Source organism: Rattus norvegicus, chromosome 7, assembly GCF_021556685.1.
Source record: "Rattus norvegicus strain SHRSP/BbbUtx chromosome 7, alternate assembly SHRSP_T2T, whole genome shotgun sequence".
Lineage (NCBI taxonomy): Eukaryota > Metazoa > Chordata > Mammalia > Rodentia > Muridae > Rattus > Rattus norvegicus.
In genome coordinates, this window is record NC_141540.1 from 118,901,188 (window position 1) to 119,028,841 (window position 127,654).

General features: G+C 50.2%; 2 protein-coding genes, 1 long non-coding RNA gene and 1 other non-coding gene across 20 annotated transcripts; 1 reads left to right on the top strand and 3 right to left on the bottom strand.

Annotated features, from left to right (window-relative positions):
- Window positions 1-4,782: 4,782 nt before the first annotated feature.
- Window positions 4,783-12,098, bottom strand: Apol2 (apolipoprotein L2). Of its 6 annotated transcripts, none has more exons than XM_087557424.1 (5): window positions 11,946-12,034; window positions 11,708-11,735; window positions 9,854-9,934; window positions 9,428-9,554; window positions 4,783-6,606 (listed from the first exon to the last, which is right to left on the bottom strand). In XM_087557424.1, the coding sequence occupies exons 3-5, from the start codon at window positions 9,882-9,884 to the stop codon at window positions 5,724-5,726; spliced, it is 1,041 nt and encodes a 346-aa protein (XP_087413550.1). In that variant the 5' UTR covers window positions 9,885-9,934; window positions 11,708-11,735; window positions 11,946-12,034; the 3' UTR covers window positions 4,783-5,723.
- Window positions 12,099-17,095: 4,997 nt separating this feature from the next.
- Window positions 17,096-97,847, bottom strand: Myh9 (myosin, heavy chain 9). 2 transcript variants are annotated; one of them, NM_001305877.2, is given in 41 exon segments: window positions 17,096-18,514; window positions 19,340-19,512; window positions 19,596-19,704; window positions 20,153-20,361; window positions 20,659-20,782; window positions 20,860-20,948; window positions 21,847-21,975; window positions 23,050-23,211; window positions 23,465-23,677; window positions 23,783-23,995; window positions 25,079-25,327; window positions 25,488-25,640; window positions 25,803-25,907; window positions 26,069-26,275; window positions 27,293-27,437; window positions 27,924-28,136; window positions 29,693-29,864; window positions 30,305-30,428; window positions 30,934-31,071; window positions 31,501-31,707; window positions 32,182-32,313; window positions 33,229-33,337; window positions 34,033-34,193; window positions 36,228-36,297; window positions 37,478-37,599; window positions 37,703-37,896; window positions 39,589-39,703; window positions 41,288-41,461; window positions 42,676-42,849; window positions 43,653-43,805; window positions 44,961-45,079; window positions 46,017-46,112; window positions 46,879-47,022; window positions 47,299-47,397; window positions 47,966-48,029; window positions 48,480-48,572; window positions 51,980-52,073; window positions 52,852-52,879; window positions 64,686-64,842; window positions 69,487-69,838; window positions 97,690-97,847. In NM_001305877.2, coding segments are annotated over 40 exon segments (5,883 nt in total). In that variant the 5' UTR covers window positions 69,820-69,838; window positions 97,690-97,847; the 3' UTR covers window positions 17,096-18,396.
- On the bottom strand, window positions 96,392-96,493 carry LOC120093913 (U6 spliceosomal RNA). Its single transcript, XR_015626286.1, has one exon. It is a non-coding gene; the product is annotated as a U6 spliceosomal RNA (small nuclear RNA).
- Window positions 97,848-100,915: 3,068 nt separating the features above from the next.
- LOC102553569 (uncharacterized) lies at window positions 100,916-104,835 on the top strand. 11 transcript variants are annotated; one of them, XR_015624869.1, is made up of 4 exons: window positions 100,916-101,049; window positions 102,926-103,348; window positions 104,018-104,077; window positions 104,365-104,835. It is a non-coding gene; the product is annotated as an uncharacterized LOC102553569 (long non-coding RNA). The 11 variants fall into 11 exon arrangements; XR_015624873.1 differs by having other exon boundaries at window positions 104,368-104,835; XR_015624875.1 differs by having other exon boundaries at window positions 100,942-101,049; window positions 104,586-104,835.
- Window positions 104,836-127,654: the final 22,819 nt, after the last annotated feature.

Below are 127,654 nucleotides of genomic sequence, written 5' to 3' on the forward strand. Positions count from 1 at the left end.
AGGACTCTTTTTACTAGCAGGGCTTCCACTTCTCTGACCTTGTCTGGGGAGTTTAACAACCCCCCCCCCAATACACACACATCTCTAGCTGAAAAATATCACATGGGCTTGGTTAAGATTACAGATTCAACTTCCTTTCTCCCAATAAGAATCCATTCAACTAGCACCTGAGATTCTGGAATGACTCCCCATGGTAACGAGGCATCTCAGTACCTTATGCCTTCAGCCAATGGTCTTTGCCCATCCTGGATATTCTGACCCCCATCCCTAAAATTATATAAGCTTTAAATCGCCCCAAATAAAATTGATCTGCCTCCCTGAAGCTGGTCCCTGTGTGTTGTCATTGCTGTAAATACTCACAGAGCTTCTGAACCCTTTGCCGTGCCTGTTCTCTTTGCCCTCGTGAATCAATATAGGCCTGCGATCCCTGGGGACAGGGAGGGTCACAATCAATAAACTACAGCCTGAGTGAGAGACCTTGATGCAGAGAACAATGGGGCCTGACTCAAAGACTCAGATCCCCAAAAGTCGACTGTGACTCTCACCTTCATTGCCTTACGTCAATGATGATTAGTGACATGGACACACACGGGAGCAAGCAAGAGAGGATTTTGTTAAGGAAAAGTTAACAGGAGAGATATTCCTGGGAGGAGGAAGGGTTGCAAGGGGAATAAGAGCCCAGAGCTACTTGCCTGGGGGTCTTTTCACTGGACTGACAACAAGAACTAGACAGGACTGGATGGCAGGAACTGAGATAATTTTTCCTGAGATTGGTTCATTCCCTGGGCCTATCAAGGGTCAAGTCGCTTGGGGTCCCCTTGGCCCAGCTGGAGAGATAGATGATCGCACACTGTCCCCACACTCCTGCCCAGGTTGGCAGACAGCCATAAACTGAAGTGTATCATTGACTTTTGCTTTATTCACTTTGGATGCTGGCCCCCCTGCTGCCTGCTAACCCTGGCCAGAGTTGCCAGTAGCCAACCTTGGAGGTATCGTTGACTTTGGCTGACAACTTGCAGGCTGTCAGGTAAACTAAATGCTACTGTGTGGTCTTGGTATTTTTCACTGTGGGGCTGGTTCCTTTATTACCTGTGGGGTGGATACCTCCTGCTTTCCTTTGTAAAACTCGGAAAGAGCATCCTGCTGGGTGGTCTCTTCTTAGCACTCATTCCTGAGACCTGCATCATAAGGCAAACCTGGCACCCTTGAAGGAAGGGATGAGGGACTGGGAAACAATCCTGTCACACACCACATGTACCACCTGCTAACATGCTTCCACTGTTCTCATGAGCCTGGAGCATCCTTCAGGTAATGGTGGATGAGCCGAAGACACACATGTGACTCAAACTGTTGGACACTGACCAAACGTACACAAATAGCTAACACCATGAAGACACACGTGTAGGCACCTCATTGACTATTTTCACAAGAGCACTAGCCACAAAGTGTTGCTGTAAAATTATTTTTAAAAAAATTTCTTTTACCCTGCACTAGGTCCGTCACGGCAGCGCCCCAAGGTATCTGGTAGACATCTTCATCTCAGTCAGCAAAGCCTCTCACCTGCTCTGCTCCATCCCATATCACACTGCCGAAGGCCTCTCTCTGAGCCTGGCAGCAATCTCTCTACCCATCTAGTTCCCCAGGCAGGTTGCCACCATACACACGTCTCCAGCCACCACATACTTAAACTTATGTTGAACTTAAATCATTACATTGAACTACATACATTGAACTTAAATCGCCACATGAAAGAACACACAACACAATAACCTCTGATCCAACTGATAAGAGATAATTTGCTCATCTAGACACACAAATCCCTGTGCACATCCATCCCTTAAGAATATTCATAACAACCGTAGCCGTGCAGAGAGGAATCTTAACATCCACCTCCATGTTCTCCTGGCCTCTTCTCTCTCCTCTTGTTCCAGTTTCCTCCTCTTCCCTAAAACTTTTCTCCCACCCATCCTTCCTTCTCATCCAATGACAGGCCTCGTGTTATCTTGTACCTGCCTTCATCCATATGGCATCATCCTACAACAAAGGGCACATGTCACATGTCCTCAGTTTCCCTTGCACTAATTCTTTCACACCTCACCCCCTCCCAGCTGCCATACTTCAGCTTCTGGCGTGTACGCTGACACTGGTTGTTGGTATTCTGTCTAAGCTCCACCCCCACAGTTACCTGGCAATAGCTGTGCCTGACACTGTATAATGGGCTGCTTGCCCCCTCTTCACTCTCTTGCTCTTGCTCTCTTCTCTGCTCTCTTGCCCTCTTCCCCTTTGTCCCTTATCTCCCCATTTCCCTCCCCACTTCCCTCCACATGCTCGTGGCCGGCCTTTCCTCTCCTCTTCTACTCTTCTCTCATTAAACCTCTCCACGTGGAACCACATTGGTTTGGTGTGGTCTGTCTGGATGTGAGCCGAGATTTAAATCCCAACACTGGTGCCCTTGGAAGCTGCAGGAGGTCCTCTAGACCCATGATTGGGGTAGGGAACAGTCAGTGCTCTATTGCTATGAAGAGACACCTTGACCACGGCAAATCTTATAAAAGAAGGCATTTAATTGGGGCTTGCTTACAGTTGCAGAAGTTAGTCTATGATTATCATGGTGGGGAACATGGTAGGGGATAGTCAGACATGGTGCTAGAGAATTCTACCTCTGGACCAGCAGGTAGCTTGATTGGTAGTCTCAGGGTCACCAGTGTGGCTTAAAGGAAGGAATGGGGACATCTGTGACACAGGGGCTCGCCTCTCTGGCTTGGCTAGTGCTCAGCAGTCATACGTCTTAGAAAACAAAGGCAAGAAGTCATTAACACCCTCAGCCTGAAGCAATACTCCAGTTGTCACTCCAAAGTTGATCCTGTTAATTAGGACAAATAATGCAGCCTTGGACTCTTGGTGTGTGTCAATCAGCCAAATGACAAAATCAGTATTGCATGAGTAAAACAAGAAATATGTCCGGTTGGGTGTAGGGAGGTGGTTCTGATGCTAAGTTCCTGCTCCCCGATTGGTGCTTGATCCATCAAACAAAGATGCCAGCGGCCAATGAGCTGGGTGGAATAGGTGGGACTTCCAGGTCCCTGCAGGCAAACTAGCAGACACAGGGGAGAGAGAACTGGGGAAGAGAAGGAGGCAGTAGCTGCAGGAGATAGAGCCAACCAGCCACGTAAGTTTTCGGTTAGAGTGGGCAATGGCCACTCTATCCCATTATTCCTGGGCTGGTATACGAGGCTTAGAAGTGCCCAGCAATTGAGCCAGTAAGGCAGGTTGAAATTGAGCATCACGTGTGTTTGTGTTTTTCATCAAAGGATCTGAGGGAACCTGGGTGGGGGCTGGTATGGCCCGTTAAGGCTGGGTAGCAAAAACTACATGCAATGAATGACACGAAGTTACCCTAATTCGGCAGAAAGCTGGAAAAGAGTCTTGGGAAATGAGAAGAAGATTTTTAAGACATCACAAGGTCTCTAAGGCAGAACTCAGACACCCGTTACCACTCCCCGCCAGTCTCTGAGAATGTATTCTGACACCCATGAGCATTTCCTCACTTGCTCCAGATCTGGGAGCCCAAGTCGGAGCAGACATTTACCCACTACACGTGGCTTAGGATGGATGCATGGATACTAGGACAGGGATGCCGGGGGAGCATCTCATCTGTCTTTACATAGAAAAGTAGGGCCAACCTCCCTGTAACATCACGTCACGGGGAAGTCACAGGCTGGGGAGAGAGCAGGGGTGGAGCAGCTCTGTCGTGTGCTACAGACCCATCATACCCGGGAGCCCCAAGCAAGGCTGACTTTGCTTAAAATGGGCAGCTGCCAAACTCCAGCTTGCAAAAACTGGAGAGTAAAATGACTGTGCACCGATTACGCCAAGACCACGAAGACTTGGTGTCCAACACCCGGCTGTTGGTATTCAGTCTTGCTCAGATAGTCTGGAGTTTTGTCTACACGCAAGCTTTAGTTAGCCCTGGAGAGCTGCGGAACAGCTCAGGTGAGGCTGAGAAGCAGACAGCATCTCCCCATCCTCTCTACCTGGATCCTACATCCTCTGCATTGTAGCCTGGATATCAGCAGAGGCTCTGGCTAGAGTTCAGCACTCCAGTAGGACTAAGAGATTAGCAGCAAAGATACATAGGGGAGAGGATGGAGCCAAATGAGAAATTCCTCCTGTCCCATAGGAATGCTCTCTTGAAAATCTCTTCTACCTAAGAGGCTTTTTTTTACTTACTTACTTATTTATTTATTTATTTATTTATTTATTTATTTATTTATTTATTTATTTATTTATTTATTTATTTATTGAGGTGTTGGGTGAGACAGGGTCTCACTATGTAGTTCTTTCTGTCTTGGATCTCATTCTGTAGACCAGGCTGGCCTGGAACTCAGAGATCTACCTGCCTCTGCCTACTGCGTGCTGGAATTACAGGTGTGTGCTTCCAGGCCCAGCCCTAAGAAACACTACAATCAAGGGAAGAACATGGCTTTGTAGCCACCAGGCCTCTGCCCTCCCCGGCGGCCTGGTGTCTCCAGAGATGTTTCAGAACCACGTGGCAGAGAGAGAGGCCATGCTTATCCACATATGATCCATGCCCCATCAAGACTGACTACTTGCCACTTAATGACTCTCAACCCTGGGAATGACCACTTGGGACACTTCTGAAATGACTGAGAAGGATTCCACATGGGTAAACTGGGTCTCTGTGGCCACCATGACAGGTAGAGAAACAATCTGCAAGAGGCAAGAAAGGTAATTTGATTCGATACAACCAAATAGCCAGTGTTGGTTCAAACTGCTGGGATCTTGCCCCAGGTAGTTTATTTTAGGCATATTGAAGCATACCACAAGTTGGGCAACACTTTCTTGGTAATAATTAACTCAATCTGTGTGCACAATAAAGCTCACGACATGACTACATCAAACTCTTTCTGTACACATGACCTCTTTCATAAAGATGGGTTCTATAGGTGGACAAGTTCACAATAAGGGTCCAGAGGAAGGATCTGGTGTGGTCTTAGACACAGAATAGCATAAAGGGTCACCAAACTATTAACCATATCTGCTCCCAACCTTCTGGGCAGATAACAGGTTGTACATCCCTTCCTTTGAAGGAATAAATCTGGTGTTAACCTCCTGATTCCTCTGGTGCTGATCTATGAGCAGAATAACCTCTGGGCCTCCTACGAGGCTGTGCTCTACCCCTGGACCGAGTACATTGCCTCACAGAAGGGGCTGTGGATCTAGCTGTTAGGTGGTTAGGATAAGGGTGGATGCTCTCCGATCCCACATCCTAAACCCTGCTCTAATGCCTTGTTTTCCTTTCCTATGACTTTGGGACCTTCAGTCTGGGATGCCCCGTTTTCCTAGAGTAGTTGGCTAATATTCTTTGAGCTAAAGTCTACATAGAACACAGGGTAACAGAGGAAGATGAGCAGAGAGGTGGTCTTGTCCATCACCCTCCCCCAATCTCCCCCCCCCCCCGTCTCCTGAGGAAGCTGTGCCTCTGAAAAGGTATGTCAGGCTGGCCGACCTGGACATGCTACAAAATCTCTTGACCTGTCAGTCCAATCTGGGTCACTCCCCAGCCCTAAATCAATCACCATCCCAGCACACCCTAGAGAGAGTCAATAGAATTTCACTGGTCCTCAAGAGCACCCTGGTCCCTTGACAACTCTTGTGCCCACTCTGTCATCACCCCCACTCATCACCACCACCACTGTTATCTAGGACGACTGAGTTGAGCCTGACTGCAAACCGTCATAGATCTGGACAAGCACCTCCAATTTCTCCTCCAGCTCCCGAGCCTGCTGCCTCAACTCCTCGGCAGACTTTGCTTTTGCGCCCTTGTACAAATTCTTGGACTCTTTCACCAGGCTGATCACATCCCCAATGAGGGACACACCTGCGGTGGCTATGCCCATGATCCGGGTTCTTCTGCTCATTGCCAGGGCAGTGCCTTTAAAGGCTTTCTTCACATGCTTATCGCTTTGGGCAGAAATGCTTCCCACGGTCATGAGGCGCTTGACACTAGCTGCTAAGGCAGGGTTGGCTTTGGTAAGCTTGATGGCATAGACGCTCTGCTCAATGCACCGTAGGACTCGGCAGCAACTCTCAGATAAGGAAAAGACTTGGGGTCCTGAATAAACCACGGCCTCTGCAGCCATCTTCACTTTAACCATGCTGGTTGACACCAGGTGGCTGGCTTCTGTTTGGGCTGATGACTTACTTGTGTAGTCCACGATACCCGTGGAGACACTAGTCACAGCCGCTGCTGCTCCCAGACCCATCCCTGTTGCCAAGAGCACCAGACTGACCCCAGCTGTCACAGGTACCAGAGCGAGGCCAAGGAGGGTCAGGACTCCAGACACAGTACTGGTAGAGCCAGCTACCACCTTGGAAATGGTGCAGTCCCTGTGAACCTTGTCAACCTTGTCTGCAAGGGTGCGAAGCTTCCTGACGTGTCTCTCCAGCTCCAGTTTCACCTGGGGAAACACATCTATGAACCTCTCCACATCCTGCAGGTCATGTTGGAGCCTGTTCTGGTCTTCCTCAGCCATGTTTGCTGTGAGCGCATTGAGGGCATCACGTAAAGTGTCTGCGTCAGCTCTGTAACAGGTATCAAGTGATAAAGAGAGATTTAGCTAGGATTTAGGTCAGTGGTGGAGTACTTGCCTAACACACATGGGGCACCAGATTCCATCCCCAGTGCTATAAAAATATGAAAATAAACAGTTTGTTATAGGCTCCGTAACATGTACTCTGCCCAGGTCACAGAGTGCCTACTGTGACTTGGGAGGGATTTCACAGACACACAGAATCTTCCTTCTGATGGTGAACACTTATTAATTGTAAATTGTTCTTAATCAACAGACGATAATGGGTAAAAGTTGTGTTCAGATGCTCTTCATGGGGCTGGGGAATTTGCTGCACAGTTAACAGTGCTTGGTGCATGGTCTATGTGGTGAAACGCTCAGGATCGCCTATCCCTCCAACTTCAGGGGATCTGGCACCCTCTTGTGGCTTCCCTAGGTCTGTGCATGTGCACATTCACACACAGGTAAGTTGATAGATAGATAGATAGATAGATAGATAGATAGATAGATAGATAGATAGATAGATAGATAGATAGATAGATGGATGGATGGATGGATGGATGGATGGATGGATGGATGGATGGATGGATGGATGGATGGATGGATGGACGGACAGACAGACAGACAGGTAGACAGACAGGCAGATGGACAGGCAGGTAGATAGATGGACAGACGGATGGATGGACAGATGGACAGACAGACATATGGACAGACAGGTAGATAGACAGACAGACAGACATGTGGACAAGTAGACAGACAAACAGGGATGGATGGATGGACAGACAGACAGATAGTTAAAAAGTTATTAAGTTGCCAAACATGGTGGGACACTCCTTTCACTCTTTTAATCCCAACACTTAGGAGGCAGAGACAGGCAGATCTCTGAGAGTTCAAGGCCAGCTTTATCTACAATCAAATTCCAGTATAGCCAGAGCTATGTGGAGAGACCCTGTCTCAATAAATAAATAACATAATAAATCTTATTTGTTCATTAACTGCTTTTGTTCTTGCAGTTAGAGAGATGGCTCAGCAGCCAAGAGCACAGTCTGCTCTCCCAAAGCATCCAGGTTTGGTTCCCAGCACCCAAATGACAGCTCACAATTGCCTATAACTACAGTTCTCGGGGCTCCAATACCCTCTTCTGGTCTCAGTGGGCACCAGGTCCACACATATACACACAAGCAAAGACATATAAAATAGAAATAAACAAGTCTTTTTAAAAAACATAAAGGGGTTGGGGATTTAGCTCAGTGGTAGAGCGCTTGCCTAGCAAGCGCAAGGCCCTGGGTTCGGTCCCCAGCTCCGAAAAAAAGAAAAAAGAAAAAAAAACATAAAAAACATTCTTTGGGAGGGGTGGGGATTGGCACAGTAAGTAAGATGCTTGCCTACCATGTATAAGGCCTGGGGTCTAGCACTGCATAAAGACAGGCATACTGATACACATCGATAATTCTAGCACTCGATAGGTAGAGGCAGGAGGATGAAAAGTTCAAGATGGTCTTTGGTTATGTCTGAGTTCAAGGCCAATGTCAGACCTTGTTGAAAAAATAAATAAAATGCCCTGAGTACCAAGCACTGGATAAAATAGAGACGCCTTCTTGCTCAGGGGTGACACTATGACCATTGGCAGATTTATCAGGGGTGGGGAGGAACTGTGAGTGGGGGATGGGGGATGGCTCTGCTGTTGAGCACAGGGAAGCAGGACTGTGTTATAAGTCATCCTTAATTCATGGCATGTTTGCTAATGTGTCACGAGGTGCCTTCCTTTGCCCTCTGCGGCTGAGATACAATCAGAAGGCCCTGTCATGCCTGCCTGCCAAGACTGTCTGCTCCTGGCTGGGCACTTTGGCTGGGAACTCATTTGAACCGAGCCACGGTGAGTGAATGAATCTTCTAAGTGTGAATGGATCCAGCAGATGAAGTCGTTTGAGCATTGTCAGGAAGCCACAGTAGGAAGCACCACAAGTGACCTCAAGGGATGGGTCATACACATATGCAAGGACACTAAAAAAGGCGTAGAGGACCAGGGTTCAGTTCCCAGCACCCACATGGCAGCTCACACCTGTCTGTAACTCCAGTCCCAGGGGATCTGACGCCATCGCACAGACAGCCATGCAGAACAAAACACCAATGCACATAAAAACAAATAAATCTCTTTTTAAAAAATTAAAATGAGCATAGATAAGATTGTGCTGGGTGTAAAAATAATTACAGGGGCTGGAGAGATGGCTCAGCAGTTAAGAGCACCGACTGCTCTTCCAGAGGTCCTGAGTTCAGTTCCCAGCCACCACATGGTGGCTCACAACCATCTGTAATAAGACCTGATGCCCTCTTCTGGTGTATCTGCAGACAGCAACAGTGTTTCATGTTGAGATGTGAATCTCGCCCCCACAGTGTATCATAGTTGAATATATCTTAAAATCAGGAAAATCTAGGATCTGATTTCTGTACCCAGGCATTTTCTATATTAATGAGTGTTCAGTCTTTACCCTATGGTGTGCAGAAGGGGCTTTGGTGTCATTTCTGACCTCCAGGAAAGTAAGAAACCCCAGGTCAGCCTTAAGGACAGTGTGTGTGTGTGTGTGTGTGTGTGTGTGTGTGTGTGTGTGTGTGTGTGTGTGTGTGGCCCAGCCTTCGGATGCCTCTCAGTTTCACTGAGAGACACGGGCACATTCCCAAAGCACAGTTGTGGGTGTATCCAGGAGGTGCTTTGGAGAGCACCACCCATGTGAACAAGGGCACTGGGTGAGGAAGACACGAGGTGAATAAGGCTGCACCATCCACAGGCAGGGGACGAGAAGCCAGGAAGAGGGAAGTCCTTAACTGCAGGTGACCTGGACAACTCAGCCTCAGCCACAAAGGCCTCCCAGGCTCCATCTTCAGTCAGCAGCAGCTTCAGGTCGTCCCTGCCCGACGTGTGCTGCAGATACTCAGTGGCTTCCTCAATGAAGGTTCTGCTTGCTGGGTGGAGAGGAGAGGAGGTAGGAGGACAAATGGAGGAGCTTGAGTAACGCTAAGCATTGAGCCGGCTTCCCAGGCTGCCCTAGTCCCACCCGAGGAGGTGGGATTAGGAAGGAGGTGAGTCCCGCTGTACTCCCCAAGGACAGGGCCAGACACAGACCTCCCCTGTGGAGAGCTGGTGTTGGGAGAACACCTATAATGCCCCCTTGGGTCACCCCTGTGCTGTCCTCAATTTCTCTACACTCGGTATGGAGGTCCAGGCCACTGCAAGAAGAAGCCAGGGGAATATAAATAACTACCTGGAGAGTCCTCGCCATCTGAAGGGTCCATGGTGTCAAATGCAGGATCTCTGCCCCAAGCTGCAAGGAGGAGAAAACAAACTGCAACAGAGGGGGATCAGCTACAGAGAAGGCAAACACCTAAGCCCTGTAGCCCACTGTTCCCTCCACAGTGTCTGCCGTGGACCAGACATTACCCAAAGTGTTTCTCTTCCCTGTCGTCTGCAGACACCTGCTTGTCATCTAACTGTCCATCCCAAATCTGCCATTCCAGCCCAGGCAAAGGCACCTGTCCCATTGGGATCAGCTGATGATGCAGCTGTGGGAAGTAACTAACTTTGTATACAGAAGGCAAGAAGAGGGGGAATGCTCTGGCAGCCCTCTGAGGGTAGGAACACATGGGAACTAATGATAAGAACTGGTGTTTACAAGGCTAGCTAACACCCCCAGTCTGCATACCAGTGTTAGAGCCAGCATGTGAGCCCAAGCCGTTCTGAGGCGTGACCCCCTTGACTAAGCCTGGGTCCCTTAAACACTCCAGCAGGATATATCCTCCTGTTCCCGTGCAGTGTGCTGCTGATGCTTCCCATCAACAGCCACGCCTGTGCCCTCCAGGGGACAAGTTCACACTCCTTGCTTCTGCAGGATCCTGCATCTAACCAGGGCCTAGAAGCCTGCCACTCCCTGTCTCTGTTTTTGTACTTGCTCTGGGCTGCCCATCTACCATCCCTAACCATTGAACCTCAGGTCATAGCCATCCTTTATGTAAGTCACAGCACTAAGAACATTCTCCTTTAATAGAACTTTGCATTTCAGGTTACTTCCTCAAGAGGTCTGGTAAAATGGCACAGTAGGTGAGGGTGCTTGTGGCTAAGGCTGATGAGCAGAGTTCAATCCCAGACCCTTATAGTGGAAAGACAGAGTTCACTCTCACAAGTTGTCCTCTGGCTTACACACACATACACAAACACACACACACACACACACACACACACACACACACTTGAAAAATAAGTCTAGGCTGGTGTGGTGGCACATGCCTTTAATCCCAGCACTCTGGAAGCAGAGGCAAGTGGATCTCTAAATTTAAAGCCAGTCTGGTCAACATAACAAATTGGGGACCAGCCAGGGCTACACAGTAAGACTCTATTTCTAAAAACAAAAACAAAACAAATAAAAAAGAGAAAAAGAAAGAAAGAAAAAATATTTTAAAAAATAAAAAGAAACTAGCTTACTTCCTAAGCAGAAAGCTAAAAGTAGTTCCATCCCACTGGTATGGTGGGTGTGGGCAATCAGTAAGAATTGTTTCTGGGGCTGGAGAGATGGCTCAGCGGTTAAGAGCACTGACTGCTCTTCCAGAGGTCCTGAGTTCAAATCCCAGCAACCACATGGTGGCTCACAACCATCTGTAATGGGATCCGATGCCCTCTTCTGGTGTATCTGAAGACAGCTACAGTGTACTTACATATAATAAATAAATCTTTAAAGAATTGGTTCTGGGGGTTGGGGATTTAGCTCAGCGGTAGAGCGCTTGCCTAGCAAGCGCAAGGCCCTGGGTTTGGTCCCCAGCTCCGAAAAAAAAAAAAAGAAAAAAAAAAAAAGAATTGGTTCTGATGGTATTTTTCAGGCATAAAAAGGCCTGACAGAAACAGAGAGAGGCCTGCAAATGTCCCCCAAGTCACCAGATGAGATGAAGTGGCCTTTTCAAGTGCCTGTCCCTTTCCGACCTTCACTGCCATTTCCAATCCTGCCCAGCTCTGCATGCACACTTGGTACACCGAGGCACTCCATTACAGGGTTAACTACCACAGGGTTAACTTAACCAAGACTTGTCTGGCTCTCCCCACCTCTCTGGAGCTCTGGGAAGGCACCTACCAGCCGCCAGGACCAAGAACCCCAGTTCCTGCAAGAGCAACAAGGAGGAGAGTTTCTCAATGTCTTCTCAGAAGGTTCATCAATATTCTGTCCTTTCATAAGCAGATAAAATCTTCTTGCTCTGTTATTCTTGTCTTAGTGGTGACTACTCACTCCCCACCCCCAGGCAGAGAAGTTCATATGCAAAGAAAGCCCCCAGTCTCAATTCTTTGGCCCCTCAGTAAAGCCTTGCACTGACCTGGTCCCGTGCTGCTGTAGCCGGGTGCTAATATGGGCACAGTGGACCTCTTAACGCGGCTGTGACTCGGTTTATAGAAAGGCTGTTCCAGGAAGGACTACCCCGCCCTGCTTCTGGCCAGCTGTGCAGCCCTGATAGGAACCCTCTTCTTCCCAGCTGGAGCTCCAGCAATCAAGCAAAGCCCGACCCACCCCTTCTCAGGGCATCCTCAGGGTAGGGAGGGAGGAAGTGAAGACAGCTTGCTCCTTCTAAGGGGTCCCTGATGACCTTTCAGGGTCATGTTGAAGCCCCTCTAGCCAGAACTCCAGGCCTCAAGCCTGCTGCAGCCCCTCTGTCCTCCCTCCTTCCCTCCCAACCATCCAATTCTATCATACACCTTCAAGTGCATCCTGCCCCACTGACCGTGACACCTCCACGTCTTTGCTGTGACTGACCCTCTAGTGAGACTTTTCACACTCCACAGTGAGACACTTCTATTCTTCCTGACCCTTCATCTCCCCACAGTGGCTGTGGCACCTTCCTCCCACTGTAGAGACGCCAACCCCATCCCACAGGTGGGCAGTGGCCTTTGGGGTGTCAGCAGCACAAACGATGTGTCCATCAGTTGAAAACACAGGTTCTGGGGGTTGGGGATTTAGCTCAGTGGTAGAGCACTTGCCTAGCAAGCGCAAGGACCTGGGTTCGGTCCCGAGCTCCCAAAAAAAGAAAAAGAAAAAAGAAAGAAAGAAAGAAAGGAAGGAAGGAAGGAAGGAAGGAAGGAAGGAAGGAAGGAAGGAAGAAAGAAAGAAAGAAAGAAAGAAAGAAAGAAAGAAAGAAAGAAAGAAAGAAAGAAAGAAAGAAAACACAGGTTCCTGGTGGGCAGAGTGGAGATCAGTGCTGCCCCATTTACTCCGAGACTGAAGTACTAAGTGTGACCTTTAAAAGACACATTGGTGGCACAAACCTAGAACCCCAGCACTCAGGAAGCTTGGATGAAAAGGTTTAGAGCCAGACTGGACTATGTAGGGGAACTGGGATTTCTAGAGAGACACTGTCTCAAAAATAAAATAAAATAAAATAAAAATTAAAATAAAAAAAGGCTGTGAGTTAGTCTGCACCTCTGTGCACTCAGTCTCTCACACCCATGGTCTACCCAGTGATCTTAGGATTACAGAGCTGGTATGGCTCTAGGGATAATGTTTGGCAATGTGTCCCTCTTAGTCCCCACACCTTATGTCCTTGCCTATCTGGACTCCCAGGACAGCTCCTGCTTTCTGATATGAGGAGTCAGGGGTGAGGTGATCCAGCTGATTAGTCTGGAGCCCTTGGCAAATCGCCCCACCACTGGGCCCTCAGTTTCCCCCACAGGACCTGAAACAGACTTGATGCTCAAAAGGAGGGTTAGATGAGAGCTCTTTGGGCTGTCTGCATCTCAGGAGCCAGACTTAGTCCCTGTCAGACAACCAGGGAGGCAGCACCAAGATTCAAACTGAGATAAACATTCTGACATGTGACACCCATAATCCCCCCTTTTTGCTTATAGTTATTTTGTGGTCTTTTTTTCCCTATAGTTTCCCTTCCATCAAGTCTTCCCCCTTTTCGAGAACTGACATTAATAGTAATTCTACAGCCAAACAAAACTACTTAAAGGTGCAGAACCAGGTGAATTCCCAGTATGAGCAGTGAGCAGTAATCAGGCTGGAATAGACCAGAACATGGTCTCTCCAACAGTCTTGGATGGAGCCACCTGGATGGGACTCACTTGGCAGGTTAGGGTACAGAGATCTTGAACCCTAGAGACTCCCCGACATCTGAAGATCTGCTACACAACAGCTCAATTTGACTGGTGGCATCCTAAGCAAGTCTCCCAGGATGCACACACCCCATCCCACCCCGGCACAGGGATTGATTGACATCTCAGCCTGAAGTCAGGCAGAATGCAACACCATCTAGTGGATGGTGGAAGGATCAGCAGCCAAAGCCATCTATCTGGCCACCATGATCACCTCGATCCCAGCACACATTGGCACAGACAAGCCAAATTTTAAAAGCTTGTCTGGGTGCTATACTGGTGGCCCCAGGACAGGCACCCATGTCTCAGAATGCAGAAGGGGACAGGGACCTCACAACTGAGCATTTGACCCAGGACTTCTAAAGTACCTACTGGTCACCCCAGACTAACCTGCCAGGACTATGAAACACAGGAAGGAAAACCATATCCCCCATTCATAGTCCTGCATGAAGGCCTGGGAGTGGGAAGGGCAGCCATTGCTCCCAGCCACCGCAGCCTGGTCACCGGCCTCAATGAGAGAACTGTGCTGTCTTTGTTCAGATGGGATGTCATGTCTCCAAACATGTCGGCTTCAGGGTTTAGAGTGAAGTATAAAAATGACAGGCTCGGGGTTGGGGATTTAGCTCAGTGGTAGAGCGCTTGCCTAGCAAGTGCAAGACCCTGGGTTCGGTCCCCAGCTCTGAAAAAAAAAAAAAAAATGACAGGCTCTAAATCGCCATTACTGAACTTTTTTGATGCCATGCAAATAACGCTGCCCTCGGTTTGAGGCACAGATAACTGTCAGGAGCGTCAGACACATTGGCTGAGTGAATACAGCAGCTTTGGGACTCCGATTTCAAACAGGACAAACTATTAACCCGAGAGGCTGGAGTTCACCTCAAAACTGTTGAGAGCTGAGAATGAGGATGGTGCTGGTGAGCTTTAACCAGAGAGAGGATCCCGTTTCAAGTTCAGTAGACTCTCAAACAGGAGGGAAGAGGGGCTAGGAGCCACCCCATTGGACAGCTCTGCAGCATGTGTCCAGGGCATCACCACACTCCTCAGTCACCAAAGAGGGTTGGCTGAGGTCAGTCATGCCACAGCATGGCCTTGAAATTCATAGCACCCGGCCCCTAGAACCAGACAGAGGCCAGAGTGTGACGCTGGCAGAGCCTGTAAACCAAGAATCTGGGATTGTGTGGGCCTTAAACCCAACGCCATGTGTCCTTTTAAGAGACCTACAGGGCTGGAGAGATGGCTCAGCGGTTAAGAGCACTGACTGCTCTTCCAGAGGTCCTGAGTTCAAATCCCAGCAACCATATGGTGGCTCACAACCATCTGTAATGGGATCCGATGCCCTCTTCTGGTGCGTCTGAATATAGCTACAGTGTACTCATGTAAATAAAATAAATAAAATCTTAAAAAGAAAAAAAGAAAGAAAGAGAGAAAGAAAGAAAGGAAGGAAGGAAGGAAGGAAGGAAGGAAGAAAGAAAGAAAGAAAGAAAGAAAGAAAGAAAGAAAGAAAGAAAGAAAGAAAGAAGAAAGCTAGCTACAGAAGGGGCTGACAAGATGGCTCAGTGAGCAAAGGCACCTGCTGCAAAGCACGGTGGGGTTTGAATTTGATCCCTGGGATCCTGCTCCTTCAAGTTGTCCTCTGAATCAAAGAAGCTTATGTGTACACACACAACACACACAGATGGGGGTGTGGGGAGGTTGTGTGAGCACACACAAACATACACACAGAAAGAGGGAGAGAACGGGGGAAAGACAGACAGACAGACAGACAAAGGCTAATTTTTTTAATTTTTCAGGGCTGAAGAGAAGGCTCGGTAGCTTCGAGTACTTGTCTTGCAGAGGGCTGGCGCTCACAAGCATGTGTGACTCCAGTTCAGGCAGGAATCTGATGCCCTCTTCTGACCAACAGGCATGCAAGTAAAACACAGGCATACACACAGATAAGACATTAATATACAGAACATCATTTTTATCCTTAAAAATACTTCAAAGATGGGGAAGCAGGCCACGTGAAGACAAAATACTGGAGTGGTGCTGGTCCAAGCCATGGGATACATGGACCCACCAGATTCTCCTGGAGATAACGCCTCAGCTCAGAACTTGAGAGCAGCTCTGTTGTAAGCTATCTGGCCAGTGGTAATGCTACAGTAAGCCCAGGAAAGGCTGGTAGAGGCTGGTCTAGGAAGTAGGACTTGCCACTGGTTTCCTCCGGAGGGGAATGAAGCATCCACGAGGTTCGAGCAAAGATTCCCATCTCCATCCTTCAGACTGAACACCCCTGCGGGTCCCACGCCAGGCTCTGGGAGGCTGGCATGCACCTGAATCCTCTGGAGGGCTGGTGGCATCCTGGGTCCTGATCCTCTGAGGCAGTGGTTAGAAGAATAGACTCTCAGAGGGAGAGAGCCCTACTCAAGTTGTTAAGAGCACTGGCTGCTCTCTTGCAAAACTCAGGTTCGATTCTCAGCACCCGTGTGGTGGCTCACAGTTGCCTTTAACTCCAGTTTCAGGGAATCTGACACCCTCTTCTGACTTCCATGGAGACCAGGTGCATAACAGCTCCACACGCAGGCAAAACATTCACACAATAAAAAGTACTGCAGCCAGGCTGGGGTTCCACACAGAGCTGCTGGCTCAGCCAGGCCAGCTCATACCCCAAAATCTTCATCACAAGACTTGATAAGAGAACTGCAGTCGATTCCAGTGGAGGGCTGGAGCCCCTTTCCTACTAAGAAGCACAGGGCGGGGATTCTGAGCCCAGTGCTGCAGAAAAATACGAATCATGTAAGGCAAAATATGCAGAGGCACACTCAGGACGAATCAGGTAAGGGATAAAAACAGTGAGGATTAGCGTGTGTAAATCTAGCAGGCTGCAGGAGGCCCTGGCGGCGTGGCCATCAGAACTGACTAGTCTGCCAGAGTTCGATTCCCTCCTAGCACCACCATGCATTGGTCTGACACATTCTGGATCCTTTCTTTCCTGTAGCACGGGGCTCCATCCACCACTACTGCTGGTTTGTTTGCTGTGCACACTGCGCCCTTCCTTAGGCTTCTTCTGCTCACCACCCTCTCCTCCCCACTCTCTTCTGCTAGAACTGTAGCATCTCTCCCCATAACCCCCTTCCTCCTAGAGGAGAAAGGTGCGTCCAGCATGTTCCAGGGGAACTAGAGGGATACCTGAACCAGCCCCGGGCCCATGGCTGCCCAGCCTTAGCCTGCATGGAGGGAGGAGGCCCTTGATTCCTAGGGCTGTGAGCCCCCACCTGCCCAGGATACCTCTAGCTCTCTCAAATTGCTAACTAAGCAGAGTCAAGTGTGGTCTCTTGTGACAGCCGGCCCGGCCCTCCCAGGCCTCCTCCTGCTGTGGACAGACTCACAGACACCAGACAGCAGGACATGGTACTCTTTTATTGTGACGCTCAGTGGAAACATCTGTAAACCAGCTTACTGTAGTGGTGACAGCTGCAACACATGCTAAGGCACTTGTATTATATAAAAAAGGGGTGCGGGTCCCACTCACTCCTGTGACAGCAACTGGGACCTGAATTCAGAGCTTTTCTAGCATATGTAGCTTCATGATTTGACTGTTTCTCCTTTAAAAAAAAAAAAAAAAAGCCTTCTTGCCATAGGGACTCTAATCACAGCATTTATAACACAGTGAGGAGGAGCACAGGGAAACTCAGCGACCAGTGTAGACCATTGTAGGGCAGGCTACTCTCTTCTAAGCGTGGCTCCAGGGGCAAGGCTGTGAGGACCCACAACTAGAGCGCTTACTACAAGAAGGGAAAATAAAGCCTTGGTTTTCTCTCAAAGCATCCGTAGAAGGCAGACTTGAAGCTATAGAGAGTGGGTGGTGCAGCTCAGCCACCCTTGGCCCCAGTCCTAGGAGAGGCACAAGAGCGCACGGCGGGCCCAGCCCTTGGATATTCTGGCTGCCGGGCCCTGCAAGTCCCTTAACCATTAAATATATTTGGTCCCCTAGAGTGCTGGGAGAAGCCACCGGAAGGCTGCTGGCCTTTCTAGAGTGGCCCTGATGCCCTGTCTGGTTTGCCCCAGTGCCAGGACAGTCTGCCCTGGGCAAGGGAGGGAGGGGCATTGCACTTGAGACATTTTTACAGTTGAAAGGAGCAGAGGCACCAATGCTGCCCAGAGGGGGTAGGGGTAGGGGTGGGGGTTCCCAGAGTGCCCCATGTTCTGCACCCAGCACAGAGGCGTAAGCCCTGGACTGCTCCTTCTGGACCAGGAAGGGCCCAGGGAAGAGGGCCAAAGGGCAAGTGTGAGGTTACCGTGTGTGATTGCCAACAGCAGAGGAAGGAGTGGGGAGGAACTGGCAGCAAAGGCAGGGTAAGGTGACACTTCTAGAGGGCCTGAGCTATCAAAACCTTTATCTCAAGAAAAAATAGATTCATAGAAAACTCTTGTGGCCACTCCCATGGCCGGCCTTCTCACCCGCCATCCGTGCTTTCAGGCAAGTGGGGCAAGACCTTGCGGGTCATCCAGCCTGGACTCTTTGGTATCAGATTCTCAAGGGCAAGGAAGACTGACAGGGCTGCAGCAGAGGAAGCCAATGCCCTCAGGAAGGCCTGGGAGGAAGAGGGGCATGGGCAGAGCAGTCTCAAGGCAGGGGTGTGGAGGGCTGGGGAAGGGAGGTGGAGCCGTCTGTCCATCCGTCTTGGGTAGCAGAAGTCCCTACTCGGCTGCCTTGGCATCAGCCCCGTCTGCTTTACCGTCGACCTCCTCGTCTGAGCAGTCGCCAGTGCCTTTCCGGACAATTCGGCGGGTCACAACAAATGGCATGTCCCCACGCCTGTGGGCAGAGGCAGAGGGTCAGTGGGGCCCAACTGAAGAGAAGTGGGCAGCCCAGTGAGTAGATTTCAAAGGGATCCTTAGAGGGAAAGAGGCTGGGGGCATCTCTGCCAGCGGAAGTGGACGACCATCAGAGCAAGTGCAGGTCGTACCCGCCGGGTGCCTTGACGACCAGCAGAGGGCCTAATGGAGGCAGACGGAGCTGCCTTCTGCATCAGCCGCCTGCGCTCAAGCCTCACAAGTGGGCAGGGTGGGTCTGAAGTGGCAGACACATGCCTAACCCAGGTGAGAGCCCAAGTTCCCTCCCAGCAGCACATGACAAAAGGAAATAGGTGGACCCAGAAGCTCTGGGACAACTGTTCACGTAGGAGTCAGGGGCATCCTCTGATCATGTTAGAAAACAGATGAAATTCTCAGGAAAGTCCGCTTTTCATGCTTTAAAAAAGATTGCCTCTGATTGGAGGGAGAATGGGGACTCAGCGACATTCTGACACTAAGAGAACCAAGCTTCCCTGCGTGCTGCACAGTGAAGCCAGGCTTCTAGGAGAGCTGCCTCAGGACAGAAGGCCTCTAACAGCCAACTGCAAACCCCACCCTGGAGGCAACGCTCATCAGGCAAGATGGACCATGAAGATAGGCTGGGAACGAACTGCCAAGATTCTGCAGCTCACTGGAGAGCCTGGCTAAGCCCCAGAGGCAGAGACCTCAAAGGGCACACCAGGGAGGGCGACCTCTGTGCCTGTCATTGTACCCCACCACCTTCACACTGAAATGTGCTCAGGCCAGGCTGACCATGTGCTCATGGTCAGGGCAGAAGGCCGCTTACCTCAGTTTGTTCTTCAGGGAGCTGACCTCTCGGTTCATAGCATCGGCAGTCTCTGTGGCATCCTCCAGCTCACGCTGCAGCTTCCGGCGGGAGGCATTGGCCCGCTGGGCCTCCTCCTCGGCCTCCTCTAGCTGCCGCTTAAGCTGCTTCAGGCGAGTGGATGCCTTGTCGGCCTGTAGAAACAGGTGGCCAGGGACACTGGTGAGTCGCTCTGAGTGCAGCCCACCCGGAGCCGAGGCTCGGCCCGAGCACAAACCTGGTCCTTGAACTGCTCCGCGTTCCTCCGCTCGTCTTCCACTTGCAGCAGCACATCCTTCAGCTTCTTCTCCGCCCGGCGCACCTGCTTGGAGGCTGCCTGGCGCTCCCTGGGTACGACAGAAATGGTGACTGAGAGGGGGCACAGCCAGCAAGCTGGCAGCTGGAACTTCCACTTCAGGGGCCACATGGAGGTCTGGAGGCTAAGCTGCTAGTCTCTTCACTCAGTCGCTGCTATCTCAGGATGACACCTGGGCTGACCCGGGAGACCAGTCATAGACTGTCTATGGAGAAACGGAGGCTTGGGACCCAGAAGGATCCCATAACCTCCAAGTTTCAGTTCTGGTGAACCAAAAAATAACTAGACAGAATCTCTCACTAGAAACAGCCCACAAAGCCCCCAGTTCTAGGTGTGGGCGATGGGTTTCCATTCAAACTCCACAAACTTCTCAGAGCAAAGGAAGATGCTTGTGGAGCCTGGAAGACAGAACCGGTTCTTGACCCGACCTGAGGTGACAGACCAACACTGCCTGCCCTCAATCTGAGTAGGGCACCTACTTGGTCTCGTTGTCCAGCTGCTCCTCCAGCTGTGCAATCTTGGCCTCCAAGGCAGCGATGGAGGCCTTGTATTTGGACTTGACAGCACTCTCCATCTCCTGCAGCTTGGCCTTGAGCTCCTTGTTCTGGCGTTCCAGCTGCTGCCGCGCATTCTCGTTCTTCTGGGCGTGGCTGCGCTCCAGGTTCAGGTCGGTATTTATTTGGTCGATCTGTAGGCAGCAAGTATGGTGACCTGAAGGAAGGCTGGCTCCCAGCTGCAGGGGCATGCAGGACTCTCCTTCTCACACGCTAGGACCAACAACATCCCAGCTCACTCGGAAAGGGATCCATCCGCCCATGAACAGGACCCAGAAACTTCCTGAAACCTAGTCTCAGAGGCACAGGACTTCAGAGTCAGAAGCAATCAGAGCACCCATTCTACTTCTGCTCGCTATGGCCTGCTTCCCCACAAGGAGCTCAGAGTCTGGAGCCCAGTGTGCAAGGCCTGCTGCTGGCCTGGTGCTCACCTGCAGATTGGCCTTCTTCAGCCGGTCGTTGATCAGTTCTGTGTTGCCCTGCTCCTCCTCCAGCTCTTCCTCCAGCTGGGCAATGCGGGCCTCTAGTCGCCGCTTCTCCTCCAATGCTAGGGCCCTGGGGAGGACCGGGAGAAGTGAGCGCTTGAACAACTGAGGTCCTCCCCGCACCCCTGCACTTCCTCTCTGGCTCACCCTTTGCCACTGCTGTTGGCGATCTCATCGGCCAGCTCATCCCGCTCCTGTTGGGCCTGGCGTTTAGCACGCTCGGCGGCTGCCAGTTCCTATCACAAGGACACCAGAACATGACCCACTGGGACCAACAGTCTTCAATGCCAACAGCCCCCTCTCATTCTCTGTGCCCTTAGCACATTCCTCCGTTCCTCCATAAGCCCTTTCCCAGGAGCTCCTCTAAGCTCTCAGGTCAAGTCCACCCTAGGGCATAGTGTAGGCCTGTGTTTATAAAGCCCCTGTGTCTAAGAACTTGGAGTGAAGCCAGGAGCCAGGGCTATAAACAGGAAACGCCCAGCCCAAAAGGGAGGGCTGTGTAGACAGACCTGCAGTGCTGGTCCCTCTGCACATGGTCAGACCAGATACTGAGGTTTATGAGGGAGGCTAGAGTCCAGGGTCCTGTGCCCACCAAGGGCAGCAGATGGGCTGTGGAAGCCTCCAGAGCACCATGCATGGTGGGATAATGGAGGGGTCACCCCAGACCCAGCAGGGGCAAAGAGCCATGCCAGGGCAGAGGGTCTGACTGAGCACTCATGAACTGAGGATGGCCCTTTCCTCCAGACCTGGAAACACCACCCCACCCTCCCCACCACGCGGTTCCTGTGTAACTAAAACAGCACCCAGGGGGCACTCAGGCCCCTCCTTGCCCTTCGCAGTTGATAGAGAATCATAATCAACTCAGCATTGGCTCGTGAAATTAACTGGGGACTCGAGGGTCACAGATTCATTTAAGAGAGGCGGGGTCTGTAGCCACATGGAAGGCTGCGTCTCACCCTCTTCCCCATTACAGATGTGCACATACATGAACATACCACACCATGCACCATGCCAAGGTGTGCAGCTCAGTTTCTTTCTGCCCTTCCCTCCCTGCTGACTCCTAAGGACAGGGAAAGGCCCCAGGCTGCCGCTTGCTGGCCAGAGGCAGTGGCCCTGCATCCCCCGCTGGCCCACCTCCTGCAGCTGAATCATCTCGGCCTCCATGCTCTTGAGCTTCTTCTCATTCTCCTTGGCCTGGGCCAGGATCTCCTCCCGGGAGGCTCGCGTGTCGTCCAGCTCCCGCATGCAGTCCTTCATCTGGGCCTGTGTGAAGGAGGCGTCAGCATCGCCAACTACTTCCGCCTGCTCGGGGTCTTGACCCCTTAAGGGGCCATGTCCCCAACAGTGACCTGCTCTACGCCTGGCATGGTTTTAGCCAACCTTTTTATAAACAGGCAAAAAAGTAACCAAAGGCAAGTGGCTCTGCACGTCTGTCTTCCTGACTAGACTTAGAAGGTGGCTCTTCAGGGCACAGACCCCTGCACACAGTGTAACCTGGGCCCGTCTGCCTGCTCTAACTTCCTGTTGGCTTGCAGCTAATGCCAGCGGCATCATCCAATGTGTCGTCCATGACGTCCAGTCAGTGACCAGGGAAAAGCAGGGACAAGACACGAAGTATGCTTCCTGCCAGGTAAGGCAACAACGAAGCGGAGAGCTCGGTCCCCTGTCCCCTGATCTGAAGCAGACAGGCCTCACGATGGCATACACCCTGAGGGCAGAGTGTGACTCCTGTTATGTGTGACTCTTAAAAACGCCATCAGCAAGCTGACCTTCTTGCTCACAGCCTTGCCCACGTGATGGTTAATCTTTCTTCCTGCTGCTACACTCGGCATGAATGGGCACACAAGAGCTGTTTGTACTAATGTTAGTCTTTGACCACACTGGTGAGTGAAAACTGCTCCCAAGTGTATGTCTCAAGCTCTGAGCCACTTCTCAGAGCCACCAGCTTAGACCATCCATCACTGAACACTCCGGTCTCTTCCTGAAGCCTGAGTGTGTGTGGCCGCCATCCTTGACTCTACTGCACGTCCAGCTACCTTTCCTCTTGATTTAATGGACTCAGCCCCCTCTTGTTACTGTGTCCCTCTGAGCCCACTTCTCAGAGCCACCAGCTTAGACCATCCATCACTGAACACTCCGGTCTCTTCCTGAAGCCTGAGTGTGTGTGGCCGCCATCCTTGACTCTACTGCACGTCCAGCTACCTTTCCTCTTGATTTAATGGACTCAGCCCCCTCTTGTTACTGTGTCCCTTCTGAGCCCGAGCCTCACCTGTGAGACAGGCCCTGACTCCCAGCCTCTACCTGTCCCCATCTGTGACCAGCCTGGGTCTGCCTCACCTGAAGCTTCCGTAGCTGTTTGATGGCCTCCTCCCGGTTCTTGTTGGCTGTGTCTATGTGAGCCTCCAGGTCCTTCAGATCCATCTCTAGTTTCTTGCGAGCAGCCATGGCAATGGACCGCTGCTTCCTCTCATCCTCCAGCTCCGCCTCCATCTCCCGCACCTGAGGAACAGCAGGGCTCATGCTTAGCGCTCACTGCTGAGCACTGAGTTCAGGTGAGCTCAGACCAGTTCTGGGCTGTCCATGGGGCCACCCGAGACAAAGTACAAAGTAAAATTGCAGAGCCCTAAGACAGAGTCTGAGAAACAAGGCAGTGGAAAATGGTCCAGGAGCCCCTCTGAGGCCCAGGTGTTGCACAGGGGGACAGAGATGCAGTCCCTGGTGTCCCTCCCCATAGCGAGGAGGCCATACGCACCTGTCTGACCAGCTGCTTCTTCTTCTCCTCGCTCTGTTCATCCCGGCCCTGCAGATCCCGCTCAAACTGGGCCTTCATGGCCTGCAGGTTCACCTCCAGACGGAGCTTGGCATCCTCAGTGGCCTGAAGCTCATCCTCCAGCTCCTCCAGCTGGGTCTTCATCTCCTCAACCTGCTGCTCCAATGCCCTCTTGGACTTCTCCAGCTCATGGACCTAGCAGAGCCCCATGTTAGTTACAGACACGAACAGCTAGGGGCCCTGAGCTCCAACCACACACACCAGGCTCCCCCGAACCCAGGACGCCAGCCCAGCACTCACGCTCTTGCCCACGTCATCCTTGGAGCTCATGAGGTCCTCCATCTCCGTGCGGAACTGCTTGTTGAGCCGTTCTAGCTCTGCCTTCTGCTCCATGGCCTCCTCAAGTGCCCGGGCCAGTGACAGTGCCTTTGTCTCCTTCTCACGGGCCTCAGCCTCAGCTCGGTCTCGCTCCTCAGCATACTTGGCTGAGATGGTCTTCTCCTCAGCTAGGAGCTAGGGAAAGAAGTCTTGCTGTGAGGCTGAGACTGAAGACCACTACCCTACGGCCAGACCCAGACCAACAGGCCCAAGGCTGCTACCCAGGGGCTCGCTGGCTCCCGGGACGGCAAGGACTCCTGTAACACTGTACTTTGATCTTTGTTTAAATTTTTAACGACTTTCATCTGTGTGTGCACACACATGCACACACAAACGTGCATGTACACATACATGTGCATGTGCTGGTGTCACTAGAAGCCAGGAGAGTATGTTGGACCTCATAGAGCCACAGTTACAGGTGGCTGTGAACTGCTGGGTGATAGGAATGAAACTCATCTCTTAGCAGCTGAACATCTCTGCAATCTCTCTGCTCAGTCCTTCATTTATGTTACCCAGTGAGGATGCCCACATTCCTGAAAAGCCGTGCTCAAAAGCTTAAATCCCACGTGTGGTCCTTCTCCAAAGATGGCTGCACCACTGTACCTGTTCTATGGGGCCCACCCTCACTATTCCTCACCTCCCTGCCTTCCTAGGTTCTCTGCCCACCTTCACCTGCTCCACAGATTGGGCCTCTCATAAAGAACATTACTTAGAGGTTGTAGGCTGTAGTCTCTCAAAGCAGCCATTCAGCTCTGCCACTTATCACACTAGGAGCCAGTGGCAGCATGTAAACAAGTGTAGCTACATACAATGAAACTTTATCTGGAAAAACATGGGGACAGGAGATGGCTCCACAGGTAAATGACAGAAGATGGACTTGTGCAAGTTGCCCTCTGACCTCAGCACATGCATACATGCACACACACTAAATGACTAAGTGTAAGACAAACAGAAGTTTTAAGTCACAGCGGAGGGACTGGATTTGTCTACCACGTGTTGACCCAGTTGTTTTTTTATTATTATTCCATCTGACCCCAGTGTCTGCATCTCCATGGGGGAAGGAGGGCTGGCCAACGTCTAAAACCTGCTCCTAAATCCCCTTCTGGTTACTTCCTCCCCACGCCCCTCATGAAGCTGCAGACTGGGGGGGCCTGGCTGTGCCCACCCCACTGCTCTGCCGAGGGGAGAGGACATAAGAAGGTGGCAGGGAGGCCATACCTGGTCAAACTTCTTCTGCTTCTTTTCCAGGTTGGAGACGCTCTGCCGCTGGTGGTCCAGGTCCACCAGCAGGTCATCCAGCTCCTGCTGAAGCCGGGTCTTGGTCTTCTCCAGCTTATCATAGGCAGCCACCTTCTCCTCAAGCCGCTGGCTCAGGCCTTCCAGGTCCTTCTGAAGCCTCCGCTTTGCCTCCTCTGCTGTCTCCAGGCACCCTACACCGTCCTCCATCTTCTTCTTCATATCAGTCACCTGGGCAGCACAGGGAAGTGAAGCAAACACCCACACTGGCACCCCGTTTCAGGACAACCTGGGACAAGCCTGCTGTACCGTAAAGGGAGACCAGGGATCTAACCTAGTTTTGGACCCATTCCATCACCTCCCTCTTCCCAGGAGGGAGAGGGCACCACACCTGGGCATGGAGGGTGGCGATCTGCTTCTCCAGGTTGCGCTTGGCCTCCTCTTCCTCCTCCAGCTGCTCTCTGAAGGAGTTTTTCTCATCCTCCATCTGCTTGAGCTTGGTGCTGAGGCTCAGCTTCTGCCGGTTCTCCTCCTGGAGCAGCTCCTACTCAAGAGGGCAGAGGGGCCACTCAGGAGGTGCAGGAGTACCCCAAAACCCAGCAGAGGATGAGAGAGGATGTGTTATCAGGTATGTCTGTCCGCAAGCAAGAAGCACGGTGTGGCAGCTAAGGCTCGTGGGGCTTGCGGGTCATGACACTGTCCTCACCTGTGTGTCCTGGAGCTGGGACTCCAGCGCAGAGAAGTCCTTTGTAAGCTTGCTGGACTTGCTGTCCGACTGGTTAAGGAGACCAGTCACGCTGTCCAGTTCAACCTGGGCAGGGAAGAGAGAGGCGGAAACTGTGGGTGCTCAGAACTGTTCCTGCAAAGCCGGACTACTCGAGCTGAACCATGGGCTTCTGGTTGAGAAGCCAGGATGCAGAAGCACACGTACGGTGCAGCACGCCCCTGGCCTGGATCCAGCAGAAGCCTCACCTGCAGCTTGGAGACCTTGTCAGCCAGCTCGGTCCGTACACGCTCTCCCTCGCTGAACTTGACCTGCAGTTCTTGCAGCTGCGCCTCCACCTTCTTGCGCTTGTGCTCCGAGTCGCCCTTGCCCTGCAGCAAGGCCTTCACCTCATTGGCCAGCTCTCCCCGCTCATTCTCCAGGGTCTGCTTCGCCTTCTCAAGGGTAGCTTTTACCTGGAGGAGGAGGAGGAGACAAGGGTGTGGTGAGCACCCAGTGTTGGGTATGGTTGCTGAAGAGGTGAGGGCTCTAGCAGTCTCTGGACTGCTGCCTCCGACTCATGCGCCCGGACAAAGAAAGCCTAGGTGGTGCTAAGGGTAGGTGATCGCATACTGCAGACTTTCCCTCTCTGGATGGCGGGGATGTTCTAGTATATGAAGTTTCATGGTCATCTGTAGGGATTTTAGCAACATCTATAGTACAAGGAAAACTGCGCTGAGACTTGAAATGTGATGTGCAAAGCAATAATGTGACATCCTTCCAAAAACTACGAAGGTGTCAGGTGAGGTGGCTTGTGCCTTCAATCTTAGCACTCAGGAGGCAGAGGCAGGTGGATCCCTGTGAGTCAAGGCCAACTTGGTCTATGCAGTAGGTTCTAGGACAGCCAAGGTTATATAGCGAAACACTAACTTAAAAAAAAAAAAAAAAAAAAAAAAGAGCAAACAAAAACAGATCACGCAGTGCTGGTGGAGGTGTGCTTCTAAATGTTCTAGACTGCCACATGGAAGAAACTGTCCAGTCACCCAGAGGAACATGAGCTGGAAGCCAAAGAGAGGCAGAATTTGTCTAGAAGGAGCCACCAGCAACCAACTGCCTGGATGGACATTAGGGTTTCCTTGTAAGACTCCAGCTGAACGTTGGCTGGGAGTGTGTAATAAAGGACCTCCTAGTCAGAAGAGGCCATTGGGGCCTCCTTAGGTTCAGGGTGAAGGTCGTGGCTGTTCCTTGAGCTTTCTGGTCAGGTTAATGGAACATTAACTATAGTTCACAGTATGATCAATTCACCTCAGATGATCACAAGACATCTTCCCACAAGCTGAGGCACTGTGGGAATTATTTGCCCATGTCATCTGACGAGGCTGGGACCCAGCCTCAAGTCTGAAGCAGCAACTGCTCTGCCCTCCTCTGGTTCAGATGCTACAAGGCCCATCTGGGCCCTGAACTCCTGAACGCCTCTCCCTGAGATCCCATACCCGCTTAGTCTGCTCCAATTGCTCGGCCAGCTCCTCCACGGCCTGCGAGTGCTTCTGCCTCATCTCCTGGATCTGGGCCTCATGGGTCTTGGCCTCATCCTCAAGAGTCTTCTTCAGGATGCTCACTTCCTGCTCACGCTTTGACCTGGACAGAGAACACCATGAGACTGGAGGCAACATTCGTAGGGGGGGTGTTGTCCCTTGTCCCATCTCTAACTGCAGAGTCCTGAAGGGGACATAGCCATTCACACAGCACCCCTACCCACCCTTTAAGACAAGTTCTTATGTAGTCCATGCTGGCCTTAAACTCACTTTGTAGCCAAGAGTGACCCTGAACTCCTGACCCTCTGCCTCCATCTCCCAGGTGCTGGATTATGGTGTGTGCCACCATGACCAGACTCCCAGATTCCCTACCACTGGCCTCCCTCCTTGGTCATCTATCCATCCTCAGGCCCAACCCAGCATGTACACTGCAGACTCGTGCCTTGTCAGCCTAACCTCCACTCCATCTCACGGGGTTCTGCAGCAGGACCTGCACTGTGAAGAAGCTGCTGAGAGACCACCAGCACGCATGCTCCCTGGTTCACGCGGTCAGGCTTCCCTCCCCAGCTATCGGCCCGCCCTGGCGCACCTCAGTTCCTGCTGGGCAGCGGTGGAGTCCAGAGTGTCCTCCAGCTCTGTCTTCAGAGCCTCTAGCTCTTCTCCAAGATCCCGTTTCTGCTTCTCAGCTTTGTTCCTGCAGGCTCGCTCCGACTCCAGGTCTTCCTGCAGCTCAGAGATCTGAGTTTCCAGTTCTCGAATCTTCTTCAGGGCCATGTTCTTCTGAGCAGCTTCTTCTTCCACTCTGCCAGAGAGATCAGCGACATCAGTGTGAGGCCACTCTCACCTCCAAGCAACAGGAATGCGCAGAAGAGCCTTAGGAAGGCGTGGCCAAAGCACCATGTACAGTCAGTCAGGGACTGAGGAGCAACCTGAGCAAAGCCGAGCCATCAGGATGCTTCAGAACAATAGCATGGCTCAACAGAGAGACGGCTCAACAGAGAGACGGCTCAACAGAGAGACGGCTCAACAGAGAGACGGCTCAACAGAGAGACGGCTCAACAGAGAGACGGCTCAACAGAGAGATGGTTCAGTGGTTAAGAAGAACACTGGCTGCTCTTCCAAAGGACCTGAGTCCAATTCCCAGCAATTACATGGCAGCTCACAATTCTCTGTAACTCCAGGACACATGGGGACACATGGGGACACACACACACACACACACACACACACACACACACACACACACACACACACAAATAAAATTTAAAAATATATATTAAAGAGAAATGCCAAAAAAAAAGAGAGAAATACAGCAGAATTTAAGACTGCCTCAAATATATAAAACTTCAAATGTTTACTGGAAAGATACAAAGAAATAAAACAGTATAGGTCATGTGGGTGTGAGTGCTGTGAATTTACGTCACTAGGAGCTGGTAAGTCAGCTGAAACCACTGTTCTGTGGTGGTGGCAGACGGAGGGAGGGAGGGGCTGTACAAGGGGGGCAGGGCACGAATGAGAAATCACAACTTTCTGTTGTAAATCTAAAGATACTATTTAAAAAGAAATGTATGCAGGGGGCTGAATGGCTCAGCAGGTGCAAGGTCAAGCCCTGGACCACACAGGGAAGAAGAGAACTGACTTAGGCAAATGCCCTCTGACCTCCAATGTACAGCGTGGCACATTATCCTTCGGCACCCCCATAGGTAAATGTAAAAAAATTGAAAAGAAAAAAGTTACTTTTAATATATGCCTACAGCCACAAAATAAGGAAAGAGCAGGGGACAGGAGACCATAGAGGGGAAGTAAGAAAGGGAATGGGTGGAAGGGGAAGGGAGCACTACAGAGAATGGGGAGGGGAGGAGGGAGGACTACAGAGAATGGGGAGGGGAGGAGGGAGGACTACAGAGAGTGGGGAGGGGAGGAGGGAGGACTACAGAGAGTGGGGAGGGGAGGAGGGAGGACTACAGAGAGTGGGGAGGGGAGGAGGGAGGACTACAGAGAGTGGGGAGGGGAGGAGGGAGGACTACAGAGAGTGGGGAGGGGAGGAGGGAGGACTACAGAGAGTGGGGAGGGGAGGAGGGAGGACTACAGAGAGTGGGGAGGGGAGGAGGGAGGACTACAGAGAGTGGGGAGGGGAGGAGGGAGGACTACAGAGAGTGGGAGCGGGGAGTACAGAGAATGGGCAGTAGATGGCTTTTGTGAAGATTAAACACTCCGGAGCACACTGTCTGTGGAGCAGACATATCTTGCCATAGGCTCTGAGACAGAAGCAGAGAACACGCTCACGGCTTACTGCAGCACCGAGAATGGGGCAGGAAGCCCCTGCACATGTGACACTGGCTAGGAGCTGAGCCTCACCTGGCCAAGGCAGCCTGCAATTCCTCCTCCTTCTTGGCCAGCTGCATCTTGAGCTCTGCGATCTGCGCCTGGAGCTCAGCAATCTGGTCGCTGAGGTCTGTGGAGTCTCCCTCTAGCTTGCGGCGGGTCTTCTCCAACTCCTGCCTTTGCTTCTCCTCCCTACGAAGGCGCTCTGCCAGGAAGAGACACAGAGCCTTAACTACTCCTGTAAAGCCAAGCACTATGCTCTTGTAGGACACATGGGCAGCTTAACCATGGACACGTCCACTTCCAACTCGAAGATGAAGCGGAACCAAGGCGTCTGTGTCCCCATGGCAACACAGCACCTGGAGCTTTCGTCTCCTTCCTTCTTCCCTTCACAGCTGTCAAAAGCTCAACAGCTTCTAGAATGGCTGTGTCCGACACATGCCATATCAAAGTTTCCTGCTTATCACTCCTCACACAGGCACCCAGCCAGCCATGCAGCAATGAGTCTGCAGCCCTGACTCCCAGGAGAACCAGATAGTGTCCCTACAGCCTGATGGCTTCACCCCGGGCTGAGCCGGGCTTGCCTATGAGCAGCACGTGGCTCGGCGCTCTGGATGGGCAGGACGCTCATGGTCAGCACCTCACCTTCCAGGTCGGTGATCATCGCCTCGTGCTTGTTCTTGAGTTTGGCCAGGCTCTTGGACTTCTCCTCCTCTTCCATGAGGTTTGTAGTAAATTCAGCTACTCTGTCTTCCAGCAGCTTCTTCTCCTGCAAGTGGGGGAAGGATGTCAGAGTTCGGCGTTGGCTGAGCACATACTTTAGGTCTTCCAAAAGAAGGCTCAACCAGAGATCTATATGGATCAAGGGTAAGGCAGAGCCTTAAAGGTCTGACCTGGGACTTCTGGGTAAATACATATCCTTAGACACTACAAATGTAGGTATCCAAGACCTCCCTGGGGTCAGGTACAAAAGACGTCTAGGTATCAACTAGCTTAGGGAAAGAACAAATAGCCCCACCCCTAGCCCTATTAAGAGGCTATCATCTGGTATTTCCTCAGTCCTAAAGACTGGGAAAGACCGTTACCAAGGAGAAACAGGAAGCCTCTGGCCCAGCCTTCTCATTCACGAGAGGTGCTGGTGTCCAGAGGCCTTGTGTGCCCTGGGAGAAGTGTTTGCCACTGGACGGAGCCATGGCACTGCGGGTGAACAGGCAGGTAGGCCTGTCTGGGCCTGCCCTACTGCATCCATAACTGCACGGAACAGCAGGCCCCACCTTGGCCAGTTTGCAGTTCTGATCCTCCATGATGATCTGGTCCTCCTCCAGTTTCTTCAGCTTGGCCTCAGTGGTCACCTTCTCAAGCTGCAGCTTCTGCCGGGCACTCTCCTCCTCCTCCAGCTGCTCCTCGAGTTCCTAAAGGGAGAGGAGATGTGAGAAGGGCAGAGGACACACAGACACACAGACATGTACACGCGCACACATGTACTTCTGGCTCCTACTCAGGAAACCTGTATGAGAACTGGGGCACATGACTGACATAGCATTCCCAGGGTTGCTTGAGCCAGCATGCCACAAAGAGGCCTGTGCTGAGGCTGATGGAGGAAGGACCAAAGAGAGAAGCTCGGTGGCCTATTCAATGTTCAGCTGGTAAGACTCATGGAGATGTGAGTCGTGGACATTGGGCGACTGTCACCAACAGCCTCCACAGAGATGCCCAGGTGGACAAAGAAGGCTGCTGTGACAACTGATCTGTGTGTCTGTCTTGTGCCACTGGGTGCCCCCAGCTGACCCCTCACAGGCCTGTGCCCCGCCCTGCCCGGCAGGCGCAGGCGCAGGCGGTACCTGGATGTTCTGCTGCATCTTCTTCTTCTCTGCCTGCAGATACTGGCAGCGCTCCTCCTCCTCCTCTACCCTGGCCTCCAGGTCATGGCAGATCTCCTCCAACTCCTGCTTCTTCGCTGTCAGGCGGGCCCGGAGCTCCTCAGCCTCGGCACACAACTCTGTTTCCGCCTGCAGCTGCTCCTGAAGCTGCAACTTCTCTGCCATGAGCTGCAAAGAACACGTACAAAGACTAAGCTCCCTGCGGCCTCCTCGTAGTCCAGATAAGAAATGTCCCCCAAGGCAGGCACGAAAGGCTTGGTTACCAGTGGCTGGCACTGTTTGCTGCTGAGAACTTTAGAAGCGGGGCCATGGCGCAGGGAATAAAGACCCTTCTTTCCCTCTGCTTCCTTGGCACAAAGAAGTGAGTAGCTCTGCTCTACCACACTCAGTGGTGGCATTCCGCCTCAACAGGGGCCAGTGACCGCAGGCCCAATCTCTTCATCCCCCTTAAGTTACTTATCCTAGGTCCACTGTCACAGCAACAGGGCCCCAGGGTGGGATTATGGCTCAGTCTCCCCGCTGACTACTGCTCTCCCACTGGACTGCAAGTGTTTTCTAAGCTGCAAAACCAGCCAGCCTGCTAGTGTCCAATAGGGGCAGCACTGAGAGCAGCTGGGATTGACGGGTAAGACTGACACCTACCTGAGACTGCATAGTCTCCATCTCTGTCAGCCTGTTCTCTGCAGCCAGATGCTTCTCTCGAACTTTTGTCAGTTCCGCCTCCTTGGCTAAAAGCTCATCCTCATGCCTTATTGAGTTCAGCAGGGGCTTGACCTGGGAGAGAAGACAGGGGCAGAGTTAAGGCCAGCTGCTCACCCCTAGAAGCCTCTGGAATGTAAGCTCCAGAGGTGAGCAGCAACCAGACCTGCTCTCTGGGGAGAGGGTACAAGTAGGTGCAACCTTCCTAGAAGTCAGACTGTACAACATAAAGACGTCCATGACACACTGTCTATAGGCCCAAGACTTAGGAATGACCCGTCCATCCTCTAGGCAACAGCTCCTAAAAACTGATGCTGATGGGAATTCTAAATACAAAGTGCAAAAGACAAGACTATGTACACAAGTCAGCGCTTGGCTACGTAAAAATGCAGTTTCCATAGCTGAGACTTACTGCACATGAGAATACAGAAACATCATGGCGTTGGCTCAGAGTGAAGGGCCCATGATTGAGGTTCTATGACCTTTCTAATGTTTTTGGCATTTAGCATACGTTATACATTATAAACTAAAATTGACAGAACAAGTTGCAAAGGAACTTTTTTTGCAACAGGGTCTCTGGGTAGTCCTAGCTGGCCTAATTCACTACGTAGACACAGATATCCACCTGCCTCTGCCTCCTGAGGGCTGAAATTAAGGCATATGCCACCATGCCCAGCTTGCAAAAGGCATTTTAAAGACACAAGGTATACAGGAGAAGTTCCCAGCAGCTAGCTGCCATGGGGTACCACAAGAGGCTAGTCTCTGCCACAGGGCCCATGTGTAGGAAAGGCAAGCCCTCGCCAACAGGAGCTGCTCTGGTTTTGCCCAGCCCGGACACTGCCATCCACAGCAAACAGGCGGAGCTGCTGGCAGGCACTCCCAGCACCAGGTTAGGCTCACACCACTGAGCACTGTGGAGCTACAGGAAAGGCTTGTGATGTGAGCAAGCACCACGAGCAGAGGAGGCTGAGCGGCCTGTGGAGAGCCCACCTTGGTGAAGAGCCTCCACCACTGCCAGTTGCGGAGTCTGAGGTATGCAGCACAGTTCCTCTGTAGGACCTTCATGGCAGTCAGCTGCTGCTGCCTCTTGGCAAAGGCCCTGGAGATGAAGAGCTCAGTCAGCAACTCAGGGATGAGGGAAGCACACACCAACAACCCTGACTCACGAAACACTGAACACACAATGAACGACAAGGGCTCAGGTCATTCAGCCACTGCCCTCCACTGAGGTGCTCTCAGGCATAAAGGACCTACGAGAACCAGTGACAAGACTCCCACTCGGTGCAAGATCCAACTGTAACCTTACAACCTTATGACCTTATGACCTTAGTCATGATCCATCTGTGCCCAGGGCACTTGGGCTTGACTATCCAGCCCTGCTGCCTCCCCGCCTGAGCTGCTGCTGGTGCACAGCACTGGCAGCCGGTGTGCTACAAAGGTGGGTGTAAGGCGTGGGCGCCCAACACAAGCTCTTGCTCATTTTTAGGCTCAAAGCTCACACTGGGACTGTCCTGGAGCATGTCTGCCTGCTGCGGCAGGGGAATCTGAGCATGGTGAGCTCAGGATGCCTCCATGGAGTATGACAGGCACAGACAGGCCTGGTGCCATCCCCACATGGTGAAAAGTCTGGATTAAATAAGCAGACACCTGGGACAGTCAAAGCTCATTTGGCTGACTCCCAGACACCCCTCTAGACAGGCCTTCAACTCCCAGAGGCCTTCAACCACAGCTGACCATACTGTCCTCAGAGCAGGAACATGTGAGAGGTGTGGGTTAAGGGTCCCTGCCACTTACTTCCTGGCCAGGTAGCCTCTGCAGCAGGCCTGGAAGCCAATGATGACATCAGTGATCTTCAGGTCCCGCTCTTCCTCCAGGTGAGCTAGGACTCCGGCCCGGAAGAACACTTTGCTCTGGCCGATGCGGTACAGGTTGCTGTCAAGCTCCAAGGCTTTGATCTAGAGAGAGCAAAGCAGACCACTCTGTGCCACTCTGCACAGCGGGAGAAAAGGCCAGGACTTGCCTCAGCCCAGTCATCCAGGGGTTCAGGAGGGGCTGCACCTCCTGCAGGAGCCTTCTGCCCCAGGACCAGAGGGCATGGGTTCAGGAGCACTAAGAGAAGGAGTAACACAGAGCAAGGTGACAAACCAGACTGTCAAAGAAACACAGGGCTCTTCAGAGACCTCGTCTACCTCCTGCCTCTGCACCTGGAGTCATACTCCACAAATGCTCAACCTGGAAGCCTCCACCTGAAGTTCACTGGTACCAAGGGCCTTCAAGGGCTTCAGGACCCAGCACCACCTGGAGACCCTGGCTTGTATCCTCTCTTGAGGCCATGTCTCTCAACTATATGGGGGTGATGCTTCAGTTTAAAAAGAAAAATAGACACAAAGCAAATGACACTGTCTTTCCCAGCAAGGCCACGAGCCCTACCCAAGAGAATGTCAGAAGACTCAGCACAGGGCCAAAGCACCAGTGAGCTCCAAGCAAGTTTTAGTCATCATGACAAACTTGGGTAACTCCAGCCAGGGCAGCAGCTTGCTCAGAAAGCCCGAGTGGCAGGGTGTTCTCTGCTGTCAACTGACTGGATTTAAAAATCAGTCAGGAGACATGCCTCGGGAAGTCTCCAGAGTTTCCCCAAGGAGGGATAGGTGTCACCATGCTATAGACTGGAGTCCTGAACTGGATAAACTGGGCAAAAGGAGAAGGCAGTTGAGTGCCACTCATTTCTCCTGCCCATGCAGACGCCACGGGAGCAGCTGCCTCCCTGTCTTCCCACCACACCCTCATGTCCCTCATGATAAGACTCTACCCTCGAAATGGGAGTCCAAACAATCCCTCTCTTCCCTGAAGTTGCCTTTTGTCAAGTACATGGTCCCACAATGAGAAAGTAACTAACACAAGTAGATATGTGTGCCAGCCAGCCAGCCTGTCTGACTGTCTGGGAGGGATTTAGAATAAGCTCCCACTGGCACTGTCAATGAGTAGTCTATGTGCATTCTGGAAGACCAGACCAGTCTGTCAAGAACTCCTGGTAGAAAGTCAGGAAAGTAGGAATGGGTATGGGCCTGTCTCCTGCCGTGTCCCTAGCTCTCTTACAATGTGACAAGACCTAGGAATAGTCTTACCCATCTTTCCTGAAGAGCCAGGGAGAGAACTCTGGTCCCTGTAGAAGGCACATAGCCCACGCCACAAGAAAGTGGGTAAGGGTCCATGGAGAAGAGGTAATCCAGATCCCAGAGGAGACTTCCCAACCCTGCCCTCCCCTCCCACACTGGCTGACAAGCATTTGGAGAGCAGGCAGCACCCCCCCACCCCACGTCCTTCCCTATCTCAATCTCAAAACCACCAAACATAAACTTAATCTACAAGAGAAGTGCTGAGCTGTTTCTTCTTATAACTCTTCATATCAGCAGCCCTGCCTCCATAACTCGAGACAGCAAGCAGTGGCCCCTCAGAGGCCAGGCTGGGAACAGGAAGCTGCATAGGAAGCCCAGGAAAGGGCCCATGGTGGGCTGAGCCCCAGTGAGGCTATGGCACGGGGACCACTGGTGACTAAACCAGAACCCAGAGTGTGCACCTCTCATCGAGCTACGGCAGGAGGTGTAGGGAAGAAAGTCCTGATGTCGGGTCAATCCCTGGACCACTCACAGCCAGCTGCCTGTGGACTCACTGAATACAAAGGCCAAAGAAAAAAAAAGCCAGGAGAGCAGTAGACTTGTTCCCTGAATAGAACAGAGCCACTCCTGTCAGAATCCTATCTCCTTTGGCCTCGTCCTTGGGGACCATACTGGCTCCCACATATCCCTGACTACCTTGAGGCCTCTGAGGGTAGCCTCTCAGGAAACTAAGAAAAATCAGAACCTAAGCACAGCAGAGACCACATAGCACAGGCATCTTCAGGTCAAAATGACCAATGGACACTCGTCACATGAGCAGCTGTGACCCAACAGCCAAAGGTGGCCACTCTAGGGAATTGCAGCAGGACTCACCATGAGCACACATGCCTGCTTCCCATCCATGAAGCCCTTCGGAATGGAGTTAGGTGTGAGGATCTCATACCTGAGGAAGGAGAGAGAAGTTAGTCATTCTATCCACGCTTCACTTCTGCACGGACTACACCTTAATCAAAACCTAAGGCCAGCCACCCTTCTAGAGTAGCAGACCACTGAGTCTCCCAGAGAAGGAACCCCACCCCAGTCACACCCTGCTCCTTCCTGGCTAAAAGGGAGTGAGCTTGGAAAGAACACTGGAACATTTCTGACACCAGGAATAAGCTACCGGCTGAACCTGTTCCTGCCTAACCAGAGAGCCCTCATCTGGGATCCAGGACAGGCATGCTCCCAGGTCCTCTGGGCACCACATATCAGCCCAAGGAATAGATAGCAGCATTGTGGTAGCAATCAGCACTCAACATCACTAGACAGACTAAGCCCAAGGCACGAGCTCCTGCAACACAGCAGGAAGCTACAGCACCTTCCAGCCCTGCTCCATAGTCTCTTTGGTGAGCGTGTGTCTCTGGCTGCTCCCTTTGCACCCACCCATCATCGTCCCTGGAAATGAAGCCCCACACAATGTTCCTTCTGGTGACAAGATGGGGCAACTCTCCTCACATACGTGGGTGTGCTGAATTGATTCTCAGACATTTGAATTTAAGGTCTCCATTGGTGGCCCTGTTTGGAAGGCTTAGGAAGTGTGACCTTGTGAGAAGAAGTGTCACTGGAGATGGGCTTTGAGAGCTTAAAGACTTGGTGCCGGGGTTGGGGATTTAGCTCAGTGGTAGAGCGCTTGCCTAGCAAGCACAAGGCCCTGGGTTCGGTCCCCAGCTCCGAAAAAAAGAGAGAGGAAAAAAAAAAAAAAAAAAAAGACTTGGTGCCATTGAGTTTGTTCTGCTTTCTGTTTAGTTAGAGATGTGAGCTCTCAGCTTCCATCGGCGGTACCGGCCTGCTACCGCTGCCCTGATGGTGATGCATTCTTACTCTGAAACTATAGGCCCCAAGCAAACCTCTCCTTCTTTAAGTTGCCTTGGCCATGGTATTTTATCACAGTAACAGAGAAGTCAGTGAGACGTGGTGGTACCGAACTAAGAACCATCTCCCCACAGGGCACAGAGGAAGGATCCAGAGACTGTGCGTTCAAACATGTGGACACAGGCCCGGCTGAAGGTCTCTTCAGGAAACAAGGCACCTGAGACTTCCGGCACGTGTAGCTTGGGCCAAACAAAGGGCCTAGGCCAGCTCACCTCTGCCGGAACTCCTGGAAGACCACTCTGTTGGGAAAGCCCTGGCGGCAGATTCGGATGCCTTCAAGGACGCCATTGCAGCGTAACTGGTCCAGCACCAGGTGTGGGTCCAGTTTGCCGGCCTGGAGAGTAAAGTCCATGTAAGCAACCTCACTACTGTACCAGGGGCGCGTGAGTAAAGGGTAGGTGAGCCCTGCTGCTAGGGGCACAGTCGAGCATCCGCACCTTCTTCTCGTGGTTGGGAATGATGCAGCGGACAAAGTTGGGGTTGGTATTCCTCAGTGTGGCCATGAGCTTGGCCAGCTGCTCCTTGTACAGCTGCCCCACAGTACGGAACATGCCCTTCCGAGTCTTGAAGGCACCGGGTAGCGCTGTCTCAGACATTCCAGCCACCTGGTCCAAGCCAATGATTCGATCCACTGTGAAGAACAAAGCCTGTGAGTGCCGACGCCACACTGGAGGGTCAGGGGCACAGGAGACACAGCATCAAGACAAAGAGCCTGTGTGGAGCTGCAGGACCCTTCTGCTCTGAGCTAAGACTTGCAAGGGTCTCTGGTTAGGGCAGACCTGACCTGGGGAGGAGGCACATCCTTTTCCACGGCAGGAAAGAACAGGGGCACATCTCTAGTTCATCACCAAGGCTGACCCTATGCTCATGTCCCCTACCCTGGCCAGCTTGGGAAGCCCCTCCAGAGCTGATTCCCAAGGTAAACCTCCCCCAGCACAGACCTCTAAAGCAGGAACCAGGGCAGCCCATGGTAGCATTAGAGACAATTCTGAAAACCCAGTGCTGCCCTAAGGATCTTCCTGGAGCACTGATACAGTATTACATGGTACGTGGGTGCCGCCCACAGGTCTCTAGTCTCTAGACCAACCCCAAAAGACATGTTCAGTGAAGTGAGCTGTTTCTCCAAGGTAACAACAAAAGCAATCAACAAATCCAAGCAACAGCCACTGATATCAACATAGCTAGTGCTAAATCCGAAGGCTACAATCACTAGGAACAGGTTATGGGTTCTGCAGCCAAGCCTAGTTCCTACTCCTGTTCACCAGGGGGCTCGTTCTTATATGAGGACAATTTTTTAAAAACTGAAATGTAGCTTAAAATGAAAGCCACAGTGGAGCTTGCGAGCCACTGACTTCAGGACCCTGCCATGGGGCCTATTGAACTGGCCTCCAAAGCCCGGGGGTGAGTGGCTGGAGGAAACACTTGGGTCCTAGAGAGGAAGGAGCATGTGGCCCCATGGCGACTGGCCCCTGTACATATCCTGCTGCTGACCTACACACATGGCAGTGCTCTCTGAATAACTGCTGAAGGATCGTACAGCCGCCCTTCCACTTGACACACAGCAGCACACACTGTACCTGAACCTCATGCAAGACACACAGCTGTGCACACAGAAGGCGGCCTCTAGGGGGAGCTCTAAGGAAGCCAGTTTTTCCATGGTTTTCCCTGTGTGTGAAACTTATTGGAGGCCTGGGACAGGCATACAGAGGACAGGAGACCAGGGCAGCACAGGAAACAGGCACAGCCAGGCAGGAGGAGCCGTGGGGTAAGGAAAATAAGACAGAAACGTGCAAAACGTACACAGCCCTGGGTATGGCACACAAGAGACCCAGTGCAGGCAGCCAGTCACCTGATTCTAGGTGGAGAATGGGAAAGCGGCGATAGAAATAGGCTCTCTGAGTGCTCTGCATCTCTGCAACAGAGAGGTTAAAGCAAGACCCAGGCAGAGGAGAGGGGAAGATGAGAGACAGAAAAAGAACAGGCTTCAAGGCAACCAGTGTCCTAAGGAGGAGAGGGAAAAGTACAGGGAGGCTTGGGGGTTGTAGGCCTGTATGCTTAAGGCTGGGGCCGCCTATGGAAGGTGCCTGGCCGCTTGGCCAGAGAACCTGCAAAGCCTAGGGAGCCTCTGCCCTGGAGGAGATGGCTATGGTGCTGTGTGGGGCAAACTGTCCCTTTCAGTCCTGACACATCTTTCTTGTGACAGTCACAGAGGGCAAAAGACACCTGACCAATGTCATGGTCCTTTGTGTGGTGGCTGGGTCCTCTGCAGACTGGGAGGAGGACAGGCCCAGTGTGAGGCAGGGCTGGAGGGCAAAGGGCGTACCATCCTTCCACAGCTCAGAGACAAACTTGTCTGAGGACTGGTGAAGCAGGGTGGCAATGTTGTCGTTCAGAGGGTCCATGTTCTTCATCAGCCACTCATCGGCCTTATAGTCCACCTGGAAGACGCAGAGACCCGTCACGAGTTACTTGGGGGAAATAGACTCTCGGAACTGCTAAAGGGACACGAGACCCCTGGTGTGAACACCATTCCGAGAGGCAAGGGACAAGGGACAGACGCAGCAAGTACTGGCAAGACACTCTCTGAGGGGCTGCAGATCGAAGCCGGCCATTAAGACAAAAACAAGCTGACAAGGGACAGCTGAGGGGATGATGTCACGGCTGGCCACAGAATGCTGTTGTCTTTAAAGAGGAACACAAGCAAAAGTCCTTTTTATACTCACCACTCCATGTTAACTAACATTTCTTTGTAGCCATAAGGTAAGTTATTTCTGCTTTTTCTTGTCTTTTCAGAACACCATGTTTTCTATAACTGCATGCATTGCTCTAACCTTTTCCAAATACATTCTCAGTATCACAAGGCCCACTTCCATTGCAGGAGGTCCCAGAACAACACAGACAAAGCAGCAGGCATACTGGCCTCCCTCTCTCTAGCCCACATGGTTAGCAGCTGCCACTGAGGAACAGGATGGAGCTTCCTTTGTCCTAAGACCAGCACACACATGCTGTAAGAGGGCAAAACAGAGTGGGTGCCACCACCCGACCCCCGGCACAGACATGGCACAACTACTTCCATTGGTCAGACCTGAGTGGCAGGCAGTGTCCCCCCTTCCATGCATCCTGCAGCAAAGCATCTGCGGGCTGCTGTGCTGGAAGCTGGGCACCGATGGGAGGCGGAAAGGGGCATAAGGCCAGAAGCCTTCCGAGGGCAGCATGTACATTGTGCTTTGGGTTTTACTGTATTTTTCTGGGAAATTTCAAGAGTTGCTTCAGCAGCCTTAGGAAGTACACAGGCTTCACAGGAGAGGCAGGCAACACAGGCCAGGAGAGCACCACTGAAAAGGTGCCAACAGTCCAGACTGTGTGCCCCAGCTAGTACTGAAGCCTTCAAAGAGCAGCTTCAGTCTCAGCATAGACTACATTAGGCTGAGGCCCCAGAAGCACAGACTCTGATGAATCCTAGCCAAGGGTTGAGCGCAGCTCTACCACACACCAGCTGTGTAGCCCCACGACAATGGCTGCTATCTACAGCAGGGACAACTCCCTTCCCCCTGTAATAGAACACAACTGGCAATGTCTGGAGACAGTGTGGGAAGGTGCTAAGCCGGAATTCTTTCAGGAGAAACCTGGGGTGCTACTCAACACTGCAGAAGCACAAGTCAAAATAAAGACACCTGGGCTACTAGAAGCCAAGAAACCTTGCCCTGGAGTATGGACCCACAGGAGCTCTCGTAATCTCTGCTCCCAGGTCAGGAGACGGAAGCTCAAAGAGATTAAGCAAAAGTCACTCAGTTCCTAAGTATTGGGGTCTCATTTCAACTCCAGGTCACAGCTACAGCCCCTCCACCCATAAAACACATTACACCACACCCTGACGCCCCAACCATATTCTACACCATAGCTTCCAACCATAGCTAGGCCTGTGTGAAGGGCTCTGAACGCAGACTGCAGGCTCACTACTTATTACGCATACTACACATTATCAAAAGCTGCCGGGCCACGCCCTTCTCCGGCTGCCTCACCTTGCCTGCATAGTGGATGATGCAGAAATCAGCCTTGTCCTTCAGTTGCTTGGGCTTCTGGAACTTGGGGTGGGTGCCCTGCTCCTGCACCACCTTCTCCACGAAGCTCTTGTCAGTGGCTTTAGGGAACCAACATTCCTCATCTAACAGGGCCAGGATGCCTGGGGGACCCGCCTGGAGGAAGGACAGCAAGGGAACAGGGTGAGCAGGGTATGGAGCCACGCCCACCCACAGGAGGAGCCAGGGTTGGTGCGTGAATCCTCAGAATTCTTACACAGAGGATGGGCATTCTCCAAACGGGAAAGATTGTGTCATTAGAGGTCAGGACCTGAGTTAAGAATTCTGTTTTAAAATGCCTCTGGAGTCTGGGCTGCAGCTGAGAGATGCGGTACTGTGGTGAGAGTCGCTAGTGAAATCCCAGGGAGACTGACAAAACGCAGTTCCACAGCCACCCACACCCCCAAGTGGCTAGTTCCAGGGCGCTCAGAGGCTGCCAAAGTGACTGTCCCTGGACTAAAGGCCCCTTCCCAAGCCCTGGCCCCCACATTGCAACTACACCACAGCTTAATGAGGAGTCTAGAGGCCTAAAAGAGAGGAGAGAGACCCGAGACCCCATAGTCTTCTGATCACTGAACTAAAAGATGATTACTCAGCAAGTGTCTGACACTTTGGAGCCAGGTAGGGTCCTGACAACTATAGATTCAACTAAGGAAAAAACAAAAACAAAACCTCGAAAGGTCAGCATCAAAGTACATGTTCCAGGTCCCACTGCCACTGACAGTGTTTCAAAGTGCCCAGACTTTCTCCTGGGCCTTCTGATAATCTTTCTTGTGACTCATGTCCAGGATACTACACCTTGATCGTCCAACTGCACTCAGGAGTTGACTCAGAGAGGGAAATAGGTCAGGCATAGGTCAGGCTTCAATACCATGCACAAACCCAAAAGCCCAACCGGGTGCTGGAAACTCCATCTAGCAAGAGCTATAAATATGGTCGGACTTAAGGAGGAGGAAGGCTTCTTCTAGCCCCAGCCATCTCAACAATCAAGGCCACGGGATAAATGCTATGTGGCTGTGCTGGTCTCAGCAGCTTAAAGCTGGGTTTTATGTGAATGGCGCACAGTTCTGTGCTATAGCAAGTGGGGGTGGGGGAAATCTTCTTATTTCACAAAAGCATGCTGTTTCTTTAAGACAAACTGGTTAGCACCTGCTGGATCTAGGGCAAACAGAACGCTCAGCCCAGTCACATCCCCATTGATCAGGGCATCTTTGATGGGGACCTGGGCTGTGAGCTCTGCAGACAGCAGACAGCGGGAAGAAGACTAGATACCACAGCCAGCAGGGACTGCAGAGAGATGTGAGGAGCAGCCAGACCAGTGTGGCTCTTACCGGCTTCTCAATGAGGTCGATGCAAGGCTGCAGGTCAAGGCCAAAGTCGATGAAGTTCCACTCGATGCCCTCTCGCTGGTACTCCTCCTGCTCCAGGATGAACATGGTGTGGTTGAACAGCTGCTGCAGCTTCTCGTTGGTATAGTTGATGCAAAGTTGCTCGAAGGAGTTCAGCTGCAGGAAGAAAAAGGCATGAGAGCTCCCTCCTACTGAGGGCCCAGGGCCACAGGGATAGAGTGCAGGGAAGGTCACTGTGACACTCCAAGCACTGCCTGTAGGCAGTGGCCAGGATTTGTCCTGCATGTGCCCTACTCCACAGCGGGAAGCCTCTGCCTTCTGAGGATAGCTGTGCGCTCTAGCAGGCTGACAAAGCCCTACGCTGATCATGCTATGAGATAAACAAAGAGACTTAGCAAGAAAAGGGTTTTGTTGACTATCTTAATCAAAAGCCAGGATATGGAAATTCATCTGTGCTCTTCCTGAACAAGGATTAGCTGTGGGCTTCCTCTCCTTTCCAAAACTGACCCACCAGAGATGAACGAAAGTGACAGCAACAGATCTGTGACTCGGCTGCTACCACCGTGGCTGTGCACTATACTCAAGCCACAAGGGGAAAAAGTTGTAACACTTCAGTGAGAGATTAGTGACAACTGAAGACCGAGTTCCCTGAATCTGAGCTCTTGGCTTCTCTGAGGTCTCCTATGAGCAGATGTAGGATCTCACCGGCTCTTCCTATTGGATCTCAAAGGCTTTGTGAACAGGAACACTGTGTGACCTCGAAGGCCAGCCCCTCTAAACCTGCCGGCTGGCCGTGGGCCTGCACCTGCGCTCTTTAACACACACCCACAGTGTTCCGATTCGGAGAAGATTGTCAGTCTGAGCAGCTACGGGACCCCAACAAAAAAGACTCGGGACCCAAGGAGATGGCAACCAAGACGCCGAAGGGGAGGCCTGGGAGTGTGACGGCCAGAGCTTACATCAAAGATCTCGAAGCCAGCGATGTCCAGGATCCCGATAAATGAGGCGCCCTGCCTCTTGGTCTTGTCCAGAGCTTTGTTAATGCGAAGCACCAGCCAGCGGAACATCCGCTCGTAGGTAGCCTTGGCCAAAGCCTCGATGGCAAAGTCAGCCTAGGGAGGAGAGCCAGGGGCATGAAGGTTAGATACAAAGTCTGAAAGCCACGGGTCCCTATCCCCAGAGAACCAGCCTAGGCATGGAAGACGGGGAAGCATCACAGATCCTGGCTGAAGTGCAGCTCCATGACAACAGCTGGAAAACATCTGTGCCCCCCACAGCACAGGACCCAGATACCTGCAAAAACTATTTACTAAAGTGGTAACATCCCAAGACTTGCTTCAAAATAACACAGGTGAGAAGGAGGGTGAAGACTGACCAAGTCTAGAGATCTGCTTAAGTTCCTTGGGACAGGTACAAAGGGGCCATTCTATTGTGTTGCCTGTTTCCAAAGTTTCATTATAAAAAACCAGAATTGAAACTAAGTTAAAAGGGAAAAGCGTCTGCAGGAAATAATAATCCGCATGGGTAAGACAATAAACACTGTTGCTGCTTCTGACTTTGTTGTATTTTCTGAAGTGTTTTTGTAGCAATTTTTAATTGGGGGGAATCAAACTTTCTTGTTAATTCTTACAGACATGAACAGTTGGCAGCAATCAGGAACACTAACTTTTGAAAACAACACTCTTCTCTTTGCCACCATGGCGTTCCCAGGAGCAGCCACAGCTCACAGCTATCCAGTGGGAAACTTTAGGAGGAGCCTTGATCACGGCATCATCCAAGAGCTGGCGCTATAAACCCCATGACCAGAGCCATGGATAAAGCCGGAGGAGGAGGAAGTCCGGCCTCGAGGGCACCAGGCCCAGGAATGACAAGCACACTTGCCTGGCACAGATGGGAAAGACCCTGCTTGTCTCTCAGCACATGTAGCAAGGCAGCAGGTGGTAGAGAAACAGCCACTTGGCCTGAGTTCTAAAGATGATGGGGTCATTGCTGGCACCAGGAACCACACCACAGAAACCGTGAGGCCTCATTTTAAGCAGAAGCAGGTGTGGCATCATCTTAAACACCAACCAGCCTAAGGCAGCACTTTCCAAAGGTGGACTTGGGCATGTCCCTCAAGTGGTCAGTACTGAGCTCTGAATAAGGAGAGCTATTCAACAATTTCCACACCGCTGGCAGTCCAAAGCAAGCCTCACACTGCACAGCTGCAAAAAACAGCTATCTCCCCAGGAAATGTCCAGGCAATGTGACACAGAGACACAACATACCTGCTCTTTAGTCTGTGCCTTCTGCACATAGTCTCTGCCCACCTTGATGCGCGGGGTAAGGATGCCTCTGGTGAAGTCGGTCACATTGATCCCCAGGAGGTGGGACACCTTTTGAGCAGCTGACAAATTCAAAAAATAAGGCAAGGGTGAGAAGTGGTTTAATTAAACCCGCATGTAGTGCAGAAGAAAGGTGGAAGGCGGGGGCTGGAGAGATGGCTCAGAGGTTAAGAGCACTGACTGCTCTTCCAGAGGTCCTGAGTTCAATTCCCAGCAATCACATCATGGCTCACAACTATCTGTAATGGGATCCAATGCTCTCTTCTGGTGTCTGAAGACGGATATAGTGTACTCATATACATAAAAAGGTGGAAGGCAAAGCTAGCCACAGTGCAGGCCTACAGACATCGCAGAAGAGCAGAGGCCTCAACCAGTGTCAATGTAGGTCTCTATCCAGACCTTCAAGGGGACAGGCCCACCTGAGGCCCAGCAGAATGTAGTCCCACAGAAGTACCCAAAACAAAGCCACACAGCCCACATCGAATGTTTTTAGAGGACTGCAAGTGAAGACAGTGCTAGACACTGTAAGACAAACAGGAAATGGTAGAAGCTGAGTGAGGTGAGTTACATGGTGTCACATCCTGACCACTGCAAGGATGAAGCAAAGGTTATTTTGTCTCAAGCAGAAATGGCTTTTAGCACCAGGACAAGCCGTTTGATTTCAGAAACAAGTGAGCAAAACTCAGGCCAGGAAAGAAGGTCCCTAGGTCCCCGCCTCACCGGCAGCCACTGGCGGTGTGTAATTTACGTTTGCTCAAAGGAAACAGCTGGAGGAAGGCTTAACAATGCACAGCTGTGATACCAGCTACTAGCACAGGTGACAGCTCGATACCTCAAGCTCACAGCCAGCCTGAGCAACACGGCTGAAACCCAACTCAAGAAAACCCTGTAAAGCTAAAACCTAAAAGCTACACACCCACAAACACAGACAGTTAGGGGGGGCGGGGGTTGGAATTTCTGCTGAGCACACCCTCAGTTCAAATGAGAGCCTGGTGTTACCTGTGTTATCTGGCATGGACGCCTGGTCAGTGTTCCGTTCCTTCTTGAAGACAATGTTGCCAAGCTGAAGGACGCCAGAGATGACCCGCAGCAAGCCTTCGGTGTTTAGGAAAGACAGGTCAGAGTGGACAGAGGCTGGATGAAGCCCCAAGTGGTTGTGGTAGCCAGTCCACAAGAGAACCTTGGCTAAGCATGAGTACCGCACTTCCTGGAGTGTCAGGGTATCAGGCCTTGTCTCATAGTGTGGAGGCTTCCTGTCTTGGGGGCTCTCTACTACTCAGGATGGCTTGTCTCTCCTAGACACACACACACAAGGTCTGATAATATGTTTAACCTTTCTTTTTCTTTCTTTTTCTTTTTCTTTTTTCTATTTTGAGAAAAGAATTTTTTTCTCTGTAACAGCCCTGGCTATCTTGGAACTCGATCTGTAGACCAGGCTGGCCTCAAACTCAGAGATCCAACCTGTCTCTGCCTCTGGAGTGCTGGGATTTAAGGCATGTACCACCACTGCCTGGCCCACGTTCAGCCTTTCTAAGCCTACAGTAAGGACATGCTTCTGGCTCAAGGCCCACGGCCTGCTTTTATAAATACCGTTCTATTGGGACACAGTTATACTCATCTACTTAAACAGTGCCTGCCAGTCTCTTCCACACTTCATAGAGTCATGACTCTTTCCTTTGCTTGCCTGTAGTGCTGCCAGCAGCAAACCCAAGCCTATTCTTTAAAGACTTCCCTTGATTACATGGGGATCCCCAGCCCCAAAGCCAACAGGAAGTTTCTACAGGCCTCTCATCTACCTCAAAATGCCCAGAGGCCAGCCAGCCAGCCCCAGGACCTCTACCACAGGAAGTACTGGCCTTACCCATCTGCTCATCCTCTGGGATACCCATAATCCTCATGGCCTCCATTGTCTCCTGGAACATGTCCTTGTCCTGCTGCCCTGGGATGGTGACATGCCCGTTGGACAGGAAGCGGTATTTATTGTATGGCTCCAACAGGAGATCAGCTGTAAGGAGAAAGGTATGGTAAGTGAGGTATGAGACTCACAGGCTCCAGGCAATGCTGTGACCTCCAAGACTTAGGGATGTGATCACCCCGACCACTCTCTGAAACTCAGCAGATACGGCTAGCATTTGCATGCATAACTCAGAGCATCAAAGCTCTGAGGCTGAGGCTCTGCCTGTGCTGTGCCTAAAGACAGAAGTCCTCCCTGCTTCTCTTCCCCAAACCTTATTTCCACTCCGCAGTGACATGCAGGCTCTCCCATGGGGCCCTGACTCACTCTTCAGGTGCTCTCCGGCCCCAGACAGCAGGTAGTAGAAAATGTGGAAGGTTCTTTCCTCCTTGGCTTGGCGGATAGCACGAGATTTCTCCAGAAGATCTTTGAGTAGGTTAAGGAGGGACATGCTAGAGGGAAGGCAACCCCCTGCCTAGTCCCATCTCCATCACAAAGAACTGAATGTCACCAGGAAGGAAGAAAGGTACAGAACAGCAAAGCAGGGCACAGCCAGCCACCTTGCCTCCAGCCTTCAAAGAGGCTGCTGGACTAAAAGTGCAGCTCACACACTGGGAGAGCCATGTCTGCTTAAAGGGACTCTGCTGAGGAGTGAATGACAGTACTGTGGCGAGCACTCCACAAAGGCCACAGGCTGGTATGATGAGGGAGACACAGAACAGCAGCCACCATGGGGCTATCACTCAAGAGCCCCACTGACGGTTTTCAGTAGTCCCCTCTTGATCCAGGAGGGACCTCTCCTCTGAGCCCCAGGTCACATTTCTAGTCAGCAACTCCATGAGTCAGCTGTTCTTAATACTGCCCCAATGCCACACAAATGCTAACACAATAAAGCCCAGAGGGAGGTGCTGAAATCAGGAAGCAGCCTGTCTTCTATGAGGGCTGCCACCTCCCATAATGCCCTGTCTCTTGATTCTGCCAGTCATAAGGATACAAGTCTCAATGTTGGCCCCAACGATGTAGCCGTTGACATCAAAGTTGATACGAATGAATTTACCCTGAGGAGAGACAAATACAGAGGAGACAAATCGGAAAGAGAACAAGGGGCCTCACCCAGCCCTGCTCCTGTACCCAGAGGCTGAGGAAGACCAGAAGCTCTGTGTTTAAAAGCTGAGCCAACATACAGGACTCAGAGGCCCTGAGCTAATCAATGCCCAGCCTGGACTTGGCTCCTGGCTCTTATGGGCTGTTCTCCTTGCTATGTGACCTGACCCTGGGAGCCCACTGGTCACTGGTATGACAGGGCACAGACAACACTTCCTCACTGGCTTTTCCCATCTTCTGTGAAGGAGACTGTGGCCATTCTAAGAGGGGGAGGCCACGCTGACAGAAACTTGAACAGCAACTGGAGGAGGGAACAAAACTCACGTCTTTGTTTGGGGTAAAAGCACCAGGTGGGAAGCCATGGTGCTAAGATACGTGCATGGTGCCCACCAGTTGGTACTCACAAATCGTGAAGAGTTGTCATTCTTCACCGTCTTGGCGTTTCCAAAGGCCTCTAGGATAGGGTTGGCCTGCAGCAGTTGGCGCTCCAGCTCCCCCTGCAGAGGAACCCAGAGTCTCATAAAGGCCAGGTAACAGTGTGGGCTAAGCCCAACACACCAGGAACACAGGCCTGCAGGGAGGGCTCTGGTAGCTGCCATTCTAGCCTCCTCCTTCCTGCTGGGCCTTTGCAAACAAGTTGATCAGAATTTGACCTGTGAGGAAATCAGGAAGCTACCAGCTCTGGGAAAAAGTGCTGAGAGTAAGGAGATTAAGACACAACCCAGTCTCCGAGACAGTCTCGCCCTATGCCCACTGGCCTTCTGCCCCTCCACATATCTAATCCCCACCATTTCCCCTCTGCATCAGGACAGGCATCAGGCCCACAAGACACAGGTTATCCCATCCAGACGGAGTCAGAGATACTGTCCCTACGGGTTCCATCCAAACCTTCCCTGACATCCAAATGAGGGACCGGTGAAGGCCACTTTGGAGTCCCACATGTTTATCAATAATTTTCACAAATCCTATCTGTGGAATCTTGGGGCTTGTTAGGGGCCAGGATAAACCCTTGTACATCTTGCTCCTGGACCAATGGTGCTTACATAGGCAGATAGCTGCCCTGTTTCTCAGACTCAGGAGCTGAGGTTGGGGAAGAAGGGACAATCTGTTCAAGATCCCTGAGCCACGAAGTCAGCCAACTCGAGTCTTCTACCTAACTACTGCCAATCACTTTAATACCCCTGTCCTGGCCACTGTCCACCAAATCAATTCTGCAAGCATCAATCAACAATGGCCAAAACTGGTCGTTGAGAACCCAGGACCCCATTCCTCGTGACCTCTAGTGGAGTGCCTGACTCTCACCAAGCAGAGTTCACATTTATCAGCAGGGCTGAACAGTGGCCAGGGCTTTATGGAAACAGCGGCCACCTGAGATGGATGAAAAGTAACACGGAAGTGGTGGCATTAGCTCTCCCAAGAGTCAACAACACACCTGTCCTCCAGCACACCTGCCTTCCAACACACCTGCCTTCCAACACACCTGCCACAGACACCGTGTGTCTACAGGGCACCAGCAAGGTTCTGGAGTCCACCAGAGTCCAGAAGTGAGCCAGATTAAGTCACCTCAGCCAGGGCTCCCCTCTTCTGCAGAAACTTCCACGGCCCAGTCAGGTAAGTGAAAAGGTCACTCTACTCCTGAGAAGAGGGCCACTGAGGCCAGGCCACAGGGCAAGGACAGCCATGCCCTCAGCCATGGCTCTGCAAGCACTGGGATCCCTCCTATCAAAGCAGAGGCCAGGCTGCCAGGATGGCTGGGCCACTCCTGCTCCCTCAGCAGTCTCTGCCTGCCTTAGAGGCAGAGCTCAGGCTTCTCCTGAACCCACTCACAGCTGCTACAGAAAGAAGAATCAGTGGGCCAAGTGGGAGCAGTTACAGAGCCTGTTCCCCGTTGCCAATGGTGATCGATTTACAGACAACTAATAGGTACAGAAGAAACTTTGTGAATGAACTTTGCACAATATGATATCTGCTGGTGTATGAGCCTAAGTTTGAAAATACTGGTCCAGTTTCTGAAAAACTTTCAGGGTAGGGGGTGTTTCAGCCAGGGGGCTCCAATTACTAAAAAAAAAAAAAAAAAACCCTGAAGGAAACAGGATGGCTGCTCAGACAGCAGAAGTTCATTGTCCTCTTAAGGAAGCTCAGTTCTGAAAATCCACTGACCTAGCCAAGGCCACATAAAATGTCTGGTGGGCTTGGTCTGCAGGTGTCAGGGGTTAAGCCAGTCACTGCAGGTAAGAGTTCCTGCCCACAAACGTCAGACAGGCCTGTCAGGTATGGGAAATCACAGTACAGCTTCAGGCACGGTAAACAACTACACCAGTCGATGGCCTTTGCAGTGACAGACAGCAGAGGCAGTCAGCCAACCACTCTAGCTGGAGGAGGACCCAGGCACAGAGTGCCCACCACAGGGTGCATCTTCACAGCTTTCTTCCCACCCTAAGACCCCAATCATTTGTATGCCTTCCCTCTAAAGTTGGAACCAGACATGAGGCACATGGGGCCCTTTTACTGCTCTCTAACTAGGGTCCTGTCTCTTGTCCTCCAGGGCAGAGACTCCAATAGCACCCTCCTAAAAACCAGTCACATACCAAGCATTCAACAAATAGCTGGGAAATAGATTTTACTCCAAATTCAGAGACAGAAAACCACAGCAAGAGACCTCCTAACCTCACAGCTCTGTTTTTAAAACAGGTCTCCTATAAAGAATGGAAAATGGGGTGGGGTGAGGTGGGGGATAGGGGGTGGGGAGAGAAAAGAAACTTTATTAGTTTCTAAATATAATTCCTAACACCCCACGGAAAAAGTCTCAGAAAGTCCTTAGAAGCTTGGCATGTAGAGAGTTGTTTCTGGTCTGGTTCCACAAGACGGCATACGGATGCCGTGCGGCTGCACCCGAGCTACGCATGCAGAGACACCCCACTCACTAGTGAACAGTGTGGAGAACGCCAGTATGGTGAAGCCAGTGAGGCCAGTCGAGCACCCCAGTAGCCTGGGGGTGACATCACCGGCACTTAGATTTCTCAGGGCAACCAAGGAAACCTGGAAACTCCAATCTGGGACCTCCTGGCATCTCTCCCAGCTTGTGCCAGGAGAGGAAGAGCCAGTCATCTGTGACTGGTATGCACCACTGAGCGTGTGGGACTCTGGGAAGGCAGGTGCACATCCCACCGTGCCGAGACCAGAACTGCACAGGGCCCAACTGGAATTCAGGCAGGTCTGGAGCTCTGAGAAAAGCCAGGTGATGAGGCTGACCCAGTCAAGAATTGCTGTGTGCGTCACGCCCAGCCCTCCTCCCGAGTCAATCAGTGAGCCGAGCCTCTAGGAAAAGTTCTAGCTGCGGAGAGTGACAAAGTGTGGGGTGAAAAGCTGCTCAGAAGAATGTATGGCGTCCAAGGGCACACGATGGCAGAACACGCATTCCTAGTGCAAACGTGCAGTAAAACGTGCATCTCACCTAGCCAGGGCACTGCTGAGTTCCACCAAAATCCACCAAGGGAGGAGGGAAAAAAGGAAGTAAGATGACTTTCCAACTGTGCTTCCTCAGTGAGAGGCTGTCCACCCAGAGCATTGGTTCACACAACAGAACAAGGGTAGGGGATCAAAGGCAGGTCAACCCAAATCCTTCTGGCCTCCATCAACTTGAGAGCCGTCTTGGGCTGGCCCTGTGTGCAGCAGTTAGCTGCCATGACAAGCATTCTGCTGTGCAAACCCTGGGATGGCTCCAGTTTCCATAGCAACTTGGAGAGTTCAGAGGCCAGGAAAGGAATGGACCTGCTACTATCCAGCCACTCCCATTACCTCTAAGCCACCAACCAGGGAAGTGGGTGAGCCTCTGCTTGATCCCAAGAGCATCCTCATTTTTAAAGATGAAGCCTCCCTCCTTCACAAGGTGCCAAGCACTCACCTGGTCCTTCTTGCTCTTGTGTGAGGAGGCCACATGTGCCAGGTACTGGATGACTTTCTTGGTGTTCTCTGTCTTGCCTGCTCCAGACTCACCCCTGCCAACAGAGTTAATGAGTCCTCACTGAGATGTGGCTTCGTCCTCATCCTCCGGCCCACTGGGGGACAGTGCTGCTGTCTACCACTCTGCCCTTCTGTGGGTCCCCGTGAGGGAGCCAACATGAAGAGAAAGGAACAGCAACCAAATGGGATGCTCTGGAACCTTCTCTCGGTTTGCTTCCACGGCCCTCGAGAGCCAGACAAAAGTCGATTCATGCCACTGCCTACCCTGGTCACTTGGCAACCTTCAGAGCCAATGTTTTAGACATCAGGGAGGCAGCTGGTGACCTGGGAGCCAAAGGCACTAATGTGTGTTCCCTTCAAACATTCCTGAGAGGTAGTTTCTGTTCCATGAACTCCCCGCCTCCTTATTAAGATGGAAAGTCGCCAGATCAGCAAACCGGGGCCGGAGGGCATGCTGGGGGTTCTGAAAAGCCCGCTGGTGGCTCTCACTGGAGCCTCAGGTGCTCCTCCGCTGTCACCCACCCACACTAGAGTACTTTCCAGGGCTGATGCTCAGCTCAGCTCACTGAGACAACTGGTACAGCCCTGAGTCCTGTCCCAGGGAGGGGAGGGGCCTGAACTGGGAATGAGCTTATCAACCTGCCTTTGACAGGATAAAAATAATCTTTCCCCAGGAATAAGAGCAGGGATGAGTTCAATCCCCAGCACCACAAATAAAATCATCAGAGCAATGGACACCACACACACACTCTCTCCCTCTCCCTCTCCCCCTCCCTCTCTCCCCTAACCCCTCCCTCTCTCAGAAACACTTACGTGCAAAGGATGGACTGATCTTCTCGGTCTGCAACAAAGAGGACATCAGGTTACCTTGGATAGGAAGAAGAAACCTCCCCTTTCCTATCTCAACGGAGAGTTGCCAAGATAGGGAACAAAGACTTAAATGCTTCTCTGAAAGGACTCTCCCAAGCCTCCAACCTGGGCTTATTGTGGACAGCCTCAGAGGAGGGACATTCACAATGGAGGAGCCCCAGGCAGCTGCCTGCGTCCAGCTCTGGCTGCACACCCCTGCCACCCACTCCAGCCCATGAATATCAGGGGAAAATGCCCATGGCAGGCTTTTGCAACACTGCCCACATTTAAGTAAGGAATATGGTTTAAGGGGCCAGAAAACAGAGCAGGCGACATGGCAAGGCCTAGCTTACAATGGGACAGTCCCAGTATGGGACACTGAGCCTTCTCTGAGCCCCATGCACTCCTCCATGTTGTGAGGTAGCACATGTAAAAGGGACACATGTGAATCCACATGCATGGTGCTTGGCTCATGTAAGGCACAATGAATGACGACAGGATAGGGGGAGCCAGGAATAAATGGCAGCTTCTGGCATGAGCCTGTGACAGCCTGCTCTCTACACACCAGTGGCAAGAACTTCCAACAGTCACCCTACCTTCACAAGTTCAGCAAGGAGAAATAGGAATGTTCCCCTCTGCAAGGAGGGACAGCCACAGCTCCCTGCACTCTGAACTCTAAGCTAAGATGGCCAAGCTCCGGGACCATGGGCCCACCTCAAACCCTATAGTTAAACAGTTGAACCCAGCCCCCATGGGCCGTTTGGTAACATCAGAACCACAGCGAGGTACCTGACCATGACGCTTCACAGCACAGCATACACTGGCTACCCACCCTACTTCATGATTATTTTGATAAATATAACATATAAAACAGACCTGGTGCTGACCCTGTGAATACAGTAAACTAACTCACAGTGGTGTGGGGAGGGGGTAGGGGAACAGGAGAACCAGTCAGGGGCACTCGTGGCTGCTGGCCATCATGTTGGCACTCCTGGCCCTTGCACGGGCTCAGGACCCCATGTGACAAGGTGCTGGGTGAATGACTCATGGTTTTCTGTGCACATGGCCTCGGGACAGGGAATTAACCATCCAGTGGCAGACTGACCAGGCAGATCTCGGTGCTCTGCAGGTGAGCTTTCTAGCATACCTCAGCAGCATACCTGCCGAGTACACACAGCCATCTCTACTCTATCAGGACTCATACAGGATGCAGGGGAAAAGCCTTACATCCCACACAGGCAGCAGCTGCCTCTGCCCTCGGCTGCAGCCTTCATGCTAATCTCCCAAGAAATAGCCACCAAGCCAGGCACTTGGAGGCAGAACTGCTGTGGACATAAGCGAGGTTGAACCATAAAGCTGATAAACCAAACCCCCAAATCAAGAAAAAAGGAAAACATCTTGGAATGGGGCCCCCATCATCCCACTCACACCAATACCACCCCACTTGCCTGAGAACCACTCAGAGACAAGTCAAGAGGGGACACTCAACCTTCCTCCCCCTTGCTCTGCCCCTCCACCCCCAAATGCTGCCAGACAAGGCCTAGGACCGAACCGAGCCTGGGTATGATGGCAGGAGTGGACAGACCAGAGGACAGCTGCTTCTACCCCTTCTCCCCCAACAGCAGTGTGGCCCAGGAAGCTGAAGCAAGCATTTCTGTCATCCCAGGCCCTGCCCTCTCCCAGCAGCTCCCTGTGGTCGGCCCCAGCTGTGGCTGCAGGCGGGCATGTTTAGTCACCGCTCTGGAGCAGGCAAGAATGTACCTGCGTGTGCTGGCGAGGCACGAGCAGAAAGGGCCTGGTACTACCATAAAAGGAAACATTCTCCATTCCTTTCAGAAGGAACTGGTTCCCAGGGCTGTCCAGGCCCAGGCCCTGGATGACTGGAATTCCTTTATGTGAGGAGGAGTCAGAATTATTCGCTACTGAACAGGAAGCAGGGTGGCCAACCCACACGGACACACATGCACAAAAGTAGAGACATGCAGGCAGCTGCATTTAGTCCCATATGCACACAGAAGCACACATGCATACACACGAGAATGTGTGCACAGACATGTGAGCAGGAACAGAGTGCACAAAGCAGCACACACACAGACACTTGTGCTTAAATAGATCCACCGCATGCAATGTACTTATGTATATACATATACATAGAGGCCTGCGCGTAGAGCCGGACTCACCATGAAACTTCTGCCTACCCAGGACCCTTAGCTCTCCCCATGACCTGTCCTCTCCACTTCTGCTGCCATCCACACAGCCCAAACACAAGTCCAGAGGAATCCCGGGTGCTTCAGACTCTGCTGAGCCACCGCCAAGGGGAGTAAGGCCCCCAGCACCGAGCATGCATGGTAGGCTTAGAGTGATGCAAACTGCCTCTAACTCCTCACGATCCTTACAACACTTTCTGGAAGTCTTACTCAGATACCTGACCTCCTGAGTAGCCAAAGGAAACTCTCACCACTCGGAAAAGAAAGGTAACTTTTTTCACAGCGCTTATGTTTGAAGTTTGCTCCTGAGCTCAGGGCATCCCTTGCAGATAATGAAGTTGCAGCAAGTGGTAGGCCTGAACCAGTTCATCCTGCTTCCTGCCACCCTGTGTGTTCGGGTAGGGACCTCCCCTGACACTCATGACAACAGTCTTGCCTCACACTGTCATCTCAGAAGCTGAGGACACTCGCAGGCCTCCTAAAGCCATTGTTTCTGCCCAAGTCCATACTTGGTCCTATGCAGTCTAACAGGTTATCTGAAACACCCTTATTTCTTTCTTCTAACCTGGGACTTGGGGAGGTAACAGCCACCAGCACAGCCTTATTCAGACACACAGGCTCTGAATCACAGGACCCATCTCAGCCTGTGTCAGAGGATGTGGGCTGAGGTAGCACTGTGAGTCTCAGCCATGGTCTCTAGAACTCTCAACATTCCTCAGTCAGAACAAAGCCCTGAGCAGGGGACACTGGCTGGCAGAGAGCAGTTTGACTGCTACTGGTCCACACACCCAGAGCAGTTAGACCTTGACCTCTGGGAATGAGCAAGGTCTGTTCTGAAGACCTGTGGAAATAAATGCCTGAGGCCCGCTCAGAATGCTTTTCTTAGCCACCCCCACACCACAGCTCTAAGCACCTAACAGAACCTTCCAGAACCGCAAAAAAAAAAAAAAAAAAAAAAAAAAAAAAAGGGCTCCCATAAGTTAAACATTCAGCAGTCAAGCTCTTCCTGCCTGTGACTAGACTTTAAACCTAGAGGCCCAGGGTTGGGTCCACAGAATGAGATCAGAGCTGATGTGGCCACCCTGAGTGGACAGGTTTCTAGCCAACTCGGAAGACCACTGAGGCCTGCAGGTGTTTCATTCCAGACATTTAGAGGCTTGCACGCATGGGGGAGGGGAGCGGGCAGATACACTATGGCTCACTTCCTCTGTGAGAGGAGCTATGGCTGGTTCTTGTCCATAAAAGGCTGTGAGGCTTGAGACTACTAACAGTGGTGACATCAGCCAGACAGGAAGTATAGGAGGAAGGGTGCAGGCCACTACTAGAACTGACTCATGGCTGGGCTCAGAGAGTGTGTACCTCCCTGGAGGAACTGTCATAAGGCCGCAACTGGGTTAGTGCCTCCCTGAGGGAGCCCATCTCCAGGTCCACTGGCTTCTCTGGAGCTGAGAAGAAGATCTGTCAAGGTAGGCAAACAAGCCTACCCTAGTCAGGACTATGACAAGCAGCCCCCCTTTGAATGTACTCTGGGGAAAACTGCACAGCAGATCTGAGGGTAGCTTAGTCTGTGAAGACTGTGGGCAAAGTGACTCCAGCTGGCTCACTGAGCAAATGCTGCAACTCCAGTCACCTCTCTGAACACTAGCTGGGTCTCAGGGAGCCACAGCACAAAGGACTTTGCAAAGCGTATAAAGTGTGAGGTACCAGTTCAAAGCTAGAAGTGGGAAGGCCTTAGTGTGGCCTGCAGAGAAGGCCACAGATCCTGAGGAACCTGATGATTCAAGTCCAGAATTGAGGAGAGAACTCAGGACTTTGTCCCAGTAAATGCACCAACAGCTGGGTCCAACCTCTATGCACATTGGCCAGGGCCACTCTCATGATGAAAGCGAGCCTGTGGAGCGCTGAGGCCATCTCCACAGCCAGCTGATCACAGCTTGGGTGACAGGCTTGGGAAGTAGACAGAAAGGAGAGAAGAGAAGGTGTGAAATACCACTTCCTACTTATTAGCAGAGGTTGTAGACAGGCTGAACAGAGGTTTCTAGCAGTCTCCAACAGACAGCCCCTTAAGAAGGAAACCCCTTGGGGGCTGGAGAGATGACAGTGGTTTAGGAGCACTGACTGCTCCTCTTCCAGAGGTCCTGAGTCCAATTCCCAATAATTACATGACAGCCCACAACCATCTGTAATGGAATCCAATGCCCTCTTCTGGTGTGTATTAAGACAGCAACAGACAGTGTACTCATATACATATAATAAATAATTAAAAAAAAAAGGAGCCCCTTGCCAGGGTCCCCCAAGCACACAGCATGGACCTGGATGCACAAGTAGCTGCTCACTCAGCAGCAATCCCTGCTAGAGACAGACCCACGCTTGCACTGCTCAGGGAGACCTGGTACAAAGCCAGGCCCCGGTGCAGAAGGCAGGAGTCGGGCAGCCCTCCCTGCTGGATGATTAGAACACAGCTGCAGAGATGACTCTTGACTTCACTGTGCTGAGATGAACACGGTCCCACACAAGCTTTCTCTCAGCCAGATGCACCAGCAAAACTCAGGTGCACAATTGGACAATTTCCCCCTCTCTGCCAGAAAGACTGAGACACAATGTTCTTGATGGCAGCCCGCCTGGCACAGACGACTCCGACAGGTTTCTGGCCTTTTTAGATATCCAAAACCACATGAGTGCCCACTACCCATGGCAAACGCCTTCAGGTGGCATCGTGATCAGCCCTGCCTTGCTCATTCCCAGCCCTGCCTTGCTCATTCCCAACACCTCCCTTGGGGACTAGCAAAGGCAAGGTAGAAAGGGGTGTCCCTTGCTGGGTCCCAGACAGGGTTAAGGAGCCACAGCTCATGGCTCTGCAGAGCTGTGCCTTGGGGAAGGAGCAAAGGGAGAGTAGGACAGAAGCAGTAGGACAGGAGCCGTATGGACACAGCCAGGCACGGCTCAGGGAGAACTGGTCCAAAGGGCAACCTGTTGCCCCACCTCCACCCAATAAGCTCAAAAGCATCAGTTAGAGGTGTGGGGCTGGAGCCACTGCCTTGAAAACAGAGGCCGCCAGCCACCTTGCCAGTCTACTAAGAAGTATCCTGGAAGCTGCCAAGAAGAGCAGGCCACAGGAGCACAGTGGCACACCCTCGCCTTTCTGCTTGGACCTCCCACTGTATTTCTAGACCAGCTAAAGGTGGACGGACAAAACTACGAACAGACTTTAACCACCAGGCTCTACTATCTGAATGCTAAAAACACCTTAGGTCCTTGGGAGCCAATCCTGAGCCAGTAACCGGGGTTAACATTGCAGGAACTTTATGTGTGCAGGCTGCCCACTTTGACTTCAAGGAATTATTTTTGCTCATCTCATAGCTTTACTCCTGAAAGCCAATGAATGGGGAAAGGAAAGCGGCTCTCTGCTCTGAACACAGCACTGTCTGGCTCTAGTATACTGATGGGCCATAGCCCCAGCGCAGTCTCTGATAGATCGTGGGAGGGCAGGACACACACACATTGATACAACAATGCTGACAGCAAGCAGACATGGTCTGCCCACTGGATTTTACAGTGGATTTTTAAAAGATGGAGTTTGCCCATGTATGTCTACGTGCCTGGTGCCCTCCAAAGCAAAAGAAGGCATTGGACCCCTTAGAACTGGAGTTACAGACGTTTGTGAGCCACCATGTGGATGCAGGGGGCTCAAACCCTGGCCCTCTGGAAGAGCAGCCAATGCTCTTAACCAGTGAACCATCTCTCCAGCCCCTACAGGTGGATTTACCTTTGCTGGCAGGGACAGACAAGGGTGCACTGACTCACAAAATCAGACCGTCAACTTTCCAACTACTCCGATTAAAAAAGCAGTTTTGCTGGCCCAGGTCAAAGCGTGAGGTGGGGAGGGGACCGTTGAGTTTTGGTGAAAACCATAAAGCTGAGTTGTGAAGGAAGGAGCTAGAGATACGGGTCAGCAGATTACTGGATTCGAAAGTGATCCACCAGGTACAATCTTCAGCATACACACACAAAAAAAAGAAGCCAACAGAAAGGACCTATACATCACTGCTCCTCTTTAGACATGAGATCAAGAGAACGGGTGAGATTAGCTTGGAGGTAACTCACTCCAAGAGCAGACCTGCCATCCAGGGAGCAGCCATGAGCAGGCTCCTAGCTCCAGAGAAGAGTGGGAGAAGTCAGTGGGAGGCTTGTGAGTCAGCTCAGTGCCTCTACTGGCCCACCAGCAATAGGGGAGGAAGAGAGGCCACGGAGTAAATGACGCTCTCCTAGAAGACCATCACTATCAGCCCAGGACCTCACTGCAGCAGGGCTGAAGGCCCTCTGAAATCCTGAAGGCAGCGCTGTGGCTGACACTGAAGCCCCTGGAGGGAGGGTGCACCTGCTCATTTGCCAGTAAGCAGGCTGGAGGGTAGAGTCAGGACTGGGCTTTGGGAAGTCCATGGAGCTGCTACCCCTTCCACAGGCACCTGGCACACAGGCCTGCACTGCCTACAACCACTCCTGAATCTCTGTAGCTTAGCCTAGCCACAAGCTTGAGTGGCAGAAAAAAAAAAAAAAAAAAAAAAAAAAAACAATAAAGACTTTATAACGGTGCCAATCAGCTAGTAGAGAAAGAGCAAGAGTCCTGCTTTATTCAATCTAAACTCCATTTTCTTCCCAGAGACGGCCCCTCTTGTTCACAAGGCTTCTCTCCCTACAGCTGAGGCTTGACTGTAGTCTACAAAGTGCTTAGTGGTTTTCTAAACCCCATACCTACCCCACCTCAAAGTTCCAGGGCACACCACCTCTGTGTCACTGTCAGAAGGTCCCCACCCCACACTGTCATCTGGTACCTCTGGGTACCAGTCAGCAATCCTCTCAGCAGGACCTATGGCCCGCACATGTAGATGTTCTACAGTACACAGGAGGCATGAGGCAAGCCCTGTTTCACATAGACACAGAGCATGGCCCTCCTCAGGAAAGCCACACTGCCTCCTGAGGCACACGACCAGGCACAGGGCCGACTCCATACTTCCCAGCAGACAGTGGGGCCTTTGTGAGAAGACTGGCAGGGCTCAGACCTCCTGGCCAGCACATTCCTGCTTAAGTGGAGTCATCACATCTGTGGCTTCCCACTGCTCCAGCTCCAATGCTGCCACTCAGAACCTGAAATACTCTCCTGGACTCTGACGAGTCGGGGATTTTTCCTCAAGAAGACTTAGCACCAGCTGAGCAGATACCGAGAGGTGAAGGGAGGGCTTTCCCATGTGCATGCGCCCCCACCTAACTGCTACATACCATGAATTCCTTCAAGGACTAGCCAGAAAAGAGGTAGCCATGACCCCCTTGTTCAGGTGGGGAAAAAGAGAGACCCCCCACCCCCACCCCCAGTCCCAATAGATGACACATCAGCTATCACACCTGAGCCCATCCCTTCACCTGTGAGCCAGGGGAACCATTCTTAGATGGTAAGGGCACTCACCAAGCTCACTGTCACTGTTTACCCAAGAAGGTCAGTCAGCCACCCAGAGGAATGTGGTCATTCAGTGACCAACCACTTCCAGGGCAGCTTCCAGAGAAGCAAAGAAGGGATGGAGAGAGGGCTAGCACAGTGCAAAAGGCAGGCCTGCAATGCAAGCTAACTTTGCTGCCTCCCCTGCAAACCCTGTGAGCTCACTGGAACGCCAGCATCCATCCCTGAGTGAGCCAGACTGGCTCAGAGCTAACAAAAAGCACAGCTTTTCTACCTGCGCTGGGAGAATAACTGAGCTTAAGCCAAATTCTCTCACTGATCAGACCAACACTCACTCTCACCAACAAGGGCCCAGAGGAAGCCAAAGCTCCCCTCCCCCAGTCCACACACAGGGAACAGGTGCTACGGCCTCCTTTCCACCAGCAGCCGCTGGGCCTGCCCTGGGATACGCCTGCACCCTACATGCTGGGGGCAGCAACACAGGCTCAAGGTCTCACCTGGCTCCTAAGGCTAAAACGCCTCTTAATAGCCAAGACTGCAAAAATGAAACAAATGGAGAGCCAGAGCTGTAAGCCTGCAAACACAACTCTAATTAAACCCAAGGCTGGAGATTAAAACAACAAACAAAACTGTGCAGGCAGGCACGTCTGGGCCACAGCAGAACCACTTATTAACATGAAGCAGCCAAGTTTCCCGTGGGCTCTACCTCCACGGTGCCTTCACTGACGCCACGCTGGCCTCAGCAGCCACAACTTCCTTGAACTCTGAGACACCTGACACCTGTTGCCACTGCCCTGGCAGCAGCGGCTTGCCTTGCCGTGCAACTGTAGCCCCAGACCTGTCGGCAAGCCTGTCTTCTCTGTCATCTGGACTGCGGAGGCCTCCAGGGACAGGGTAGTAGCCGAGCCCTTTTTAATATTCCAACATTTCTTATTACCTGCTTGTGTGGCCGAAGCCAAACACCGCACCCTTCAATGCTCTACCCTGTGCCCATACTAATGGCAGACAATACTAATCTATCCCAGCATTCTTTGAGATTGTCTCAAATCTTTGATAGTACAGGGTCCAGACAACTTATAAAGCTTGGTCTAGGGATTTTCAACTGGGAGCAATTTTGTCCATCAGAGAACATCTAATGGAAGTGGCTGGGGATTTTTTTTGTGGTCACAACTAGGGAGAATGAAAGAGGCCAGGATAACTACCATGCATCCTACAGAATCCCAAGTGTCGCCTCTGACAAATAGAAATAGGTCACCTGTCATCCGAAGCAGGGTGAAACTGAAGGACTACAGGCAGTAACTGAGATTGAACAGGCAAACCCAGCACTGAAGGCTTCAGAGACAAGGGCCCTGGGAGGGGCTCAAAAAGTCTGTCTCATAACAGTCCCCAGACAAAGCCACCAACCACCTTATTTGGTAAAATGAATGCTAGTATGTCATAAGCCACAGTCAACTCGGGAAAGAAATTTTTGTCTAGTTCTTGGGGGAGGGGGGACAGAAGAGGAACCATCTGGATCTACCTTCTGAGATGCAAAAGACAAAGCAAACCTGCCCCCATCCCCCAGAGTGAGCAGCAAGTCCAAAACAGAGGAACAAGCCCCAATAGACTGCCGGTCAAGGTTCCACCTCTAATGCCTGCCTTAGAGCGAGACCCCAGGGCTCCTTTGGGAGACACTCTCTACTAGTGACCCACCATGACACAGGCAGGCTGTGTGAGTAACTTCCTTCACATCCCAAGAACAAGACACCTACTGCTAAAGGCTTTGTGGGCCCACTGTGTACAAGGAACTGACCAGCAACCTAAAACATGCTTAGTAGGTCCACATGGGGGTCAAAGAGTTCCAGCAAGCCCAAAGCAAAACAGAAAGCAAGGTGGGAGCTTCTCAGACTGTGGGTGAGACTGCAGCCCCAGCCTGCACAGGGCTCCCAGGTACCCTACACTGCCAACCGTCTCCTCCACCTGCTCTTGCCCTCAGGGTCCTAGTCAGCTCCTTCCCTCATGAGGCCGGGAAGGAAGGAGACACATTTTTTTTAATCTCTTTCTCTTAACCATTTCCAATCTATGTGACTTTCAGGAATCCATCCCCAAACTTTCTTCTCATGAAGAATGAGAATTAATAACTCTCTTGGGAAAGAGCCCTACAGGTTTTGCGATGAGAGTCTAAAAGTTCAGCTCCAATGATCAGCTGCGGGAGCCTCTCTCCACTGCTCTTCCCTGACAGGCCAGAAGAGAGCAGCTTAAATCCCAGAGAGAACGAGAGCATGCCCTCCCTACTCAGGAAGACCCCAAATGCACTTCTCCCATCGAGCTGGGGAGGGCCAAGGGAAAGTGACTCAGAACCTCAAGAGACGGAGACTCAGACTCCTCTGGAGTCTCAGAGTGTTCTCCTGCCAGACTGTTCTCATTAGCACTTTCAAACAGACATCTACTTTCAAACCAAAGGGCTGGCTTCCACAGGAATTCTGATAGATATGAACGCAAGCCAAAGGCTAGGCCAAACTTGTGCATGCTGCCTAAGGTATAACCGAGAAACACCTTCTACATAGACTGTGGGCCAGGTGAATGCTGCACACTGCCATTTTACCCCACTAAACCAGGGCAAAGACATACGAGGGGTATCACCACCACTGCCCAGATGGACCATGGCGTTTAAAGAACAAAGAACACCAGAAACCACTATCAAAATAAGACAGCCAGGCTGCTGGGAGTCGGGTCTGACTTAGGATTACGTATGCCAGGGCTATGCTTGTTCTAAGACGACAATAACAGCATGGGCTTCATCCATACTGAAGAGAGAAAATAGAAGCTTAAAATGCCTGAGTCCAGTCAAGCATCACGGGCTTCACATCAAGTGTGGATCTCCTCCTGGCGGGCCGGGGGGCTGCAGAGAGCAGAGTGACTCAGCGAGCACTGGGTGCAGATGGGGCAACGGTGAAGCGCCTAAGCAGAAAGACCTGCCAGAGAACTGCAGGGCCTCCCTGGAGTAGGGGGAAGGGGGCGGGGTGGGCTGGGGATAAGGCTGTGAAAGCTCTGTGTATGTCTACGCCTGAGATCTGTGGTCAGAAGAGACGGAGGCTCTGTTACTATGGAGACTAAGAGGCCAACAGTATGGATAAAGATTGCAAAGCCTGACCTAAGGCCAAAGCTGTGAGAACAGGAAGAAAATAGGACCAGAAACATTAAGAGAATGGATGCCTACAGAGTAAACTGAGGCCATGCATGGGGAAGCACAAGACAGGAGAACCAAGTTTAAGACCATCCTAGGCTACATAGTGAGGCACTACCTTAGAACCCAGAAAACAAAAGCAAAACCCAAAGTTAAGTATTGGCTGATGTGGGAAAGGGGTGATGCCAGGAGAGTGTGTGTGACATGCCTAGGTTCCAGGCTTCACGCTTGGACGTGTAAGGATGGACTGGGATTTTAGCCAGGCACTGACAGCAGAAACCATTCCACTGAAGGAAAGGCCGGGGCTGAGGGTGAGCCTCAGAGGAGCACCCATAGGCAGAATAGAGAACCATGGAGACAGCCAAGCAGACCAGGGAGGGTGAGCCCAAGGGAGCAGAGAGACAACTGAAGGGAAGGCAGAGTGGGAGACTGCCCCGCACCAGGCAGGGGGGAAGGAGGTAGGAACACAGATCTACAGAGATAATGGGTGACCTGTCAGTCAGTCTAGCCAGGAAGTAGCCAAAGGGTGTAGCTCAGAGGAGAGGGGATTACTGAACAAACATCCTCCCAAAGGACTCCACTGTGATGGGACAGAGAACCTGGGCAAGTGGAGGGGTGCAGCCACCAAGGGAGACCTCACATTTATTCTTTAAAAAGGGAAAGTACACCAGCATATCACCAGCTACACTAGGAATGCGGAAGGGAGAATGCGGAGAAAAGAAGGACCTAGAACAGACCTGAAAACTGATGTGGGCAACTCAGAAGGATGAAATAGTAGGAAAACAAAGTATCGTCTCTAAAGTTCCTATAAACATGTCCTTTATGTAGCCACTGGCTCTGGCTCTTGATGATGACCCCCACCCCCTCACCAGACACTAGAGCAATGGGAATCAGCTCTTGCAAGTGACTGACACTGCCGGTAAGGATGGAACCTGGAGGGCCAGGCAAGGACCTCCGGGCCTTAAGCACTCACCCTGCATCATGCTCCTGTAGGCAGTGTCTGTGATGGCATAGATGTGGGGCGGCATCTCGTGCCTCTTCTTGCCCTTGTACATGTCCACGATCTCCTCTGAGTAGATAGGCAGGTTCTTATAAGGATTAATGACCACACAGAACAGGCCTGAATAGGTCTAAAGAAAGCAACAGAAGGGAATGTTTTAGCAAGTCTGATTCTCCACAACATTCAAATCGCGCGGCTGAGTGTCCAACTGTTTCCAAGGCCACACCTCAGCCTAGGGTGAAAGCGCTCCCTGGTGTCCCTGCTCCTGTTGAAGCTTGTGGGGCGGGAGAGGTGAGGGACAACTCAGATCCAGCCAGTGGTGGGAGCAGGCAGAGGTAGGTGAATCTCTGAGCTGAGATCAGCTAGGTCTGCAAAACAAGTTCTAGGATAGGCAGGGCTGCAAGGAGACGCCCTGTCTTGAACTCAGATCCTAGTACAATAAGGTAGATGTCTCTCATGAGAGATGCAGAGATAAAGGGTTCAACTGTGTCCCAGAAAACTGCAGAGAAACACAAGTTATTCACACACACACACTCTCTCTCTCCACCCTCTAACACTGGAAAAGCTCTCTTTCTAAATCAAGTAGGCCCTCAGTGGCTAAAAAATAGCTCATGTCCTGCATTCCTGTGCAAATCTTTCAAAAACATAAAGGCCACTTTGGGGGTCCTCTAAAAGCCCTCTCCAGAGGCAGAAACTCAAAACTGCCAATACCCTTAATGCCGGATACCCACAACATCCCCAAATCTCTCCGGCTACTTTGATCTTTAAAAGAAAACCCCTGGGTCAGATAGGCAAGGTTCAAACCCAGGGTGCTGGGGGCAGGGAGCATCCCTTAGCCTTCTGCCTCAGTTCCCACTCTATAAAGACCACAGGCTGAAGCTGGCTCCTTCCTGCAAGGTGAGGGGTAGGAACTCACTGATGGGTCAGGACAGCTGCTTCCTACAGACAGCTCTTCCCTCCCATGTTTCTAAGGAATTAGAATTCTAATAAATCCAATTCTAATAAATCCCCCTTCCTAACACACAGATGGCAGACCCTTAACCAGCATGAGAACTGCCCCTGCCAAGGGGACCCAGGGTGCTCAGTTTAGGGGCATGGCTGTTTTCAAGCAGCAATAGCGTTCCCAGCACTATCTTCTTGGGAAAACAGATCCCGAGCTGGAGGGAAGGCTGGAGAGCAAGGCCCCTACCTCTACTGAAGGATATCAAAGGCCACAAGGCATAAAGCCTCACCGAGAACAAATTCAGGCCTCAAGAAGACCAAGGCCAACCGCCTGGGTCAGGAGGCCCATTCTCCAGATATCTTTGCCTCTCCTCATTCCACATTTCCTGCATCTTCACCGTATAGTTTATCCCCTGATCCAGGGGCAGCCCATCTGGGGAGCTGACCAAGATGTGCGTCCAGCCCCTCCTGCCTCCCTGCGCTCTCTCTGGTAAAGTACAAGGATAAACCCAGGGGTTTGCATAAAAGCCAGGCGTGAAGACAGGGCTCTTCCCCAGCAAGCTTTCTCCTTGGAACTGCCAAGAAAAATCAGACTGAGGACAATGCTCAGAGGAGCCACCACCCAGTCACTTGTCAGCTGCTTCCAAGTGCACTGCTCTACACGAGGGAGAGCGGGTAGCTTGGATGTAACAAGAGGCTCTGACTGCAGGTGGAACTGCAGCCTTCCTTCTTCTCAGGGAGTTATGGGAATGGGAGGGGCTAGCTGTGTGTTCTCCTGCCAACTACTCTATTCTCAAGGGACCAGGAAGGTTAAAGCGAAAAAGCCCAATGTGACAAGGGTTTAGGTGCTGCAAAAAGACAGGAGAAAGGTCATCTTGTAGTATCCCGTGTAAATGTCAGATGGCATCAGATGGGGATGAGATACAAGCCCAAAGAATAATGAGATCATGCCAGGATCTCCAAACACTTTGACTTTGTTCTCCGCCTTGGAGAAAACCTACCCTCCAAACCAATAAAAGCCAAGGACACATGGTCCTCATGTAAAACTGCCACACAGCCAGATGCTTGAAACAGCTGGCAAAAACAGAAGGGGACAGAGGGTCATTAGGACTGTTCTTTTGGGGGGTTGGGGATTTAGCTCAGTGGTAGAGCGCTTGCCTAGGAAGCGCAAGGCCCTGGGTTCGGTCCCCAGCTGGGGGGGGGGGGGGGGGGGGAACCAAAGAAGGACTGTTCTTTTGGAGAGCTGGATGGACACTATAGAGGGCTCTAAAGGACTCTCTGGGCTGATCCCCCCTAAGCCAGGAACACTAGCCAGCTGAGCCCTGGGAAGGGGGTGCACAACTCAGGTGGGAGGAAGGAACACATTAAATGTTCATGGAGACACAGACGCTAAGCAATGGCTCTGCTCCCACTCGGTCACACCAGGAAGCTGCTCCATTCACAGGCCACAGAGGCTCTTTGTGCCCAATCGCCCCCTGTCCCAAGCCTCACCTCCCCCTAAAGGAAAAGACAGAGCAGCTGTGCTACAGAATTGGCCATGCCGCCCACAAAGCTAGGCAAATGCAGCATGAATGTTCCTGCAGTCACAGTGTGGAACCTTGGTGCACATATGTAGGCTGTGAAGGAGGCTGCAGCCCTGCCCAGCCAACCAAAGGCTTTGCTCACCCCACTGTTCTGCATCTGCTGGGATTTCTACTAACAACTCCTGGTGATGCTACTTGGGGGATGAAGTGTGACAGAGGGAGCTGCCTGACAAAGGAACCAAACAGAGCCAATGCCTGCCACCAGAGCTGGGATGGGGGTGGGGGGGTGGGGATTAGCTTCCGTACACCACATCCACCTACAGAATGAAGCCCTGCACTGTGACTTACACAGGGGTACTGCTTAATACTGAATGCTCTTAATCACTAACATGGCCCATGTGAGCAGCTAGCTAGAGGCAAGTACAGGTGGTCAGCCTGTTGCCAACAGGGACTCAGTTAAATGGAGACATCAGTAAGAGGCCAAGGAGAGGACTAAGTAGTGGCAGACAGAGTCCAGATCTGGTGCAAGCCAGGAGCTACCTGGAAGCTCTAACAAGGAAGTGAAGCTCGAGGCACCATGTGACATAGTCAGTAAGGGGCAGAGCAGCACAGCAGAGTGGGTGTAACATCAGCAACAAAGCCTGCTAGGAGCACCCTACCCTCAGACCAGGGAAATGTGGATCCGTTATCTAAGCAGATACAAGGCTTTCTTCCTGCATTTTTCCACAGGCCCTCGATTTAAATTTCATGTTTAATGCTCCTGAGGGGCAAGAGTTTCGGATTCGTTGTATACACATTCTCACCAAAAGCTCCAGGTCCAGGGCTCAGAGGTTTGATTTAGTGGTAAAAGCCCTGCTCTTGCTGTGCTCCGGCCCGCCTGGGACTTCCGTGTGGAGGGTTCTGGCAGGTGAAATAGAAGCGATCAGCACAATGTGGAAATGGGAAATCATCTCAGAAAACTCAGTGGCTGGTCCCGAGCTCAGCATGCGAGCCCGCTCCTCCCCAAGATCAACAGCAAGCCTGGTGCACTGAGACGGCTTCCCAGCTGTCAGATAAGAGGGCTATAGAAACCCTGAGATATCTCGGGCCCTTGGGGTCTGAACTGTGTTACTCGGCCTTGAGAGCAAGACCACGGAGGCTACAGCAGCGCATTCAAACAAAGAGCTATTTTAACAAGAACAACCACCACATTATTTCTTCCTAAACACCTAAGCTAAAAAGAGGAACCTCCGACCTTGGCAGAAGCAAGGTATCAATGGGCAGGCCTTGGAGAGTGTTACAAAAGATGCATGGTTGAACCCCTGCGGTAGCTCTAAGGCCCACCACCTTCTGAGCTGCTGTAGCAAGTGTGGTCCTGCCAAATGCAAGGGAATAACTGGAGTGCGGAGGCTGAGAGACAAAACGATCCAGGAACCCGCAGAGCAGTCGCCTAAAGATTGTCTGTGGGAGACTCAGACGTGGATTTTGTGATAGAGAAATAAATATCTAAGCTCAAGAGAGCAGCAGATGTAGCAGCATCTGGATCATCTTGATGATATCAATGATCAAACATAAAATGATGCTGTTTTCAATGACTTTAAGAAAAAAAAAAAAAGATAAACCTGGGGTGGGCAAACCTTGAGACCTCAGGGCCAGTAAAGCTCACATTGCCTACAACATGGGGCTGGGAAAATGCTGTCGACACTGCCCACACAGTGACAAAGGGGTCCACCTGAAAACAAAACAGAAGTCCAAACAGAAGAAAGTCACTCTGGTCTTTGGTGTACCTGGGGCCTTTGCACACACTGCTCTCAGGACACTAATGACACTTCTTTGTAGAACGTGACATGAAACCAGCACTAACAAACGTGTTGACATGTCACCAATCCACTCTGGACAGCTCAGCTCTGTTCTAAGTGTAACCTTACTTAGGAAGGGACCAACCGAATTCTACAAGGAAAACCTAAGAGGCACCAAAATGAGGCTGAACCAAACTGATGGCTATGGGGCTTGACAAGGCAGTACAGCAGAGTCAGGAGCCAGAAGACAGAGCCACTCCATGAAGAAGGAATTTACTATGTTGGCCTGAACCCAGAAAGATCTGAGGTCTGAGGCTAGCAGGTGGGAGCGTGCTCTTACTGCATGTGGCCAAAGACAGGGTGAGCGGGGAACAGGGTAATGTTCAAGCATCCCACTAGGATGCGCAGAGGCAGCAGCTGTGAGCATGTCACCTGGCACCGCTCAAAGCCCTCTTCTCGCCCACACAGTGGGAGCGCTGGTCGGCTGGCACCTAGGGGCAAAGCGAGAGTCCGCCCATCCCAGCCACTTACATAGATGAGCCCTGAGTAGTATCGCTCCTTGAGGTTGTGCAGCACCGAGGCTTCGTTGAGGCACGTGAGCTCTGCCATGTCCTCCACCTTGGAGAACTTGGGTGGGTTCATCTTCTGGATATCATCCTTGTTCACCTTCACCTTCTTCCCATTCTCCACCAGCTCCACAATGGCCTCTTCTCCCACCTCCTCCTTAAGGCTGGCTGGTTCAAAGCCATTCTTGGTGGAAGGCACCCATACCAGCTTCTTGGCAGCCCAGTCGGCCTGGGCCAGCGGGTTATTGATGAAGTTTTTATCCACATAGAGGTACTTGTCTGCAGCCTGCTGGGCCATGGTGACTTATGGCCAGGACCTACGTGAGGAACAACGACAGAACATGAGTCATGTCACAGTGAAATTCTACGTAAGCAGATGGGGAGACTGCCAGGATCTTTTTACCCGACACATCTGAGAGAAAGCAAGATTTGGTTAGAAATCAGTAAGTAAGTACACCATCCCGTGGTGCACATCAGCAAGTCCATAACAAGAAACTACCCTGGAAGGGAGGAGTGTACAAGTCAACAGAGACAGACTCAGCCAGTCTTCTGGTAAGGCAGCGGAGTGACCACGCACTCAACGCTGCCAAAAGCACAGCATTTTAATAGCCAAAATGGCAACCCATTACAAATGCACAATGACAGAAATAAGAACACAAGCCAGGCTCTGGGGTATACTGTGAAGGGGAAAGGAATAGGCATGGCTGGTGGGTCAGGAGGACGTGAGCACCCAGGACTTGCTCTTCTCAAAGCTCATCTGCAGAATCAAGCTTAGAAGCTAATACTCCTTTTTTTTTTTTTAAAGATTTATTTATGTATATGATTACACTGTAGCTGTCTTCATGCACACCAGAAGAGGGCATCAGATCTCATTACAGATGGTTGTGAGCCACCATGTGGTTGCTGGGATTTGAACTCAGGACCTCTGGAAGAGCAATCAGTGCTCCTTACCACTGAGTCATCTTTCAAGTCCTAATACTCCTTACAGAATCACTAATGGACAGCACACATGATAACCCCCATCTGTAAGCACAGTACTGGGAGCCAGGGGAGTTTGTGCACAATGGCTCAAGACTCTAGGTCCTATGGCATCCGCATGTTTAGCAAGGTAATGACTGAAGCCCAGAGACAGAGGCTGGGTCCCTGGGAGGCTGTTGCTTTGGGTGAATCAAAACAAGAATCTGAAACCTGGTGTAAATCACTCAGCCCAAAGTCACCAGAAGAAGCAACTAGAAGCTTCGCCGGGGCACCCAAAGGACTCAAGAAAGTTCCACTCTGTAAGCTCAAATCTGGACACCCTATTCTGGAAAACCACAAAGTTCCCAGTTGAGAACCCAGAGTTATTCGTCTTTCAAGTTTCCTGATTACAACAGGGACTTGGATGTCCAAGAGGCTTTGGCTACCCAGGCCTCCTCCTCTGGCTTGTTAAATGGTTTCCAGACCTAAGCTCAGGGGCTTTCTGCTCACTCCACCGGGGACTGTTTTCCTGGAAACCCAGTGCTCCCAAACTCCCTCCCAAGAGGGAAGGAGAAGAAGGAAGTTCAGGGAGCCCAGGCAGCCACTGCAGCTCCCTCAGCTGGTGGCTTTCCTCATCTAACCCAGCATCAGGGAACTGCATTCCTTGCACCCACCCTCTTAGCCCCTGCACAAGGCACCATCCACCCTACAAGGACTGCAGGAGAGAGGGCAGGGTCCAGCCAGAGGCAAGACAGAACCAGGAGCTGTAAAGTGCCTTGCCTTCAGCTTTTCTGTGGAGTGAGCTCCAATGTCCCAGCATGTGCTTCAGTTTTAGAATAGGCCACTGGACAAACCTTCTGTCTGCCACAGTGGTACTCTACCTCCCAAAAGGTGCCTGACCATAAACTAACAGCCTCCCCACCACGCCCCTGCTCTGCTCACAAGGCCCAGGCTTCATGAGCTGCTGGTGTTTAATTTCTTCAGAATTCAAACTCATAAAGGATAAGACATCATCGCCATTGCGCTTCTCAAAACTCCTAAGTGTGTGGCTGGGTGACAGCTTCACTTCGAGCTTGTAATCTAAGCCCTTGAAGGGCTAAGGCAGGAGAACTGTGAATTAAGAGGCTAGACTGGGTTACACAGTGAAACCCATCACAGTCAAGACGCCTGAGGGTACACCTGAGGGTGTGTACCATACCCTGCACAAGATCCCTGCACTAGGAGGTAGAACAGCTGTTACCCGTCGACAACCTCACTAGTCAGTCTCCCTGGACAGCGGCTTTCATTACCTCCAGAGAGAACAGGCTCGAATCCCCAGCTCCATCACGCAATGGGGTTCCAACCCAGATTTGCCTTGCCTCTGTGGCTTCAGCCCTAGAACTGGGCTGTAACTGTCACAGCTCAGCGTAACCTGGGAGGGAAGGGGGTGGGGGAGTCAGAGTGTATATGCATATTCTTAAATATTTTTAATAAGGCAGGCAGTGGTGGCACATGCCTATAATTCCAGTACTCGGGAAACAGAGGCAGGCAGATCTCTGTGAGTTCAAGGCCAAACCTGGTTTACAGAGCGAGTTTCAGGTTTTAAAAAAAAAAAAAATCAGTTTTCTGGGGACTGGAGAGACAGACGGCCTAGCAGTGAGGCATGCTTTGTTGCTCTTACAGAAGCTCCAGTTTTGGTTTCCAGAATGCACATTGTGGTTCACAACCATCTATGTAACTCCGGATCCAGGGGACCCTACCCACTCTGTGGGTACCAGCACACACATGTGTACACACATACATGAAAGCAAAACTTGATACAAATGAAATATTTTAAGCCCTCTTCTCTCTTTTTACAGGTCCCCTCTAATTCCGACTCAAAAACAATTGTCTGTCGAGGAAGAGAAGAGATCCATATTTTGTTGTTCCCTAACTTACTAGGACCAGGGTTTTTTGTGTTTATCCCAAAGCTTCATTTACAAGTGATCAAGCAACCCTCTGGTCACAGGAGCCAAGAAGGCGAGGACTCAAACTCAGAAGCTCCTTCGTGGCTCATCAGTGACTGCACAGTACTCCGAAGCTGGCTTGGTTTGGTTGGGAGTGACATACATGGGGTTTGGGGTGGTGGAGTCTGGATTTAGTTTGTTTTAGCTTTGTTGTTATTTTCAGTACCAGGAACTGAATTGAACCGAGGCTTTGTGCATGCTAGGCGAGCGGTCTACAGTTCTCAGCACTTTGAAGGGTTTAGTTCCCCTCATTACCTTAGGCCTCCCTGCAGTGAGGCTCTGCAGCGGGGACGTGTGGGAACATGTCTGTGCAGTCTAACCATCTTCTGAGAGGGCTGCTGCCGTCGGGGCAGGAGCATGTGTACGCGAGAACGAGACTGTGCCAACACTGCCTGCCCTGGAACTCACAGGAACGCTCTCCGAGGGGCTGGCCAGCAGCACTTGAGGAGTTAAGGGACACAGGCGCTCTGGCCCACTGAAGACCGGTCGGGTTGGGCTGGCCTTCCCCAGCAGCTTCCTGCGGGTACCCATCCAACTCCAGAAAGCCAAGCTGTTGCCTTTTTAGGCCATAATGGAGCAGGATACACCAGAAGCTAAATTAGGACTCTCAGGAAATGATGAAACTGAAAGCAAGGAGGTTGACCAAAAACCTCTTCTTTCAGCCCAGAATGCAATTCCCTCAGCCTCCTCCCACCCACCCCCAAGCATCCACTATGTTGTCTCCCCTGCCCCCTTCCTGCTTCTCCTTTTACTTATCTCCGTGTTTACTCAGAAAGCACACTGCTGGCCCAGTAAAGACGGGAACTGTGCTGGAGACGCTGTGAGCTTTTCCATTCCTAGACAACCAGGAACGGTCTAACATCCTCCAAGGCCACATTTTCCAGGCTGGCACCCCTCAAACTGTGGCAGTCACCTAAACCCTCTGCTCTCTGTGCTTGCTAATGCGTATTCCATTTCCACCCCATCCTGGCACCACTTCATAAGGAAGATTTCACCCCATTTTACTGGCGAGGATGAGACTCCATCAAGCCTCAAAATCCAGGTTAAGTTAGGCCTTTGGGACCTCCAACCTGTGTCACTTCTACTGTTCCCCAAAGTCACAGAACCATGGGAAGGAAACAAATGGAGAGAGAAGCCCCTGGTGAGGCAGACATGAGGATGTCTCCTCAAAGCTGTGGGCCTGGCTCCCTGCCCTAGAGTGCACAGGGACTCTGATTGAAGATGGGACCTGCTAGAGCTGAGGTAAAGTGGTAAGTGTAGTGGGGCTCAGCCAATGGCCAAAGGCTGAGACTCCAGTCCTGACCCTGGCACTCTCAACTCAGATTCTGTGTTATGGTTTGGACACTGATGTCCCCCAGAGAGGCTCAGGTGCTGACGGTCCCCAAATGCTCGGAGGTGGGACTTTGGGCCCTTCAGTAGAGTCACAATTAGATGCCTTTAATGGGCGATGGCAGTCATTTTCAGAGGTGGAGCCCAGTGGATGAGGATCATGTCCCAGGCCACTCTTTGATATCCCTGTGCCTCCTCACTACCATGAGGCAAGCAGCTTCCCTCCACCTCCTCCTACCCCGATGCTCCACTTCAAGAGCAGAAGGGCAGAAGGAACCCTCCACCTGCAAGTCAAATCAATCTTCCCTTCCTTAAAGGATTTCTACCAGGTGAGTGCCACAAGGACCCACAGCTGAGTGAGACACACTGAAGCCCAGTGTGATTAATCACAAGTATGTGAACGAGAGAGAGCACATCCACCCTCCCTCTCCTCACATCTATTAGTTTTAAGGTCAATGAAATTGTCAAGCCCCAATCCCACCATTAATGACATTGGTTCTATAAAACTGCTCTAACCACCTTCAAAGCCACGAGTTTCACTTCTTCACTGGTTCAATCAACAAAACATATTTGAAGACCTACACATAAAGAAGTCACGGCAAAGGTGGAAGTTCCTGGGTTTTACAATGCAGAGAGACACAGGACAGATCGCACACACACAGCTCCGAGGCATCCCTGTGGACAAAGGAGGGCAGACAGGGCAGACAGAAAAAAGGCAGTTTTCTTCATTTTGGTCAGTGTCCCCCAAACTCAAGTGTCCACTAGACAGATATGACGACTGAGGAGGGAGTGCTTGTCATGCCTCAGCCCCAGATCCCATGCATGCTGCTTTCTTTCTTTCCCTATGCACAGGAAAAGTTGCTTAATTCCACATATGCCTATAATCCTAGAGGGCTCAGAGGTCTGAAGCCAGCCCAGTTGACGGTTACACAAGACCCAATGTCAAAAGAAAGTAAAATTCTGGGGCTAACATGATTCTAGGATGCAATAACTAGATCCAATTCTAGTATGGATGTCACTGTCACCAAGATAGGACTGTCCTTTACAAGAGGCAGCACTTTAAGAAATTCACCTAATTATCTGTGGTCCTGGGACCAGGGGATGAATATGCCAGAGGGCTTGTCCTGTGCTCAAAGCCTCAGGTTCAATCCCAGAAAATAAATAAATAAATTTTAAGACACACAGAGGCAGTGTACAGGACTTCCAACACAGCAGCTCAGTGATTCATATACAAAGTCCAGCAGCATCTAACGGTCCAGGTAAGCAACAGAGATTGGGAGGCAACAGGGGAGGGAGAGCAAGGGTTGCTCCAGCTTAGTGCCAGCTCATCCTATCTGGAGACTTCCAAGCAAATACTATTTACTTAGTAACACTGTGTGTCAGTCAGGATTAGTCTCGGGAGCCCATGGCTTCCTCCCTGGGTACTCAGATCCCAGATGAGCACTTCCCTTCTCCACCCGCCAATTCATCTAAGCACCTTCGGGTGACCTACCTCCACCTGGAGGAGCACCCTGCCTGAGCTCTCCACCTCCCATGGCCTTCCCTGGGTCTCTGTCCCTCTGGCTACCCAAGTCAGTCACTGTGGACTTGTCCCCAGTGGATGAACAAGGCCTCCATCCCCGGTGCCCTGTGCATTCACACTTCTCCTTAGCCTGGCTCCCAGCTCAGGACTCCCCAGCTCACATTACTACTGACACGCTCTCCTGTTTTATGGACATTGCTGGGTAGGTTCAGCAGATTCGGTAGCTCCACTCCCTACTCAGAACAAGCCTGCTGATCAGCCTGTGAAAGCTGCCCTGCCTCTCCCTCTCCCTCTCCACTGTGCTCCCCAGCTCTTCATGCCAGCTCCATGTGCATGGCCCATCTGACCAGGATGCCAAGAGACTGTGCCCTCTGCATCAGAGGCCCTCAGGTCTCATCCAGCAGGAAGATAACCTGTTTGATGGGCCCTCCCTCTGAACCCTGGGTTCATTTCCACCACACTGACCAACCGGCCAAACTGTAATTACCTAGTTTCATTTGAGGGCAGGAATTGGGTCTCAGTCTTCTCAGTTCCAATGTTTAGCACAATGGATGGCCCAGGGCAGGCACTCAGCTAAAGTTCTAAGTGAATGAGTGAGTGAGTGAATGAATGAATTAACAAACAAATGAACAGAATTGGCTAGAAAGTCACCTAAGCTTTGCCAAGGGTCAGAGTACAGGAAGAGAGGAAGGAGAAATACAGAATCAAGGAGTGAAGAACATGACAAGCTCATTTCCAGGAAAACTATGTCATTCTAGGACTGAGTGTCACACACTCAAAATTGCAAAATTGAGGCCTCGATCTACCAAGAAACAATGGGGTGCAGATAATTTAATCATCCCCAAAAGAACGTTCTGGCACCCCAACATACCAAGACAAAGTTGGACCTACAAGACCAATATACCAGAAAGGATGTTGACAAGCAGGGCCTGTGCCGCGTCCTTGAGTGACATAAGGATCTGCGGAGGGCTAAGTCTTCACCTGTCACACAAGGGCTGCAGCCGTCAGTCTTGGCCATGAGCTTGGAGCCAAGTCTTAGAACTTGGAAACAATCAGTGGGGGCACCTGTTCAAACCCCAAGATAAATGCTTGGAGTACACCAAACACATGGAATGGGTACCAAAAAGACCAGGGCTTGAATTCTACAATTTTCTGTCCTCTGCTTCTTGTGACACTTCACTTCAGAATGGGAGGGGATGTGACAGCTGCTAAAGAGCTGCGGTTCACGCTGCCACCGAGATTTAATGTTTCACATTTCTACTTTGCCCTGCTCTGGAAATGACTCCTCATCCTCCCTAGGAAGGGTCCCTGTGACTATGCAGGTTCTGGTCCCCTCGGAGGAAGTGCACACCACCACAGCCTCCTGCAGAGCTCTGATGCAGGCAGAAGGAAGCCTGCCCAAGTCACCCGATTAGGCTTGGCACTCAGGAAGATCCTGTGGGGGAAAAGGACTGCTCCAAGCTGATCTGGGAAATGGTGACAGGATGTGCGCATGAACTGTGCACAAGGGCTGTGCCAGAAGAGCTAGACCTGAACCTGGCCTGGCACTGACCACTGTTTGTGACCTCACCCTGGGCCTCAGCTTTCACACTTGCAAGATGTCTACTGGGGCTGTTGAACCTGAGAGCACACAAAGAGCCTGGTACAGACACCTGGGATAATGGCTGTTCACATAGGGACCACTCCACCTCAAAGCCAGCTTCTCTGTAGCCCCTGTAAGGCAGCCACGGACCTCAGGTTGTGAGGGGTGGAGATAGAAGCAGGCAGAGCACCAGGAGCCACGCACCCACCCCTCAGGAATGTTGTTTGCTTACAGAAGAAGCTAGGACCTGTTTGTATTAGCAGTTCTCCAACCCCGGCCCAGGCTGATGCTTGGCAGATAAGGAAAACAGAGAAAGGCCCAGAGGAATTCAGCCCAAAGCCTGCCTGGCTGCCTTCTTTCTAAAACCCACATGTGGCCTGTGGTCATTTTCACAATGCCCTATGCCCAGCAAAGGACACCGACACATTTTAAAATGTACACGGTAAATACAAGTGTAGATTCCCTCCTATGCAGTAAACGTGGGGGTGAATTTACAAGGGGCTGTAGGCATCACCCACGCCTAAGCAGGATCTTATCAGCCATTTAGGAATGTGGGCTTTATTCTGGGGACAGTGAGGGAGGGGGAAATGACATCATCAGCTCTGAATTTGAGAGTTCACCCTACATACTTCACTGAGGGGGTGGGTAGCCACATATGGGAAGTCCTGGACCAGTGCAGTCAGAGTAGGGAACTCAGAGGGGATTCAGCTCCCAGGACAAAGTAGAAGACTCAGGAATCAGCTCTCAGTGTAGACAGGGTAGCGGACACAGGGGATCCAGTTCCCAGTTTAGGAAGGCATAGGAGTTAAGGGGGATCCAGGCAGGCAGGGGTCGGGGTTAGAACTAGGAGAACAAGATAAAAGCCTCCAGATTTTACCTTCTGACCCCCATCCCAACTCCCTGGAGTCCTACAGTTACAGCCTCCCAGATGACAAGTGGCCAGCCCCAGGGCTCTACGTATGTTTGCTGAGTGTCAGGGACCCTATGTAGCACATGTCACAAGAACTACAGGACAGACATGAGTCTCCTCCATGCAAATCACTTCTAAATGATGAATGAATAAGTCAGTCTGAGCAGAAAGTGATCTGAGCCACTCCCAACAGTGCAACGTCTACCCTGAGGACAAACTGCCCACACAGGCCACTGGAGCCCAGCCCTGCACCCAAGGCCTTTGACAATCTTTCCACAGAGCCTTTACCAACGTCAGCTCCCCAGACTGTCTTTTCTCATATCATCCCCAGACCAGTGTTTCCTGCTGACTGAGTCTTCCATGCCCTAGGCACAGCCCTCACCCAGCAGCCCATTCCTAATGCCTTGGTATAAATTATCCCTACCACCACCACCACCACCACCACCACCACCACCACCACCACCACCACCACGACCCAAGCTCAGTTCTGCCCTAGAACCTCTGCTACTCTGCTTAGTTTCCAAAGTACAGAACTGTTTCCTCTGCCCCTCTTTACAATCCAGGGTCCCCAGGCCAGTGCTGCGGGAAGGACCTGAACTTTTGAAAACACTTTGTCTTCTGGGGTCCAAGCACCTAGGACCTTGGTACTTAAGTCTCCAGGACAAAGGAATAGAGGAAGGGAGATAAGGAAAAGGACAGAAGAGAGAAAGAGGGAGAAGGGGCAGGGAAAAGCAGATGGAGGTGGGGCCTTCAACAACAGGTTAGGCAGTTTTGGCCCAGAGCTAAGGCCAGGCAGGTAGCAGGCGGGGCTGGAGTTGCAGATAAGTCATTTACACTGGCCTCTGGCTTAAATTTTAATTGGTTCAATATTTGCACAGTGAGATCACGCAGCAGCCTCACCTGCATGTAATGAGCTTTCACTCAGCCATCCAGGAGCTGCAGGGAAGCAAGTTATTCCAGGAAGAGATTCCCCAACCAGCTCTGGGCTGTGGGTCCCCTCCCCCTCCCTCAGGTTTGATAGGTTGGAAGAATACTTCTGGGTTCCCTTCTCCCTGTGGAGCTGTTCTCACGTGTACACTAGTGGTGTGCTCTCAGACAGCTTCTCCCAGTTTGCTGGCAGCTGCCCATACATGCACAAGGCAACTTGGAGCCTTCCAACAGTGAGGTTCCTTCCTTCCCTTTAGTTCTGCTGAGAGAGGGTTTTTCTCCCCTCAAGCACACGAGCATGGTTTGCTGAAAAATAACCACACTCGAACATTTTAATTATACGGCACTATCTCTGGGAAAGCGCAGAGTCTCTGATCCACGTCACACCGCTGAGCAGCGCAACCCAGGGCCGCAACCCAGAGCCGGAAACAAGGCCTGGGCCTGGTGGTGGCTCAGGCTCCGGCCTTCATCACCCGCCCTTCAGAAGGCAGAGGCAAGCAGACCTGTGAATTTGGCCTAACCAGGTCTCCATGGCAAGTTCCATGACAAGGTCCTGCCTATAAATAAGTAAATGACAAAGGTCACTGTATCTCAAACCCACCAGATCTTCAGCATCATATTTTCTCTTCTGACAGTTAGCTTTTTAACATTTTTTTTGTCTTTTAGATTTGGGGGTGGTGCTTATACACCAGGCAAATTACCAGAGCCAAATCTCCAGCCCCTGAAAGAGATAATTTTTTAAGCTGAATTATAGAGCCACTTCCCCAAATAATCTCATTCTTCTACACCTGTAGGGCGAGGTACTCTGGTCACCAAGGCCCTTGGTGCTCAACACAGGTAGGCATTAGATAATGACTGACCTGATCTGACAAGGGGGAAGGGAGGGTCTAATCTTCCTTTCCTAAATGTCAGAATCCCAGGAATCAAGTCCAATAGAATAACTATCTCCCATCTTCTCTCCCTTTTGCTCTCTGTGTGTAGTTAAGAGAGCGGGGGTGGGGGAAGACAGTGTCTATGGCAGTCAGTGTCCAGTCTTCCTCTAGCTCTCTCTACCTTACTTTATTTTATTTTATTCTGAGACTCTCACTGACCCCAGCTGGCATCTGTCTAGACTGGCTGGCCAGCAAGCCCTGAGAGCTGCCTTGCACACTCATACAGCATACTAGCTGACACACCTCACTGCCCAGACATCAGTGATTACGTGTGCAAGCACAGGTCCAAACCTCTGGGACTACAGAGGATTCCTGTCACCACAGCCTCTCCACCTGGCCAGCTGTGCGACTGACACTAATCTTGGTTTCTAAAACACAAGTGATAGTCCCAACAGTCTCCCTTAACTGATCCAGCAAGAGTGAACTCTGACCACGAACACCACCCCTGAAAGGGTGGGGACATAGTCTTAGCAAGATAACACACTGGAGACTCAGGCCTCAGGTAATCCCCAAACCCCCTGTGGTAACTGGAGAAGCAGAAAAGTAAGGAAGATGTAGCAGGCCAGGCCTAACTCTAGGGCCACTGTAAAAGATACAAGGTCATGGGGGCAATGTTTGGTAGAGGCCCAGACAAGCAGCCCTCCCCCTACATGTCTCTGGCTCTGTAATGAGTCTGTCACGGCTGAACTCACAATGAGTCAGTCATTGGTGCTGCATACTTCAGGGGCTTGAAGTCACACCCTGCCTAACCCAACTCAACGTGATTTATCCCTTCCAAGAATCCAGCTCCTTCCCAAAATGCTGTCCAGAGCTCTAGTCAGAATTTGGCCTTGCAAAGGGCTGGCTTCCAGGTTGGTTTCCAGGATCTGATCGGCTCAGACCTGAAGGAGAACTGCACAGGGTCAGAGCTGTGAGAGCCCCCACCCCCAGAATACCTCATCCAAGGAGCTCTGGCTTTTAGTTTTCATCTCAAACCACTGGAGGACAAACACACAGACATGGACACGCAGAGCCACGCAGGGACAGACAGAAGGACACTTTCCAAACTGTTTTGACCAACACCAACCAGCTTCACAGAATGCTCAACAGGTGCCGTGTGCTTATAATTTTCACTGGGAAGAACTTTATTTCATTTCTAGAAACATCAGTACCACCCATTCAAAAATAATGTCAAGATCGACCCTAAGCCTGAGCTGACAGTCTGAAAACACCCACCTGACTCACACTTCACTGGTCCTGCTGGACCGAGTCCCACCTTCAATTAGGCCAAGCAGAACTCCAGAGTCCAGAGGCAAAGGAAGCTCCAAGCTCTGGCAAGCCAGAAGACAGTAACAGCAAACCAAAACCCTGATGCCTGCTGAACCCGTATAGTTCACCATATTCCCCTGGTATGAACTTGCCAACTTTACCCAAGCCAAGGTGAAATCCTGGTGCCTCACCCTTAAACAAGGAGCTTAGGAAGCTCAGAGTTGCCTGAAGTTCTGACTTGCCTTCTGAAACATTCTTTAAGAATCAGGAAGGCAGGGTTGGGGATTTAGCTCAGTGGTAGAGAGCTTGCCTAGCAAGCTCAAGGCCCTGGGTTCGGTCCCCAGCTCCGGAAAAAAAAAAAAAATCAGGAAGGCAGCAGACAGGGCATGGTGTATATACCTGCAGCCCTGAATCTTTAGAAGCAATAAGGCCAAGTCTATCCCAAGACCTTTTCTTTCCTTGTTTTAAAATAATATATTATGTATCATTACAGAAAACATAGGTCTCAACTGGCTTTCATTCAGCAAAAACTGGCACTGGTGAAACATAACACTATTTTGAAAGGTTGCTATGGCATAGATTACTAGTGACTGGGGTATATCAGTAGATATTCTGGCTGAAATACATAAATGTTTACCTTATTTAAGCCCTACCTTCCCCTTAGTGATAATTCTCAAAATAATTTACCAAAAGAACAGATAGCCAGGACCTGGAGAAAAGCTCAGGGTTAAGAATGCTTGCTTATGGTTCGGTCCCCAGCTCCAAAAAAAAGAATAGGAAAAAAAAAAAAAAAAAGAATGCTTGCTTATTCTTCCAGAGGACCAGAGTTCAGGTCCCAGCACCCATAGGGCAATGGCCTATAACTCCAGCAGCAGGGAATCTGATAGCCTCTTCTGAGGTGGTCAGGCTGCATTCCAGAGCCTCCTACCTCAAGATAATCAAAGAAGGAGCGTGAGGCAAGACCACATAAGGGGGAAATAACAATCCCTGGGTGGGTAACATAGCACTCTTTATCTAAAGGCAGGCGGCCCAGCTGCCCTTGAATAGGAGTCTGGCTGGCAGGAATGACCTCACCGCGGCCTTCACCAGAATTGTCCCTTTGCTTGGACCACAATCAGACTCCAAAGTGACCAGGACTGGCCAAGTTTGCACATTAAAAGCAGTGACACTGCACTAGGTGTTAGCATTCCTTCTAGGCCCTGCCCCACAGTTACCTGGCAATAGCCAGGTATGCCTGACTCACTATAAAAGGAGCTGCTGGCCCCCTCCTCACTCTTACTCTCCTACTCTTCCCTCTCTGTCCCTTCTCTCTGCATTCCCCTTGTCCCTCTCTCTCCTTGTGTTCCTGAATGCACCCCTCCCCCGCTCTCGCTCTCATTCTGCCTTTCTCTGTCTCTACTTCCCTCCTCTACTCCCCTCCTGGTGCTCTAAATAAACTCTATTCCATACTATATCCTAAGGGGGAAGGATGTCTCAACATGGGCCCACAGAGGCACCCCCTTCCACCTCGCCATACCTCCTTCAAACATATCCTGGCTCTTTTTTTTTTTTTACAAAACACAACACTAGGGACATTCAGGCCTGGCCATCCTGCTCAGGAACAAGCCCTATACCCACAACCCCCATATACATATACATAAAGACCCAGACACAAGCCAGTGCGATGGCTCAGGGACAGTGCCTATCGCTAAGCCTAGCACTTTCTTGAGTTTAATCAGCAGGATCCACATAGGATAGATAAGGAAAGGCCAATTCCCATAGCTTTCTCTTGCCTCTGAACATACCTGCACACCCATACACATACAAAAAATAAAGATGGAGATACAGACAGATACGTACACAGAAACCTACATACGTAAACAGATACACACAGACACATGTCCAAAAACCTGGATACAGACATAAGAAGATATGTACAGGGCTGGAGAGATGGCTCAGCGGTTAAGAGCACTGACTGCTCTTCCAGAGGTCCTGAGTTCAATTCCCAGCAACCACATGGTGGCTCACAACCATCTGTAATGAGATGCTCTCTTCTGAAGTGTCTGAAGAGAACGACAGTGTACTAACATATAGATAAAATAAATAAATTTTTAAAAAAAAGATATGTACACACGAAGACCTACTTACACATACTCGTATGTTCTCGTGTACACAGTCACAGACATATATACAGAGACATGTACTTACAAAGACCCAGTCACACACAAACATGTACAGGCATGTATACACACAGACCTGTTAGAGACACACAGAGATGTGTGCATACAATGACATGTGTAGAGATCTGTGCTCGGAGACATGTATGCATGCAAACATGCCAACAGACACAGCAGCACAGAAGTGTCCCCGAAGGTGGGTTCAGTGCAGGTGATACTCCTGAGGTAGGCTCTCCTGAGCAAAAGCACTGGATGGTCTGCTGTCTGGGTGACGGGGGTGTGAACGAGCGATCACTCGGAATCTCCCTCACAGAACACACCTCAGAGCACTTCCTCCTGCTCATACTTCAGAGCAACTGCCCTAACACACAGCAGCCCCATTAGCTAACTTCTACTGGTATCCTGTTTCACAAAAGAGACAACTGGTGCATGCTTGCTATTGATCTCTGTATCCTGCTGTCTCATTCTGGGCTTCAGAGTCCTGCATCCAACCTCTTGCTCCCTGCCTCCTAGGATGCAAGGCAGCAGCAGACACATGAAGCACTTCAGTAAGGACCACAGCAGACAACAGATCAAGAAGAAAAGGTGCAGGGGTGACTCTGGCCTCCTTATCCCACAGCTAGAGCAGCAAAATTGATTCCTCAGGCCTGATACTGACAGATCCCCTCACCACAGCCTCCCCCCCCACCCCGCCCCGACCCAAATCCCTTTGAACTTGATTCCTCTGAGGTAAGACTCCTGGGAGTCTTACTAGGGCCACATAGAATACACAGGAATTTAATAAGCCTGGAGTTGTCATGACTGGAAACAAACCACAACTGATCCGGAATGTCCCTGTCAGTCTAGGCATAACAAAGCAGCCTGTAAAACTGAAGAGCCTTGAGTCCTACCCCAGCGCCCAGATGGCCTAGGCACCCAGATGGCCCCAGCACCCAGACCTCTACTCCACAACAGAGGACCACATTCTTCACATTCTTGTCTGAAAGCCAGAAGAAAGGGGGTGGGCGGAAGGGGGTGGGGGGTGTGCTATTTCAACCTAAAGATAATTAAAGCCCAAGATTGGTTTTCTAAGGGGGGTGCGCGCGCGCGTGCACACACACACACACACACACACACACACACACACACAGCAGTAGCTTCAGGTGCTTTTCACAGAGTGCTCCCAAGTGTGGTGTGTGATATCAAGAGCCTTGCCACCTGCGAGCATCCCCAGTATCCTCACACGCAGGACACATAACTAAGAAGTGGCAGGAGGGGGGCTGGGGATTTAGCTCAGTGGTAGAGTGCTTACCTAGGAAGCGCAAGGCCCTGGGTTCGGTCCCCAGCTCCGGAAAAAAGAACCAAAAAAAAAAAAAAAAAAAAAAGAAGTGGCAGGAGGGACCTTCAGAAGCCTGAAACTCACGGCCTGGGCCAGGGCTTGGAAGGAGAGATGGCTACCTTGAGCAGCAGGGCACTGATAGGCCGGGGGATGCCACATGCTCCACAGGGTGAGACAATGAGGCATTCCTCCTGAGCACTTGGCCAAACATCCACTTCCTCCTCCTTACCCAGATAGGGACAGGAAACAGTTCGGCCAGCAGGCTGTGGGCAGAAGGCAGACTGAGAACAGCATGCTGATGGTAGCCAGCAGGAAGAGGCATGCTGGAGAAGAGAAGCAAAAGGACTGGGTTCTCTGAAGAAAGGCTAAAACCAGCAGCTCCTTCCTAACCCACCACACACCTGTGGACCTGCCTGTCTGCCTGGCCTACCCACATCCACCTGAGGTAGAATCTTATACCCAGTACCAAAAAGTCAGTAGGCCATTGGAACCCATTGCCCATACAATAGTGTCACCAGGTGGGAAGGCCATGGGACAGAGAATCTTAGCTCTCTCGCTGTCTACCTATGGCTTGATTATTAGGTTTATTAGGTTCTCGACATGTCCTGCTATAAAATGAGAGCAGTAATCCCGACAGCCTTCCTTGTAGGAGACTTCAGCCATAATAACCTGATGGGACTTCAAAACAGCTTCATATAGTCACAGTGACAAAGTACCTTACATATAGCTTTCTGTATGTGTCTATTCCTGCATGTGCAGAGGTCAGAGGTCAGCAGTGGGTATCTTCCTCCACTGCTCTCCACCGTGTGTGTGTGTGTGTGTGTGTGTGTGTGTGTGTGTGTGTGCGTGCTAGGAATTAAACCCTAGTCCTCAGGAAGAGCAGTTGGTACTCTTAACACTCTACTCTCTCTAGTATTTATTTATTTATTTATTTATTTATTTATTTATTTATTTAACATATATGAGTACCCTGTAGCTGTCATCAGACAGACCAGAAGAGAGCATTGGATCCCATTACAGATGGTTATGAACTACATGTGGAAATTGAACTCAGGGCCTCTGGAAGAGGAAGACCTGTCAGTGCTCTTAACCACTAAGCCATCTCTCCAGCACCCCATTATTTTTAATAGAAATCTGTCACAAAACCTGCAGTTCCCCAAGTAGGCCCCAGGACCCTTCCTGTCTCTGCCTCCCCTGGCTGGAATTACAGGTAAGCACCAGTATATCTCACTGTTCTTCTTTTTGATGCAATTACTCAGGATCCAAATTCAGTTCTTCATGCAAATACCTTACCAACTGAGTCATCTCTCTAGCACCTAAAACAGGTATTTTTTATAACTAGAAAAAAAATGTAAGGAATAACTTGTCACTGTTTTGGGCAGAGTATGTGTAAATAAAATGCAAAAGAATCAATAAGGTTTCACTGAGCAGCAAAACCCCCGAGGTATTGCTTTTTATCTCAGTCCATAGATTAGTGGAAAAACCCTGGGACACAGTGGTCCCATAACTTAGCCAAGGTCAAAGAGCTTACGAGAGAGAGAAAAGGACGGGGTCAGAAGCCAGAACCCCCCACCCCAACCTTTCTGTAGATACTAGACACATACTTCATGGTAGTTAGGCCTCAGAAGCCAAGGAAATACAGCCACCTACCCAAGGTCACCGGAGACAAGAGGTGCTGAAATGAAACCTGTGTGTCTGACCAGTCAGGTATAAACATGTTTTCCCAGTTCACCATGGGCAATGAACTTCACAAGGGTCCTGGTGGTGAAGCAAGGCCAGAATGGAGCCAGCACTTCCAGGAGAGGTAGGATTGGCACTTCAGTCAGGCTAAGTACTCATCGAGGAAGCTTCTGAGAGTAGCCACTGGGCACTGGCCAACCCCGGGGACTTAGCGTTTATAGTTCTGACCCACTCTTCCAGGCTTTGCTGATGCTCCTCTGGAGAGAGGCCATACTCAGCACCCAGGCCTTTAAGGGCTGATCTGAAGTGGGAGGGGGCCACTGAGGCAGGATAAGGATGAGGGCTAGCACACCTGTGGTCTGCACAGCGGTCCACAGACTGAGCTGAGGGCCCTCCATCCTACAGAGCAGCAAGCCAAGGGTCAGGTCTGAGTGGTGCAACGCATAGTTGGTTTGGTTTGTTTGAAACAAAGTTTCAAATATGTAGTCCAGCCTATACTTCATTGAGTTCCTCTTAAATCCAGCTAAGATTTAGGAACCCAGGGTTCTCAACCTTCCTAACCCTGTGACCCTTTAATACAGTTCCTCATGTTGTGGTATCCCCCAAACATAAAATTAGTTTCACTACTTCATAATTGTGATTTTCCTACTGTTATGAATCATAATGTAAATGTCTGATATGCAAGGTGGGTCACATCACAAAGGGTCGTGACCCACACGTTAAGAACCCCTACAGTAGTATTCTGTTAACACATGAGAAAATGGATATCAAAGCAGACTAAGATCCCAGTACTGGGGAGACAGAAGCAAGTGGATCTCTATGAATTCAAGGCCACCCTGATCTACAGGCCAGCCAGAGCTACAAGGCTATGTAGTGAAACCCTGTCTCAAAATGGGGTTGGGGGGCAACACACAACTCCTGAAAGGATCACCAGAATGTCTGGGCTGCACTGGGACAGCTGGTAAATAATGTAAAATAGTATGAATTCCAAAGATAATCTTTGGCCCACAATTACCAAGCACAGTGTAAACAGGAAGTGAATAAAGATACAAGGGAGCCACAGATCCAGATTCAGTTTCCCACACCCGCATGGTGACACATAACCGTTCATAATTCCACATCCAGGACTCCAACACAATCTTCTGGGCTTGGTGGGCACCAGGCATGCACGTAGTACACATGCAGGCCATACATATAAACCAATCAATCTTTCTTTAAAAGAGCTACAAAGGGCCTGTCTTAACTGGGAACGTTATAATCCACCAGCCACTGGACTCCCCCAATTACTCTTTTTTAGTACCAACTTCAACCCATGTGTGAGAAGAGAAAGCTAGATTAAGCCTTGGACTGTGTTGCTTCAAGTAACCTGGGGGGTGAGGGAGCATTGAGATCCATGGCAAACTTCAAACCCAAGAGGCCTGGGGCTGATGGAAATACAAACTGCCTAGTGGAGAGACCCAAGGAGGTAAGTGAGGCCTGCAATGCCTGAGTCCCATCAGCATTTCTGGGGCCACCCCAGCCCACTTCATTCCCCAGAGGCAGGTGGCAACAAGCTTCTGGCACCTTCCCAAGCAACAAAGTAACCTCTCCTGCTCTCTAAGAAGACCAAACATTTCAGAAAGCCTTGAACTGGAGTGGGAACTGAGGGGAGGGGACAGAGAGAGCAAAGCACAATGCTTGCCCTCCCTGATGAAGGGAAGGACCCACCATCCTGGTACCCAGGTACCCTGCAAATACTTCCCCACTGCAGATAAAGATCAGTTCAAAAACTGCAACAAGGATTCTGAAACTTCCTTTTTACAACAAAGCCAACTGTTGCAACTTATTGCTACAATTCTTACAACATCTCAGCCAGGCCTCAGCTGAGTCCTGGGCTCCTGGCAAGGTGTCTAGATGTTTCCTGACCTCCGCACCCTCATTAGAAAGGACCCTAGCCCCTGTTCCTTCCTCCCCCTACCTTTCTCCCTACTCTCAGCAGTCTCCCTCTTCCTCAGTAGCATCCTCTGCAGTGACTACCCTGTGAACTAGGCCCCTTGGAGACTTTTGGTCTCTCACCTCTTCCAGATAGGTTTCCTGACCCAGTTCTTTGGTATACACAGGAGATAGGAGACAGGTAAAACTGGGATGTAACAGGCGGAAGGAAGACCTTCCATACACAGAGTCTGGAAAGATCGCCCAGCTCTTGGCTCCAGTTCCTGAGCTTCCTGACAGCTCATGAATGACAAAGTGGTTTTACCAGCTTTATATGAACCGGACTGGGCACCTAGGAGCCCCATCTCCTCTGCAAACCCCCATGTCTCATGCCACAACCCCAGAAGGCAGTGACCATGTGCCTAGGACTAGACCTGAGCCCAGGGGAGCTGTGATCTCAGACCTGACATCTTGATGTACGACCATCTCTGGACAAGACCTACAATAGATACTCACTAAGTGAATACATTTTAAGAGTCAATAAAACTCATAGTATTTTTTGACAATGTAAATAATAGTTCCTCCCCTCAGAGGACCATAACATGGTCATTAAATACCCAGTATGGAGAATGTTGCAACATAGGAAACTTCAGATTACAGCACTGAGTGTGAATTCAGTGTACACGGTATCATTCTGCCTGGGATAAGTACAAGCCTGCGTGTGTGTGTGCGTGTGTGTGTGTGTGTGTGTGTGTGTGTGTGTGTGTGTTCCTGTACATACATGTGTGTGAGTACTTATATGTGCAGGTAATCTGGAAACTTCAATGGTGTGTGCTTCTTGCCAGCTTTGTCCACATGTTTGTGCTGCAAACAACAAGCTCCTACTTTCTCTTCTCAACTTTAACAGGACACTGTTTTCAGTAGCAATGGTGTTTCACAATTCTCCATGAAAAGTCTCACCTCAAGTCCTTTGACTGGGAATAACTTGATATCTGACCACCCAACCAGAGGACACCCAATCAGTAGTTAATGACCTGGGAGTGGAAGGGAGCACTCTACTTACCAGAAAATGGCTCAAGGAAAGCAGGTCTCCACAGGCTACCTTGGGCTCTGAAAAGGCTAGGGCCTACAAAAGGGGGAACCTTTCACCAGTCAGTGAGTCACAGAACCTTCGCCAATCTGAATCACTCCTAAACAAAGCGAAATGCCTGAGCAAGATCTCATCCCTGATCCTTGGACACGTCGTGCCCTGTGCTCTGATTCTGTAATCAGCCCAAGTGCCACCTCCTCTAGGCAGCCTTCTCAGACACCCAAGGCCTGCTCTCCTGTATGAGCCAGAGACCATCAGTTCCTACAAAGAGAAACCACACTTTCTGTAGCTCCCAGTACCTGGCCCTGGGGTCCATCTTTGAGCATGGGAAACCCACGTTATCCAGTGTGGTTACTGAATAACTAAGGGCTGGATAGGAGGACAGACAGAGGAACAGTACACAATGCACAGATAGGGCAAGAGCCCACCTGTTAAGACAGCAGTGAGCTTCTGGCCACAGTCCCTAGCGGGGCACCACTGGGTCCCACAACTGCAAAGTCATCCTGGGCTTGAATTCATGCTGGCAGCCATGGTCCTCTCACCTGCCCCACCCCTCAACTAAACACCATGGTACAGGAGGCCTCGGTGAGTGACCAGCAGCAATGGGGATGATGCTACTCTTTAGTAAGCTCACAGTCCATGAAGGGGAAAACTGAGAAGACCAGTCCACCCTCTTTGCAAGCAAGGCTATGAGGAACAAGGAGGCAGTAGTAGGCAGCATTCCTCCATGGCCTCTGCTTCAGTTCCTGCCTCCAGGTTCCTGCCCTGTCTTCTCTTCATGAAAGACTACAGATATAAACCTAATTTTAAAAAACAACTTTCATCCCCAAGTTGCTTTAGGTCATGGTGTTTTAGCACAGCAACAGAAACTCATCTCAAAAAGGGGCATGATGGAGATCTCAATTCTGTTCAAGCAGCAAAGACTGAAGCTGACTCTGTATCCAGCCCAATGTGAGGCAGGGACCACAAAGGAAAGGGACCAGCCTTTCACTTTCCAGGCCTCGAAGTCCAGTGAGCTCTAAGATGCTTAGCCCTGGCTCCCTTTCGGGCCTAGTTAGGTTAAATCATCCAGTGTTTCATGCCTGGCCCTTCATGTTTATCACACAGGAAGCTGCCTTCTCCAGCCCAGTGACTTCACATAAAACACAGGAAACACATTCTACACAAAGATGCCGCTGCTGCCTTGTAAACCCTTTTTTCTTAATGCTTAGCCAGCTCAGATCAGAGTAACAAGCTGAGCTGTGTCGTAGGAGGGGAAGGATCCACAAGGGGCTGGCCTCAGAAGTCTCAACATCAAGCCTAGCGTCCAGCCCACTGTCACTTAGCTTGTCACTGAGGAACAGCTCTGTAGAATACATTAAAACCTTTAAAACCTGAACATGCATTTCCCACCCGTCTGAGGAGAAATGATGCTGAGAACAGTGTATGAGGGGAGGGCAGGGGGAAAGATGAAGACTGCACCCCTTCAAAGCTGGCGTCTCCATGCTTGCATGGGGGAACTGAGGCAAGCAAGCGCAGGGAGTAGGCGAGCTAGGCGAGCGGCAGGCAGCAGGCGGTATGTACGATCTGCCTGAAGCCAAAACCAAAACGCCTTGGTTTGTTCCTTCTACCATGTTTGTATTGAAAATACAAAAAAGTTACCGATCCTGAGACTTAGAGCCAAAGTTACTAGAAATTCAGACTGGCTGGAGGACCAGTGCCAGAGTGGCTTTCTGGATGGCCCACCATTCCGCTTGGCACTACCCAAGAAGAGATACTAATTTCTTACTTTTTTTTTCTTTTTCTTTTCTTTTTTGTTTTGTTTTGTTTTGTTTTTTAGCTGTGGGAAACTTTTTTGCCTGAGGGCCCCACCCAACTGGAAGAAGTTCAGACAAACCCTCCCCCTCCCCCATTCTTGAACTTACTGCCTCAAAGGAGAAGACGTTTCAGGGGAGGGAGGTTTTTGAGGGCAGGCTAAAGGACTCTCACAATAGCCAGGAAAGATGGTGCCATTCAAAAGCACTTTCCCCTGCCTCAGAGTGAAGCCAAGAGCAACTCTCAGCATGAGTCCTGGGCAAGTACTCACCAACATGGGGAGAAAAAAATACTCTTCCAGTCGCCACACCCAAGACCCCTGCCTTGGGCTCAGACACTCTACACTGTAAGCAAATTCAACAGAAGGGGCTTTTAGATTTGGTTTGGTTTCTTTTTTCAAAGACAGAGTCTTTCTATGTAGAGCAGGCTGGCCTTGAACTCAGACATTTGCCAGCCTCTGCTTTCTGAGTGCTGGGATTGAAGGTATGAGCCACCAGACCCAGCACTGATGGTTTTTCTTTTAGTCAGAACACCATTTATAATTCCAATCAATATTCAGAGGCTGGAGAATAGTTCTGGGAAAAGCTCATTGGCAAAGTAGTTGCCTAGCATCTCAGCCTTGGGATTGCTTGACTCCCAGCACTGCAGGGAGAAGAACTTTAGGAAATCTAAGGGTCAAGTGCCCAAACTGCAAATGTCCTCTTGGTCCATGACAGCCTTATACAAGAAAGGAATTCGCCTATGGCTATCCCAATGCATAAACTTTTTAGAGACAAGCGTCTGGCCCATGGGGACCATAGAGGCCTCCCTGGGAGGCCCCCTTTTCCTCTGCAAAGCATCTCATAAAGCACCATATAAGGACCTTGGAATCAGTGCAGCTACAAGGAAGTAACTTGGGGGATGGAAAAGATCAGCAACCTGTACCTCCGGGCAGCAGCCCGACCTGTCCTGCAGGAAGCCCTACTACTCACCAGCAGCTTCCTTCCAGAGAGCATTGCAAGCTCCTCAGCCACAAGGGACGGGGGGGGGGGGGGGGGGGGGTTGTGGGGGGTGTGTGTGTGTGTCCTGGGCATTCGAAACTAGATTGAAGCTAGAGAGACCTCAGCCAAGGTCAGCCAGGAGCCTCCTTCTCCAGCCACCTGCCCCGTGCTGAATCACCTCAGGCTTAGGGAACTGGTCAAAGAGGGACCCTGACTAATTCCAGCACAAGCTTGCCTCTGGTCCTTTTTAAAGAGATCCACATCAGATCCCCTGTGCCCCAGAGGAGACAACACATAGGCATCAGCCTTCAAAAGTGCCTGCCCATGTGGTGGCAGGCCTACTTTAGAGCCTGGCTCACGGTCCTCCATCTAGGGTGACTCACACCACTCTTACTTTCCACAGTGTCTGGCAGTGGGGCGGGTCCTACTCAGAACCCTGGGAGGCGCTTGCTCAGGCTGCCCTGGAAAAGGATCCCAGCATACAATAAGCAGAGCGGGCAGCCTCTCCAGTGTCCACTGTTCAAGGCTGACAGTGGCCCTCCTTGGAGACCAAGGTCAGCCGCCCCTGCCCAAGTCACCATGATCCTCTTTGATCATATGGTCTCAAAAACTTGAGCTTTTCCATAGCCATGCATCAATAACCATAGAGCAGATGTCTGGGTGATCGATACCTGAGGCAGAGCAGAAAGGAGTGTATTCTGGAATGCTCTGACCCCAAGTTGAAAAAGGGGACACACCTTTAACCGCAGCACTCAAAAGGCAGAGGCAAGTGGATGGATCTCTTATGAATTCCAGGGCAGCCTGGTCTACATAGTGATACCTCAACAATAAAAAACACATGCAAGCTTCTTTTTGTCATAGCAAAAGAAAAAGTAATCACCACTCATATTTCCCAGGCTGGAGTGGGTGATGGGCCCATTATCAGGAGAGTACATCTGTCACTGAGGCTGAGGAAAACAGGACCCAAAGTGTTCTAGGCCAGAAGAGCAAGTCCGCCCATGTGTAAGCCCTTTGCACCCAAGCCTGTTGTGACGGCACAGGGCTGTAATCCCAGCGTTCAAGCTGTCAGGGGTGGAAAGTCAGAGGGGAACCTGACCTCGCACAGTGAGATCCTGCCTCAACAAATGAACAGAGAAGCAAAAGGTTCTCCATGAATGGGAACTGAGTGCATTGTAATATCTAGCTGTGCTCTTTCATCCCCCTGGAGAGCATGCCCTGCAAGCACATAGAGATGAGCCTGTCTTTTAAGGGCTGCAAGGATTTCCGCTGTGCAGCTGCCCCATGATTACAGTGACCTTTCTAATGGACAGTGAGCTCGTTTCCTGCCTTCTTCTCTGACAATGCCACAATGACTGTCCTCAGACGTTTCCTTCTGCACAGTCAAGTTTATCTGCGGGGTGAATTCCTAGAACGAAGTTAGAAGGGACTATGCTTCAACAGACAGTGTCAATTACCTTGGAAAAAGAGGTGTGCCCAGGACTAGAGGAACGGCTCTGTGGTTAAATGTACTGATTTGGCAGAGGACTAGCATTCGGTTCTCAGTACCCACATCGTGTGATTCACAACTGCCTATAATTCTAGCTGAAGGGGGAAACCCCCACACCTCTCTGGCCTCCTCTAGCTCCTGGCCTTAAGACACATGCACGTACATGCTATATATATCCCACCCACAAAGAACTCAAGTGGGAAGCAGAGGTGTTTGGAAGGGCAGTAGTCCCTCAACTGTAGAGCTTCCCAGGCACCTTTGTGGGCCAACAGGCACACAAACTACTTCTGTCTTACAGGGAATATGGTCCTCGCTAACACAATCAAACCTACCCTCTGCCAGCACTACCACTGGAAGCCAGGCCTCTGGACAACACAGTTGTTTTTCCTATACTACCCTTGCCTGTCTGTCATCTAGGGGTTGTCATGTCTTAGAGAAAAAGCAGAAACCACAGCCAGTATGAGCAACTCCTGCCTAGGCCAGCACCTCACAGCAGGTCATTCAGCCCACATCTGTAAGCAAGTGCACCCCAAATCAGCAGCAGAGGGGACTGAAAACCACTTACTGCGTCTTCATCAGTTTGGCCCCCCTCAGTCAACCGCAACCATCACATGATACATGCACCCCTTGTTAGAGGGTGGAGAAACACTGAGTTAGGAACTAAGAAAAGAGTCTACCCTCCACCCTCACATAGTCACCTAAGGAGGCAAGACTGGTAAAACTGTTTAAAATAATAAGAAAAATGTAGACAGCCACTGTGTACCAGGCCTTTTGCACTTTTGCACCGACTACTCCTCTGGTTCTTGCATCTAGCTCTGCAGAGTAGGTGCAATTGATTCCCATGTTCCAGGTGAGAAAACTGAGGCTTAGGGAATTATGTAATGTGTGCAATGTCACAACGCTGGTAGGAGAGTTAAAGATTTCAACTCTGCCTATTACCACAGTTAAAGTTCTTTCCCTGACTCCCTTTTCCCAACTTTAAAAATGAGATTCTGGAGTCAACTTGGTAGACTAAAGACTCTTGCCACCGAGTCTGAGTCCCAAGGGCCACATGGTGGAAGAGAGGAACCGATTGCCTTAAGTTAGAATCTGTCTTTATTTACTTCTTTCCTGAGAGCTTATTTTTCTTTTCTTTTTTTTTTTTTTTTTTTTTTTTATTTAAGGAGATGTATGAGCCAGTTGCCTAGGAGCCAGGGCACTGTTCTGCTGTCACCAGAGGACCTGACCCAGGGGCTCAGAGCACCAGGGGTTAAAGCAGAGAGGCAGTGATTCTGTAGGGCAGCACGAAAGGAAAATGCACTTCCTGCCCTTGTGGTAGAGATGCTGTTTTGTGCTCAGTAAATTAGGACGTTTGTTTAATTAAGAGAACACACAGACTTTCTTATTCTAAATATTTTTGGAACATGATGCTTGGAGGAAGCTGTCAAGGCAAGGATTTTTTTTTCCCTCCTGGCTTTAGCTCCTTCCCCCACCAAGAGAAGGAAAACAACAGCTAAAGCCCTCCTCTCCTTTTGAAATAAAGATGTCAAGCTGGTAGGGGCTGTCTTAAGCACTTTACTGAAGGATTAGTGAGAAGAGGAAGTGAGGGAAACTCCAGCCAACCCCATTTCTAGCAATTCCCTACCAGGCTAGGGACAATGTTGCATTTCTTAGTGTGCTTCTCCTCTTCTTTAAAGAGCTAAGAGATCCTTGTTTTGTTTTTTTTTCTAGAGCAAAACCAGGCAAAAGGCAGGCTGTGATTAACTTGCACCCTTCCTTCCACAAAAGAGAAGTTGCCTCGTCTCCAAACTCTTTGGTTAAAAAGTTCAAAATTGATAGAAAACAAGAAAACCAGGACCCTGTCCTTTCTCTCCTCTCCCCTTGCCTGCCCTTCAGACCAGAAGCCCCACTAAGCTCCACTGAGAGTTCCTACCTCTCAGCTTCCCTTCCCCACCCAGGGCTAGCAAAAGCCTCCCCAACACAACTTGCCAGTGCTAGTTAGAGGGGAACCTGGTTCTGCCCACCTCCCCCGCCAAGACCTGCTGAGTGTAGGAGCTAAGATCTGGAGGTGTCACCCACACAGCAAGCACAGTGGCTCTCAAACTACACTAAGCAATCCCTCGATGCTTTTATTTTAACTGCTCCCCAATTATCCACTAAATGACTCCCCACTTTCCTTCACCACGTGCTTGCCTCAGTTTGTCAAGCCTGAAAATGTCTTTCTTCCTCATGGTGGTTGCCCTGCCTCCCCTGGACAGCAGTGGCCCCCTGAGCCTAGGAATTCCTTGAGTCCTTTGTCTGTGGCTTGTTTGGGACACACCACAAGCTGTCTTTGTGTCTTAGTCTACCACTCTGCTCTTTAATGCCTTCAGATTTCCCCAGGACACAAGTCCCTTCAGGAGGACAGCAGGCTCTCACAGGGTAATCCTATGCCTCACAGCACCTTTCTGGGGCTCCCGACGTCTCCACTTCAGTCACCTACTGGTTTTGTCTCAGCACTCCCCTGAGTGCCTCTGAGCAGGGGCGGCCAGGTCTTACTCAATTCTCACCCACCCCACCCCACCCCCACACACAGCACCTGGCCAAGTCCCTGGCAGAAGCAGGTTAAATATTTGCTCAATTACACATCTATAGGCCCTTCCCCCACCCCCACCCATAACAACCTTGTATATTAATTGACTGATATTGAGTGATTGTCTAAACGGGCCTTCAAGCAGTTTAGCTCTTTAACAGAAAGGGAGGTAGGCCTCCAGGTGAAGTTATCAGCCTGGACTCTAGACAGTGGAGTCAAAAATGGCTACAATGTTTCTGTGAACAAGTTACCTTTTTATTTATTTTTTTATTTTTTATGCTCTTTCAAAAAGCTTTATTTTCACTTGGTCCAAGGCTTGGGAGGGGCTCCGGGGCGGGTTACAGACTTGCCTAGTGGCTTGAGAGTTCCAGGTGGGGTTCCTGAGGCAGGCTGGCATACAGCAGAGGAGGAAGTCCCTTGGGGGGCAGAGACCTCCTAGTCCTGCTTGAGAGTGAGCCACTCTTAGAGATACTTGCCCAGAGATGGCTGAGACACGCCAGTTTGCGTTGGCTAAAAATATGGAACTCAATGCATTTGCATGTCATCCTTAAGCAGGGGCCAAGCTAATCTGTATCGTTTCAATTTTAATATAGGTGCGGCCATAGGGAACACACAAGTTACTTTGAAAGCTTGCTAATCCAGAAAACCGCTCCGAGAACTGAGAAACCAGTGGACCTCTCCACAGCCCAGCAGAGGCAGCCTCCCGGTCTCTAAGACCTGGAACTTCCCAGGAACCTTTTCCCTAACACCGCTGGGTGGGGCCTCAGGCACCCGCCCGGGCCCACTCAGCCCTCAGTTTCACTACAGCCCGCAAGCAAGTCCTAGAGGGTACTGACTCCGTTGCCTGGGAGAGATGGGGACCGGGAGGAGCTGGGTGCAGTTCCTGCCCTAGGCGTGGCTCCAGAACTGGATGGGGTGAAGACCCCAGCGCAAGGAAGTGGGGGATGTCTTCAAAACTCCGCCTCTAACCAAACATAAAAGAAGCGGCTGTCGGGCCTGGACTTAAAGTCAGGGCCAGCTCCCAGAGACTGGCCCGGGCGTGGCGTCCCAAGGTGCGGTGGAATCAGGTGCACGCCTGCCTGGGCGGCGGGACAGCTGCAGGCAGACCCAGGCCTTTCGACCTCGGGCAATAGAAATCCAAGGTTGAATGAGGTCAGACGGGGGGGGGGTCTTTCCGGCGCCCTGAGCCCCGCGGCAGCTGGGTCCCCTTTTCCCACGCACCCAGAGTACCTCTCTCCGCCCCCTCCCGGCCCGAGGGCTGACGGACAAATGAGGAAGTCCGCAGCGGACGGCGGAAACACAGCCAGGCGCAATGTCTGCAGCAGGACCGACCGATCCTGACTCAGGAGGACGCCCTGACAGCTGCCAAGCGGTCTCCGCCTGCCCGTTACCTCCCTTTGCCAAACTTACAAAGGAGCCGCTGCCCGGAGCCCACGACCTCATCTGGCGAGCTCAGCCCAGGGCTCAGAGACTGCAGCGTCCCCGAAGGGGTTAAAAAGTTTGCCCGAGCCGGCCGTCAGGGAGGAGGGAACACAGTGGCGACAGGAGCAGGCCGAGCTCCCAGTGCCCGGACTGGGAAGGCGTCCGGCAGGGACGGGGACTGTGTCCCCCTGGCTCCCTAACCCCGAGGCCTCGCTGCCTATCACCCCTCGGATGAGGATGCGAAGTCGAGTCGCACCCGACCGCGCCGAAACCAGCCACGCGGAGGCGGAGAACCACAGGGCCGCCGACCCCAAACGCCTAGAGTCTGGTCGCCGCGCGCGCGCGCTCGGCAGCTCCGGGGCGGGACATACCGGCAGAGCTCGCTCACCTGAACCTGGATCTGCCCGGGAAACAGGCGCTGGTTCTTCCGAGTGGACTTTCTCGAGCGCTCGGGCGGCGCGGTGGGGTGGGGCGAACGCGAGACTGGAGCTACAGCAGATCAGGTTCTTGAGCCTTCCGTGCCCTGCCCAGGAACCGCGGTGATCTGCGCGCCTCACCGCACCCAGCTCTGGTGCTCGCCGCCCGCCCTGCCCCGCCCTTCCAGAGGAGGGCAGGTCTACAGCCCGCCGCCGGCTCGGGGGTGGAGCTTCCAGGCGCCCGCCTCTTCCCACATTGCCCAATCCAATAGGGGTCTGGCCTAAACTGACAGGTTTTCGGCCTATAAATAGACAAGGAAAGGAAGTAGAGGGCTGGGATTCATCTGTCCCCACCTCCGCCCACCCCACCTTCCACCCGCGCTTCCTAGGCGGGAGCCACGCCTTGTGGGGCGGACCCAACGGACAGCCAGGTTACAGGACCAGGATTGACGCGGACTATATCCAATCAAGAGCTGGCGGCTCCGGCGCGCTTGGCTCCAGGTCCCGGCTCCGGTCGCAGCTTGGGCCGCGCCAGGGCCGGAGGGAGCGTGCTGGGAAGGTCTGAGACTCTGACACTCCGCCCCGCGAACCGTGTTTTCCCTTCGTCCTGTCCTAACAGGAGAACAGATATTAAGTACCATATATGGGAAAAGTGGTATTTTACATAATTATGATGACTGTGGGGGCGGGCATGGCTTCAACCCTGCATTCCGTGTGGGCGTCCTGAGTTCGATTTTGGAGCCGGCTCGGGGCTGTCCTCCAGCCTCTGAACCTTTGCTCTGGCGGGTCCCTCTGCCTGGAATGCTGTCTAAGCCACACTTAGAGTAATTAACTCGCACACATCTCAGATGTTTGTCACTAAATTATTTTAAGGGTAGATTTCATTTGTTTTATTTTAGTTACCATGAGAAGTTTTCTTTTTTCATTTAAAAAAATGTACTTTGCCTTTAATCCATCAGGAGTCTGTCCACGCATTATTTTCTGCCCTAATTGTCCGTTTCTGAGTTGTGTCCATTGATCTGTGTGGTCGATCCTGCAGCACGTCAAGTCAATGCAAATTTCTCGTCATTGCTCTTAACTGCTGGAATGTTCTTGCTAATACAGTCAAAATGAGCCTTCCCAAATGAACTTCAGGGAAAACTTCATTCTAAAGTCACAAGACAGATAAAGAAAGAAAGAGATTTTGCAGCCCAGATGACCAAGGATCGCTATCCACATTACATTAAAGACTGCTTCCCGGTTGATAAGAAAAATCCAACTGCAAAAAAAAAAAAAAAAAAAAGAGGCTGAAAAATCCTGTGGTTGTGGGTGGTACACCAGAACTCAAGAGGCTGAGGGAGGAGGAGGAGTTCAAGACTAGCCTGAACTACACAGACACGCAGTTCAAAGGTGTGAAATATATAAAGCCAATAATTACTTTTAAAACTAATCATCAAGAGACTGGAGATGTAATTCAGCAATAGAACACGTATCCACCATGTGCCAAGCTCAGGCTCTATCAGCACCAACACACACACAATTTACTAAAGAAAGGACAGACTTTCACAGGAGGTTAAAAGAGAAGCACCCCATTTGTTATCACAGAAGATGAATGTGAAAACTATGAGTGAACCCAGCATGGCAGCTCATACCTGTAAACCCAGAGTCATTGCAAGTTTGGGGATCTGTCATAGCAGGACCTAGTCTCAAAAGCCCACAAAATAAAATACTATTATATATATATAATATATATTATATATATATATATATCCCACAAAATAAAATACTATTATACACACACACACACACACACACACACACGTATATATGTCATAGCAACACACACAGACCCTTTGGTGGTTGCTAACGTTAAAATGCCAACATTATCAGCAATGGATAAGAGATGACCCCATCAATTGCTTACAGGAATATGTGCTTCTACACTTTGGGAAAGCACATAAGCCAGGAATGGTGGCACACACTTGTAATTTCAGCACTGCAGAGGGTAGAAGCAGGAGGATCAGGATGTCAACCTTACTCTTGGCTACATAGTGGGTTTATGGCCAATCTAGGCTACATGAATCCTGGTCTCAAAAAAGAAAGAGAAAGCAGACCTGTCCTTGGCTTTATTTACTAAAGTTTGATATACACCTCAAGAGTCAGCAGTTCCACTCTTAAGCATGTATGCAACCAAAGAGGACTAGCTAGATCCATCAAAGGATGTTCAGAAGTGTTCACAAGGGTTGGGGATTTAGCTCAGTGGTAGAGCACTTGCCTAGGAAGTGCAAGGCCCTGGGTTCGGTCCCCAGCTCCAAAAAAAAAAAAAAAACCCAAAGCCGCAGAAATGTTCACAGACGTTTAAAACAATCAAAAGGGAACAGTGAGATGGCTCGACAAGTAAAGGTGCCTGCTGCCAAATCTGTATTCTGTCCCTGGGACTCCCCTGGCAAAAAGAGAGTGCCTACTACCTCAGGTTGTTCTCTGATACACACAAAATAAATTTTTCAATGTTTAAAAGAGAGAGAGAAAGAAGAGAGAGAGAGAGAGAGAGAGAGAGAGAGAGAGAGAGAGAGAGAGAGGTTTAGTGGCTCATTCCTTAAATCCTAGTGCTCAGTATTTTTGAGGCAGAGGTAAGATAGGTCTCCAGTTCCGTGACAGCCCAGGTGATATAGTTAGACCCCACCCACAGCCCCCCCCCCCAAAAAAGTAGTAAGAGAAAAGTCACTCCATAGAAAATGGTACCAGGCACAGTGTTTCATGTCCCTAATTCCAACACTCATAACACTCCAAAGGCTGCAGCAGACAGTGAGTTTGGAGGCCAACCTGGGCTACATAATGAGACCCTGACTTAAAAATAATAATTGTAATGGGGGCTGAAGAGACGACTCAGCAGTAGAAGACGGTGACTGGTCTTCCTGAGGACCCCAGTTCAAATCCTAACACCCATGCAGCAACTCGCAACTGTCTGGAACTCCAAGATCTGACACCTTCATGCAGGCCTGGCTGCAGGCAAAAAACACCGATGCACATAAAATGAAAATAATAAATGTTTTAAAAAGTAAGTGGATAAATTGGTCTACACTTGCTTACTATATATACATGAAAAGAGAGAAAATCAACAGTCCCTGCCTCTAAAGATGTTCTAGAAACCCGCAGGAACACTCTTCCTGCAGATTCCTCCCTAGCCTGGTGACGTAGGTGGGTGGGACACTGCAGGCCAGTCACGTGGAACCAGCTGCGCAGGCGCACAGCGATGCACTGTCCGCAGACCAGTAGTTCTCTTTCACCAACCTGTGCCTCATTTCCAGGACTTCCAACCTACTCTGCCACCTCCAACTGTGCCAGCCTTGGAGGTAACTGCCAAGTCCATGTTCCACCCAGGCCTCCAACTATCGAACAATCTTTTCTTTCTTCCTTCCTTCCTTTCTTTCTTTTTTTTCCTCAACTTTAAAAAATTGTAATATGCAGCTCTGGGCTGGAAAGATGGCTCAACGGGCTGGAGAAATGGCTCAGCGGTTAAGAGCACTGTTTGCTCTTTCAGAGGTCCTGAGTTCGGTTCCCAGCAATCAGATGGTGGCTCACAATCATCTGTAAGGGGACCCAGTGCCCTCTTCTGGAGTGTCTGAAGAGAGCGACAGTGTACTCATATACACAAGAAAGAAAGAAAGAAAGAAAGAAAGAAAGAAAGAAAGAGAGAGAGAGAGAGAGAGAGAGAGAGAGAGAGAGAGAGAGAGAAAGAAAGCGGGCTAGAGAAATGGCTCAGTGGTTAAGAGCACTGGAAGTTCTTCCAGAGGTCCTGAGTTCAATTCCCAGCAACCACATGGTGGCTCACAACCATCTGTAATGGGATCTGATGCCCTCTTCTGGTGTGTCTGACAGCTACAGTGTACTTATATAAATAATTAATAAAATTTTTTTTACAAGCAGCCTTCCCCCCCGACCCCCGTGGTGGCACATGCCTTTTTAATCCCAGTCTTCGGAGGCAGAGGCAGGTGGATCACCGAAGTCACAGCCAGTCTCGTCTACAGAGCAAGTTCTGGGATAGCCAAGGCTACGTGGAGAAATCCTGTTTGGAAAAAAAGGAATAAACATTCTGAAGGAATCTAGGTCAACTTGCCACTGAGCCCCTTGTACATCCATATTTTACTATGGATCTAGCCTGGGTGCCCACCACCAGGTAAACAGCTAAAGCCAATGTGCTGAGTATCCACAATGGACTTTTAACCTTTAAGAAGCATGAAATACCATGATGCCGTTCACAGCAAAATGAGTGGAAGTGGAGATCATCCTGTTAAGAGAAATAAGCCAGACCAAGATCTGAAACATGCTACCATATGTTTGTTTCTGATACGCAGAATCTTAAGTTTAAAATGCATGTACTTGGGCTGGAGAGATGGCTCAGTGGTTAAGAGCACTTGAGTTCAAATCCCAGCAACCACATGGTGGCTCACAACCATCTGTAATGAGATCTGATGCCCTCTTCTGGTGTGTCTGAAGACAGCTACAGTATACTCATATATAATAATTCTTTTTTCTTTTCTTTTTTTTTTTTCTTTTTTTTTTTTCTTTTTTTTTTTTCGGAGCTGGGGACCGAACCCAGGGCCTTGCGCTTGCTAGGCAAGCACTCTACCACTGAGCTAAATCCCCAACCCCTAATAATTCTTTTTTAAAAAAATGCATGTACTTACAGCCAGATATGTGGTGCATGCCGGTAATCCCTGCACTGGGGAGGTGGAGGCAGGAGGATTAGGAATTTTTGTTGTTGTTGTTTTGTTTTGTTTTTTAAGATTTATTTATTTTATATATTTGAGTACACTGTAACTGTCTTCAGACACACTAGAAGAGGGCATCAAATCCCAAATCCCATTACAGAGGGTTGTGAGCCACCATGTGGTTGCTGGGAATTGAACTCCGGACCTCTGGAAGAGTAGTCAGTGCTTTTAACCACTGAGCCATCTCTCCAGCCCGGATTAGGAATTTGAAGGATAGTTTTCTAATTCCAAACATGAATGAGACTATACCGCCCAAAAGGGGGGACTAAAGGATGGTGACAGAGCACAAGGAAGAGGAACGGGGGAGGAGAAAGATATATAGTACATGTGTCTTCTTTTTCTCAGGGTGTGTGTGTGTGTGTGTGTGTGTCTGTCTGTCTGTCTGTGTGTCTGTGTGCACATGTAGAGCCTTTTTGGTATCTACAGTGAATCTCAGCCTCCTACACTGTTGTTACAGGACCCCAGCCTCTGGGAATGCCGTGTCTCTCCTACGTGGCCTTCTGTCCAAGCTGCCGGTCACACTATGCATCAGCCACTATAAACAAGCCACTGCCACAGCACAGCCTTCATCCTCTCTCTGAGGATTCTGACCCTTGAGCTCCTGCTTGTCTTTCCATACCCCAAGCCCCACTAGAAGGAGAGTGTTCCTTCTGCTTCATATGACATGTTTGTGTCTCTCTGGCAGGACTTCTCTGTCCTGTGTCTGTCTTGGGATGCCTAAGTAGAATCCAGACTCCGCCCACACTGAACTATTGTTCTGTGCCTCATCTTTCATTCTTAGGATTGGGCTGATATCATTCCCTTCAAAACCGGGTTGTTCTGAGGATGGTGTCCAGTGGCTTGCTATACATGTCAAGCATTGACAGTGGAGCCAGCGCAGGTAGGACAAGGGATGTGTGGGCCCCTGCCTTACTGCCTCCAACAGGTCATTCTCTAATGTATTCGTGCTGCCTCTGGACTTTTGCTTAGCCAGGCCACAGGGCGAGAACTGGAATTCAGAAACAGTATACAGCATGCCCTCTAACGTCCTATGCTTGGACCTCCGGCACAGGCTCAGCAGGGCTGGGGAGAGCATGCAGGTGAAAGAAGGGCAAAGGAAGCTCATTCCAGGCAGGACACATTGACACAAGGACAAGAGGGAGGAGACGCAGCCTGGGCAGGACCTCGGGCAGCTTAGCGTCGGAGTGGGGAGTATCATTCAGAAAGTAGCGGAGCTTAGAAAAGGCCAGAGCCTGCTGTGGAAAGTGAAGTCCTTGGATGATAGAAGCATTGTGGGAAGTCCCAGGACAGGGAGGTTGAGTGCAGCAACAGAGGCAGTGAGCCCCCGCAAAACCCCAGATTTGAAACCCAGCAGTAAGTGAAAATTAGCCTAGGGCAAGAACTGGCAAGCACCCTGATCCGCTGGATCCAAATTTGCTCACTGGGTCTGAATCCTGACAAAGTCTGAAAAGCAGCCAGGGTTGGTGACCAAAACCTGTAATCCCAGTACTTGGAAGGCAGAGGCAGGAGAGCTGCTCCAAGTTTGAGGTTAACCCTGAACTAAATTAAGTTCCAGGATATTCGGGGATACCAAGAAGACCCTGTGTCAAAACAAAGCAAACGGAAAGCAGTGAGTTTAATCAAGGTGTCTATGGGCTTGATGAGGAGATTCCACTGTGGGGACATTAAATGTCTAGAGAGGTGGTGTACACTCCTCGGCGGTGGGTCACTTGCCTGGCATGCACAAGTGTGAGATCCTAGCTCTGAGGCAGATATGTCTGCCCTCCTAAGGCTGAGGCAAGAGGATCACAGGTTTAAGGCCAGCCTGAAACAAACCTTCAAAGGCCTCCTATATCTAGAGGGGGTAATTAAAGCCGTGAGTCCAGCATTCTTTCACACAATTTGCTATTCATTCAGCAGCACCAGCCACAAGGACCACGCCTGCCTCCCCTCCCCCAAGAGGGACGCTCCACTCTCTAGCATTCTCTCACCAGCGTTCAGTCAACAAGCACGATCCCAATCTCTATCACAATGGCTCCTGTGCCTGTTTGGCAACACTGCCTAGAGCCCAGCTTGGCCTCCATGTCCCTGCCCTTACCCCCACCTCCCTGAGCCTCTGACCATGGATCTCCCTCCAGGAACCTCTCTGCATCCTCCCTCCTGGCCTGGAGTCCTTCTCTTCTCCCTCACAGCACCCTGGAATCCCCACTATCTGCCCCTCCAGCTCGCCTGCCTCCTGCTGAGACACCTCACATCAGGCGGTGTGTGTGCATCCGTGGGACCCAACACGGAATTCGGAATCTCGAAAGACCTTCAATGAGTATCTGTGTGGTGCACGAACAAACAAATAAGCCAATAAAAATTGCAAGAGTGCAACATGAACCCACTACACTGAAGGCAGGCAGGAGAGTACAATTCTTCATTTGTTTGGGCCCACACACCGGGTGCTGGGAACCAGATTCCCAAACATGCTGCTGGCTCCTCTAAGTACATTTACTGGGCTGTAACTCCCATTCCGCAGATTTCATGCGAAGAGCTCGAGTCCGTAGGTTGTTGTTGCCGGTGTCTAAGATTGTGCGGTCCTTCCCCAACCCCACAAGAAACCCCATGTTCATCAGCTGTCTCTCCCCATTTTCCCCAACCTTCTCCACCCCACCCCTACCCCTGTCTGGAAGTTGACAACCATTAATCAACTTTCTGGATGGATTGGCTTCCTGAGAACATTCCACAGAAGTGGCATCACAGCGTGTGGGCTTTTGTGTCTGGCTGCTTTTATTTAGCTTAGTGTTTCAGGAACACGGTTTCGTCGGAGCATCTGTCGGTATTTCACTCTTTCCTGTTGCTGAACGGTGTGTGTCTCCGTGCACGGAGAGTCCACATTTGGCTGACCCGCTCCAAAAATGCAGTCATAAGCAGGTTGCAATGAAAGCGTGCAGCTGGGGACTCTGTGACAGTGTCTTCACACTGCCTCACCCCATCTTGGTGTTTACTGTTTGAGGAGGGGTGTGCTTATCGTCTCCTCTTGGGAGTAAACTGAGCCCTGCCTGACAGCGTTGAGACTTGCCAAAGATCCCAGGATCCCAGGCAATTAAATGGCAGGGGAAGACTGCTAAACCCCTTCTTTTGTATCACTCTGCCCCGCCCCCAGGTCTGAGCCAGGTCTCTCTCTTCCCTCTTGAACCCACTCAGCAGTGTTCACTTAGCCCTCATCCACCAGGCCTTGGATTCCCAAAGACTTGAGTGTGTGCTTGAGAGGAAAGGAGTCAAGTTTATGTCCCATCTAGTGTGGTTGATTGATTGTTGAGAGTGTGTGTGTGTGTGTGTGTGTGTGTGTGTCCAGGTCAGAGGACAACTTTACAGGAGTAGGTTCTCATCTTCCATCATGTGGGTTCCAAAGGATGAAGCCCAGGTCCTCAGGCTTGGTGGCAAGCTCCCATATCCTCTGTGCCCTCTTGCTGGCTCCTGATCTGGATCTGTAAGTCAAAGGCCAGTCCATTCCCCCTCGGTAGAGACAGGCCACTCATCAGGCATCAGCATTGGTGAAAGTAAAAGCCACCAGGAGGAGGCTCCTCCCACTCCAGAAGTCCCTGGGCCTCTCATCTACCCTGCAGAGAAAGGGCCACCTGCCACACTGCCACCCAACCCTTCCCTCACCACTTCCTTCTGCTTAAGCCACCTTGCCACACCCTTCCTCTCTACCTGCAGAGAGCCTTAAACATGCCTCTATTACAGTGGCTCTGACAGTAGCTCATGACCTCTTCTGTGTCTGCTCCTCAGAACCTGGCAGCCCTGACCTGCCATTGCATTAACTCCGTCTGGAGTGGCGGGATGGGTGCATTGTACTGTTTTAATGACAGTGCAAGTCACTGACTGAATGTTTTCCAAAAGTCATTTGATCCTAATAGCCCCGTGAGGTGTGTCTAATCTCCTTTTTATAGCAGAAAAACTGGACACTCGGGTGAAGTTTACAACCCAGGTCCTGGGGGCAGGGAGATGATAGAATGTGGGAGGCACAGTATCTTCAATATCACCTTCCAGTGCCTCCCCTCCGAGGCCAGATCGGTCCTCACTGAGAAGCAAGTGTCAAATTTAGAATCAGAGGCTGAGGGCTGGGTGTGGTAGCCCATGATTTTAATCTCAGCGCTTGGGAGGCACATATCTTTGTGAGTTCAAGGCCAACCTCGTCTACAGATCGAGTTCCAGGACAGTCAGGATGACACAGAGAAATCCTGTCTTGAAAAACCAAAAATGAAAGAAAGAAAAAAGAAAAGAAAACAAGAACGAAAGGCTGAGCCTTCAGGAGGCTGAGGAAGAAGAATGGAAAGTTCAAGACCAGCCTGGGCAACTTAATGAAGTCATACTCAAAATAAAAAATAAAAAGAGGTTTGGGCTCAGGGGTAGAGACTTGCTCAACATGTAAGAGATCCAAGGTTCAATGCACAGTACTTAGGAAAGAGGACAGAAGGAAGGAAGATTGGGAAGAAGGGAGGGAGGGATAGAGGGAGGGAGGGAGGAAGGAAGGAAGGAGTGAATGAACTGAGAATCAAGCCTTTGGGAATGGGTAAGTTTTTAAATGGACAAGTGAGCTCAAACAGGCACCCAACTGTCCTGCGATCTCCTTAGATCCCATATCAGGTCTAAGAGAAAATTAGAGCTTCAGTGGGATTTCTTGGCAAAGCATGTGCTTAGCAAGAGTGAGGCCTTGGGACCATTCTCAGTCCCAAAAGAAGAAAGATGGAGAAGAGAGGCTGAGAAGTAGGGAGGGAGAGAGGGAGGGAGGGAGGAAGGAAAAGAGGGAGAAGAGAGAGAGAGAGAGAGAGAGAGAGAGAGAGAGAGAGAGAGAGCGCTTTCAGAGACTAAGTGGTTCACAAGAACACAGCAAAGAGGGAGGAGCCTCCAGGCCAGTCTTTTCCAGGGCAGAAGTGCTTCAGCCCACAGCCACCACATACCACCCCACCCTGCACAGCTTAGGCGGAAGTCTCAGTTTCCACAGTGAAGCTTAAAAAAGAAATGAAGAAAGCAGTCTTGTCCACAGCATTTTGAGAGGAACAGAAAGGATGAGGATGCTAAATTCCTCTTGGTTCTGATAGTGAGCCAAGTTCACTGATTGGTTGTTATTGCAAGGCGAAGTGGATCCTCCCAACCAGAAGATGAGTCGTCCACGGACTGCTCTCTCGGCTTAAGCTTGTCTTGTGCATTCGAGCAATAGAATCACTTTAAAACAACAAAAGGAAGAACACATTTAAAGAGGAGATGAGAAGCTGGTGAGATGATCCAGTAGTTAAGAGTACTCATTATTCTGCTGAAGGAGCCAAGTTTGGTTCCCAGCACCCACATAGCAGCTCACACTGTTGTCCATTCCAGTGCCCTCCTCTGCCCTTTGTGGGGAACCAGGCACAGACAAACGTGCAGGCAAAACATCCACACACATAAAGAATAATTTTAAAAAAATAGTGGCTGGATCTCCAGTAGGGCAAAGCAAGTAAGCAAGCAAACAAATAAATAAAAACCATTTGAATGTCTTCTCCCAACTCATGTGGAAATTATGTTACCACAATGAGATTAGAAGGTGGGGACCTTTAAAGGGTGCACACCTGTGATTTCAGCATTTGAGTGACAGAGGCAGGAGGATTGACACAAGTCTGAGGCCAGCCCGGGTTACAGTATGAAGTGAAAAGGTGCTGCCAGGTGTGGTGTCAGACACCTTTAATCCCAGCACTCAGGAGGCAGAGGCAGGCAGTCTCTGTAAATTCAAAGCCAACGTCGTCTACAGAGTAAGACCCCGTCCTAAAAACAAACAAACCAGACCCCCATAACCTGTGGAGGAGGGCGAGACTTATCTCCAGAGTGTGTTGTTTGAAAAGGGACTCTGGTTTTCCCAGCTCTCTCTGCCTGATATGCTCCTCCACATTGTGACCTAGCAAAAAGGTCTCCAGAGATTCAGGCACTTTGCTTTTAAGCTATCCAACTTAAAGGACTGTAGGGAATAAACTTTTTTCCTTATTTCCTTTTTCTGTTTCAGACAAGGTCTCTCTGTAGCCTGGTTGCCCTGGAATTCACTGTGTAGACCAAACTGACCTCAAACTCACAGATCTGCCAGTATGGGATTAAAACCACATCTGACTTTTTAAAAAGCTATTTATTTATCCCCTTGTTTATTTTATGTGCCTGCGTATTTTGCCTATACATGTGTCTGTGCACCGTGTGCATGCCCCAGGAGGTCAAAAGAGGGTCTCGAACCTTCTGGGACGAGTGACACAGGAGTGTGAGCTACCATGTAGGTGCTGGGAATTGGATCCGGGTCCCCTGGAGGAGCAACCAGTGCTCTTAAGTGCTAAGCCGTCTCTGCAACCCTTACATTTATTTTCTTCCTACATTTCCCAGTATCTTGTGTTAGTAGGAGAAAAAAAACCTGTGGTACCTCGAGACCTAGAGTCACACTTGTTTTCAAGACATGACTGATGATAGCGACATTACTTACATAGACCCAATGTCCCTGAACTGATGAATAAAGCAAGGTTATATACCCGAAAGTCTGGAAAGAAAAAGCAATCAAGCCAGTCTGTCATCTGAACAGTTAGGAAGTAGAAGCTGGAAGATCAGAGTTCAAGACCACCCTCAATGCAGAACAACCATCGTGGCTGACAGGTCTGAGACAAGGGGATGGGCAGTGAGTGCTAATGGGTAGGGAGTTTCTTTTTTTAATTAAGTGGTTTTAATTGCATTTACTTACATGTGAGTATGTATGTGTGTGCGTGCATGTGTGAGCATGTGTGTTCATGCCAAGGCGTGTAAGGGTTGGAGAACCACTTGAAGGTTATCACCATGTTGGTTCTAGGGAAGTCATGCTGCCAAGCTTGGCTGCAAACTCCTTTGCCTGCTAAGGCATCCTTCTGGCCCTGAAGTTTCTTTAAGGTAATGAAAATGTTTAGGAATTACATCATGGAGGTAGTTGTGGGGGCTCTGAGAGTCTCCTGAAAGCCATAAAATTCTAGTCTAAACAGGAAACTTTAGGGCACGTGAATTGTATCTCAATAATGCCATGATTTGAGAGAATGAAAAAACGAAGTGACAGTGCCCTGCTTGGTCCCACACAAAAGGTATTTGAAGGTGAAAACTACCTCCCAGCCTACTTCTTCCGCCCACAGCCTACGGCTCCTTAGGCACAGCACCCTGAGCCACCATACTCTAGGGTGTGAGTTTGACTCTACTACGGGACATGGTTGAACTCGGTGTGCCAATGGCTCTCAGGCTCTTCCCCTGGAGCCTGCTTTTCTACATGTGTCCAAGGGCTGTGTATACAGTCATGTTTGCTGGGAACATGGCCAGGATGCTATAAAGCCCCTTCCAGTGTTAGGAAGCCTGCATCCCATGCTGCCTCAGCAGCCAAACGTGGTTGGATGGGTGAGCTCACAGGATCTGAGCAGTGTGCAGGGAACATAACTTAAGCCAGTTCAGAGCAGCCTGGACCTGGTCACCTAGCACCTGGATAGGAATTTTAGCTCTACTACCTACGAGCTGGGAGACATTAAAATGACACAGGTAAAAACCCAGAGCATACAGCCTGGCATGATGGTGAACTAGGGTCATCTCTGACCGCACACGGCAGCTCTCTGTGAATTTGAGGCCAGCCTCATCTGTATAGTGAGTTCCAGGATCAGTCAAAGCTGCATTGTAAAACCTTGTCTCAAAACAAACAAAACAAACGAACTTTTTTTTTTTTTTAAGAAAGAAACCCACCACACCAGGGTGAGGTTGTTACATGTGTTAGGTTAGAAAGAAAGAAGGAAAAAAAGAAAGAAAGAAAGAAAGAGAGAGAGAGAGAGAGAGAGAGAGAGAGAGAGAGAGAGAGAAAGGGAGGAAGGAAGGAAGGAAGGAAGGAAGGAAGGAAGGAAGGAAGGAAGGAAGGAGGGAAGGAAGAAAAGCCATTTCCTTACTGTGTGACCTTAGGCTAACTACTTGACTATTCTGGGCCTTAGCATTCTTCATTTATAAACAGATAAGAGTTCCAGCCAGGTTTAGTTCTGAGTACCTCTCATTCTAGCATTTGAGAGGTAGGGGCGTACAAATCAAGAGTTGAAGGCCAGCGTGACCTCTGTTGCAAGGAAGGTGACAGGAAAGAAAGGGACGAAAAATGACAACCGTGGGCTAACTTCACCGAGTTACATGCTTCATTTGATTATCCAGGAAAACTTGTGAGAACACAACTTACAAAACCTGAGAGGCCTATGTTATCTTGATAGTCATCTTGACTAACTCAGAGGGTGACTTGCAGGATTCTGGAGGTCAGAGGCTCGTGAGGGAGGGGCTGAGAGGAAGAGGGACAGAGACGACAACACCACAGTTGCCCAAGAGAAGCCCCTCAAACTCGAAGTCATTCAACCACGGAAACGAGACAAAACCATGCAGGGCGGTTGGGCAAGAGAGGGAGGTGCTTGGTGGCTCAGACTGGGTGTCTCCCAGTGAGCAAGGGCCAAAGTATCAAACTGCCTGGAGTGAGCCCAAGAGCCAGAGACAGCCCTTCCATAAATACCCTTGATTTAATTTGAGGTGCTTCCCAGGCCTGGAGAGTCCAACTCTGTCAGCAGTCTCCCCACCATTGGCTTTCCAAGGCTTCAGAGGCACATTTATGGGGATTGTGGAACACGCCAGGCATTTTCTGAGCCCTCGTCCATGATAAGCTGGCCTCTCAAACCTACAGGTTCTACATCAGTTATCCAGTCGAAGGCTAAAAATAACTGCAAAGTAAGGTGCCTCTATGGGACATGTGAGCAGTTCCTGTGTTAGTCCCTAAGTGTGACAGCTTAGGCATGCCTTGGGAGTGAGATAGGTATGTGAAAAGCTTACCCTGACATCACATTTGTGGCTAAGAGTGTAGTGATGTGATGCAGGCTAAAGAGACCGTTGAGTGGTTAAGAGCTTTTGCTACTCTTCCCCAGGATCCGAGTTCAGTTCTCAGCAGCCATGTCAGGCAGCTCACAATAACCAGTAGCTCCAGTTCCAGGGGATCTGATGATCTCTTCCAGCAATGTGGGCACCTACATACGTGTGGCATACACAGACACATGGACATACATCCAATTCTCTTATTAAAGTGTCAGAATAGCATATACAGTTCTCACCAGGCTCCGGTGCACTGGCTGTTATTAACCTAATTATTGTGGGGAGACTTAGACTAAACAAACCGGGCAGGTTCTAAGGTCACATCAACAAAGGCCAGATCAAGAATTCTCTTTCCTGGGCTGGAGAGATGGCTCCGTGGTTAAGAGAGCACTGACTGCTCTTCCAGAGGTCCTGAGTTCAAATCCCAGCAACCACATGGTGGCTCACAACCATCTGGAATGAGATCTGATGCCCTCCTCTGGTGTGTGTGAAGACAGCGACAGTGTATTTATATATAATAAATAAATACATGTTTGAAAAAAAGGGGGAGAATTCTCTTTCCTAAAGTCCAAAGCTGCCTCCCAAAGAAGTAAAATCTCAGTCAGCATAGCTTCCAAATACTGCACTACTGGTTACAGCTCAGCTCAGTGACCAAAGTAGAGGCCAGGCTGGCCACTCTGGGAAATAGAAGGTCCCAAACTTACTCTCTCCTGGGCTATCTGTCTCCCCACTCCCCTTTGTGAGTCAAAATCCATTTTCTAAACCCTGATGAGGCACAGGGACTACTCCTCTTGCTGACTCCAGCAAGGAGCACTTTTGTGTCAACTGTCCACTCCCATTACATCATTCAAGACAGTCCTAAAATAAAATGCCACCTCCACTCGAATGTCCCCTCTAAGCTCCTAACCCGGGTGACAGGTCATCACCCCTTTCCGGGGAAGACTTCCCTGCAGCTGTGGCCTGCCTTCTCTTCCTGTTCTCTCACTGTGTGGCAGCATATCCACTTTGTCTTCATTAAACTGTAAACTCCAAGAAGATGGGGGACTTCCAGCCTCGGCTCTGTGCCTGAGCCCTAGTGCAGAGGGCAGTGGCTGACAGACACTGGGTGTTACATACATGTCCACTCAAGAAATAACACAGAGCAGAACACAGAGAGGGTCTGGGAAGGAAGCCCAAGGGAGAAGAGCAATTGCTGCTCAAACATGAGGACTTGGGTTCAAATCTCCAGTACCCATGTGAAAAGCCAAGCATGATCATGGTTACTGCACTCCTAGAAACTGAGGCAGGAGGATTAATATGGCTTGATGGCTATCAGTCTAATTCCAGAGTTAGTGAGTGACCAGGCATCAAGGTAATATGGTAGACAGTGAGAGAAGACTTCCTCTGGCCTCTCCATGACTATGCACAACACTCACATTGTACGTATACCACATAATACGTACATACATACATACATACATACATACATACATACATACATACATACATGCATAAGAATATAAGAGGTGTGGTGGTGCACACTTTTAATCCCCACATGTGGGAGGCAAAGACAGGAGGATCTCTGCAAGTTTGAGTTCAGTCTGGTCTACCTAACATTCATCCAGGCCCTCAAGGAATATGAAGTGAGACCTTGTCTGGAAACAAAACAATATGAAACAAACAAAACATTTCTGAGAGGATCCTTAGAAAATGGCTATTCCTTTAAGATTTTCTAGGCCTTTTGGGTAAGATCAAGTGCATACACACACACATGTACACACAAACACACACGGTTTGGTAGGCCCCATGGTTCAGATTGGGGCATAAAATATTTCAAAATAAAATCTGCCTTCTGTGCCTATCCTCCAGTTCCCAGAAGTAACTAAGCAATTGCTGTGTCTTGTTCCAGTCCGTTCACACCCACAAGTAGCGGCTGGGGTTCAGTGCTGGCGGTTCCTGCCTGACTCCTGACTCCAGAATCACAGCCTTCTCCCCCGCACCTTGTCTGCGCAGAAGCTGCCCTCGCTCCACCCTTAGGCAGGTGTAGCTGGCAGGGCCCGCCTACTTCCGCCCCAGTAGCCAATAGGAAACGTGCATGTAAATTATCCCGTTTCTACGGCCACCAATGGTTGCAAAGGCCTAACAGGTCCGCCAGGTTTCCGCTCTGAGGTAGCTGGCGGGTTTCCGCACATTCGTACCAGAGCCGGAGAGATCCCGGAGCAGGAGGCACCCGGATGGTTGGAGAGAGGCCCTTGGAACCAAGAGAGAGGCAGGGTGGAGGTTGGAGTCGGTGGCCTGACCTTGGGCATGCCTGACTGTCCCTCCCTTCCCCTTTCCTGCCGTGTGCTCTCTTGGGTGGACCTGGCTCAGATGCTGTCCTACCTACAGGTTAACTATGTGACCTTTGTCCAGGCTTCAGTTTGGAAGCTGGAAAGGGGTGTAACACAATGCTCTCCTAATCTGTGCGTGAGCCTTGGGCAGGCCAAATGGAAGAGGCTGGGGAGCTCCACCTTTGCAAACCATTGTGCTTGTTACTTAATAAAGTCATTCTGTATGAGTGGACATGGGAAAGGTGCTTTAGATAAACCCAGTGACCAAGTTCGATCTCTGGAACCCTCACGATGGTAGAAGGAGTGAGTCACTTTCTTAAAGATGTTATCTTGGATATGTGCACATACACACAATTACAAATAGAACGAATTTAAGCTAAAAAGGAAAGTTATCTCTGGACGAGTAGCTGCTACACCCGCGTGTTATACAGCTCTCAATGGCTATCAGCACACAAGACTGGGCCCATCAACAAACATTCCATTCTGGATGGGGTTGGAGTTCGTAAGGACCCACCCCACCCTGAGGAGTTATAGGCAGTTAATGTTTACTGGGAGAGAGGGATCATATTCGTCAGTGGTATAGGCAGATGTGAACTGCCCTTGCTCAAGTAAACCATCCACCTCATCCAGGCAACGCTAATTAAATCCAATGGGAAGTACACAAGACAGGCAGTAAGAGAGACTTGTTGAGAAGGAAGGGTTGAACAGGAGGGATAAGAGGGGAGGGGAGAGGAGAAGAGGGCAGACAATGAGCAAAGTGTAATGTGTCTGTAAAATTACAAAAGAATACCTGTGGTGGTTTGAATATGCTTGGCCCAGAGAGTGGCACTATTAGGATGTATGGCCTTTTGGAGTAGATATGGCCTTGTTGAAGGAAGTGTGTGACTATGAGAGTGGTTGAGCCCCTCCTCCTAGATGCCTGGAAGAAGTCTGTTCTTGGCTTCCTTCAGATCAAGATTTAGAACTCTCAGCTTCTCCAGCACTTTTCCTGCCTGGATGCTGCCATGCTTCCTGCCTTGATGATCATGGACTGAACCTCAGAACCTATAAGCCAGCCCCAATTAAATGTTGTCCTTATAAGAGGTGCCTTGCTCATGGTATCACTTCATAGCAATTGAAACCCTAACTAAGACAATAAATTTAAAAAAGAGAAAGAGGGCTGGCGAGATGGCTCAGAGGTTAAGAGCACTGACTGCTCTTCCAGAGGTCCTGAGTTCAAATCCCAGCAACCACATGGTAGTTCACAACCATCTGGAATGAGATCTGTTGCCCTCTTCTGGTGTGTCTGAAGACAGCTACAGTGTACTTATATATAATAAATAAATCTTTAAAAAAAATAAAAAAGAGAAAGAAAAAAGAATAAATGAATAAATAAAAAAGAAGAAGCCCACCAGAGCATCGTGCCACACACCTTTAGTCCCCGTACTTAAGAGGTAGGTGGATCTTATGGGTAATTCAAGGCCAGCCTGGTCTAAGTAGTGAAAACAAAAACAAAAAATCAAAACAAAAAGTAAAAACAAACAAACGAAACACAGGTGGTAGTAGCGTATGCCTTTAGTCCCAGCACTTGAGAGGCAGAGGCCGGCATACCTTTGAGTTCAAGGCTAGCCTGGTCTACAGAGTTCCAGAACAGCCAGGACTACACAGAAAAAACTTTGTCTTGAAGAAGAAAGAAAGAAAGAAAGAAAGAAAGAAAGAAAGAAAGAAAGAAAGAGAGAGAGAGAAAGAAAGAGAGAGAGAGAGAGAAAGGAAGAAAGAAAGGAAGAAAGAAAATAAGGGTGTAGGGTGTAGGTCAGTAGTAGGGTGCTTGCCTACCATGGAAAAGATCCTGGGGTCAAGGTCCAGCACAACAACCAAAGTATGTCTTTGGGGTTAGACAAAACAGCCCTGTTGATGTTGCCAGTGGCTTGTGGTAGGGCCCGAGGGACATCATACTGCACTCTGAATCTTGCTTTTTCAGTGCTGAAGACAGAATGACAGACGCTGCTATCAGGATCACATGACTGTTTTCTAAGGAACAAGACCAGGCTGGCGTGGCTGGGACCAAGCAGCCTCCCCCAGCTTTATTTCGGCATCCATCTTTCAAATGCCACAGGAGGGTCAAAAGTCTTCTGTGACTTGAGACTCGTTTTTAAATAGAAAAGCATGACACTAATGTTAATTAGTGCAGTGAGGCATGGCTGACAGGAAGGAAAAACATGATGTTGGCTTCCCTTTGGCCTCTGGTTTGCTGTACGACCTTGGGAAGGTTAACTCTCATTTCCCATAACGCAGCAGCACTGTTAAAATGCTGGATGGGAAACACCCATATGGTATCCGGCACTCAGCAAACTTTAATAAGTTGCTAGACATTCTTTATTTAAATTGCTACATTGTATCCCTGTTACTCCTACTGAGCGGAGTTAAGATCCTACTTTAGGGAGCTGGAGAGAGAGCTTAATGATTAAGAGCATTGGCTGTTCTTGCAGAGAACTTAAACTTGGTTCCCAGCACCTACATAGTGACTCACAACCATCTGTAACCTCAGTTCCAGGAGATCCAAAATACCCTCCTCTGGCCTCTGGGTATTAGGCACACATGTGGTATTCAAACATATATGCAGGTAAAACATTCATCAACATCATCGTCATCGTCATCGTCGTCGTCATCATCATCATCATCATCATCATAGATTTTTTTTTTCTTTTTTTTCGGAGCTGGGGACCAAACTCAGGGCCTTGAGCTTGCTAGGCAAGCGCTCTGCCACTGAGCTAAATCCCCAACCCCAGATGTTTTAAATGATTCTATTTCAACTCACATTTAGCAGGTGGAATTGAGAAAGAAAACCTTTATTCTTCAGTAATTAGAGCTATTCATTAATGTACTATGCACCAGGCATTTTGCCAAGAAGCAGAGAATGAGGGATCCCTTTTGGATACTTAGTCTTGATAATAAGTGAATTGAGGGACAGACTCAGAAGAAAACTCCTGGATAATTTTAGTAGAGTTTGAGAGAAAAGCAATAGGGCAGGTGAGCTGCAAATCTAAGAAACTGGGAAGTATAAGCTGGAGAAGAGGAAGAAACTAGTCTCTGAGGTGGCTCAGTGGGGAAAGGCACTCACCACCAAGCCTGGTAGGACCTGAATTCAATTCTCAGAATCCAACTGGTGGAAGGAGAAAACTCTCACTCCTACAAGTTGGACTCACAACTTCTGGAAGAGCAGTCCGTGCTCTTAACCCCTGAATCATTTCTCCAGATCCTTATTTGGTTTTTTGAGGCAAGGTTTTTCCTGGCTGCCTTGGCAATCACTCTGTAGACCAGGCTAACCTCATACTCAGAGATCCACCTGCCTCTGCCTTCGGCGTGCTGAGATTAAAGGTGTGTGCCACTGGCCAGCTATATAATATTAATTCTTTTTTTAAAGAAAGAAACTGATGACTTGTGAGTTAAGGCCCAGGAAGATCTGTGTGCTCTACAATGGAGATCAGCAAGCAGCCATATCATGGGAAGGGAAGAGGGTTTCAGAGAAAGACAAGATGATCAGTCACAGCATGTTTAGGCATCTGGCCCATATCCAAAAGAAGATAGAAATAAGAAAAAGGAACCGTTATTCTTCAGAACTTAGAAAAGGGAGCAGGCTGCATGGCAAAGGCTTTGTAAGTGGCTGCACTGCCAGAGAGGCTTCTGGGAAGAACAGCTTTTCAGGGATGTAGACTCCTATCCTGGTGATTGACAGGCCAGCTGGATTTAACCACCCCCATCTCTTTTAATCTCTTTTAATTTCCTTTTAGATTTACTTTTTGTGTAAGTGCTTTGCCAGTGTGTGTGTGTGTGTGTGTGTGTGTGTGTGTGTGTGTGTGTGTGTGTATGTGTGTGTGTGTGTGTGTGTTCCTAGCAGAAGACAGAAGATAGTGTTGGATCTCCTTGAACTGGAGTTACAGATGTTTGTGAGCTGTGGGTGTGAAAATTGAGTTGGGGACCTCTGCAAGAACCATGAGTGCTCTTAACAACTAAGCCATTGTTCCAGTCCAGTTATCTTTTTTTTTTTAAGTTATTTTGCTGGTGTTGGTGCATTGGGGTGGGGGAGCAGCACACACCTTTAAGTCTAACACTCAGGAGGGAGAAGCAGGTGGATTTCTGAGTTCAAGGCTAGCTTGGTTTATTAGAGAGCAAGTTCCAGGACAGCCAGGGCTGCACAGAGAAAATCTATCTCAACAAACAAACAAACAAACAAACAAACAAACAAACAATTGGTTCTCTCCTTCCATCATGTGTGTCCTGGGGATCAATCTTAGGTCCCAGGTCTAATGGCAAGCACCTTCACCCACCAAACCTTTCACTACACCTGGACTAAACCTGAGGGGAGGAGCCGTGATTCACAATGTTTTTATCTTCAGAGCAGATCAGGATGTCCTGTCTCCACCAGAGTCCGGAAGTAGGTCCATCCTTTTGACTGGGAGGCCAAGGGAGGGGCAATTGCACTGTTTCTAGCGTTCCAAGAGATAGTACAAAAAGCGGATCACGAGGGCCTCCAAGGCTACTATTAAACCCCATCCAGATGTCCGATACTAGCAGAATACATCTTTTTCTTAAAGAACAAAAAAAAAGTTTAATGATTATGGTTTTATAAACAATGTTACAGATATGGCTTTGTGATAGAGCACTTGTCTGGCAAGTATGAGGCCCTGGGTTCTATTCCTAGCAACACACACACACACACACACACACACACACACACACACACACACACACACACACATCAATATATTTTAATATCTCAGAGGAAACATACTCTTTTCACCCCTCATTAATCTATTCTTTCACAATTTTGTCTCTATTTTTCTTTCTTTTTTTTCTTTTTCTGTTTTAGCCCTGGCTGTCCTGGAACTTGCTCTGTGGATCAGTCTAGCCTCGAACTCAGAAATCTGCCTACCTCTGGCTCCTGAGTGCTGGATTAAAGGCATGTGTCACCATGCCATGTAAGCTTTGCTTTTTTTGGAGACAGCCTTGGGACATTGACCAGGAAGGTTTTGAACTTGGAATCCTCCTGCCTCAACCTCATGAGTAGATGAGATTGCATGCCTGTATTATCACTATATTCATATATATGGATATATATGTTTACTCATATATTCATATATATAAATATATATGGCGTGTTTGCTGAGCTCTGGTCTACATCAATGTAAACCCTGTCTCAAAAAAATTGTTATTGTGAAAATGTTTTTTATTTGTTTTGTTTTTTGAGACAGCATTTCTCTATGTAGCCCTGACCATCCTGGAACCATCACTATGTAGACCAGGCTGGCCTTGAACTCAGAGATCTGCCTGCTTCTGCCTCCTGGGATCACACCACCATTGCCCAGCAGGGAAATGTTTTTTAAGCTATTGTTTTAAATGTAAACACAATGCCTGTGAGGTGATCCGTGGGTGAAGGCTCTTGTCACCAAGCCTGACAAGCTATGTTCAAACCAGGGCTGAAGGAGACCACTGAACTCAGGAAGTTGTTCTCTGACTTTCACGTGTGTGTGCCAGGCACACAGGCCTGCGCTCACAGCCATCGTATGCACCCAGCAAAAGAAACGGATGCAACACATTTCAATGTAAACACAAATTGTGTACAATGATTACTAAAGGCACAATCAACCAAAGTTTTCCATCTCGCCCCGGATGAGGAGATCAAATGTGGTCTGCTTTCTCCTGGGCTGGAACTCACCACAGAAAGCTAGAGTCATGTGTTGTCCTTGGGTTAATGAGGAAAACATCAATCGCCATCAAAGGTCACCTCTGAAGGACCCACAACGCATCTCGGTAAACATTATGTCGGCTCTGAAGTCACAGGCTATGGGAGGAAATGAGCTGTGTGGAAGTCTGGTGGTGGATTTCCCCAGCTTCAGAGGTATTCAGGGCTGAGTCATTCCTCCCCTCTGGGCTTTCCCTGACACTCCTGTAAGGTAAGGAGAATGCTCCCTAACAGGCAGCTGCTCTCCCTTCACCCTAATGTCCAACAGGAGCCACTACCTACGCCACAGGCTAGGAGCTACTCTCTTCCAACCTTCCCCAGCTGCTCCAGGACGCCACTGGCCTTGGACACATTTCCGGTTTCTCTTTTGCTAAACCTGGACCAACTCCACACGGAAGACCTTATTCTACTGAACAAGGGGGAGGGAAGGAAGCATGCTAACCAGTCTCAGCCTTTCTCCCTTGTAGCATCTTGGTACCCTGCAGGTTAGACCAGGCCTTAGCTGGGTTTTCTCTGGCTATGGTGAAGCACAGTGACCACAATCATGGGTTACAGTCCATCATGAAGGAAGTTAGCACAGGAACTCAAACAGGGTAGGACCCTGAGACAAGAACTAAAGCAGAGGCCATGGAGGGGTGCTGCTTCCTGGTTTGCTCATCAAAGCCCGCTTTCTGACAGAACCCAGGACCGTCATCCCACGGGTGGGATCACCCTCAGTGAGCTAAACCCTCCCACAACAATCATCCATCAAAAAATGCTCCCCAGGCCAATCTGATTGGTGGCTCCCTCTTCCCAAATGACTTTAGCTGTGTCTAGTCAACGTAAAACTAGCCAGCACTTGGGGCTGGAGAGATGGCTCAGCAGTTAAGAGCACTGACTGCTCTTCCAAAGGCCCTGTGTTCAATTCCCAGCAACCACATGGTGGCTCATAGCCCATCCGTAATAGGATCTAATGCTCTCTTCTGGTGTGTCTGAAGACAGCTACAGTGTACTCACATGTATTAAATAAATAAATAAATAAATAAATAAATAAATAAATAAATAAATAAATAGCCAGCACAGATTGCAATATTATTCGTGAATCAGGGAGTGGGGGCTACAGTGTGGGACTTGACTGTCTGCTGATCCACATCGCTTTCATTCATATACTGACTGGGACTCTGACCGGATACTTGTGTCTGGTTCATTCTGGATTTTCCTCTATGTTAGCCAATAAACTCCTCTTTGGCTTCCTGGCATTGAAGTCTCTCCTTGCAGTGGTCCAGAGCCACCACCTGTCAGATGATGCATGCTCATTACCCAGCTTCTGGGAAGGCCGAATGTCAGATGATGAGCCTATCTGTCTCACTCTGTGGCTACCAGCAGCTAGGGGTGCTTATATCAATGTTCCAAAGAGCATTCTAGGCTCTCCCAGTCTCTGGATCTCCTCCCCGGATCTAAACTGGGATGTCTAGTTATCTTTGTGTCTAATCCACTCACTTCTACTCATCTCAACAGCACATCAAAGTTTGCATGACCATGCCCATTGTCAGCCTGAAACAGAAAGATGGTGCTCACCCATGGGGCAGTGCAGGCCACTCAGAGGACATTACACTAAGAAAAACAAGCCAGTGGGGGGAAAAACACATCATGATTCTCTCTAGAGAATCATAGAGGTCTTAGAATAGTCAAAATCTTCCCAACACAGCCAAGGCAGGAGAGTTGTTGTAAGGTCAAGACTGTCTGGGGCTTGTGGAGGGAGATCCGGGCAAAAATACAAAACAAACAACAGCACCATCATAGTTGATGTAGAGATGGGGGAGTGTGGTGGCCCCCGGGTGGAAGGAAGGGGACGGGCACCTATTGTTCAGCTCATAGTGAGTTCCAGGTTTGTAAGCTGAAAAGATTTGGAGATTAGGTGATGGGACGGTGGATGACAGTGTGAACCATTCCAATGCCAGGGACCACAAGACATTCAAAGAGGATGGACTGAAAAATAATTTGTTTTTGAGACAGAGTCTCTCTGTGAGCTCAAGCAGATCTGGACCTGGTGGTCTTTTTGCCTCTGCCACCTGAATGTCAGAAAGATCACTTTAAAAAAAAAAAATAGGCCAGGTTGGCCTTTAGTTCACTATGTAGTTAAGGATGATCTTGAATTCCTGATCGTCTTGCCTTTGTCTTCTAGGTGCTGGGATTATGGGCATGGACCACAAGTCCTACCCTTCCACCCCCACCCTCATCATAGGTAGTGCTTCAGGGATTGGAGTGTGTTCAACGAGCACGCTCCCAACTGAGCTGCAGTCTCCCTTTTTCAAAGCTTAGAGGATTGTGGTAGAGCACACGTAACAAAAGCAATTCATTTTAGACAGGTACAGTGCCACACATTTGTAATCCTGGCACTCCAGAGGCCAAGGCAGTAGGAATAAGAGCTCCAGGCTAGTTGCAGGCTCTGTCTCATGCAACAGAAAATGCTTATTCTAATGCTCACAGGCTGTGTGTCCTCAGTTGAGTTGCTTTCCCTCTCTGTGCCTCATATCTTCTCCTATCCAGTGAAGACATTGGGGGCACTCACCTCAACAGTGCTTCAAGCAGGACCTAGGACAAACCATGTCCTCAGTACTGTTAACTAGGATTATTTCTGCCTTAGTTACCTCGGAGTGAAGCTGGCAGGAAAAGGGGACACAATAGCTCGCTCTTCTCTGAGGTCTCGGTGTTTTCTCCAGCTTTTATCAACTCAGTGACCCTGGATGGGCCATGCTTCAGATCTCAGGGTAGGGTAGGGGAAAAGAGAGCCAGTCAGTCAGCCCCTGTGTGCTGCTGTGTGACTTAAGACCAGTAAGTGGACCTCTCTGTGCTAGTACTGCCTGTCCACGAAACAGGCAAACTCCTCCGATCTTGCAGGCGGAAGTCGGGATTGAAAGAATCCGTCGATGTGACCAGAGAGATGCTTTGTGTTTATCTGTCTTCTATTACGCTATGACTAGCAGCCAGAGCTGTGCTGGCTCCTTTTCCTGGCTGTTGTTAGTCTGTGAAGGACCAGAAAATGCTGTCTCCAAGGACTACTGCTCTGGTCCACGTGACCAGGATGAAAGTCCTTAACAAAAGGCCACCCTGGCCTCTCAAGCTGGCTGGAGGAGGAAGAGCCTTTGCCCTCCTTTCAGAGCCTCAGCTGGTGGGGGAGGGGGTCAGGGAGATGCTCAGAGTGATAAACAAGGAGGGATCTCAAATAAAACCCCAAATGTGTTTACTCTGAGATGAGAGAACACTGCTCCAGGCTGACCGCGAGGACTTGTGTGTACAAAAAGCCACATGTCTGGGAACATCCTGGAATGTCACAAGTTGCAGGGACAAGCAAAGTCTTCTGGGGCCAAGGGCAGGCAGGACCAGGACTCCACCCTGAAGGATCCTTCCTGGTACCTTCTCTGATTCCCAGGTGGGTTCACAGCCATGAGTCCTGGACTCTCACACACCAACATCAGCTAAGCTAAGCCAACCCCTGAAATGCTCCCTGTCTGCTGGCCCTTCCTGCCTCCTCTCCTCTGCTCTGTAGGAGTCTACTGTGTCACCCTGCCACCTTTGCTCATCCTCAATTCAACCGTTTAACTCCAATTCATTTTCCCCCTTGAGACAGCGTTTTCTGTGTAACTCGGTCTAGCCTGGAACTTGCTAACTTACTATGTATGTAGATTAGGCTGGCCTCCAACTCACAGAGATCCTCCTGCCTAAGTATCACGTGTCACCACACCCAGCTCTCCAATCCATCCTCATTCTTTGTTTGTTTTTGTTTTCAAGACAGAGTTTCTCTGGGTAGCCCTAGAACTTGAACACTCCTGGAACTTACTCTGTACACCAGGCTAGCCTAGAACCTAGAGATCCACCTGCCTCTGCCTTCCAAGTACCAACGCATCTTTAAAACTGTTCAGGGCCAGAGAGATGCCTCAGTGGATAAAGTAACTGCCACCAAGCCTGATGACCTGAGTTCAATGGTCAGGACCCACATAGTACAAGAAAACAGAGTCCTGAAGGTAGTCCTCTGAGGTCCACATGGGCTCTGAGCATGTGGGTGCTGGGAACTTGACTGAGGTCTTCTGCACGATCAATACATACTCTTTTTTTTTTTTTTTTTTTTTTTTTTTCGGAGCTGGGGACCGAACCCAGGGCCTTGCGTTTGCTAGGCAAGCACTCTACCACTGAGCTAAATCCCCAACCCCTTCCAGTCTTTTAAAGATTCCTTCACAGGCCTCTTCACACCCTGCCCCAGTAAACTTGTAAAAAGCGGTTTAGCAATATATGAGTAATCCCAGTACTGGGAAGGGGATGAGGGAGGACCCTGGGCCCAAGTGGCCAGGCGGTCCAATTCAAGAGCTAGTGATTCAGTGAGAGACACTGTCTTACTAAGACAGTAACTGACGATGCCACTCAGTAGACCCCTGGCCTCTGCATGAGTGCACGCATGCACGCACACATGCACTGCTGGGTAGATTTTTGTTGTTGTTGTATGTGTGGGGGTTTTGTTTTGATTTTTGTTTGTTTGGATTTTGGTCAGCATGAGTCACCTGAGAGAAGGAAGCCTCAACTGAGAAAACGCTTCCATCGGATTGGCTTGTGGGCAAGTCTGTGAAACATTTTATTGACTAATGGCTGTCCTGAGAGGGTCCAGCTTACTGTAGGCAGTGTCTACCCCTGGGGTGCTGGTCCTGAGTGCTTTAAGAAAGCAGCTGAGCAAGCCACAAAGAGCAAACCAGTGAGCAGCACTCCTCTATGTCTCTGCTTCAGTGCCTGCCTTGAGTCCCTGCCCTGACTTCCCTCCATGACATAGTATAGGGACTTGTAAGCTACAATAAACCCTTTCTCCCCAAGTTGCTTTTGGCCACGATGTTTTACCACAGCAATAGAAACACTAAACCCTAACTAACTAAGACACACAAGCACACATGCACACATACACATGTACACATGTACATGCTGACACATACATGCATGCGCACGCGCACGCGCACGCCCACACACACACACACACACACACACACACACACGCATACACACATACACACCACTAACTCAATATGATTCTGTTTGGAGCTCCTCCTGTGCTAGTGTCTAGTCTGCTGTGTCTCATTGTCACCTAGCTCTATGTGGTCTGTTTCACTTTGTCCTAACATGCTGCAGTGACTGTCTCTGCCCACACTTCCCCAGGAGCTAGAATTTTGGCCCTGAGACAGCTCATATATAACCCAGTTGTTTGCCAGAATGTCTGTTAAGATTCCCATATCCAGGGCCTGGAGAGATGGCTCAGCGGTTAAGAGCTCTGACTGTTCTTCCAGAGGTCCTGAGTTCAATTCTCAGAAACCACATGGTGGCTCACAACCATCTGTAATGGGATCTGATGCCCTCTTCTGGTGTGTCTGAGGACAGCAACAGAGTGCTCACATACACTTAAAAAAAAATTCTCACATCCAGTGTGTCCCTGTATTGTCACCAACACTTGCAAGTACTATACCTTCTAATTTTCTTTTCTTTTCTTTTTTTTTCTTTTTTTCGGAGCTGGGGACCACTGAGCTAAATCCCCAACCCCCTCTAATTTTCAATGAATCTGAAATTGTTTGCTATTTTGATCATTACTAGCTTCCCATCCATCTTTTCTGTTGGAGTGTAAGTCTGTAAATGAGTGGCCATACCTCCAGAAGGCGCTTTCATGCCCCGGTGACCTGTTCAGTGCCTCTCATGTAGTAGATCTTCCCGTCCAGCCATCTATTCACCTCTTCACATTCTCATAGAGGAAAAAAAAAAGCCATTTGAGACTGTGTTCATCTAGGAAGCCCAGGATCTACTGAGACTTCTGAGGGTCTGCTAGGAGCCAGGGAGAGTCTCCTGAACACACTCTTTTGTGGGAGGGGACAGGCCCTGCGGCATGGGCCTTCACCTCATGTGTTATTATGACAGCTTTTAAATTTGGAGTAAGACAAAGGCATGCACCTGCCTCTGAACTCTTCTAATTGGGTTTTGCAGTGGGACTCGGACAGAACCACTGATTGTCAGGGGCGTGGAGACATTTTTCTATTGGAGTTTTCAGCTTCCTTTGTGGAGAGTAGGAATATAAAGTGCCTACCTGAGTTCATCTATGGAAAATGCATGGGGCATGGCTCGGCAGTAACAAAGGCTCCGTGCACATTGGCTTTGAAAGATGGCTGTAGGCCCCCATCTTGGAGGCGATATGTGTCATGAGCACACAGGGCTGGGATGATGTCAGATGAGGAAGATTGCCACTCTGTGGCCCCACTTCTGGAACTCCCATAGGGCCCTTGTATGACTCAGTCATCTCCCCTGCTTTCATTCAGTCATTCAACAACTATATATATATATATATATATATATATATATATATATATATATATATATGCTGCAGAGAGAGGCCCATGGGGACCAGGGATGCTGGACAGAGAAGCCGAGCTGTCTCCCTTCTTCCCCTCACCAGTCACCAGACAGCTCTGCTTCAGCCTTGCCTTCCAGAAAAGGAGACAAGATCATTTTCAGCTTCATATAAGCAAATGGATCGGTGAGAAAGAACTTTCTAGTACATCTAGGCAGAGAGCTGGGACTGTCGGGTAGGGTGGTGCTAATGGCTTGCTCTAGGGCGGTTAAAAGCCCCATGATTTTCAGAAGCTTTGAAGGCAGAAGCTCTTCGCAGAGGCTCTGCTGGGTGTAGAAGGGGATGGGGCCCTTTGAGAGGTGTAAATAGATCATAAAGATGATTATTCATCCTGCTTTCCATACTGATGGCCCTGCCTGGGTGACAGGAGGGTCAGGAGCAGAAGCTGATGGGGGAACAAGAGCCCCCTCCAGCACCCTCCCCAACAAGCCTTGCATAGACCCAGAGTTCAAAGATCTGGGAGGAAGGGACAGTCACTGTATTAGCAAAGCTCCACTAGAGGACGGATGAAGCCTCTGTGACAAGAGCAGAAAATGTCGTTGCTTTGCTAGGACCAAGATATCTGACTTCCCAATGGTACAGCCTGGGGCAGTACCCCAGGACTAGCACCAAAGCTCTGGGGTACTGAGCTCCAGGCACCCTTATATTCTGTTGCGTGTTCATACCTAGAGGGTCAACTTGTGCTTACACTTTCAAGACACAAATGGCCATCTGTCTGTCATACAGAGAGAAGGTGCCATACTGCCTTCCTACCAAATGTGCAACATGGCCAGCTCCAGAGACTGTCCAAAGTGATCTTCGATTCTTGCCCTGATGCAGTCTCCTCTTGTATCAGAAGGGATATGTAGGCAACTGTGTTAGCTTCTTTCCTGTTGTATGATAAAACAGCCCGACAAAGGCAATTCATGGCCAGGCAGTGGTGGCGTGTGCCTTTAATCCCAGCACTTGGGAAGAAGACGCAAGCGGATCTCTTAATAGAAGGTCTACAAGGGCTGGAGAGATGGCTCAGTGGTTAAGAGCACTGACTGCTCTTCCAGAGGTCCTGAGTTCAATTCCCAGCAACCACATAGTGGCTCACAACCATCTGTAATGAGATCTGATGCCCTCTTCTGGTGTGTTTGAAGACAGCTATAGTGTACTTATATATAATAAATAAATAAATCTTTTTTTAAAAAAAGGTCTATAAAATGAGTTCCAGGACAACCAGGGCTACGCAGAGAAACCTTGTCTCAGGAAACCAAAATTGATTGATTGATTGATGGATGGATGGGTGGATGGATGGATGGATAGATGGATTAAATGAATTTATGAGAGAAAGGGTTTTACGTCAGCTCACAGTTCAAAGTCTATCATTTCAGGGTAGCTCTGGGGTTGACTGATGTGAGAGTAAGGCAGCTGGTAACATGTGATTTAAAAAAATGTACACAGCATATACACACAGACAATGCATGCTTGTCTTAGTGAGGGCTTTACTGCTGTGAACAGACACCATGACCAAGGCAACTCTTAGACAACATTTAGCTGGGGGCTGGTTTACAGGTTCAGAGGTTCAGTGGGTTATCATGGAGCTGGGAGCATGACAACATCCAGGGAGGCTTGGTGCAGGAGCTGAGAGGTCAACATCTTCATCTGAAGGCCGCTATGAGACTACAGGCTTCCAGGCAGCTAGGATGAGGGTCTTAGAGACCACGCCCACAGTGGCACACCTACTCCAACAAGGCCACACCTTCTAATAGTGCCACTCCCTGGGCCGAGCATATACAAACCATCATAACGCTTGACCCTCCAGATCCAAATAAAGGCTGTGGCTTGTAGAGAGTTCATTTTCTGGGTCTGACCTCTTTCTGTGCTATGCCAGCTGTTAACTGGGGGAGGGCTGGCTGC

What these genes read in the sequence shown, in the direction of transcription:
- Apol2 (XM_087557425.1), bottom strand. Translation starts at nt 9,884, where the DNA reads ATGGACCCTTCAGATGGCGAGGACTCTCCAG. An exon ending in AGATGGCGAGGACTCTCCAG is followed by an intron (nt 9,555 to 9,853) that starts GTAGTTATTTAT and finishes CTCTCCACCCAG; the next exon opens with CAAGCAGAACCTTCATTGAG. An exon ending in GCTGAGGCTGAGTTGTCCAG is followed by an intron (nt 6,607 to 9,427) that starts GTCACCTGCAGT and finishes TACCTGTTACAG; the next exon opens with AGCTGACGCAGACACTTTAC.